At 33.4% G+C, this 144,179-nt stretch overlaps 5 protein-coding genes and 1 non-coding gene across 7 annotated transcripts; 2 read left to right on the top strand and 4 right to left on the bottom strand.

The window, feature by feature from the left end:
- Positions 1-7,722: 7,722 nt before the first annotated feature.
- Positions 7,723-7,828, bottom strand: LOC118197670 (U6 spliceosomal RNA). Its single transcript, XR_004759639.1, has one exon. It is a non-coding gene; the product is annotated as a U6 spliceosomal RNA (small nuclear RNA).
- Positions 7,829-22,235: 14,407 nt separating this feature from the next.
- LOC146995648 (speckle-type POZ protein-like B) lies at positions 22,236-25,292 on the bottom strand. Its single transcript, XM_085821572.1, has one exon. It carries the CDS (start codon positions 25,273-25,275, stop codon positions 23,437-23,439), a length of 1,839 nt encoding a protein of 612 aa, XP_085677698.1. The 5' UTR covers positions 25,276-25,292; the 3' UTR covers positions 22,236-23,436.
- Positions 25,293-38,500: 13,208 nt separating this feature from the next.
- On the bottom strand, positions 38,501-45,997 carry LOC146995647 (speckle-type POZ protein B-like). Its single transcript, XM_085821571.1, has one exon. The coding sequence runs from the start codon at positions 45,270-45,272 to the stop codon at positions 44,169-44,171; it is 1,104 nt and encodes a 367-aa protein (XP_085677697.1). The 5' UTR covers positions 45,273-45,997; the 3' UTR covers positions 38,501-44,168.
- Positions 45,998-62,034: 16,037 nt separating this feature from the next.
- On the top strand, positions 62,035-98,196 carry LOC118197669 (speckle-type POZ protein B-like). 2 transcript variants are annotated; one of them, XM_035369203.2, is made up of 2 exons: positions 62,035-64,013; positions 97,809-98,196. In XM_035369203.2, the coding sequence occupies exon 1, from the start codon at positions 62,072-62,074 to the stop codon at positions 63,782-63,784; it is 1,713 nt and encodes a 570-aa protein (XP_035225094.2). In that variant the 5' UTR covers positions 62,035-62,071; the 3' UTR covers positions 63,785-64,013; positions 97,809-98,196. The 2 variants fall into 2 exon arrangements, 1 of the variants encoding a protein (XP_035225094.2); XR_015042481.1 differs by lacking the exon at positions 62,035-64,013 and adding an exon at positions 86,467-86,871.
- Positions 77,885-79,884, top strand: LOC118197667 (speckle-type POZ protein B-like). Its single transcript, XM_035369201.2, has one exon. It carries the CDS (start codon positions 77,994-77,996, stop codon positions 79,698-79,700), a length of 1,707 nt encoding a protein of 568 aa, XP_035225092.2. The 5' UTR covers positions 77,885-77,993; the 3' UTR covers positions 79,701-79,884.
- Positions 97,696-135,144, bottom strand: LOC118197666 (adenylate kinase 8-like). The gene is made up of 9 exons (XM_035369200.2): positions 135,032-135,144; positions 126,573-126,712; positions 124,164-124,323; positions 118,002-118,043; positions 116,207-116,362; positions 110,743-110,874; positions 108,081-108,170; positions 101,778-101,925; positions 97,696-98,143 (listed from the first exon to the last, which is right to left on the bottom strand). Exons 1-9 carry the CDS (start codon positions 135,114-135,116, stop codon positions 97,801-97,803), a joined length of 1,296 nt encoding a protein of 431 aa, XP_035225091.2. The 5' UTR covers positions 135,117-135,144; the 3' UTR covers positions 97,696-97,800.
- Positions 135,145-144,179: the final 9,035 nt, after the last annotated feature.

The following is a 144,179-nucleotide window of genomic DNA, read 5'->3' as shown; positions in this document are numbered from 1 at the left end:
AAGCGGGCGGAGCATCGTCCAGTTGCAAAATGCAATTATCATAATTGGTGTTTGCCCACCAGCGGCCGAGCGGTAAAGTCGCTGAACACTGGTAGTTCGGTCCGAGGTTCGAATCCCGCGAACCGGCTGGCTGCATGGGTGTTTTCGTGGTTTTCCCCATGTGTAACGTGTATACGAGCCAGTTTCCCTTAGAAAGTCCTCCACGAAAGGCATCCCTCCTCTTAGGCAGATAGCCCTAGTTCGCTTTGCCATAATTAAATACACCACACCACACCACATAATTGGTGTTTAGAAAAGCTAACAACCTTGCCTTGTTAATTGGTGTTCAGCTAAGCTAACAATCAAATGACTTGTTGATTGTTTCTAGCAATGATCGGTGACTCATTGCTGGACATACATGTCTACGTTTCTCGTGCAAAGGAAAATGGGCTCTCGCGGGACCCTTTTAATATGTCCTGTTAATATGTCTTCAACATAGAAATCAGACTATATGGCAACGGACAATGCTCTTTTTCATCAAGCGCTAATTGATTTAATACTCTGGTTGCCAAGGATGGGGAATATCCAGTAATAAGTAATTGTCGTCATCAACTGAAACAATATAGCAGGGGTGGCCAAAGTGCGGCTCGCGAGCCTGATACGGCTCTCGCAGGCAATTTGTGCGGCTCGTGCATATAAAATACGTGTATGAAATATGATAAACTAAAACTATTCACTGTCCAAAAAGAAGTAATTAGTTTGGACTCTTTTTACAAAGTTATTAGGGATTTCTTTCTATTTAAAACCTCCTCCACTACTTCTATAATGATGTAAATATGAACTTGTGCTTTTAGAAAATCTAGATGTGGCTCTCGAACATTCCAGGTGCGGCTCTTACTGACATGAAGTTTGGCCAACACTGCAATATAGTATTTTCCTTAGAATCACCTTTCCATAATATACACTGTAAATTTTCTTGTTCGGGATTTACCCAAATTTGACTATACATTTTTTGTATATCAGTAATAAAAGACTATTTCAGGCTTATAAATTCGTAAGGAAATCTAAAATAAGTCCCTTTGCATAAAGAACCTTTAAATAAACAATTATTCAATGAAACTCATTGGACTAAGGCGCTGATTGTAAAGATGGCACGTAACTTTGCTCTGGTGCTACCTCTTCTCAATACTCTATGATGAGACATTACATAGTAATTTAAATTACATATAAATTCAATTTCTTGCATACGTTCTAAGACTTTACAGTCATAAATTCAGTGTAAAGTGTTTTAAGTTCTGAATTTTGATCCAACCTCTTTAATCGCATTTTAGTCAGCTTTAAATTCACCCAACTGCAAAATTTTCTCGTAATGAAAAATTCACAGTATATTTTCCTATGATTTCATCCCTGCGATATGTTTCACAAAAGCTTCTTTTCGCATTCAGTTTTCTAATCATGTGAATTGGATGAGTCCTCAATGTTCTTAAAATTACCAAACGGTTTAACATTTGTTTCCAGTTCATGTTTTATCTCTTACGCACTCTTCACCGCTCCAACAACTACATAGCCAAATACCCGTTACTGTCATTATCAATGAGTTATTATCAGGAATTGTGCCAACCCTAATAGTTAGCTCCAAGAAATACATCCACGCAACCAGGCTTTTTAAAATATCGAAAAATATTAATTTAGAAGTCAAACAACAAAAATCAGCGTTTCACAGGCTTACGTACAAAAATCAGCGTTCACAGTCCTCGATGGTTTTACCGAACCATCATCCTCAGCTGCAAAAGCGCAAATGAACGAGATAGTTCAGCTCCAACGAATACATCCACCCAACCAGGCTTGTAGAAACTAAGGTTTGCTAAAACGATATTTTCAGAATTGCGCAATTTTGAAATATCTACCTGAGCAAATGGCATTAAATCAGTGATCTTAGGTAAGATAAAAAGTCCAGCGATGTAGAAAATGTTCAGATTCTCGTCCTGAAACGAAGGTTTTCGTGGATTTCCCCATGTGTAACGTGTATACGAGCCAGTTTCCCTTAGAAAGTCCTCCACGAAAGGCATCCCTCCTCTTAGGCAGATAGCCCTATTGTGCTTTGCCATTATTAAATACACCACACCACACCTGAAACGAAGATTGTTGGCGAGATTCATGGATATCTCCGGAATGAAGAACTGCTCGAGCCTTAACCACACCAAGCGCGACGTTAGCAGCTCAGACTGAAGTACTGCCGCCATCCATTTTTATGTTTTACATCATAGCTGTAGCCAAAACCACATTTTTATTTTTTGTTTCAAAGCAAGATGAGTACACTATAGATGAGTTACTACTACTGTCTACTGAAGTTCCGATTTCGCCACACTCGCGTTTATTTGTATTAGTCTCAGAGGCGCCAAAGAAGGTCAGAATATATGATGATCATGTAAACAAGATGTTCAAATAAAACATAAATCTCTCTAAAATGTTCAAACGGATTTCTGCAACTCCGTACGACACAAACTGTTTCCACACTCGCGTATTGACCCTTTAATCCAGTATAAATAACGCCTTCTTTAACTCAACTCTATAAAGCGAGAGCTTCTTTAATAGTGCTATCCTATTTTTTGGCTTTATAAACGGCGTGCATACACCTCTCCTTTCTCATTCTCATATGTAAAATGCACCATCGCTCCATATGCCACGACTGATTACAGAAAATATGCGAATTTCAACCGAATGATTTTTTTTGTTAGAACTTCTGCAAATTAGTGCCTCTCTGTTTTCAGCGCATCCAATTCCTGAAGTTCTGTGCACTACTTTATCCATTTCTATAGTAAATCTGTTGGGAACTCCGAATCGAAATCCAGATCTCTGTCCTATATTTCGTGCATAAGTCAAATTAATTTGCATCACAATGGAAAAATAAAATGCTATTTGATCAAACACATTAGCTGCTGAATTCAACACTGATCTTTCATTATTTCGCAAAGATTCTAAACTACTCAACAGTGATATACGCCTCTTTCAACATTCTCTTCGAAATTCGACACTAGGCCAAATTTTTTAGTCCAAAGAGGCTTTGTCCTGAAGGATTTTTGTTTTCCTCTTGCGATTTTGCGTCGAACGACTCTAAATGTCCGTTTCACTTTTCAAACCGTTGCCACCCAATATTATCGCCCTGTATTGTATTTGAAGAAAAGTCGACTTAACACTTTCCGCTTCATAAAGCAAATCGTCTGCATACAGAGCTTGTGGAAACTTATTTACTTAACAGTTATTTTATGTTTAAGCAACTCTCCTAACGCTTCGAGGTTGACCCAACATGAAATTTCTAATGCACTTACCACGTGGAAGACTGGCCTCTAATTGCGGACATTGCACTGGTGACTTTTTGTGCCTCTGGCATTGGATGGAGTAGGAAAATGGGAATTCAGCTATTCAATGAAATTCAGAACTGAGGTCTTCACATCGAAGGTGAGTGCAGGCTTCAAAGCAGCCCTTAGGCTGTCGACGATAAATCCAAATCCCTCCATGGGATTACTTGTGGTTAACGAAGCGTGCGACGTTGAAGGGATCAAAGTTAAACGGTGAAGTTTCCTGTGACGTGGTTCTATTTATTGTTCGAGCGCCAGTATAACGTCTCGTATGCTTGACTATCATAAAATGTAGTCGACGTTGAAGGTTGTTTGCTGAATTATCACCAGTTCCTTAAAGTATTACAAAAACTCAGGAGAAGGTTCTTTTATTGATTGAAAGTTTCGCAGGCAGCACCTACTCGTGCTCACAGTAGCCAACACTTCTGGCTTAATCCTTTGGTACCGATTTTTTTCCCTTTGGTTTTATATTATTTGGGACAAATAAACTATGGTAAAATATTTTAGAAAAAGTGAAAAAGTTTACATTTCAGAAGCAAATAGGAATGGGACAGATATATCCCAGTGGGATTTTTAACTGGGATATATATGTCCCAATGGGAAAATAAATAGAGGTTTTATGTATTACAGAATGAAAATCTGGACACATGTATCTTAGGCACATGGCCTCTGGGGCACATGTATCCCAGGCACAATTATTGAATCAAATTATGGGGTAAATCAAAAAAAAAAAAAAAAAAAAAAAAAAAAAAAAATCACAACATGTCGCTCAAAGAGGCGGCCAACTTACCTGAGGAAATCGTTCCAAAAAATTACACAGCAATTGCAATATATGTAGAAATACAGGATAAAAAGTAGATCATACGCAGCTCCGTTGCTCTGTTTGCAAACATACTGACCCGCGCAGACGTGTCTCAGCTTGCAAAAACATTTCAAAAACGTCACCAGTAGTTGAAACACCCGTTTAAGCTTGTTTCCGTGTTAAACGGGACGTAGATGACCCGGTGGACGTATTTTGGTATACGTTGGGATCTATATGCCGCTATAGGGCCGAAAGGGTTAATTCAAAAGGTAATGAATAACTTAAAAGTAATGAAGTTAAGTGCAGCATAACGGCTTCACAGTTTAACTATTGCGTAAGCTGACTTTGACCCAAAAGTCGGCGTAAACAAGCCTAATGGCAAGAGTAGCTCAACGCCACAGAATTCTAATCGGTAGAAAATCAAAAGTTAGAAATATGGCCTTCAGACAGCTAGAACACGCTCTGATTTCACCTCCCAAAACCTTCTCTTAAATGCTAACTTCTTTCTACCTCTTTTATGAACACACGCGCGCTAGTCAATTTGCATTTTCGCAAGAAAGTGTAAACTGAAAGAAAGAGCGATAGGTATCAGAGTCGTAGCTAGGGTTTTCAGCGCCCAGTGACAACTGAAGATTTCGCGCCCCCTACTGCTCGCCAAGGATGGAAAACATTTAATTCTAAAATGTCGTAACATCAGTTTGGCGCCCCTTGGATTCTGCGCCCGGGGACAGTTGCCCCCCTCTAGCTACGCCCCTGATAGGTATGCTGCTTAAACATAAAATAAGTGTCAAGTAAATTAAATAAACCCTCATAATCTTGAAACAATCTTTATTCACTTATGAATATTTCTTTAAATGATATTTGATCGATATGCTGAATGAAAACGGTGAACCACATGGAGATAAGAAATTCGCATGTGCGGTCCCCCACAGGTCACAGTGTTCCAGCTGTTGCGAGTTGTGAGACAACAGGCTCTTGACATTGCAGAAACAATAATTCTTACAGTTAGGGCTCCACTTACAAGAATCATAACTTCACGGCCAATGTCAAGGGACTTACCTATCTGCAGTGTATCTGTCACCAAAGCCTTTCGATTTCAGGAAGGCTGACGGACCAGCGATCCTGTTGCTCTTTTCTGATATATTTCCAACTCTAACGAATCATAGGACGTAAAATACAACCGAAAAATTAAACAGACGTGACTAATTCAGTCTGCAAATCGTTTTAGACAAGACAGGCACTCAGAATGCTCTTAAACTCTCGACTAGAGAGACTCTTGCCGCTAGCAAGATCCTCATACAATGAGGACAATAACAACAAAAGTTTCTATGCCATGTGGAATTGCGCCATGAGCGCGGCATACCACTACCACCTCACTCTATTCATTTGCACAAATTTAAGCCCTCACTATCATCATCAAAGCAAACAAAAATTTTAAATATTACACCACTCTATTCATTTGCATAATTTTAAGTCCTCGCTGTCATCATCCAAGGCAAAACAAAAATTTTAAATATTGCTCGTTTTTCTTTGCTATTGCAATAATCAAAAATGCCTTTTCTATGTCGGCACAATTTCCGAATTTAAATTTTCGGAAAACAAGAATATCTAACGTATTTGGAATTAGGCTTAGACTTTTCTCTAAACAGATGTTTAACGATAAGATTTTTGCAATTGCTACAATGAAATACGATTCGTACTTGCGTGCGTTTTTTTTTTTTTATTATTTTTATTTTTATGGATCCAATTTTATATCTGATATTTAATTTATCTCCATGAACTGTTTGTTCTCTCTCAAAGCTGTTCATTTTTAATCTTTCTGCACTATTTCGAACTTATCTGGACTCATTTTTTTTTTTTTTTTTCCACAACAAAAGCGCTTCATATCTTCCATCTACGTATTGCTAATCTTCAAACTGCTTAATAATTTGTTTATCGCTCTCACTCATTCCCAATTAGTAATTCATAAATTTTCGACTGCCCACAGCTGGCGATACCGAATCAACTTCTATAAAGAACCAATCGAATTTGCCTCGGATGAACTTTGCTTCTCAACATAAGCCCCCATTTACCACTCAACTCCTATCAGAGTATGCTGTCATACAACACTAAGACTTCCAGTCAAACGATGCGCTTGTCAAAATAAAGTTCAAATAAACAATCATTAGCAATTAAAATATCCACCTCTGCTGCGTCAAATCCTTCCTTACGTAACTAATTTACGACTCGCCTTGTTGACCTCGCTATCATGCCTAACATATGGTTTGGATTTCGAGTGCTTTCCAGAGTTAAGTAGATGCACTTTTATTTTCTTTTAAACGCTATCTCTAGAGGATTTGAAGACGCAAAAGTATGAATTCTTTTTCCCTGCCAATAGTTGGCAGTTGTGCCTTTAATGCACGTAATATTGACTCGCATAATAAATATCCTTCGGATGTAGAATAGCACTATCTAACACTAAATCATAGGTTCCCAAAGTTTAGTTTTAAATCAGATCATTAGGAATCTGTGACTCAGCGTTTCTAGAAACAGTGAGCTAATGTTTATTTCTTTTGCTCTTTTTGTGTTTTGCGCATTTTTATCGTTTCTATTTGCTTCCACGTTTGATGAGTCACATGGGCTGTCTAAAATGCTTCTGAGATTTGCAAATGTTACTGATCTGCAGTGTATCAAATGTTACGATCTGCAGTGTTACATTTAATGCACTTCGCTTTCCAATTTTCTTTTCTGCAAATCACCCGCGTACCTTTTAACTGAAACGAAGCGTCATTGCTGAAGCCATTTTCTTTTCAACCTGGAAAGAAATTTTTACGTTAATCATTAGTCCAAAGGGAGAATTTGCCCAAAAGGACAATTAATTTCGTTTAGGCATTTTGCGTTCATTCACTACAAACATTGTTTCACTTTTCAAATTGTTGCCACCCAATATTATCGCCCTGTATTATATTTGAAGAAATTAAATAATGAACAATCTGTATAAATGTATGAATGTTTCTCGCATTGTGATAAAACAACGGTACCTAAAGCCATCCAATTTCGAATAACGTAATCCTCTTGCGAATATGGGCATCTGGAAGTCCAAATTTGAAATTTGGAAATTGATATATTATCGATTTCATAGTTTGTAAAACTTTAACGAATTTTTGATTAACAAACTCAAGAATTTCAAAGCGAGCCGTGTCAACGTTGTACAGAAAAAATAGTCTTATCTCCAGCGCGCGAGACTGTGTTTTGGATATCCTAAAGATATGCTCATTTTAAAATTATTTTGCGATATTGCTCTTGAACTCAATTTTATGGTTTAAACGTGAAGAACATGATACTTAATAAATAAAGGTAACACAAAAAATTTTAAAAAACAGCCCTTTGGATGTAATCTAAAATCTGAAACCTTTCAGATTTTTTTTTTTTTTTTTTTTTTTTTCATTTATTTTTTTCTATTCTTCTGGGATGTGCGGTTAAGACCAAGTGTTAAGAACTTTTGACGCACTTCTTTCTTTAGAGATGATTATAAATTTAATACTGTTGACTCTTTCCCTGAATTTTGCTGTCCTAAAAACCTGTAGTATTAAATCTTGTGGTATAAACTTATATAAGATGGGCAGTAGGTAGACTACCATGCACAGGACCCATGCTAATCTTCTCTGTATAGTTCCAATTTTAGTATATGTACTGCCGAAGCAAGTACAGTAGACTAACTACCATAATCAAAATTAATATCACAAGTTTCTGACCTTCTAATCTGAACCGTTACTTTATCATATAATGTTCTAAAACTGGATACATCACTGGAATTACTTACAGGCTCCCAAGGATAGGAGAACGTTCATATGTGGAAGTGGTTCAAACTCAAATTGCCCATGGGCCGCATAAACGATCTGAAAACAACTAACGAGCCAGAATTTTATTTATATATAAAAAAAAATATTTTAAATACATTTTAAATGTCGCTTACTAAATATTTTTAAAAACCTACATAAACAATCCTAATAATATTGCATAGGATAAAAATTCAAACTTGTCTGTTTTCTATCTGAAATCTAAGTTTTGCACCTGAAAGACATTTTTTACATTTTTATTGGTTACACTTTGTAATACAAATATACTGACAATCAAATGTTAAATTTTTAGACTAACATTTATGTTAAATAGTTTTAACATGTTTAATTAATCGTTAAATAACTTACATTAATTTGAACTGAAAAAAATTATGAAAACTTTCTTAATTTTTCAAGTAGCAAATAACTTTCGAATAAATAATGGCAATTTAGTCGTGTAGAGAAATTAGGTATTTTTGAAGCAGGAGTACATGAAAAATGTGCAATGTCCTCGCCGAGACTCAAACCTGGACCTCTCGATACGCGCCAAGTGTGCAACCGTTCCACTACGAAAGCATGCAGAAAGAAGGTAGAAAATACCTTATATATTCCCCGTTTTAAAGAGCGACTCGGGGTTACGGGACCCAATCGCCAAATCCTGATGGCGAAGAATCATCACCCACCACATTTTAGTTCGGGGCGCCACTGGAGAGTCATTACATTGTTTTGAAGCAGGAGACATGAAAAATGAGCAAAACGCTCGCCGGGACTCGGACCTGGACCTCTCGATACGCGCCGAGTGTGCTTATAGTCTCTGTCATATTTATTAATTTTTTCGACGTATAAATGAAAATACATATGTTTATATGTAAATAATTATAAGTTTATTTGATTTCTATCTATAGCTTGGTGCGTGGTGGCGTTTCGATTTTGATAAAGTCTTGGAGGGAAGTTAGTATTACTAAATCATCTTCAACACAGGTTGTAGATGGCCATCGGTCAATCGGGTTTTTTTTCCGCACAAATGTTCAACTGTGAAAAAAAGATATTTACGTGTAAATGTATTCCCGAACAAAGCAATTATTCTTAGCGCAAAAGTTCCTAACTGATTTAATTTTTGACAAGTACGAATAAAAATTAATAAAATCCGCATCTTCATAAGATTTATATTACGCTGTAAATTAATTAACTCCATTCATAGAATTCCTGACGCGTTTTCCGGTGTTTTTAATGGCAATGAAAATAATATAAATTCGTGCTTCAAATAACTGAAATTTTGAAATCTTTATAACACTATATTTTCAACAGAGTTAAAAGTGAAATATCATCGCGGACCGTATAAAATTGCTGCGAGGCCGCACGAAGACACATATTTCTCTCTTTCCAAATCCATCAGGCCCACCAGCGGCCGAGCGGTAAAGACGCTGAACACTGGTAGTTCGGTCCGAGGTTCGAATCCCGCGACCGGGCTGGCTGCATGGGCGTTTTCGTGGTTTTTCCCATGTGTAACTTGTATACGAGCCAGTTTCCCTTAGAAAGTCCTCCACGAAGGCATCCCTCCCGTTAGCGTAATGGCAGACCGCACATTGAGTTGAACAGTGTTAAACGAATGTCGCATACTGCGCATGCTCAGAAAACAATTTGGCGTAATTACTATGTTGGCGCGATTTGAAAAGAAGATAAATACGGTATATGGTAGATGTATCGCCATCTAATTGTAAACAAATCTGGCGTTTAAATCTTCGTAGAGTATAATGTAAATTAATTACTGTGTTAAAATACTATTTTTTGCTCTACTGCTCAAACAACTAGAAAGCTGAAATTATTGCGAAGCTTTGTGAAGCAGTGTTTACATTCAAAATGTAAAATATAATACTTACGAAATTCTGCACATTCCTTTGCAACTGTACAAATTTTCGTTCAGAAAAAGACTGTAATTTAGTATGTATTAGTTGAAAATTTATTCATTATACTTTTAAGCAATAAAAACATTTCAGGATTTACCATACGTTACATTCGTACATACATAAAGAAACACTGAGGAATGTAACAAGTGCTTGCAAATAACACTGAAGAAATTTTACAATTCTTTAATGCTAGTTATTAAATTTTTTGAAATGAGAAAATAAAAGCGCGAATATACGCTAACAAACTAAGCGAAATACTCCAATTTACAATTACTGAATTGTAACATGTAAACAAATTACATTTAAATAACGAATTATTACGAACATATGTTAACAAATATTAAATGCAATGTTATTGACAAATTACAATGAAATATATATTAGAAAAATAAGCAAGTGCAATCGGTATAGAAGTTAAAATAACTAATAAGCAAAGTTCCACAACATTTGCAGTTTTAAACATCACTCGAACACACTAGACAGCCATTTAGATCACGAATAAGCTAACAAAGGGTTGCTTAGTCGCCAATATTTCTCCCCGCACCAAAGGTACACCATCAAGCATGCGCAGTAAGCGAAATTCGCTTAACACTGTTCAACTCAATGTGCGGTCTGCCATTACGCCTCCCGTTAGGCAGATAGCCCTCGTGTGCTTTGCCGTAATTAAATAATCCAATCCAAATCAATCAGTCAAAATTTCGATGGCTTTTTGCAGTTTCTCCTGTTAACATAACTCGCCTATGCTTTTACAGCTGAACCCGTGAATAGCGATCGACAATAACATCAGATCAGGTCTCTGATATCAGAGCCAGCGCACGAAATTCATCGTGGCAAAGAGTCAAGATTGCGCCTGTCTTTGGCAAGAGGCTCGGGTATTATACAGGTGAGAGTACAACTTCGCCCACTTCCCCCCCCCCACATATAATTTTGATGAACAGCACACCAGGGAACGCGTCTGAGTCTCCCGCCCCAATTTCCCTACCATGGAGGTAGGAAGTAAGATGGAGTCGCCCTAAACAAGTTTCTCCGTACAATGCTCTGAAGCACCGGCGATCCCTACGTGGTGACCAAAACATTGGGTCATTTACCATTGAGTTCTATGGGATTTGACGCGTTCGTATGTAAATATTTTGTAATTACGTCGCAAATATACATATAAATGTATATTTTCTTTTTCTACAACACTTCAGAGTCCTAAGTATGTGAAAACAACATATTTTTAAACAACATTTCATTCTGAACGGAATTAAATGCTATACTTTTCACAGGACAGTTTTCTCAGAATGGTTTAATTTGAATGAAATAGTTTCACAAGTTTTCGTTAATTACATTAGAAAAAAAAATTAAGGTAATTCGATTTTATTCGGTTAAGGTACAAAAATTAAGATCAAAGTTTATTGTATTATTAATATTAAAATTATGCATTATTTCTTTTCTATTTATAGAGCTTCTTCTTAAAATACTTCCTTAAATATGACATGATTTTTTGGCTTCTTTTAAATCGAAAAATGTAAGTCAATTTATAATTAATGATCTATTCGGTTCATTTTAAATTAGAGAATTATTAGGAATTAGCGAAATACTTTAAATAAGTATTTCGCTAATTCCTAATAATTAAATTGGTATTAAATAGTATTTGACTTTCTCTGAACATTTCTGAAAGGGAATAAAATAAGTTTTTTTTTTTTTTTTTTTTTTTAAGTATTATTTAAAACTTGTAACTGAGTTATTATAAAATGTAAAGGGAATAATTCTTTTAATTATTCTTATCAGATTTTTTTTTACCCTTCATTTCAACAATACATATTCCAAAACTCTTTATTACGTTCTTAAGTGCGCATCTCATAGCATTTGCTTTACAATACCTTTTAACAGATTGCTTTCCAATACGAACAATTCTTGCTTAAATAGTTTTATAACGTATTAGTCAACAGGATTTCAATTTATGTTTACAATTCAATATTAAGGTTATTATATATTTAGATAACATTTATAATCATTATAAATTAGATACATTTAAACATTAGATTTCTTCACAGTACTTTCACAGTTGTTTATAAGTGAATAAATTCTTCATTTCAAATACATTTATAAATAATGTAATGAATATTTAAGTATTTTGTCAAAGGCAGATACATGCTTTTTGCAAGCATATGCATAAATACCCATACATATTTCCTATTTATCATTTCAGGCATGTGCAAATCTTTAATTTCTGTGCTTTCACTATATTTTTCGTGTAAAGTAATTTACACTAATTTAGCATACACCCGAAAGTTTTACATAAAAAATATATATGAATATAATTTGAATGAAAATTATAAGTATTATTTTTAATACCCAATCAAAGGTCAGTTTTTCTTCAAAATTCCTCCACGATGGCATCTCTCTTTAGGCAGATAGCCCTTGCATGCGTTACTCTAATAAAAACTTAATCTGACCTATGTGCCTAATTACAAATATTTTAACATACATAATTTTATATTTACATTTAGCTATCAAGTTTCAAACTTTTCAAATCTTCTAGAAAATAAATTTTGGCAGATCTCTTTTAGCAATTTTCTTAAAATCTATATTTTTGTAGTGCAACAGCTTAGAATTTTATAAAACAAATTCATAATCAAAATCGCTGTTGTTAGTTATCGAAAAATAACCAAGATGTGATTTTTGCGTAAATGTCAGTAAACTATACAAATTGCTATTATCCATCACACTATGAATGTTTTTTTCATGCGAGAGTGTCCCTTTTTCGATTTTTATGGAACTGTCGTGTGTCGAAATACTATCAGAATCTTGTCAAGCGAGCTTCTGAATGTAAACATAAAACACCCCGTCTGGTGACCCAAGCTTCAAAGCAGTGCTTCACTTCTAGCGCGGAATGGCCCCTCCTCCCTTTCCTACCTCCATGTTCCCTACTATCCGCCTCTCGAGAGGACTTTCGTCATATTTAGAGTACCTCCATGCCGCACAGACAGGTTAGATTTACAAAAACCATGCCTTCTCCAGAATTCTAACCCGGGCCTTTCGGTACAGCAATCAGAGTCGCTAACCTGGTCGGGCGGTTCGTGATTGGCCTCTTTATACTGAGTCCAAAATTCGTTAATTTTATACAAATCACCATTAAAAGTTTCTAAAGTAATACAAGGTATTCTAGTATTTTAGTTTTGAGTTTAGAAACTTTTGGGATTATTTAGGTTTTTAACTGCATTTTGAATGGGCCTAATAACTTTCGATTTACATCTAATGAGAGTTTCACTACATCCTAAGATTGTTCTATTTCCGGTTCTAATTCTATCACAGTGCTTTGTGAATTTATAAATTTATCATATTTTAATAAATAAGCTTCTTTCTCGATTGACACCGCAAGCGATTATTGAAAAAAGTCTAGATTTGGAATTCCATTTTGTAGTTCATCATTTTTTTTCCGTAATTAATTTTATAACACTGGTTCGATCCGAACTACAAATTTTTCTGTTTCGTTCAACTCTTTCCTGAAGATTCATTTTAATTTCCAAAGAGCATGCGAATAGAAACTGTATCACTCACCTTTTTTCTAGCTGACTTAATCCGAAATCAATTCACCGTGTCTCACACAAACCATGATGGATACTTTAATAACTACTAAATTTCATAAACTTTCGTTTTCGGCAGGATTGCATCAAAAACACACGAGAATAATTTTATCACGCCTTCTCATTAGTGGTTTTTAACGCATGATGAATTCAATTAACACTATATTTATTTTTAATGCTTTATGAATAATAATCTATTTACAATATAATGACTACACATATTATACCTACAGATTACACTTGTAATCAGAGTCTGGTAGATCCTATTATTGATAGATTTAGTGATTTAAGACTACATTTACGTTTAAAAAAATATAAAAAAACCCGCTTTTTGACAATTTGAAGAATCGCTGTCCCGTCTCACCACCAGTTGCTGAAGATAATGCGGCTGCAGAGTTGGAGTTACTGGAGCTTCAAGAAGTTGAAGGATTAAATCAAGTAAAAGATAAACGGTGGTTCAATTACTGAGTTTTGGAAATAGGTTCCGAAATAAAAATATCTAAACACTAAATAGACTAATCTGACACTAATCTCACTTTTCAATACTTCGTATTATTGTGAATCTTAGTTAGTCAACATTTAAATTTATGAAATATAAGCATCGGTCTCTGGTAACTAATCACAATTCAACTGAAGACCATGCGAATTGACGTAACAAGTCATCAACCAAACTTTTAGCACTGCTGGCCCAAAGTGTGGTTACATTTATTATGGGCAAATGTTACTAATTACATTTGTCCATCATTGAATAATATTCGTAAAACATCCACAAGAAAATCCAACTTGAAAGATTTCCTTTACAAAATTGTTGATGGTATCAATACAATAAGTATATATACATGTATTTATGGAGAGAGAAAGAGAGTATTGACTTTACGTTTATGTTTTACGTCCTTGTACGAAGTAAAAATGCAGTATTGTTATCGCGAAAAAATTCAAGCATCATATTTCAACGAAAATATCCATTTTGATCTTTATCGAATGCAAGTTAACGAATTTTTGTGCGACATCCGTGCGTGGTTTATATATTTTTGTTAAATGAAACAAAATAAATAGGTCTGGACATTAAAATCAGTTTAGATTTGCTTAGAATTTTGTAAAAAGAACTGAAAAAAATAATTATTTTTTCTTGAACATTGAGTAATTTTAGTTTACCGCATTTCATACATAGATTTTATCATGTAAGAGCGGCACCAGTCGCTGTAAGAACGGTGCATGGCTCGTGAACCGCGCTGTGACCACCCTTGTTATATAATACCGATTAATTTCTTGATTATTTCCAAAATTTCCCAATGCTACTCCATCAATAAGCTTACACAAGCAGTCATTAAATATTCATACCGACGTTAAGTCAGCAGAGCCCCAATTCGGAACTCCTTATAAAATAGACGTCTAACTGGGGCCAGACATTTTGTTTGAGATTTTATAAAACACAGAAATTTCAGTAATAAAAAGTAATCTTTAATATTCCAAAAAACAGTTTTTGGATACTTTGCGTCTGGTTCATGGAAGAGTAATTCAGAAGTAAATTACAGTGGCTTGGTTCTACATCGCGAAGAAGACACAATTTGGCAAAGATTTTTGGGAAACTGAACGGATTGAAAATATCGGGATGCTTTAAATGAAGACGGAAAATATTACAAACATTTCAAACGTACTCATTACCAACAAAATTACGGAAGCTATATAGTCCAATTACCTATTAGGCAAGGTGTGGAACTGGGAGACTTGAAAACGCTTGCTGAGAAAACATTACATGAAGTGTGGAACATCTAGACAGAGATTCAAATACAAAAACTTTGTACGAGGATTTTTATCTGGGAATATAAGGATTTAAATCATATGGAAGTAATTCAAGAACCTGAAATATCGAACTTATGTTACCTTAGTCATCATGAAGTTTATCGTACGGAGAAAAAAACTCAACTAAGGTTCGCGTAGTGTTTAATGCATGAGGGACTACTGTCAATGGAGAATTACTTAATTTGATATTAATTATGGGATGAATACCGCAAGAATATTTATTTTCTATTATTACTAAATTTCGAAATGACTATTCATCACTGTTCAGAATTATGAGATGAATACCGCAAGAATATTTATTTTCTATTATTACTAAATTTCGAAATGACTATTCATCACTGTTCAAAAGAGGTATAGACAAATAACGAATGTTCACAAATTTCCTCACAACTGTAGCATCTTGCTGTTTGGAAACTTAACAACGTATATATTTGATACTGATCACACTTACAAGCAAGTTCAGAGTTTTTGAGACAAGTGACACTGGAAAAAACCTATTTTATTCTAACCAATTATTTTTAATTTTAGAAACTTTCCTTTCCTTTCTGAATTTCAGTTTCCTGCCAGAATGTAAATTTTAACGACGTGTATGAAAATAAAAGCGAGTTGAAAAACAGTATTTAAGCAGCGGTTTTAAGAGTTTGTGGCAAGAGAGTTAGTTCCGAATTTTTGCCGCGTGAAGTACGTGCATAGTTGGTGCTTAGCCACCCTTTTTTAGATTATATTCATATTCTGGGTTCGGCTTTGCTCTGTGCACCCGATTTAGTGGTTTAGATAACGAAGGAGCCAGTCGTGTAGCCAATATTACTTTATTGGGGTTGTACATCTTATTTTTGTGTTACGTTACTTAGCCACAAGTGGTGGTAAACTGTGAGCACAGAGTGCGTGCGTTTCTGTTAAATTCAAATAAAAAGGTTAAACCTTCTTCAGCAGTCATCTGTTCCTCCAAGACCTAGCAAGAATTCGCTACTTAGTCTTTTCAGTAGTGTCTACAGTGTATGATTCCAAGACATACTATAATACTCTACAGCACAATCTCATAAGTTGGACATACGCACCATTGGTTACTCTGATTGATGGCTCTCCAGTTGTTGGCAAATGTAATTTATCAACGTATAGAGGTCAACTGCTTTAATCAATGTATCGAGGTAAACTCAATTGTGGGCAAATGTAATTAATGAATATATCGAGGTAAACGCCAGTTGTTTTAATCAATGTAAACTTCGGCTGCTAATTATTATTTATTGATGGGACAAAAAACGGACTTAAAATCTTGTCATGCCGCATCTCACTTCAACCATTCACTCTGGGGTTGTCCCGCTTTAGTACTTTGACGCTGTCTCGCTTGTGATATTAGAGTTTTCAAATCCCAAATCCTTACCTTATGCATACATTAAACCAAAATAAATCTTTAGGAAATGTCTTTGATATACGTGCTTTATCACTGCAAAAGTTTACAGCACCCCTTACAAGGCGTGCACAATCATAGGATGAGGTTATTTAGAGACTTTGTACACACCTTATACTTGTTGGACCATGTCAAAGGAACCTGCAGCTTATCTTACGTAAAAAATCGATCAATAACTCTGTGCGTACTTATCGCCTGAAGATATTTACATATGGAATAGCAAGTGTACCAACAGTCCTGAAGCAATCAGCAGTAGATGAAGCGATTTAATTTCGTTTTACTTCCAAGAACGACACTGATTAGATTATTTAAATACGACAGAGCATGCCATAGAGGAGTGATGCCTTCATGGCGAACTTTCTGAGGGAAATTGGCTGAATTCTTATTACATTTATTCTGATGTGGAACACTGTAAGAACTTTACTGAATAACTGTTATGTAGATTATATTGTAACTAGAGCTAATATGCTGCAAGAATCTAGGAAGTTGCAGACATAGTTAATTTGCTTTTTTGAACGTAGTGGAATGAAGTTACACAAATGATACTGAACTGCTAAATAATACAGAAAGTGAAACTCAGAATTTTTTTTCAAATTACGAATGAGTCTTCGGTTAGAAAGGCCTTAGGAATGCCATAGAGTACGGCTGCAGAGATTGTCTCTTATGACTTAAAGACACCAGAGAAGAGACAAACAATGCAAAAAGCAATGTCTTTTCAGGATTAGGTCGCCTCTTTGGTACATTTGTTTAAATATCCAAATTTGTCTACGGTTTAATTGGACTTGTTATAGTGAAGGCTAAACTATTTCTACAGAAAATTTGGCTCTTGAAAATAATTTAAAATACACCTTCTCCCAGAGCCATACAGGCACTTTTTCGTCTGAGGCAAAGCGGTAAATATACGCTTCTAACTGAAATCAAATCAACTGTGTGTCTATCCTTAGCAAAGTTAACTATACTAAATCCTCTTATAATATTTGTACTCATAATTTTATGTATTCAGAAAATTGATGCGTATAATAATTTATAATTTTTAAAAGAAAACATGAAAAGTACGTTTTAAAAATAGCAAATAAAACATATATAATATGAAAAGTATTGCATTAATATTCAAGATTTTTCGGTAATTTAATTTTTCTTGCTTTTAACGAAGTAAATAAACTTGATAATATGTTTTTTTAAAAATCTTCTTGATTATTTAATTTATATTCCATGAAGAAGATAACGATACATGAAAAGTTGAGTCCCAAAAGAAGATTCTACCTTTCTTTTAAAACTTTTTTTTAATTGTAGCTTTTCTTAAACATTCGGCCTGAGAATAGCAATAAGCAACGTTCAAAATATTTTGAACATAATTTCCGAGTTCAAGTAGGATTGAACTAAACTGTATTTCTGAATTATCTTGAAAAGATTTGGTTTTCCTTTAACTATAAGGATTACTCAAATAGCGAGACATTTAAAAATGAGTATTTCTGATGCATTTATATCGTTTGGATAATTAAATAATAAATTAGAAGCTGTTCTTTCTAAAGTACCTAAACATTTCTTCTCTTAAGCCTTCATGTGTTTTGCCAAACTCAACCTAACCTAACCTATAAAATATCTAAATAAAATGACCAATAGCTGAGCGAGACTTACTGGCAGTTCGACATTTTTTGGATTAGAATTCAGGCGAACGAGTTGTCTGCATGTCTAGTTTTCGGTTATTTTTCTACGTATAATGTAGACAATATAATTTAACAACCATTTAATAACAACCAATTTCCTTTAGAAAGTCTTCCACGAAGGCATCCCTTCTCTTAGGCAGAAAGCTTTCATAGGTATATTTCAATAATCTAACCTAATCTAAATTAAATGGTATTCATTCTCACCTGTTAAAAACTGGAAAACAAAAGCAATCTCGTATAATTGATATCAGCATTTTAGTTGTGAGATTAAAATAGTTGTGATTTCTTTCATTTCTGTTATGAAAATAAAATTTTCTGAAAAATTAGGTCTTTTATCAATTGATTTTCCAGTCTAATTTCTTAACCGTTGTTTTCAACTTTTTTTCATATTTTATATATTCATTTTTAAAGTTAATTTTTCACATATCTCGAGAATATTTTCGCTCATCTTCTGTAGAGAGAAAAGTAATAGTGTTATGTTTGTTTTTTAATGCAGTATGACAAACATACGAGGGCTATTTGCCTAAGGGAAGGATTGCCTTCGTGGATGTCTTTCTAAGGGAAAAAGACTCCTATTTACATTTTACGAGGGAAGACAACGAAAATGTAGGCCATGTGGCAACATATTTTCGAGGGCATTCGGTATTAAGTTAATCCTTCTAATAGCAAAAACAAATAAAGCAAATACAAATTTCGTGCGTATTTAAAATTTCTGGTTGCAAAGTTTTATTTACTTTTCTTTCAGCTTTAAATTCCATGAAGATATAGATACAAATTTTAAACCATATGAGTGACGCAAGTGCTCAAGAATACAGTGCCCTTATTGTTGATTTAAATTTATTTTAAAACGGTGTTTTTCAATAAGTTTCAAAATTGTAAGTTAAGTATTTTAACTTATTCTTTTAAAATGTATTTCTAAACTTTCGAAGCCTGGCTCTGCCTATTCCAAAACATGACTGAAGAATGGAAGGAGTTTCTGCCTAGGCTTAGAATAATCAATGAGTATTGAATCCCTACATTTGTTCTAACACGGACTAGGACTCCGAATCTAAAAATTTATTAATACAGGCAGAAGTAAGGCAGGACGTCAAGTTTGGTTTGGTTTATTTAATGATGGCCAAGCACTCGAGGGATCTCTGCCTAAGGGAAGGGATGCCTTCGTGGAAAACTTTCTAAGGGAAAGTGGCTCATATACACGTTATACAAGGGTAAATCCAGGAAACTTCCCTAGCAGCCTGCCCGTTCGCCGGTATTCGAACCTCGGACCGAACTACCAGTGTTCAGTGACTTTGCCGCTCGGCCGCTGGTGGGGCAGTGGCATTTAAGCTTAAGAAAAATTATTCTTATTAAAAGACGAAATTATTCTATATTTAACGGAACAAAAATCTGTTTGTTGCTGTTTGTGAAAATGAGGCTATTTGTCAGACATTAAGAAATTAAACGATCTCAACTTGTCTCTTCAAAATAAAAAATAGCATTAGGCCCATTTTCAAATTTTGCTTAATTATGCTGTCCGAGAAGAAAAGAAAGAAAAATCAAGATAAAGTAATAATATAAAGTTTAATTTTGAGCATTGCATTGCGTAAAGATGACTATAGATATATTTATTTCTACAGTTTAAAATATTAAAATAAAAATCAATTGAAAAATCTTTAAATATGTGATCGTAGGCAAAAATGCCTGTCCCTTTCGAATTTTATGTTATTCAACCTCTTTGTTTTGTAACCTAATTTAATTTTTTAATCAAGACGTTTAATTGTTTTAAATATGAACTATTAGTGTGTTATATTCATGTTAAAAATTAGCTTCAGAAGTTCTTGTGTTTAGCAAATCAATAAATTAATTTGAGATCATTACTTTGAATATGTACTGCCCCTTTCAAGCAGATTTAGAGACTAATTTCGGGTAAAATAATCTCACGGGTTTATATCTAAAAAATTTCAATTGATTTTTTTTAAATTGTAGAAATATATTTATAGTTATCTTTACATAAAGAAGTTCTCAAATTAAACTTTAAATATTCATTCGTATTGAATTTTCTTTCTTTTCGTCTGGGACATTATATGTAAGCAAAATTTGAAAATGGGCCACTTTATTATTTCAAACGAAAAAAATGTTTTGTCAAAAAGACTAGTATTTGGAAGAACAGGATGGGAAACGAGCCATTCGAAACGTTTTCGATTATCGACAATTTTATAAAAAAATTAAAAATTATTGTAAATCTTTAATTGAAAAAGTTATTATAGACCACTCAAAACCCTAGAAACACCATTTTGCAGGCCCACCATCAGCCGAGCGGTAAAGTCGCTGAACACTGGTAGTTCGGTCCGAGGTTCTAATCCCGCGAACGGGCTGGCTGCATGGGCGTTTTCGTGGTTTTCCCCATGTGTACGTGTATACGAGCCAGCTTCCCTTACAAAGTCCTCCACGAAAGGCATCCCTCCCTTTAGGGAGATAGCCCTCGTGGCTTTGCCATAATCCCCCCCCCCACACACACAATTTTGCAAATACTTTATATCGAATTTTAATTAAAAAAAATATGTTGGATTTAGAAACCATATTTGATTGACATTAGTGGTATTTATCGCCTGGCATGTAAAGTCCAAGAGTAAATTGTTGATTTATTGAGTGACTCAAAATCTCTGATGGAATTCTATATTCGGAGCTAGAACTGAATTTCGCACAATTTCTGAAATCGTATTCTATTGCAGTTCAGCAGCACCGACTTTCGTGAAACGACATTTTTAATTTTAATGCTTTTACAAATATCGTTCAACCTTGAAAAACGTTGAAGATAATGTACGTTCATCACTGTCAAATATTGCACCAAGATTTAATTTATATGCAGAAGGGAAAAAAAAAAGTCGTTATTATTGATACGTGACTTTTTCTACATCCTAAACAGATCTTGAAACCACCTATATAGTGTAACGAAACTTAATGGCGGTACAGGACATTCAACCAGTCATATATATAGTTTAACGAAGAAATAAATTATTTATGGAAAATCTCTATTTTATATTTAAATCAGGTTTCGCGAATAAATCTCAGTGATAAAACTGAATCAGGAATGAAAAGTTCAAGTAGCGCTTGCGTAAACAATAATGAAAATACAACAAGTTTTAATTCCTTGATCATGAAAACGCCGTATTTCCGGATTTAGAATTCTTTCGGGACATCTGAAGAAAAGCATATTCAGTCTGGGCTTGTGTCCGTTTGGACATATTCACTGAAGTTCGCGTATCTTCTGTGGCTAAATTAAAAACTATTGCACAAACAGAAACAATGAAATATGATTCGAAGTTCTTTCGGATACCATTATAAACATGAAGTTGGGAGAGAATTTTCTTCCCGTAGAGAACATTTTCAGCAAAGTAATAAATTAATAAAGAATTCAGGAACTCTGGAAATGGATGGCGAATATGAAAAAAAAGTTGTAACGAGTATTTTATACAAAACGTGATCCTTTAGGTTAAAAATGCGAGCTTATGCAGTTTTGTTTCGACGTTGGGATGATGTCGTTTTCCACAGATTTTGCTTTTTCCTCTGCATTAAACTGGAGTTTTTAAGAAACATTTGACAGAATTGGTGCAATTCTTTCTCACAGATTAAAATATCTTTTCAGCCATCAATAATTAACTATATCTCAACGAACTCACAATTTTAAATATTTTTCTTTTAAGGGATCATCTTGTATCAACACACGATTGTACTTTTCACTTATAATACATCTTCTTAGTCAAACATTTCAAAAATTTGGAATTAAATATTTCATTCCTTATATATTATGACTAAATAAACAAATTTTAAGATAAATGAGATCACTGGATTAATTTTTTTAACATTATAAGAAAGATCTGTAAACGTCCTTTTGTTTTAAACCTAGCCTTGCAATAACTTGCATAAAAGTTCTGAACAGAAATTTATCAATAAATTTAATATATTTTAAAATGAAAAAAAGTATACAATTGTACTAATGAAATTAATGAATGGAATTAGAAAAAATAACGACAGTACTTATAAGTTTACAGCAATATATATATTTATAAATTAAATATTCCTATAATTAAGACACAATAACACGCCGTTCCTATCTTGTTTATTTCGGTTTTGCAGCTGAGGATGGTGGTTCGGTAAAACCATCGAAACTAGGCCTGTGAAAATTTTGAAAATATAACACTGATTTTTGTTGTTTGACTTCTGAATTAATTTTGCCTACGTTAAATGGAATTTCTTCACGCGGATAGCTGGTAATATAATGAAGATTTGTGTCTCGCTGCGTGTTTTTAAACGAAATTCAACTTTGGATTATAAAGAAACGAAGCTAATATGCTACAGAAATTATATATTACTGAAATAATTTATGTTATAAAATAATACCAAATCTAATATCTTAATGTTGCGAAGAATATAAAATCTTTACAATAAATATATTTACATATGATAATGAAGAAATTATAAAATATATATATATACTCGTATATTGGCTTAGAAGCTTAAAGGTAGATATGAACATTTAAATTGAGATCTCTCTGATTTGATTTTAGTTTCCTATATGAACTGCATACATATTGTCACTATAACACACTGCGTCAAAATTTCTTTCGGAAAAAATTGTCTGAACTTTTTTAAAAACAAAAAGCATAAAAAGTAATATCGTAATGCTAATAAAGTATCCTGGAAAATAAAATCATCCAAATAAAAGAATATAATGAGAAAAAAATGGATTCAATTAAAAATTACATAACGAAAAACTAGGCCAAAAAAAATTATTAAATTTCAGAAACATTTTATACATTCTAACCAAATTTAAACAATATGGAATGCAATAGAATAAAGATGCTATATATTTATTGACATGTTATGAAAGTTAGAAAATGATGCATTATTAAAAATATTCATATATCAAAACTGCAGAATGGTAGACTGAGTCCTGGTTTTTCATACTTAATAAAAGAAAATTAAGACATATATACGTATGACTTCAGAAAGGTACTTCAGGATTTAAAAATATAACTATCCGACATAATTCACCAGCTAAAGAAAATGTAATTTTCAAAAACTCACTTGAACAGTTATTATTATTATTAAAATAAACAAAGTTCATATCGATTATTAAAATCATTCATATGAATTATTATGAACTATAGCATCTTGCAGAAGTGTTGCACAAAAATTGTTTTTGGATATCTCTTTCCATTCATCGGTTGAGAAAATCTCCTGCAGATGAGAAGAAAAAAATTGTAAAGCATTCTGATACAAATCATCATCGGAATGCATTGCAGCTAACTGAAGAATTTTACAAACATGCTTGACAGTAATATTTGATGTCAGATAGGTGGAACACTTTTTTTTGAGAGCAGGAATATCATACTTATCAGCTGCTGCGTACAGCTGTATGGCTGTTTCTTCACATAGTGTTCCCACATTTCCTGTATATACAAAAAGAAGCATTTCGTGTATAATATCAGGATGCACGTCAGAAATCTCAACCTGGTTCTTTTCCGATTCTATCATTTCGGTTTCGAACATTCTGCGAAACACCGTGGACTGGGAACACAAAATAAATTTGTGCACTGAAAATATTCTCGAATTAACTACTAAAGTAATATCAGATAGCGTTCCATTTTCATAAAGATTTCGAAGGCTTCTATTCAAATTATTATATGGGAAATAAGGTACAATGGCGCAAGATGATTGTACAATCTCAGAAGAAAAACTGCCGTCGGATAATTTAAATTCGCATCGAAGTAGCAGGACATCATCTGGATCTATAGGAATGGTCCTCGGAAACTCTGCACATTTCCAATTTTTATCTGTCGTAAACAAATGCTCATTTTCAGAAGAATTATCATCATCGAAGGATACCTTAATTTTCACGAAAATCGGTTTGAATACACCTGATAAGTTAGGTCTTTTACAAAGGAAAACATCAAATGTTTGATCAGTTTCAGTCTTTTCACGGATACGGATTCTTAAGCTCCATTGGCAAAATTCCGGGATATCCATGCTAAATCCGTGACACGACTTTGTGTTTACCGTCAGGCTCGAGAAATTTTCAATTGGCCACATAAGTGAAATTGTCTCTGCATTAATGCGGGTTTTGCATGTTTTTACTATTTTTACTATGCCAGGTATAGGATTGAAAATACGGAGTCCATATTTTGCGGCTGTGACACATAGCTCCTCAAAATACGCATATCCACTGAAGTCTACTTTTTCAGTGTAAATGTATTTAACCATGGCTTCCAGAACTTTCGATTCGATATCAAATTCGTTTTCGGAGGACTTTTCTTCATCGAGTTTTTTTGCCAGTTCAGGCCACCTCGCCGACAACATAGCTTTATGCACTTTGAATTCTGTACCACGAGCACGTAATACGACATGCGTAAACAATCCATTCTTATAAGATAGTGAAGGCAGCAGCTCTTGATTATTAGTCTCAGAAAATGATTTAAAGGTATACTTAATAATGAGACTGTCGTTACTGAGAGAATTGAAAAACAAATTGCTAAATTTTCCATAGCCCGAAGACTGTGTTTTTGTAAACGCGTGAGTTTTGGCAAGGGGTGCCACGCCGGGAATTTCCTTTTCATTGCAATCCAAGAACGGAATACTGTAACTTACTTCACCGACTGTTTGAAGGTCATCTTTTCTGTTGAGATAAATAGGTGCGTAATTTTTACAAATAGCTGCGTAATTTTTACATCTGTTTCCTCTTGGATAGAATTTAATGCTCCACTTCATGCCCGCTAAAGAGTTCAACACAAATAACGGGCTACACAAATATTCGTCTTTAAAGTACATACTGAAATTTTTAATAATCCATACAAATGTTAAATTATTGTTCATCTGTTTCTCCATTGCAACTAATTCATTCCTTTTTTGCAGCTGAACTACTTTTTCATTTGAGAACGTACGATGCGACTGTCGTTTCCCGCAACGGCTTGTTTTAAACATACGTATTACGCACGTTCCGAAGTTCAGATGTTTTACATTGAAAAATCTCGTTAAAGCTCTGAGTGGTTATTAGATGCCACGTGTTAATCTTCTTCTTGGATCAGTTTCGCTTTCGCCAAGGTTTGATTGATGAGATAAACAAGAGCGTTACTTCCGTGATTAACTAACGGAAATAAATACTCGAAGGAAAATACTTTTCTTCAATTTCTTTTAATCTGTTTTGTCTTTTACGTACAGAAACCTTGAACTTAACTTAGTTCCCTTTAAATTATTAATATAGTTTTCATTTGTAAAAGACGAAAATTTTAGGCTTTCTTGTTATAAGCTGTCTTATATATGCAAGGTTTAATTTCTACAATTAGAAAAGCTAGAAGGTTGTCAGGAAAGGCAAACTAATATACATAATATGTAATGTTGTAGGCTTGAATGGACGATAGATGTTAAAATATATATAATCTGTAATGAATCATGAAACAGACTTAGAAGTAACAATGTAGGAATTTTGATTGCATAAATACTGGGATCTTGATCCATAATGAAGAAGAATCTTTGATGTCCTTACAAATACAATAAGTCGCAGTCCTGATTTGAATCATACTTCTTTTACTGCACTTCAAAATTTTGCGCCCGCAAACTTTTGGCACATTAATATTGCCTATTCCAGAACTGTTACAGTTTAGATATTTTTGCGATAGGAAGAAAATAGCAGCTTGATATGTATGGATTATATTGTATGCTGTGCAAGTAAATGTTAAATCGTATGATTGGACTGATCTAGAAAAGGCGAATTGCAAAAAAAAAAAAAAAAAAAAAGGTGCAACTAGTTTTAGAATAGAGAAGAAAAATACCCAAATAAAAATTAAGCATTAATAGGCTACATTGCTAATTTGAATTATAATTTATATTTGCATATTTTTTGTCTATATGACAAACAAAATGGGAAGTAGGACTATTGTTAGGAAATAGGATTATTTCCATAGATATAAATATGTGTAAGGGATATATTTTTACCTTACATATATGATATTTTAATGCTTTATTTTTAGGCACATCAAAATCATTTCTTCTTTATAGGCAATATACTTTTTGATCATAAGCAATTACAATAATTTTTATATACACGTTATGTCATCTTAAAGAACAAAAAAGGGCATAGCAGTGTAGAGATATTTGCATGGCAGAAGTTAGGCAAAGGAATGACTTAGTTGCTTGCGAAGCAGTATTTATACTATTTATACTAAGTAGGTGCATAGGTACAGCTAAGCTGAGACTGATTAATTTTAGGTTTATATGTTCCTTTTTTCAAGCAGCCTTATGTAACTTGGAAAGATCTCGAATTTGGGAAAAAAGATGAATTTTGGGGTGAACACGAAATTTAGAATAATTAGTTTTAAGGTTGTCAATCATTTCTGGGCTTAGCCATAGTTTATTTTATATATATATATATGTGTGTGTGTGTGTGTAATAATAAAATTCCATAGTCAGGATTACACTTAAATTCTAATTGTATGTTCTTTTCATTTTTAATGGCGACGTTCTCTTATTTGAAAGTACATGGAATTAAATTCACAGCCCCGTAGTCAAGTTGTTTTTCCCGCCTTTTCTACACGTACAGTTTTAGAATGTTCTCGAAATATTTAAAGCGAACTGGATTGGCTGACAATACTGACGTCATTTCTTGGAAGCTCCGCCTTTCCAGAGGCTATAAAAAGACTCGCAAAAGGAATATCGGGGCTTTTTCTTAAATGTCACGATGCAGTAAACTTCATACAAAAAGTTATTAGTAATTCTTTTTATTTACTCCGGATATCTGATTTTGTAACTGCTATTTCTACTGAATAATAATAAATGGATCCTTTGTTTTTTTAAAATTATCGCCTGATTATTTAAGCTACGACTACATCTATATTTCTTCAACGATCTATTTGTTCTGGACAAAAGCTTATACATCACACACACACACATATATATGTATACACATATATATATATATGTTTTTAAATCAATTGATTAAATAAAATTCTAATCATATTCCTTAATAATGTGTTGGCGATTCTCTACTTAAATTGCATCCTTGTTCCTAAGTTTTGGAGAAATCCTTTCTTTATTATAAGTTATATTAACCTGTTGGCGGCCGTCAAATCGCCAAACTCATAAATCTGTCATATTACATAAAGTCCTTAAGAACACTCCTGATGAGAAGATAGCGTCACCTTGTGATTTCAATTAATATATCTGATTGGATGAGCACCATGATGCACACATATCTATAAATAGGGCTTCTCCTCAAGGGGAACGCTCACCTCACTGGGGAAGATTCTCGAACGTCTCATCTATAACACTAACTCGTCTATAACATCTATAACACTAACATTAACTCGAACGTCTCATCTATTACTACCAAATCTAGCATTTCTCCCAAATGAGCAATACGGCTTCAGGAAGGGTCTTTCTACGACGCATCAGTTAATCAGGATTACTGAGTTTTTCGGCTTTGCCTTGCGAAACAATCTCAGTGTTCCAATCCTCATGTTGAACGTGGCAAAAGCTTTTGACCGGGTCTGGCATGAGGGTTTGCTTTGCAAGCTCATCAAACTTCGAATTCCTCGTGAACTGATACTCATTACTCTTTCCTGGAAAATCGAACGTTTTCAGTGAGACAAGGTGATATCAACTCTGATCCTCATCCCATACTTGCTGGAATTCCTCAAGAAAGCATTTTAGGTCCGATATACTACTTAATTTATGTGCACGACTTTCCTAAGTTGTCCAGCGACCACAATTTCCTGCTCGCATGCTACGCAGATGACACTGCGCTCATTCAAAAATCAAGAAAACCGGACAACGCAATCCTTCAGTTACAACAAAAAATGACAGAAGTAGAAAATTAGTGTCGGACGTGGAGAACACACATAAATCCTGGTAAGTCCCAGATCCTCCTCATCAGAAGATACAAGCTCAGGGATACTATTAATAACTCTTTATCTCTTCAGAAAACAAGTTCCTTTCGTAAACAGTGCCAAATATCTGGGAGTCACCTTTAATAGATCCTTCACTTGGTCAGCGCACACCAATACTACGAGGGGAAAAATCTACGCTATCCATGGAGGTAGGAAAGGGAGGAGGGGCCATTCCGCGCTAGAAGTGAAGCACTGCTTTGAAGCTTGGGTCACCAGACGGGGTGTTTTATGTTTACATTCAGAAGCTCGCTTGACAAGATTCTGATAGTATTTCGACACACGACAGTTCCATAAAAATCGAAAAAGGGACACTCTCGCATGAAAAAAACATTCATAGTGTGATGGATAATAGCAATTTGTATAGTTTACTGACATTTACGCAAAAATCACATCTTGGTTATTTTTCGATAACTAACAACAGCGATTTTGATTATGAATTTGTTTTATAAAATTCTAAGCTGTTGCACTACAAAAATATAGATTTTAAGAAAATTGCTAAAAGAGATCTGCCAAAATTTATTTTCTAGAAGATTTGAAAAGTTTGAAACTTGATGGCTAAATGTAAATATAAAATTATGTATGTTAAAATATTTGTAATTAGGCACATAGGTCAGATTAAGTTTTTATTAAATAGAGTAACGCATGCAAGGGCTATCTGCCTAAAGAGAGAGATGCCATCGTGGAGGAATTTTGAAGAAAAACTGACCTTTGATTGGGTATTAAAAATAATACTTATAATTTTCATTCAAATTATATTCATATATATTTTTTATGTAAAACTTTCGGGTGTATGCTAAATTAGTGTAAATTACTTTACACGAAAAATATAGTGAAAGCACAGAAATTAAAGATTTGCACATGCCTGAAATGATAAATAGGAAATATGTATGGGTATTTATGCATATGCTTGCAAAAAGCATGTATCTGCCTTTGACAAAATACTTAAATATTCATTACATTATTTATAAATGTATTTGAAATGAAGAATTTATTCACTTATAAACAACTGTGAAAGTACTGTGAAGAAATCTAATGTTTAAATGTATCTAATTTATAATGATTATAAATGTTATCTAAATATATAATAACCTTAATATTGAATTGTAAACATAAATTGAAATCCTGTTGACAAATACGTTATAAAACTATTTAAGCAAGAATTGTTCGTATTGGAAAGCAATCTGTTAAAAGGTATTGTAAAGCAAATGCTATGAGATGCGCACTTAAGAACGTAATAAAGAGTTTTGGAATATGTATTGTTGAAATGAAGGGTAAAAAAAAATCTGATAAGAATAATTAAAAGAATTATTCCCTTTACATTTTATAATAACTCAGTTACAAGTTTTAAATAATACTTAAAAAAAAAAAAAAAAAAAAAAAAAAAAAAACTTATTTTATTCCCTTTCAGAAATGTTCAGAGAAAGTCAAATACTATTTAATACCTATTTAATTATTAGGAATTAGGGAACTACTTATTTAAAGTATTTCGCTAATTCCTAATAATTCTCTAATTTAAAATGAACCGAATAGAGCATTAATTATAAATTGACTTCCATTTTTCGATTTAAAAGATGCTTCAGAAGCCAAAAAATCATGTCATATTTAAGAAAGTATTTTAGGAAGAGAGCTCTATAAATAGAAAAGAAATAATGCATAATTTTAATATTAATAATACAATAAACTTTGATCTTAATTTTTGTACCTTAACCGAATAAAATCGAATTACCTTAATTTTTTTTTCTAATGTAATTAACGAAAACTTGTGAAACTATTTCATTCAAATTAAACCATTCTGAGAAAACTGTCCTGTGAAAAGTATAGCATTTAATTCCGTTCAGAATGGAATGTTGTTTAAAAATATGTTGTTTTCACATACTTAGGACTCTGAAGTGTTGTAGAAAAAGAAAATATATACATTTATATGTATATTTGCGACGTAATTACAAAATATTTACACCCTAACGCGTCAAATCCCATAGAACTCAATGGTAAATGACCCAATGTTTTGGTCACCACGTAGGGATCGCCTGTGCTTCAGAGCAGGGTACAGAGAAACTTGTTTAGGGCGACTCCATCTTACTTCCTACCTCCATGACGCTATCATGCGGAAACTTTATTTTTTACTCTCAGAAAACTCTGGACTCAGCGTGAGCGGGAAAAAGCGTATTTATACTACCATCATCCGTCCCATCTGTTCATATGCCTCGCCCGTCTCGGCAAATGCAAAACGTAACGAAATTGAAAAACTGCAAACCATCCAAAATAAATTTTTACGACTAATTACTTGAGCACCTTACTTCATCAGGAACAAAAATCTTCATAGAGATCTGAACATCGACTACGTTCAGACACACTTCAACAAATTGAACGAAAGTTTCTATCAAAAAGTCCTCCATAACCACTTTGCTGATTTTTCTGACGTGCTATCGATGACGACTACTTTGCTCGGCCCTTCACAGCTCATGTCTTTAATATGTTAAGTCAAAACAGCTAAAACTATGTCATCCCACGTCGGACTTTGGACGCTTTCTCCACACAAGTTCCTGATCTGCTTCTTAGTCACTTAATATTTTCACAAGCATCGAGCATCAACAGAGTACCGAACGGATAGAGCATAGACCTACAGATCCGCAGCTCGTCAGTTCGATATTGTGGGTAACGACTTTTGGAAGTACTGGTCTCCAAGATATCCAGCAGATTCTTCACTTCCCCAAGCCATGTTTTTGGGCCATTTTCTTTCTTTTGAATGTTGATATCCCATCTTGGGATCTACTCATGTAAACCTCATCACCATGCTCATCGTGGAAACATCTCAGGTTGCAGGGAAATACTGCTGCAGCAGTAGAAACCCTGCATAATCAGGTTCGTATCAAAGTATCAAAGGGAACGCTCACCGATCGATTCAGCTTTGGATTTGCGGAGAGAAGGACGTACTTGGTACAGCAGTCTCAGGTTCGTAAGTATCTTTGCATTTCTTTGTGTTTGGATTTTATGCTAGGATTTTCTAGGATGAGTTTCACGATAGAGATTGCTTTGCTTAAGGGTACGATTAAATATTTTGAGTAAAATATTTAAGATGGATAATAGCGAAAAGTTAGGAGCGGATATTAAATTTCATTTGGCTCAGGAAAAACCCAAAATTTTAGATATTTGTGCCAATGACACACTCGAGGCTATAGATGGCACACTTGCCCATGTTAGCATAAAACGTATCCAAATTGATAATGGATTAGCGATAGTAGATAATGATAGTGCTGAAGAAATTCATGCTCTAGAAGAGCTACTAAGATTTTCCAGGGAACATAAAGATAAAATTAACTCTGACGATGTTCAGGAAATTTTCAAAGGAAAAACCAAACTTGACGAAGTTATCCAATTTATTAATGATAAACTACATATTACCTCAAACGGACAGGAAGACGAAAGTAGTAATCCAAAAGATGAGTGGATTAAACCAAAAAAAGACTCATAAACGAAATTTAGGTGATTCTAGTGATGTTTCAATCACTTTGGTCAAAAATAAATACACGCCTCTGCCGAATCAGTATGACATGGAGGTTCAAGTTATTAATTCACAAGATGCGAGAAACGAAGCAGGAGAATTCAACTTTATAAAACCACCAAAAGGATACCCCCGATCATAGTTTCAGATGTACAGGATTGGAAAAAATTAAGAGACGAAATTAAAATACGTACTACTCAAATGAAATGTAGTCCAACAGGTGACGAAATTCACATTAAAGTTAAATATTCGGATGACTATAGGAATACTACCACCTATTTGGATGAGAAAAACCATCCCTTATCATACTTTTCCGTTGCCAAACGAAAAACCCATCAGAGCGGTTATTAAAAGATTGTGCCCGCATACACCAAACCGGAAGATATCATGGAGGAATTAAAAGAAAATGAGATTCCCATTAAATCAGTTAAACAGTTTACTAAGAAAATAGAAGGTGAAATAGTTAAAATGCCTACTTTTCTTGCTGAAGTTAAACGAAGCGTAGAAGGAAAAAAGATATACGATATCAAGCACATTTTAGACCTAGGTGTCTTGATTAAGCCATTTCAGCAATCGCTCGGTCCAAAGCAGTGTCACAACTGTCAAAGGTACTGACATAGCAAAAATCAGTGTAAACATAAAACGCGCTGTATGAAGTGTGCAGAAAATCATGCCACGTATACGTGCAAGAAAGATAGAAATATCCCAGGAACCTGCGCCCTTTGCGGAGGACCCCACGTCTCGACTTATCACGGATGTGAAATGCACCCAGACATAAAATATTGAACTCAGAAAAGCCAAGCTCGAGCAGTATAAAAATGCTAAAAACAGTCCTTCACCCAAGGGACATTCCCACCGTTACCGATCCAGACTTCTGCTAACAGCAGCAAAAGAAATGATAATGAGGAAGAAAATAACAATACCAATCGGAACACAGACAAGGAAAATGAAAATAGTAGCTTCGCCCAATCGTTCCTAAAATGGATAATAAATCTCATTAACCAAAGAACAACTTTATTTCAAAGATTTTTTAAAGCTAAATCCATAATGGACAAAATCCAGATTAGCTATGAAGCTCTTGAACTTATTTCCAGCATCAACTATGAATTCTAAACTATATAGAAATATTACAAGTTTTCACATTACTGCTCCTAGCAGTTTGAATGTCACGTATTTCAACGCGAATGGCATACGATATAAAAATGCCGAAATCCTTAACTAAATCAACCAACATGACATTGATGTCTTTCTTGCGAACGAAACACACTTAAATGCTAGTGGTAAATTTAAAATACAAGGTTTCAAAACTTTCAGAAACGATCACCAGCTTAATCGCGGAGGTGGGACTGTAATCTTGGTTAAAAATTACCTGCAGCCCACACGTTACGACCTCACAGGCAACACCAGCATAGAATTCACAGCTGTCATCGTGCACCAATGATCCTGTAATTTTCGTCTCGGCTTACGTGCCCCCCAAAACACCATAAGGGCCAGTGATCTAAGCTGTTTCAACAATATTACTCTTCCAGTCATCATCGCAGGTGATTTCAACTCCAAGCATAACACATGGAACTCTCGACGACCTAACGCAAACGGAAATTTTCTGTATAATTATGCGCTAATGATCTAAAAATTTATGGCTCAAATAGCCCCACGAGATATCATCATACAGGAAGGGGTGAAGCTTTGAACATTGTCATTACCAAAAATGTTCAGTAAATTCCTTATCTGAAAGTTAAAAATCAACTACAGTCGAACCATCTCCCTGTTAACTTAATTTATTACAGTATTGGGAACACAATTCCTTTACGAAACGTCACCAAACTGGGATATTCTCGAGGGCATTCGATATTAGGTTAACCCTTCTATTAAGCAAATACAAATTTCGTGCGTATGTAAAATTTCTGGTTGCAAAGTTTTATTTACTTTTCTTTCAGCGTTAAATTCCACGAAAACATAGATACAAATTTTAAACCATATGAGTGACGCAAGTGCTCAAGAATACAGTGCCCTTATTGTTGATTTAAATTTATTTTAAAACGGTGTTTTTCAATAAGTTTCAAAATTGTAAATTTTTTAACTGATTCTTTTAAAATTTATTTCTAAACTTTCGCAGCCTGTTCCAAAACATGACTGAAGAATGGAAGACATTTCTGCCTAGGCTTAGAGTAATCAATGATTATTGAATATCTAGATTTGTTTTAACACGGACTAGGACTCCGAATCTAAAAATTTATTAATACAGGCAGAAGTAAGGCAGGACGACAAGCTTGGTTTGGTTTATTTAATGATGGCCAAGCACTTGAGAGATATCTGCCTAAGGGGAGGAATGCCTTCGTGGAAAACTTTCTAAGGGAAAGTGGCTCATATACACCTTACACAAGGGAAAATCCAGGAAACTTCCCTACAGCCTGCCCGTTCGCCGGGATACGAACCTCGAACCGAACTACCACTGTCCCACCGCTCGGCCGCTGGTGAGACAGTGGCATTTAAACTTAAGAAAAATTATACTTATTAAATGACAAAATTATTCTATATTTAACGGAACAAAAATCTGTTTGTTGCTGTTTGTGAAAATGAGGCTTTTCTGTCAGACATTTTTAAGAAATTAAACGATCTCAACTTGTCTCTTCAAAGAAAAAATAGCATTAGGCCCATTTTCAAATTTTGCTTAATTATGCTGTTAGAGACGAAAAGAAAGAAAATGTAAGATAAAGTAGTATGTAAAGTTTAATTTTGAGCGTTGCATTGCATAAAGATGACTATAGATATATTTCTACAGTTTAAAATATAAAAAAAAAAAAAAAAAAAAAAAAACAATTGAAAAATTTTTACATATAAATCTTTAAATATGTGATCGTAGGCAAAAATGCCTGTCCCCTTCGAATTTTATGTTATTGAACCTCTTTGTTTTGTAACCTAATTTAATTTTTTAAATCAAGACGTTTGATTGTTTTAAATATGAACTATTAGTGTGTTACATTCATGTGAAAAATTAGCTACATAAGTTCTTGTGTTTAGCAAATCAATAAATTAATTTGAGATCATTATAAACTAGTCAAGCTAAGCATGACTACTTTGAATATGTACTGCTCCTTTTAGGCAGATTTAGAGACTAATTGCGGGTAAAATAATCTCACGGTAATGACGGACATGACATAAAGCGGAAGACAAATTATTTTTATTGATTTGCTAAATTTATATCTAAAAAAATTCAATTGATTTTTTTAAATTGTAGAAATATATTTATAGTTATCTTTACATAATGAATTCCCCAAATTAAACTTTAAATATTAATTCGTCTTGAATTTTCTTTATTTTCTTCTGGGACATCATATGTAAGCAAAATTTGAAATTGGGCCACTCTGTAACTTCAAACGATAAAAATGTTTTGTCAAAAAGACCAGTATTTGAAAGAACAGGATGGGAAAAGAGCCATTTGAAACGTTTTCAATTATCGACAGTTTTATAAAAAAATTAAAAATTATTGTAAACCGTAATTTAAAAAGTTATTATAGACCACTCAAAACCCTAGTTGCAAATACTTTATATCGAATTTTAATTAAAAATATTATATATTGTATTTAGAAATCATATTCGACTGACAATAGTCGTATTTATTGCTTGGCATGTAAAGTCCAAGAGGAAATTGTTGATTTATTGAGTGACTCAAAATCACTGATGAAATTCTATATCGAAGCTGATTTCATACAATTTCTGAAACCGTATTCAATAACGACATTTTTCACTTTAACGCTTATTAATTACAAATATCGTTCAACCCTGACAAACGCAGAAGACTCTTTACGTTCATTACTGTCAAACATTGCACCAAGATTTAATTTATATGCAGTAAAAAAAAAAAAAAAAAAAAGAAAAGAAAAGAAAAGAAAAAAGCATCATTCTTATTGATACGTGATTTTCCGTTCATTGAATTATGTACATCTGAAACATCTTGAAACCACGCATTTTCAACCGTATATAGTTTAATGAAGAAATTATTTGTTTTATAATTAAATCTGGGGTTGCGAATAAATCTCGGTGTAAAACATGGATTATGAATGAAAGTTTAAGAAGCTCTCGTGTAAACAATAATGAAGGCAACAAGTTTCTAACTCCCCGATCATGGAAACGCCATATTTCCGGATTCAGAATTCTTTCGGGACATCTGAGGAAAAGAATATTCAGTCTTGGTTGCGTACGTTTGGACATATTCACTAAGATCGCGTAATTGCTCCGCCTAAATTAAAACAACTGCACAACTTGAAATAATGGAATATGATACAAAGTTCCTTCGGATAGCATTATAAACCTGCATTTGGAAAAGAAATTTCTTCCAACAGACATTTTCAGAAATGTAATGAAAAATTTCTGTGTGTAAAATTAATAAAGAAATCAGGAGCTTTGGAAATGGATGGCAAATGCGAAAAAAGAAAAAGGTTGTCGAAGTATTTTATACAAAATTTGATCCTTTTTTAATAAATCTACGAGCTATGAGTTTTGTTTCGACGTTGGGAAGATTTCGGATGTCCTTTTTCACAGATTTTAAGTCTTTCTGGGTGTTTTTTAAGAAACATTTAACAGTATTGGTGCAATTCTTTCTCACAGAATAAAATATCTTTTCAGCCAACAATAATTAACTATAACTCAACGAACTCAAAATTTTAAATATTTTTCTTTCAAGGGTAGCGAATTCTTGTATCAACGCATGATTGTACTTTTCACTTATAATACGTCTTCTCAGTCAAACATTTCAAGAACTTAGAATTTACTATTTTATTCCTTATATGTTATGACTAAATAAACAATTTTTAAGATAACCGAGATCACTGGATTTTTTTTTTTTAACATTCCAAGAGAGATCTGTAAACGTCCTTTTGTTTTAAACCTAACCTTGCAATAACTTGCATAAAAGTTCTGAACAGAAATTTATCAATAAATTTAAAATTATGAGTTTAAAATATTTAAAAATCAAAAAAGTATACAATTGTACTAATGAAATTAATGAATGGAATTAGAAAAAATAACGACAGTACTTATTATAAGTTTACAGCAATATATATATTTATAAAACAACTTACTTCTATGTTAATATTTTAAAAATACTGCGTTAAAATATTTTATGGAGCTACAGCTCCTGGTAACTTTTTAGCAAGCTCGCTACAATATTTCTTCCTATTATTTATAAAACAAATATGCCCATAATTAAGACACAATAACACGCCGAAGATAAGAAAGCCTGGAGCCACTTGCTTATTCTTGGCCAGGCTTTCTTATCTTATCTAATCATTATTTCCTATCTTGTTCAGCGGTTTTGAAGCTGAGGATGGTGGTTCGGTAACACCATCGAAACTAGCCCTGTGAAAATTTTGAAAATATAACGCTGATTTTTGTTGTTTGACTTCTGAATTAATTATGCCTATATTAAATTTCTTCACGCGGATAGCTGATAAGATAATTAAGATTTGTGTCTCACTGCGTGTTTTTAAACGAAATTCAACTTTGGATTATAAAGAAACGATAATATGCTACCGAAATTATATTTTACTGAAATAATTTATGTTATAAAATAATACGAAATCCAATATCTTAATGTTGCAAAGAATATAAAATTTTTACAGTAAATATATTTACTTAGGATAGTTAGGAAATCAATTCTCGTACTAAAACCAAGCGGTTGAAAATGATTATGTATCGCGAGTTTTACAATTCAGTATTATAATATTAAATATGGTACCAGATTTCAAAATATCACTTCCTGATTTAGTAAAAAGTATTGCATTAATATTAAAGATTTTTCGGTAATTTAATTTTTCTTGCTTTTAACGAAGTAAATAAACTTGATAATATGTTTTTTTTTTAATCTTCTTCATTATTTAATTTATGTTTCATGAAGAAGATAACGATACATGAAAAGTTGGATCCCAAAAGAAGATTCTCTACCTTTCTTTTAAAACTTTTTTTTAATTGTAGCTTTTTTTAAACATTTGGCCTGAGAATAGCAATAAGCAACGTTGAAAATATTTTGAACATAATTTCCGAGTTCAGGTAGGATTGAACTAAACTGTATTTCTGAATTATCTTGAAAAGATTTGGTTTTCTTTTAACTATAAGGATTACTCAAATAACGAGACCTTTAAAAACGAGTATTTCTGATGGAATGTCTGAAGAATTTATATCGTTTGGATATCTCTACATATAATAAAACGAAGAGTCTGTCTGTGTGTGTGTGTCTTTCGTTCGCGCTGCGCGTAAGCTAATAGACCCACGACTACGAAATTTGGTACATAGGTGCATCTAGACAAGAGCCAGTGCACCTCGAAGCGATTTTTTCGAAATTCGAATTAGATTTTTTTAAATTTTACGTTTTGTGACGAAATCGCGTCATTTTGAGACATAATGGGCCATAGGAAAGCGAGATTTTACTCTACACACTCCATTTTCACATCGTCAGGAAACGTAGGCACTTAGCAATTTTACAAAATTTAAATAAATTTCGTGTTTCAATAAATCGAGTAAATACGAATTTATTTAACAAAGGGAGCTTAACACCTTTTCAATGTGATTTGCGATTGCTTTTACAAAAAAAATTTTGAAAAAATGATAATATTTTGTATTTTTAAAGAATTTTTTAAATGAAGCTTCCGAGTACACTTCTCACATCTTGACAAATGTGATTTTGGCGACAATTTTCCTTTCTTATTGTTGTTGATAGATTTTCGATGAAATCGCATCATTTTGAAAAGTTTCATTCTTTTAGAAATATGGGTTTGGCAACAATTTTTCATCGTATTTCTTATGTCACTTTTTTAAGATACTGGCATATTTCATTGTCATTTATATATATATATATGTAATATTTTTATTGATTTTTTTCGATAAAGTTGTTCTGCAGAGTAAATTTCTGCTCGGAATTTTATGTTTTTTGAGTTGCTTTCATGTTATTTTTTGCTTATTTCACTGTTTGTAAAATATTGAAAAGTTTTGCATGATCTTTTCTTCAACGGAAAGTTGGTTAATTTTTTTATTAGGATAATTAATATTTGTGTTAGGAGATATAGCTTATTTCATTGTAATTTTTTTCTCTTGAAAATATAAGATAAAATATCATTAATTATACATTGCTTTTCAGAATTTTTTGTATTCTTTTATGTTATTTATTGCTCATTTCACTGTCATTACGATATTGAAAAGTTTTGAGTGATTTTTTTAGGAAACAAAGTTCAACCTCCTTTATACCATTTGAATTCTTAAGATTTTGCAAAGAAAAATTGGTTAATTTATTTATTAGGATAATTAATATTTGTATTAAGGGATATTGCTTATTTCATTCTAATTTTTTTATACGTAATAACATTTTTATGAAGTTGTTCTGCAGAGTAAAATTGTACGCAGTTTTTAAATTTAACGTTTGGTGTTCCCTTCAGCCATTTTTCCGGTACATTTAAAAGCCAGGCGAAGGCTGGCAGCGAAGCTGCTAGTTTAAATAATAAATTAGAAGCTGTTCTTTTTAAAGTACCTAAACATTTCTTCTCTTAAGCAGATAGCCTTCATGTGTTTTGCCAAACTCAACCTAACCTAACCTTTAAAATATCTAAATAAAATGACCAATAGCTGAGCGATTAAGACTTCTGATTACTGGCAGCTCGACATTTTTTGGATTAGAATTCAGGCGAACGAGTTGTGTGCATGTCTAGTTTTCGGTTATTTTTCTACGTATAATGTGAATACAACCAATTTCCTTTAGAAAGTCTTCCACGAAGGCATCCCTTCTCTTAGGCAGAAAGCTTTCATAGGTATATTTCAATAATCTAACCTAATCTAAATTAAATGGTATTCATTCTCACCTGTTAAAAACTGGAAAACAAAAGCAATCTCGTATAATTGATATCAGCATTTTAGTTGTGAGATTAAAATAGTTGTGATTTCTTTCATTTCTGTTATGAAAATAAAATTTTCTGAAAAATTAGATCTTTTATCAATTGATTTTCCAGTCTAATTTCTTAACCGTTCTTTTCAACTTTTTTTCATATTTTTTATATTTATTTTTAAAGTTAATTTTTCACATTTCTCGAGAATATTTTCGCTCATCTTCTGTAGAGAGAAAGGTAATAGTGTTATGTTTTTTTTTTAATGAAGTATGACGAACATACGAGGGCTATTTGCCTAAGGGAAGGATTGCCTTCGTGGATGTCTTTCTAAGGGAAACAAGCTCCTATTTACATTTTACAAGGGAAAACAACGAAAATGTAGGCCATGTGGCAACATATTTCCGAGGGCATTCGGTATTAAGTTAATCCTTCTATTAAAGCAAATACAAATTTCGTGCGTATTTAAAATTTCTCGTTGCAAAGTTTTATTTACTTTTCTTTCAGCGTTAAATTCCACGAAGACATAGATACAAATTTTAAACCATATGAGTGACGCAAGTGCTCAACAATACAGTGTCCTTGTTATTAATTTAAATTTATTTTAAAACGGTGCTTCTCAATAAGTTTCAAAATTGTAAGTTAAGTATTTTAACTTCCGCTCGGCCGCTGGTGGGACAGTGGCATTTAAGCTTAAGAAAAATTATTCTTGTTAAAAGACGAAATTATTCTATATTTAACGGAACAAAAATCTGTTTGTTGCTGTTTTTGAAAATGAGGCTATTTGTCAGACATTAAGAAATTAAACGATCTCAACTTGTTTCTTCAAAGAAAAAAATAGCATTAGGCCCATTTTCAAACTTTGCTTAATTATGCTGTCCGAGAAGAAAAGAAAGAAAATTCAAGATAAAGTAATATTTAAAGTTTAATTTTGAGCATTGCATTGCGTAAAGATGACTATAGATATATTTCTACAGTTTAAAATATTAAAAAAAAAATCAATTGAAAAATCTTTAAATATATGATCGTAGGCAAAAATTCCTGTCCCTTTCGAATTTTATGTTACTCAACCACTTTGTTTTGTAACCAAATTTAATTTTTTAATCAAGACGTTTAATTTTTTTAAATATGAACTATTAGTGTGTTATATTCATGTTAAAAATTAGCTTCAGAAGTTCTTGTGTTTAGCAAATCAATAAATTAATTTGAGATCATTACTTTGAATATGTACTGCCCCTTTCAAGCAGATTTAGAGACTAATTTCGGGTAAAATAATCTCACGGGTAATGACGGACATGACATGAAGCGGAAGACAAATTATCTTTATTGATTTTCTAAATTTATATCTAAAAAATTTCAATTGATTTTATTTTAAATTGTAGAAATATATTTATAGTTATCTTTACATAAAGAAGTTCTCAAATTAAACTTTAAATATTCATTCGTATTGAATTTTCTTTCTTTTCGTCTGGGACATTATATGTAAGCAAAATTTGAAAATGGGCCACTTTAATATTTCAAACGAAAAAAATGTTTTGTCAAAAAGACTAGTATTTGGAAGAACAGGATGGGAAACGAGCCATTCGAAACGTTTTCGATTATCGACAATTTTATAAAAAAATTAAAAATTATTGTAAATCTTTAATTGAAAAAGTTATTATAGACCACTCAAAACCCTAGAAACACCATTTTGCAGGCCCACCATCAGCCGAGCGGTAAAGTCGCTGAACACTGGTAGTTCGGTCCGAGGTTCTAATCCCGCGAACGGGCTGGCTGCATGGGCGTTTTCGTGGTTTTCCCCATGTGTACGTGTATACGAGCCAGCTTCCCTTACAAAGTCCTCCACGAAAGGCATCCCTCCCTTTAGGGAGATAGCCCTCGTGGCTTTGCCATAATCCCCCCCCCACACACACAATTTTGCAAATACTTTATATCGAATTTTAATTAAAAAAAATATGTTGGATTTAGAAACCATATTTGATTGACATTAGTGGTATTTATCGCCTGGCATGTAAAGTCCAAGAGTAAATTGTTGATTTATTGAGTGACTCAAAATCTCTGATGGAATTCTATATTCGGAGCTAGAACTGAATTTCGCACAATTTCTGAAATCGTGTTAAGTATTCTATTGCTGTTCAGCAGCACCGACTTTCGTGAAACGACATTTTTAATTTTAATGCTTTACAAATATCGTTCAACCTTGAAAAACGTTGAAGATAATGTACGTTCATCACTGTCAAATATTGCACCAAGATTTAATTTATATGCAGAAGGGAAAAAAAAAAGTCGTTATTATTGATACGTGACTTTTTCTACATCCTAAACAGATCTTGAAACCACCTATATAGTGTAACGAAACTTAATGGCCGTACAGGAAATTCAACCAGTCATATATATATATATATTTAGTTTAACGAAGAAATAAATTATTTATGGAAAATCTTTATTTTATATTTAAATCAGGTTTCGCGAATAAATCTCAGTGATAAAACTGAATCATGAATGAAAAGTTCCAAGTAGCGCTTGCGTAAACAATAATGAAAATACAACAAATTTTAATTCCTCGATCATGAAAACGCCGTATTTCCGGATTCAGAATTCTTTCGGGACATCTGAAGAAAAGCATATTCAGTCTGGGCTTGTGTACGTTTGGACATATGCACTGAAGTTTGCGTATCTTCTGTGGCTAAATTAAAAACTATTGCACAAACAGAAACAATGAAATATGATTCGAAGTTCTTTCGGATACCATTATAAACATGAAGTTGGGAGAGAATTTTCTTCCCGTAGAGAACATTTTCAGCAAAGTAATAAATTAATAAAGAATTCAGGAACTCTGGAAATGGATGGCGAATATGAAAAAAAAGTTGTAACGAGTATTTTATACAAAACGTGATCCTTTAGGTTAAAAATGCGAGCTTATGCAGTTTTGTTTCGACGTTGGGATGATGTCGTTTTCCACAGATTTTGCTTTTTCCTCTGCATTAAACTGGAGTTTTTAAGAAACATTTGACAGAATTGGTGCAATTCTTTCTCACAGATTAAAATATCTTTTCAGCCATCAATAATTAACTATATCTCAACGAACTCACAATTTTAAATATTTTTCTTTTAAGGGATCATCTTGTATCAACACACGATTGTACTTTTCACTTATAATACATCTTCTTAGTCAAACATTTCAAAAATTTGGAATTAAATATTTCATTCCTTATATATTATGACTAAATAAACAAATTTTAAGATAAATGAGATCACTGGATTAATTTTTTTAACATTATAAGAAAGATCTGTAAACGTCCTTTTGTTTTAAACCTAGCCTTGCAATAACTTGCATAAAAGTTCTGAACAGAAATTTATCAATAAATTTAATATATTTTAAAATGAAAAAAAGTATACAATTGTACTAATGAAATTAATGAATGGAATTAGAAAAAATAACGACAGTACTTATAAGTTTACAGCAATATATATATTTATAAATTAAATATTCCTATAATTAAGACACAATAACACGCCGTTCCTATCTTGTTTATTTCGGTTTTGCAGCTGAGGATGGTGGTTCGGTAAAACCATCGAAACTAGGCCTGTGAAAATTTTGAAAATATAACACTGATTTTTGTTGTTTGACTTCTGAATTAATTTTGCCTACGTTAAATGGAATTTCTTCACGCGGATAGCTGGTAAGATAATGAAGATTTGTGTCTCGCTGCGTGTTTTTAAACGAAATTCAACTTTGGATTATAAAGAAACGAAGCTAATATGCTACAGAAATTATATATTACTGAAATAATTTATGTTATAAAATAATACCAAATCTAATATCTTAATGTTGCGAAGAATATAAAATCTTTACAATAAATATATTTACATATGATAATGAAGAAATTATAAAATATATATATATACTCGTATATTGGCTTAGAAGCTTAAAGGTAGATATGAACATTTAAATTGAGATCTCTCTGATTTGATTTTAGTTTCCTATATGAACTGCATACATATTGTCACTATAACACACTGCGTCAAAATTTCTTTCGGAAAATTTTGTCTGAACTTTTTTAAAAACAAAAAGCATAAAAAGTAATATCGTAATGCTAATAAAGTATCCTGGAAAATAAAATCATCCAAATAAAAGAATATAAAGAGAAAAAAATGGATTCAATTAAAAATTACATAACGAAAAACTAGGCCAAAAAAAATTATTAAATTTCAGAAACATTTTAAACATTCTAACCAAGTTTAAACAATATGGAATGTAATAGAATAAAGATGCTATATATTTATTGACATGTTATGAAAGTTAGAAAATGATGCATTATTAAAAATATTCATATTTCAAAACTGCAGAATGGTAGACTGAGTCCTGGTTTTTCATACTTAATAAAAGAAAATTAAGACATATATACGTATGACTTCAGAAAGGTACTTCAGGATTTAAAAATATAACTATCCGACATAATTCACCAGCTAAAGAAAATGTAATTTTCAAAAACTCACTTGAACAGTTATTATTATTATTACAATAAACAAAGTTCATATTGATTATTAAAATAATTCATATCAATTATTACGAACTACAACATCTTGCAGAAGTGTTGCACAAAAATTGTTTCTGGATATCTCTTTCCATTCATCGGTTGAGAAAATCTCCTGCAGATGAGTAGAAAAAAATTTTAAAGCATTCTGATACAAATCATCATCGGAATACATTGCACCTAACTGAAGAATTTTGCAAACATACTTGACAGTAATATTTGATGTCAGATAGGTCGAACACTTTTTCTTGAGAGCAGGAATATCATACTTATCAGCTGCTGCGTACAGCTGTATGGCTGTTTCTTCACATAGTGTTCCCACATTTCCTGTATACACAAAAAGAAGCATTTCGTGTATAATATCAAGATCCACGTCAGAAATCTCAACCTGGTTATTTTCCGATTCTATCATTTCGGTTTCGAACATTCTGCGAAACACCGTGGACTGGGAACACAAAATAAATTTGTGCACTGAAAATATTCTCGAATTAACTACTAAAGTAATATCAGATAGCGTTCCATTTTCATAAAGATTTCGAAGGCTTCTATTCAAATTATTATATGGGATATAAGGTACAATGGCGCAAGATGATTGTACAATCTCAGAAGAAAAACTGCCATCGGATAATTTAAATTCGCATCGAAGTAGCAGGACATCATCTGGATCTATAGGAATGGTCCTCGGAAACTCTGCACATTTCCAATTTTCATCTGTCGTAAACAAATGCTCATTTTCAGAAGAATTATCATCATCGAAGGATACCTTAATTTTCACGAAAATCGGTTTGAATACACCTGATAAGTTAGGTCTTTTACAAAGGAAAACATCAAATATTTGATCAGTTTCAGTCTTTTCACGGATACGGATTCTTACGCTCCATTGGCAAAATTCCGGGATATCCATGCTAAATCCGTGACGCGACTCTGTGTTTACCGTCAGGCTCGAGAAATTTTCAATTGGCCACATAAGTGAAATTGTCTCTGCATTAATGCGGGTTTTGCATGTTTTTACTATGCCAGGTGTAGGATTGAAAATACGGAGTCCATATTTTGCGGCAGTGACACATATCTCCTCAAAATACGCATATCCACTGAAGTCTACTTTTTCAGTGTAAATGTATTTAACCATGGCTTCCAGAACTTTCGATTCTATATCAAATTCTTTTTCGGAGGACTTTTCTTCATCGAGTTTTTTTGCCAGTTCAGGCCACCTCGCCGACTACATAGCTTTATGCACTTTGAATTCTGTACCACGAGCCCGTAATACGACATCCGTAAACAATCCATTCTTATAAGATAGTGAAGGCAGAAGCTCTTGATCATTAGTCTCAGAAAATGATTTAAAGGTATACTTAATAATGAGAATGTCGTTACTGAGAGAATTGAAAAGTAAATTGCTTTTAGTAAATCTTAGATAGCCCCAAGACTGTTTTTCTGTAAACGCGTGAGTATCGTCACTAGGTGCCACGCCGGGAATTTCCTTTTCATTGCAATCCAAGAACTGAATACTGTAACTTACTTCACTGACTGTTTGAAGGTCATCTTTTCTGATGAGATAAATAGCTACGTCATTTTTATATCTGTTTCCTCTTGGATAGAAGTGAATGTCCCACTTCATGCCCGCTAAAGAGTTCAACTGAAATAACGGGCTGCACAAATATTCTTCCTTAAAGTACATACTGACATTTTTAATAATCCATACAAATGTAAAATTATCTTCCATTTGTTTCTCCATGGCGTCTAACTCATTCTCTTTCAGCAGCTCAATTATTATTCAAAGTTTTCATTTGAGAACTTATGATGCGAACAGCGCTCAGTTTTCCCCTAACGGCGTGCGCTCTGAGTTCAGATGTTTACCTTGAAAACCTTTTTAAAGCTCTGAGTGGCTATTAGATGCCACATGTTCCTTTATCAGTTTGGCTTTCGTAAGCCCTAAATAGATAATATAGGAGATACGCATACGAAAATAAATACTCGAGGGAAAATACTTCCCTTAATCTGTTTTCATTTTACGTATCTTTTTTTATCTTTTTTTTAAAGGAAAACAGATTAATTTCCCTTAATCTGTTTTTCTTTTACGTACGAAAAACTTGAACTTAAGCTTGATAGCTCCCTATAAATTATTAATAAAAATATACTTTTCATTTGTAAAAGACGAAAATTTTAGGCCTGTGTGTTATAAGCTGTCTCATATATGCAAAGATTAATTTCTACAAGTAGAAAAGCTACAGCACTATGAAAGGATCTCAGGAAAGATAAACTAATTTATATATATAGTATATATATGTAATGATATTTTTAAATCAATTAATTAAATTAAATTCTAATCATATTCCTTAATAATGTGTTGGCGATTCTCTACCTAATTTGCATCCCTGTTCCTAAATTTTGGCGAAGTCCTTTCTTTCTTATAAATTATATTAACCTCTTGGCGCCGGCGAAATCGCCAAACTCATAAATCTGTCATACTACATAAAGTCCTTATAGAACACTTCTGATGAGAAGACCTCGTGATCTCAATTAATACCTCTGATTGTATGAGCACCATGACACACACATATCTATAAATAGGGCTTCTCCTCGAATGAAATATTGCAACCGATGATGATGAAAACAAAGCGATGGCGCTCTTCCTCATCCACCTCCCGAAAGAAGGATAAAAGAACATTTTTTATTTATTTATTTATTCATCACCACTGAGCAGGCTTCTGACCCAAGGTGTATACCAAGCTGAATAGTGCCTGCTCAGCAGGAGATCAATTACAATCTAACAGTCGCCACTACTGGGGTAGGGCTGTACATATTTTTTAACAAAATCAAGCAGTAGATACAGTGGCAGTATTTCAAAAACGAAGACAACTTGCATTCATATGCTACATATAATTCAGGGTTATAAGTTGGTACTTAATATAATAAAAAGAAAGTTGCTGAATAAATTTTACAAATACTTAATATAATAAAAAAATAAAATAAATTAAGGGAAAAATAAAAAATAAAATAAAGACAGAAAAAGTAATATAAATAAAATGAATAAATATATGCAAATAAATAAACGTAAATATAAATAAAAAATAAATAAATGAATGCATAAAAATAAAAAAAATGGATTTATACAAAGATTATACAACAATTACTTAGCTATTTGATGAGTGCGGATGTCGCTATCGTATGAGTACTTAACTAGTTGATGATTGTGAATATCTTTCTTTACAGAATTGTAATATTTTAGTCAGTTTAGTAAGAGCTCCCTTAGTTTTTAATAGGTGTGAAGTCCATTGTTCCCAGTATTGATCAGATGGTTGATCAAGTGAAAAGTTTTCGTAAGACAACAGGAAAAGGCATAATGATCCGGAGTTCCTTGCTGGCCACATTCACAAGTGTCCAGTTCTGTAATACCAAATCGATGAAGACATGTTATGTAAGGTCTATGGCCTGAAAGAAAGGTTGTCAATGCAGAAGAATATGTAAGCATCTTAGTAAAGACATGGGGACAGAACGGAAAGTTCATCTTCAAGTTGTTGCAATATTCCATCTGGATTACCAGTGATTCATTAAGTGCTTATAAGTAATCCTTTTAAGATAAGAACTTGGCAAGGGTAAGGGATGTTCCGCCAAGTTAATGCCAGTTGCTGCTTGCTTGGCAAGTTCGTCCGCAAGCTCTTTCCCAACTATGCCCGTATGTGTTGGAACCCAGGATAACCGTGGACGAACTTCTGACATTATGTTGAGAAGTAATTTTTGTATTTCTGTGACTAGCGGATTTCTGGAATTTATATCACCAATTGCCTCCAAACTAGACAGAGAGTCACTGCAAACATAGGCTTGTGTATCGAATCTACAGGAGAGTTGAATAGCTTTCTTTATTGCTGTCAATTCAGCTTGGAATATTGAGTTATGATTACTTAATCTTCTTTTCCAAGTGTGTTTCAGAATATCCTTTAGCATGACACACAGGCCACAGCCTGTGCCTACTTCAGTACGCGAACCACCTGTGTAAATGGCGATCCCGTGAATTGGAAACTGAGGCGATCTAGAGGAAATATAAGAATCTAGATCATTATAGGAAGGGTGTCAAAGATAAACTGAATTTTTTGTCTCGTAGTCTGAAGCTGAAAAGTGAATATTCCATAAAGTGATATGTTTTTTCAGTCGTAATATACAGGAATGTATTGCGTCTCGCTCCACAGTTAGGTCGAGAGGAGGAATACCAGTTAGTACTTGCAAGGCTGCTGTCGAAGTTGTGCGGTACCCCCTACTGATTTGTAGAAGTGGCATTCTTTGTATGGAGAGAAGTTGACGGCGTTCATGTTTATTTAGAGAAGTTGCCCAGACACCAGCACAGTACAAAATGATTCTTTCTGTGACTGTCTGATACCAAATTTTTTGTAAGGAAGAAGAGACGCCCCAGGTTTTAGCCGTGGTTCGCATCATGTTATTATTCAAAATTCCAATTCGATTCTTAATATTTTTCTAGTGCGGCAGCCAAGAAAGTCTGGAGTCAATTGTGAGATCTAGATACTTGACTTGTTGAACTACCTTAATAGAGGTGGGCTGTTGATTGTAGTTTTATTTTAATTATAAAATTGTGGGCTAATTAATTTAATTGTGGGCTTTCTTTTAAGAGGGGCTACAGCTCCTATTGTCATAGCTTGATACTTAGAGACTGAAATAGTAATTTTATGATCTGTAGCCCAATTGCTGAACTTATCAAGGCAATATTGTGCTGTTGATTGTAGTTTTGATTTCCCGTTTACAATAAGAATAAAGTCATCTGCAAATGCTATGATAGAACAATTGGGTGTATTTTTGAACTCTTGGAGTAATATATTTGCGACCACTGTCCATAAGACAGGACCTAAACATGAGCTCTGAGGTCATCCTCGATGCAACTTTTGTGCAACAATTCCAGAGTCTGGACACTCCATAGGGACCAAGGTATCAAGGATGTCTGGCCACCACAGAGAGTCAAAGGCTGCTTGAATATCTAAGCTAATAATGAGAGAATGAAGATTCTATTCTCTGTTGGCTCGAATAACTGAAAGAAGACTCGAAATTGCCTGTTCTGTTGATTTGCCTCTAAGAAAACCAAATTGCGATGGGTCCAGAACATTATTAAGAAATAAGAAGTATTGTAATATACACAGGATAACGCATTCCAGGAGTTTCCCAAAAGCTGGGAGAAGACATATAGCACGGTAAGAAGATGCTTGGACAGTATCTTTGCCTTTTTTGTGAAATAGTACCACTTCTGCTCTTTTTGTAAGTAAAGAGAAGTGTCGGAGTCTCCAACAAGTATTTTTCAATAATACAATAAGGTCCGGAGCAATTTTAAAAAGCATTTGAATGATAGCATTGTCTATGCTATCGGGCCCTGGGACCTTTCTCGGTTTAAGGTGTTTTATTGTCTTTGCCAATTCAGATTTATTTGGAGGAGGTTCAGTAGACTGCCTATGTGAATCATAGTTATTAAATTTGGCTCTCAGTTTTGATTGCTATGCTGTGTCATCAGCTGGTGGATTATTCTTGAAAAGGGAAGAAAGAACGAATTTTATTGTATCTATTGGTGACTCAGCCATCGGGACTATTTCTGCTGGTAGAACTGTGGGCCTGAAGATCTTATCTGTGGCGATTTTAAAAGCTGCTTCGTAGGTGTCCACTGTTTTTGTCCAAAATTGCAGCCAGGAATCTTGCTTTGCAGATGCAATTTTTCGTTTAAAAGCAGCTTGTGATTTTTTATAGTTAACAAATAGGTCACGACGAATAGCAGAGTCATTTGTTGCTTGTGCTTGTCTTCTGTGTTTTCGTAAATTTCTGTGATCCATAGATAAGGTATCAGACCACCAAGAAATACCAGTACTGTGTGAGTCTTTTTTATTCGAAATGTTTGTTGACATGCTATCTTACAGCATGCTATCAGTTGGTTGTAGACGTTGTCGAAATCTGTAGTTGTATTGCATACTCTAAGATTCTTGGTGAGTGTGTCTATAAAAGGGAAAAAGTGCCTCTTTAGTTTTGTACTTCCACCATAGAAAATTTTGAAGCGTGTTTTGAAAATTGCAGTGAGGGTGGCATGGAAACTAAAAGTAATAGCAGTATGGTCACTTAAAGTGATAAAGTCATGGACTGTCCAATCTTGTATTAGCGGTGCTAGGTTAATAGTTGAAAGCGATTTGAATGGAAGATATAGCGATCTGAACACGGTGTGCAAGCTATTGCAGGAGAAGACGGCGAAAGAGAGGGCGTACTTGACTTAGCCATATAGATTGAAGGGAATAACGGAAGCAAAACTACCTTTGCTACGCATGAATTACAAAGTACATATTGAAAACTCATTAGTTGAATAGCAAGAATGCATTTAAGGAAAACTATTGATCAAGTGAGAAAATTCCCTAAGGCGGTTTAATTAAAAATTTATGGTATCCAAGCAGAGACAATGTCAGAGAAAAAACACGAAACGGATTAGAGATGTAGACGCGAAAGGTGCAAATGCAGAAGAGGTGGAAAACAGAATTATATAATCAGAGTGTTGGTAAGATAAGCGTATTTTTTCAGTGGAACGGAACTGTGTTTTTGATTGGAGATAATTGGATTTTGATGGTGTTTGAGTGAAAGGTAGAATTCAATGGCGTTGTTTCTAAGGTAGTCATTGATATATTGAATTTTAAGGTGCTGGTGGATGACAAATTTCCTGATATACCAAGTGCCGTTAATGATCGTTCGGAGAGTCTTGCTTTGAAGACTGTGTAGTTGGTGAAGACTAAATTCAGCAGCTCGGCTTCAAATACAGAATGCGTAGAGAAAAGCAGAACGAAGGGCAGACTTGTACAATATAACCTTGGTTTTGATGGAGAGCTTGCTGTAACGTCCAAGAAGGGGGAACATATTGCAAATAGTATAATTAAATTTTTCATGAACTTTCTTGAAGTGAATTTTGAAGATGAGCTTGCCGTCGAGATTTACTCCATGATAGGTATAGTTGCTAGACCATTCTATTGGTTCGTCAAAGAGGATGAGTACATCAAAGGTTCTAGTGTAATTCCCTTTTAGAAAGATAATTGCAGCAGATATTTGAGTGTTGAGAGCAATGCGCCATTCGCTATACCAGTTTTCACGAATAAGAAGGTAGCTTTGAAGGAGAATTTTAACGTATTCGAAGTTAGCTGCTTGCGTATTAACCACAAAAAGAGCGAGTTGAATTCTGGGATCATGAGGGATATCATGATTGTAGAGATTGAAAAGGATGGGCCCAAGCACACTTCTCTGTGGAGCACCTGCTTGATTGCAGCGACTAGAAGAGAAGGTACTTCCCACTCGTACCTTGAAGCTCCTGTTTGTAAGGAAGGAGGCTAGTCTAGTCTATTCGGTACCAGTATCGCCGGGATATCGCGCAAAGCGCGATGTATCCGGCTGTGTGAGTAGTTGCCATTAGAGGCCCATGACATAAGACCGTCAGGACGGATGGTTGAAAGGTCAAAGGCAAAGAGAAGGGGTGACCGTTCATCATCAAGGCTTGTGAAGCCAAACTACAACAAGTGAGCGCGAACAATGGAGAGAAGTGCCGCGGCGAGTCTGACAATTTCTATGAGCTATAAGGGAGTAACGCGAAACTTGAAATGCAAGCACAAGTCAAAAATTTTGGAATTTCCGATAACAAAAATACTTGACAAGCTATTTACAAAGTTAATTTACATACAAAATCAAGCTATTTACATCTATGTACAAACATTAATACATGTCTAAATTTGAAAACATACTGAAAATACCTAAGTATATCAATATAGAATCAAGAGAACCCACGAGATAGATTAGGTCGGGAAGTTTAAATCCATGGTGAGATGCCTGGTGAAGGGCCTAATATTATAATCTTCTTCTAGTACGTAGTAATCAAAGACTTTAAACTATTGCCTGTGTGTAAAATTTTGAGCCTTGGTGAAGAAGTTAGTGTTCATTCTATGCAAGTAGTGGTCCACGTACTAAATCTTTAAGTCTTTATGCAGTATCTCGTTCGAGACATAATAATGGGCATTGGTAATGGCCCTTAAAATCTTATTTTGCTTTGAGTCTTTACTTGGAAATAGTATATTGACTCTTGATTATACTAGTATATTCTTGATTAATTTGATGCTCTCCCAACTCGTGAAAAATAGAATCGTGAATCCGTGAGCATAATCGTGACAAGTTTTTATACATGTTTTTGGTGCCGAAATTCCCGGACCTTTAGATACTGTGAAATCGAAACTGAATATAGTTGAATATAGTTCTATGCTGGAATAATGGAAGGATACCTGAAAATATCAGGTAAGCCATTTTCTTTCATTCTTGAAGTATTCAACCTTGAAAAATAATGATTGAGTTAAATAAAAGTATTGAATATTTATGTTGATTTATTGAAATATTACTTGAAAGAATAGTACTTCATTGATGCTTGAAAAAATAATTTATCTTAATCGAAGGAAATTTGTGGGCTATATTGTTTTTAAAGGAAGTTCTTAAAATATTGAAATACTGTACTTTAATTTTTGTTACAATTATTTGTTGAATTTTATAAGGTTATATTCCATTACTTGAAATATGGAAAACATAGACAAATTAAAGTCGAAAAGAGCTGCTATCAGATCTGCAATCACTAAACAAATAAATAAAGCAGAAGATTTGCTGGTAGCAGCGATTGAAAGAACTGACACAGATTCCTTGTTAGAGTGTCAGGATATTTTGTCAGAAAAAGAAAATTCTTTAAATGAAATTGATAAAGAGATAGATAAATTAATTGAAGATAAAGCTGAATATGAAAAAGAATTAAAATCTGTTGTACTCGGACAATGCTAGAACATTTAAAAGAGCCGAACTTGAATTAAAGCAAATGTGGAAAGTGATTAACCACCCTGAAGTTAAAAAATTTTATGCTTCGCATGGAAATACATTGTGGAACGTGCTGCCTGGTGGGGCGGTTTTTATGAACGTTTAGTTCGCAGTGTAAAAACTAGTTTAAGAAAGAACATTGGGAAATCATCTTTGACTCAAAGTGAATTAGAAACGCTTTTGCTGGAAATAGAAGCGATGATAAATTCGCGCCCATACGTCTTTTCTGATCTTGAAGAGCCCTCCGCACTTACTCCAGCCCACCTGTTGATTGGTAAACGACTCTTGAGTTTGCCAGCTGTAAGGAGGAATGACTTGAATTTACCAGGTTCCAGAGAAGTAATGTTAAAACGTTTCCGTACACGAGAAAATCTAATAAATCACTTTTGGAACAGATGAAAAAAAGAATATCTCATGTGCTTGAGATCTGCTCATTATACCGGTCAGAAGAAACCATCTGCATTCAACGTAAATGATATAGTGCTTGTTCATGATGAAAACTTACCTAGAAGCAAGTGGAAATTAGGAAGAATAACCAAAACTTTTATTGGTAGAGATGGAATGATCAGATCATGTGAAGTGAAAACTGGTATTTCGGTAATCAAACGTCCAGTGCAGCTATTGTAGAATTTAGAAATTGATGATATCAATAATTGAAAAAATCAGTGACTTATCAAAAATAGATTGAATGACTGATAAACTGATGATAGACAAAAAAAAAATATTCTTTTTCATAATGTTTTCATTTATTCATTATTATTTTCCTTGGTTTAATGATTTGTGGTGATCTTGAGAAATGTTAATTTAAATGTTTTGTTTTTTCTATAGTTTCAGAAAAAATTTTCTTGGTGTTAAGAAATTATTGATATAATGTGACCTGTATATGTAAGTAATTTTTTATTTGTTGCTTATTGTTATAGTAATATTGTAATGGTAAGTTAAATTTGTGATGAACCTATTGTTCATCGGGGGGGGGAGTTTGTTAAAATTATTTCTTTTTTCCTCCGATGGAACCAATTTTTCTTTTATTATTTATCGTCTGTCGCCGACTAGGTCACGTGACTGGCGGCAGAGAAAGAATGTAATAACTCTTTTAGTTAAGCTTGAGTGCGACGCTTGAAATGATCTGTTCTTGGCCGCATAGCGGTAATCAACAATTATAATAATTGTTCTTGATAACCTAATCTTGGCCCTATGATGGGGAAATTTATATTATATGCAAATTTTGTGTTTTGAATAATGTAAATAATGTACATAAGCTCTTCATTAAATATTTCTGTGTTTCAACTGGAAGTTCTTATTTTCAAGTTAAGTCTTTACGTGGAAATGGTATATTGACTCTTGATTATACTAGTATATTCTTGATTAATTTGATGCTCTCCCAACTCGTGAAAAATAGAATCGTGAATTCGTGAGCATAATCGTGACAAGTTTTTATACAGTATTTATAGTAAAATGCTTCTTTAATCTGATGGGCTAAGAATTATACGCAATGCAGAAGGTTAAAATGGCAGGATGCGCAATTAGTTTTCAGCTATGCCGCACTTTCGTAAAAGCTACCTTTATTTTCAGAATACAAAGGAGGAAGCCACAACTGGCTTGCCGGTTAAAACAAAAGTTTTATTTTTTTTTATAGGAACTATTATTCAGCAGTATACTTCTAGCTAAAACTGACATAACACCAGGGGTGCTAAACACGCCTAAACTATGAAAAAGATGAATCATAATTTAAATTAGCAAGAGCCCTTTAATTTCTAATTTTGTATTTTCTTTCTCTATTCTAAAAATAGTAAGTTTTTTCTGCACGATGCTCCATGTCATATGATTCTTACATAACACTGATGATGTAAATGCAAAGCTATCAAAAACGTAAACATTTTGAAATAGGCACAAGTAGTGTGCCAAGTTGTTTGTGGCCGCAACAGGTTTACTGAAATAAAAAATGAAGATTTATTCTGCCTCCAATGCCAAGTTGCTCTTTCATTATGGATTAACATCTACGAAATCCAAAACCCAATATCTTCAATATCTGCTCTTCCAATGTTTCTGCAACATTATTACATCTGAGTCTGCTTTATTAGCAATTAGTATAACAGCAATAATTTTTTGAAAAATTAAAAGGTTATCCTATTTATGCAAGATTGTGTAGGGCAGTAAAATGGTCACATTTTAACATGTTACATTCAAAAAATGTAATCTAGTTAATTAATACATAATCTAAAAAAGGCAAAAAGTTTTCTTTCTCTTTTCCTCCATGTGTAACTGTTGAGTGGTAAAATAGCTGAGCACTGATAGTTCGATTCATGTGTGTTTGGACATGTTTATTTCATGGTAACAATGAAAAATGTATGAACAGGTAGATAAGTAAATTGTTTAAGAAGAATGTTACAGGGTGATCAGCGAATAAGTCTTGATTTCAAAATTAAATATCTCTACAACAAAGATCGATAGAATTATGCGGTAAACTGTACGTTCATTAGCAAAACTGTAAAAATGGTGTACAAAAGTTTAGAAAATTTAGTTACGAAAATCGTTAACAGATGGCGCTCTGCGCTGAAAACTCTTTCTCTGAAAGGAGTTAAAAAAAAAAATAAATAAATAAAGTGAAGCAACCTTTGCAATCAAAATACAATTTTTTCAAAATGTTCACTGTTCGAAACAATGAGGTGGCGTAAACGAACAATGAAATTTGACATCACGTCTTGCAATGTCACAACGGAAATGGAATCACATGCAACACCAATCAACGATTCAAGCTCATCTAGAGTAACGGGATTGTTTCGATAGACAGTGTCTTTCAATGCGTCCCGCAGAAAGAAGTCTCAAGGACTCAGATCAGGACAATATGGAGGCCAAGCTATTCCTGTGTCAGTAAACTGCGGATAATCTAACGCAATTACTCTATTTCGAAAGCATTCATCAAGAAAGCGAAAACCTTTATCTGTTCGATGTGGTCGAGCCCCATCTTGCATGAACCAGTCGATACCTGGTCGATCCTCCTACACTAGTTGAGTGCTGACAAATTGTTCCAAAATTGTAACGTAACGTTCAGTAGTTATCGTTTCTCGTACGAAAAATGGTCCGATAATGCCTCTAGCGCCCATGCAGTAACTTTAGGCGAATGCAGTGCTTTCTCTTCACACAAATGAGGATTTTCGGTACCCCAAAATCTCCAGTTTTGTTTATTAACGATTCCATTCAAATTCTGTGAACCAGATGCAGCTCACATCAAATCTGTCGTTGTCGACCATTGTTAGAATCTGATTCGCAAAGTCAACCCTTTGCTGCACGGGTTTCATGGGTATGGCCTGATGATTTTGGATTTTGTATGGAAACAGCCGTAGGCTATTTTTTAATATTTTTTGGGTGCTCGTGTACTTCAAACCTGTCTCTGATGCCATCCGTCGGATGCTTTTCCTAGGATTTTGCTGAACAATCCCAGAAACTTTGGCTGCATTTTCAGGGGTGACTACAGTTTGCCTAGGCCCAACATTTCTCTTTCGATCATCAGCCACGCTGCCAGTCCGTTCAACTTTCGCGAAGAGCATGTGAATGGTTTTGGCATCGGGTCCAACTGGAACATTGAATCTGTTTTGAAAACTGCGACGTGTTGCCGTAGGACTGTGTTCTAATTGGTGAAATTCCAGAACAAAAAAAAAAAAAAAAAAAAAAAAAAAAAAAAAAAAAAAAAACGTTGTTCAATGGAATACATTATTTCACTTTCTACGCTAGCCTTTTTTCACTAGCCAACAGTCGTACTGATCCTTTTCGAATTCAAAGCACATTTTTAAAGGCTATTGATAGGTCATTGCGATTAGAGCGCCATCTGTTAACGATTTTCGTAACTAAATTTTCTAAACTTTTGTACACCATTTGTACAGTTTTGCTAATAAACGTACAGTTTACCGCATAATTCTATCGATCTTTGTTGTAGGGATATTTAATTTTGAAGTCAGGGCTTATTCGCTGATCACCCTGTAGATACTTTTTGATAATCCGCAGCTTGCTTCAGTATTTCATAGAGCTGCCGTGCGCTTTTGCATATTGTCGACTATGTATGGAACAGTTTAAAGGAGACGTAGACATCATCATTCTAACAAGAGGTTAAGTGGTATCTCTCGTCTCCGTATGTCTAGTATTAGGAGATACATCAACTAACATTGTAACATCAACTAACATTTTTGCCGTTGTGGCTCAGTACATAATTACATAATTTACATAACTATTACATTATTTCAGATACTCAAATCACTTTAAAGCAGAACGTACATTTACAATAGTACGCATTATAAATGCACTTTACAAAGACAACACTTTACAAACTTTACAGAAATTTACAAACGTATATTGCGGGACATCCAAACACAGTAGTAGTAAAGAGTTAAATTTATAGAAACAAACTGAGTGAATATTAAATTCTTACTCTAGGTTACTCTAGGCATAGTTCCTATTAACCGGTGTCCGCTGAAAACATCGCGGACGAAAACGTCGCGGAGAAAACAACGCAAGGCGAAAACGTCGTGTTACAAAACATCGTAGGAGAAAATAACGTCGTGGTACAAAACAGTTTCATAAGCCGTACAAAGAAATCATGTGGTGTCCATATCAGAATTTTTTGAATATAGATATCGTGCTGCAGACGTAAAATGGAATGCACAGAAATTTATTTTAAAAAAATCAATTTTTTGTCATTTCTCAAAATACACAGTTTTAAGAGTTTATTTATCATCGTAGGAGAGATAACGTCGTGGTACAAAACATCGTAAGAGAAAATAAAGCAAAGAGATAACGTCGCAGTTCTAAAACATCGTGGCACAAAACATCGTCGTCGAAAATAAAGCGGTTCAAAAACTTCGCAATTAAAAAAACATCGTCGATGAAGATATCGTGGTAAAAAATAAGGTACCTACAAATCATCGCACGACAATAACATCGCAGCTTTAATAACTGTAAAATTTTATAATTGTTTAATAATTGTAAAAACTTGCAAAATGGTTTGTGAGCGCAAGATGTAAAGAAGGATAATTTTTACTTTTATATTTTTTTTTATTAACCAATAAATATTTGCTGAAAATGTAAAATGGAAACTTAAGTATAGAAAATTAATGCAATTTGTAGCACTTAATAGAATTTCAAACTGACATAGTTAACTAACAAAGGTCATTAATAAAATATTTTTGATAAGTTTTACCGGTAATATTTCATGAAAAGTATTATCTAAAAAAGAATAGAAAAAGAAAGATAAGTAAAAAATTACTAATTATGAGATAATTTTTTTTTCACTTTTGTTAATCTGATACTCTTATAATGAAAATTACTTCTTGTTTTATTCGAATTTCTTGTTTTGCTTTTTTAAAAATGTATTAATTAATAAAAATATGAATCTGAAAATTATCCTTCTTTCCATCTTGCGCACACAAATCATTATGCGAATATCCATTTCAATTATTAAAGCCTTAAAATTCATGTCTGCGATGTTATCGTCATGCGATAATTTGTAGGTACTTTATTTTTTACCACGATATTTTCGACGGCTATGCTTTTAAACTGCGAAGTTTTTGAACTGCTTTATTTTCGATGACGGTATTTTGTACCACGATGTTTTAAAACTGCGATGTTTTCTCTTTGCTTTATTTTCTCCCACGATGTTTTGTATCACGACGTGTTTGCCTTGCGTTATTTTCTCCGCGATGTTTTCGGCTGTAACCCTATTAACCTCCCCCCTCCAAAATAAAGATTAAAAAATATTATATAACAAGGAACTAGTCGGCTAATCCAAATAAATCTTCAACGCGCAAAGGTTGCAGCTACCCAGGCTATTGCACATGCAATTCAACATGACGCAGATCTGTCACTCATTCAGAAGCCATATTGCAAATATCGAGAAGTAGCTACCTTTCCTCTTTCGTGGAGAATTATAAAAGTCACTAGCATCATCAACGAGCATGATCTTCGAGCCGCCACATTTTGCTGTAACCCAGATTGGTCCCCTATTAACATCATTACCGAAAGGGATCATTGTACCATCCTTTTGGGATCTAGCACCTTTACGGTTACCATGATTATTTCTGTTTACTCACCACCCTACGGACGCCATTACCAATACCATTAAAGTCGTTGACTCTCTTCAAACAAACTTCAAAAACAACGAAGGAGGGTCTATATTCATGTTTTGGCAATGTCAGATTTTTTTAAAAATTGATTTTGGACAAATAACGAAATGTATCTTTTAATGTGATCGTCTGTTTCTTGTACTGATATTTGACAAAGTTTTATACGCATTAAGAAAAATAAAAATTATAAGAAGTTTGAATCCCGTACACGAAAAATTGACTGGGTTATTTAATTTTAAAATTTGCAATTTTTGATGTCATTTTCTACGTGCCTGGAGTGTCAGTTAATTAAGTTGGAATAATTTAAAGAAATAACGTTAAATGAAGTGCTTTAAAAATTTATACAGTTTCACAAGCCGTACAAAGAAATCATGTGGTGTCCGTATCAGAATTTTTTTAATATAGATATCGTGCTGCAGACGTAAAATGGAATGCACAGAAATTTATTTAAAAAAAAATTAATTTTTTGTCATTTCTCAAAATGCACAGTTTTAAGAGTTTATTTAAATAATATGTATAAGGTTTAATAATAAATACGTATAAATATAATACGTATAAAATTTAAATAGTACGTATAAAGTTTAAATAATAAGTCATATAAAAATTATTAAACGTAATGATTCATTGACTGGAATGCTTACAGTACAGGAACCATACGAAAAGTGAACGCGTTTATATTTATATAACGCTCTTTTTAATCACGTTGAACTATTTTTATATTATAAGGTATTTCTCCCACTTCCCTAGCGTGCCTTCGAAGTGTAAGGGTAGCACTCTGAGCCGGTATTCCAGAGGTCCGTGGTTCGATTCCCGGCGAAGGCGGTTGCATATTTTTCATCTTTTCTGCTTCCAATTAACTTAATGACTCTACAATATGATCTTCTGCCTTACTTTAAGAAATAGTTTCTTTACAAATGCTTGATTAAGATATTTTTAAATATAAAAGTACGCATAAAATATTTAAGGAAAAAAAAAAAAAAAAAAGCCAATAGGCGCCTTTCCCGAATGCGTTATATGTCAGTGTACTTGATGAAATTTCTTCAAATTTCTCACGCCTGTTTGTGGCTCCTTTCTTGTAGAGTAACCGAATAATCATTTTAGAAGGCAAGGAAAGTCGAATAGCAGTCCTGATTTGTATAGCATGGAAATAAGCAGAAATTATAATAATGAGAGCTCAGTTGCCGTAAAAACATCTAAACTGTAGTTTTTATAATAACAGATTAAAGTATTTTAAGTGGGCATATATTATAGCTGACGTTTTTCACTCAAGAGCCAAAAATAAATAAAGAATGAATTTTTATGCGAGTATAACTGCAACCTTTAGCTTCTAATATCACTCAGGGGTCGAAATTTCTTTTTATCTCGGTCATTGTCTTTGATTATTTATCATACTGGCACGGAAAAGTACCAAAACAAGGACGAATGTCATGGCAATTACAATGCTTTACGGAACTTAAATAAAGACTTTTTATTGTGTAAAGCAAAATTCATGGAGATAAGAGAATGCAATTGGGCAACTCTAGTCTCAACTCTACCCTTATCTCTATAATTCTAATCCGTGCGGTACAATCAGGTGACTGTTATATAGGGTGTTTCATATTGAATGGGACAAAAAGAAAGCATACACGTGTTCGCTGCGATTATTTTGTTTTGGTAAGTTAAATTTACAGTGCAACTATAATTATCCAAGTTTCTATAGCTGTTCTGTTGTGATCCTCCGGTGACACGGCAAATATCTATGCGGTATTCCATTTTCTGCCACACTCGGTATGGAATATCCTTTGTTAATGATTCCAGCACTTCAGTTACCCAGTGCTTCAGCTGTTGTAAGTCCTAGGAAAAAGGAGGCACGAACACTTAGTCTTTAACAAAATTCAATAGGAAAAAATACAGGGGGTTAGATGTGGGAATCTGGGTGGCCAAGGTGGCCAAAAGCAATGCTACATCGTTTGACCCAGTATGGAAAGTCCAGCGATGGAATAGGCTGTCGTTCAGATACTAGCGTATGTTTTCATGCCAATGCTTAAAATCGGCTACCAACACGCTTACATTGATCTAATCATAATTAATCTTATTAAAAAACAACCAAAATCTTTTCTCAAAAAAGTTTATCAGCTATGAAACTCACCTATTCGAAAGCTTCAGAAAGGCATCGCCTTCAATCAGTGCCTACAATCCATACACTCGGAGATTAAATCGTAATGAGTCACATCATGTGGTATTTGCATATTCTTCTCTAAGCCTTTAGTGAATTCGATGAAATTAAAACAAGCGTTTCGAAACTCAAAATCTCTATCATATGGTTAGCGTTTTCGAGACGGTGGGAATTAGATTTATGAAAGATTGGTGATGTTTATTTTTATAGGTCTTTGTAATGAGTAGAATCGTTGAATCGACTATCATATAAACCCGAGATAAATGCGCTATTAAAAATGTAACCGCTATTAGGCTAATTTTGTTTATAAAATTAATTAACTTATATTAATAGTTAAAAATACTCACAATTTATTTTTAAAATCTTTAACATGTGCATTGTAGGATTTTGTATACACCCGAAAGGAAATGTTTAGCTGTGTGAAACTTTTACTTTCTGCCATACTTAAACAGTACTTCTTGAATGCACTGACGTGAAAAATAAACTTTCGATTGGTACTCATTTTTTCGGATATTGCAACCTTCATCTACTTTCATTCAACCAATTTCTTTTCAGCACGATTTTGGTCTAGAATTATTTAATTATAATAATTAGCATCAACTAGAGATAAATATGTGCTGCGACAACAATATTTTTTAACAATTGTAAAAGATGAGCTCAAGTTAAAGTTAAACGCAAGGTTAAAGTTCTCTTCCTTTTTATCTTACGAAACAAATCTGATTAAACATTAGAGGGTTTCAAAACAGACACTCTAATTTCGCAGATATCGACAGCAGATAGAATGAAAAACTGCTGCTTGTAATGGAGATGCAAACAGACGATAGATTTATGTTTACTTGGGTGATTGAAAATTTCAGCATGTGCCATCATTCAAAAGGAGAATTTCTTCACAGTCCTTTCTTTTCTCTGAATTCTTTACCTGGCATGAAATGGTCAATATGTTTATATCCAAAAGGTCAAAACGATAGAGATTACATCTCAATTTTCGTCGGGAGAATTGATGATGTTTCAGAAGTCTGTTCTTTGGAATGTTTTATACAGGGATTGGATTGCGAAGAAAGATTAATTTTCAACCGCAATATCTCACTAGGTAGGTATCATAAGAATGCAGGTCGACTATTAGGACATTTATTTGTAAGAAAACTCTTTCTTTCATCCTTGATAAATGATATCCTTATCATAAAATGCTCTTTGAAATCTGTATTAGAGAAAAATGCACTTGACGCAATGCCCGAACTTTCTTACAAAAATGGATTATTCTCTAACATCGTGTTGCGTACTCATGATGCTGTTTTCAAAGTACACAAAGCTATTTTATGGGCGAGATGGCCGAAGTTGATAAAAGAACTTAATAGAAAAACGACTCAGGAGATAAATTTTGATATCCCATCTAATGTACTTGAGTGCATGATCAAATACGTTTACGCTGGAGAAGCAGAACTCGTCGGATATGAATTGTTTGAAGAATTATCCACTGCTGCCGTGAGATATGGACTTCCTAACTTGAGTTCTATTCCAAATGTTTCAAAGAAATGTAGAACTCGCATTAACGTAATGCAAATATCATTTGAATGGCCAGTACAGAATTTCTCTAATCTGTCTGTTAATACAATACTGTACAATGTATTTATTGTCGAAATCCTGAAACCCTGCAGATGGTGTTTACAACTGCATATCCGTGAAAACGACAAAAAGGATAGAATCTTCGAAATTTGCATTGTCCGACCAAACGATTTTGAAGCCAAGCCGATTTTCGTTAAAAGCAAGATATCTTTCGATGTAACTAATTGCTTTGAAAATGATCACTTGTTCGAAAAAGATAAAAAATGGAAATGCGCGGAATTTTCGCCAACCATTTCCAAAGGTTCACAGGATGTATTGCTTCTTAAATGTGAATTTAAGTTTTCAGATTGTAGTCATTCGTCTGAGACTCTAGAAACTTCTTGTGGCGTTTTATCTTCTATAAAGTGCAATTATTTCAGCAACAGTCTTCTAAAGTTGTACAAAAGTGGAAACTTTTCTGATGTTACTTTAGTAGTCGCTTCCAAAACTTTATCCGCGCACAAGTTTATTCTGTGTGCCCGATCTTCAGTGTTTTCCAGAATGTTCGGAGATGAAAATACCAATTCAGAAAACAGTAAAATTGAGATTACAGATGTCGATCCCGATGCTATGGATGAAATGCTTGAATATATGTACTCTGGTCGCTTGGAAAAACCTTTGGATGAAAGAGCAATATATCTGTATGCGGCAGCATTTAAGTACAATGTTTTTGCTTTCAAAGAAGAGTGCTCGGCTTTTCTGAAATCAAGTCTTTCTGCTAAGAATGTCTGTAAAGTTTTCCAATTAGCCCATAGTCATTCTGACGATGACTTGTACAAGAGTACTTTAAAATATTTTTCTGAACATGCGAAGGACATTTTCTCAACCGATGAATGGAAAAACATTACTAAAGAAAACTTGTATGCAAGAGGTTTGGAAAATTTGATTGCCAGTAAAATTATTTCAAAGTAATCTATGTGAAATTTGACTGCAAAATTGAAGACTCGTGTTTTGAACATAGAATTATCTATTTCAACGAAAACTTACAGAGAAAATCAGAGATTCTTATCAATTAAATTAATTTCTCCATATGGTAAATAAAGAAAGATAAAGAGCAAATTATATAATGCTAAATCATGTCTGCTTAGTGATTATTGCGAAAAATGTGCAATACAGGGAAATTTTTATAATATTTGAAATGGTAAGTGTTACCTATAATTTTCCAATGCACTTCATGTTTCGATAAATGATGTTAATCTAATTTATTATTTCTAATTATTTCAAGTTACTCTGATTATTTAATATTGTTTCTAATTTGTTCTATTATTAATATTTTCCAAGTATTAATCTAATTTGTTATATTAATTTAATTTTCTGTTTTAAAGAGAGTGATCATAATTTTTACTTTCTAAGAAACCAATATTAGATTTCAAGTATTTATTTCAGTTTAATAAAATTATATGGGAAATAAGAATTTATGAATATAAACAGAAATTTTGTCATTTTCCAAAATGTGTTTTCATTTAAATTTCGAAAAATGATTCAAAATACATAAATTCATAATCATTACGAAAGATATAGTGTATTAATTTCAGTAATTTATAATGGCTATGTATCACGATGTAAGCTATATATGGCGATGAAATTTAAAGAAGTGTGTAAGCGAAGATATAAAGTTTCGCCCAGCCTTTCTTTAAAGTGACGTAAGCGGTCACCGTCTATCACCTGATTCAGACAAAATGGCCATGTCAGGAGCGGAGAAGTGCTTTAGAACTCAGCAAAACGGGATTCTATTGTTCAACACTAATCTGAATGAAGGTTCAAAAAGTCACTTTCAGAAGGAAACATTATCTACGATTAGGACGAGATGTTTAGAAGTATGTGGTATTCTGTGCAAAATCCTTGTCAGTCTCGCGAATCTGAAAAATAAATTGAATATATTCGAGGCGGCGAGCTCCTATTAAGTCCAATTAAATCAACAATAAGAACGAATTTTTAACTTTAGATTCCACAGTCTTCAGTTCCGAAAATTTCGGGAAAACAGCTTAAAATTTATTCCGTTACAATTCCAGTTGTTGCAGTATTAAAGAACAAAACAAATCAAACGTTCTCCACTGTCAGTGGCCACTTTGTCGGCAGAGTCATACGTCACACAGTAATGGCCTACATCATTACATAGAATGCTGGAAAAAAATGCATGCTTTTTCTAGTTTCATCCCGATATATTTCACTGTGTATTTTTATAAATAATATAAACTGTAAACTTTTGTAATAACACTATATTAAAATTAATAAATCTCATATAATTTCTAGTACTGAACACTGGATCTGTAAATCACTTTAAAGCTAATTAAACCCTTAAAAGTATTATTCTAATCTTAATTAATTAATCCAGAACTTTCCTATTCTGGTTTTTATTGTGTAATGTTGCGCGCTTCCAACCTGCACGCAACAATAGTGGTGACTGCTATGAACTGGAAAGTATACAAAGTCTTGAGAAGGGTTTAAATCCCTTTTTATTCAACTTTAGAAATTACAGATGCGTACTCTTGACGCTCACAAACTACGCCGACCCGGCGGTCAAATAAAAATAAGAAACTAAAAATGAATAATAACAAGTGACTACCTACGAGGCTCTCTAAAACGTAACTAACCTAACCGCGTTCTAAGATACCGCTGATAATTCAGCAAACTTCTGAATATTACGTTGAAAGATTTAACTATCTACTGAGGCAAGCACACAGGCCGAAACGCGTGGTTCTTCAATTTCTACCAAGCCACCTCCACGCTCGTGAAGCAAGAAAGCACACTTTCGAACTCGTTTCCCTTCTATTTAACTCAGATTACTTCCGCTGACAATTTTGAATACTTTGCGCGTTCTACTAAAATTTACATACTCTGGCATTGGCAATTCCAGGGGAAAGTAAGGCTTGACAGGAAAGATAGTTTAAACTTAAAATAAATGTTAGTTAAAATAAATATAAACCCTACAATTGAATTGGTGTATTCATTATATGTGGTATATTTCTGTTTTTCATAAAATCATTAAAAAAATTTTTAAGTACTACTTTTAATATACATAATTAATGAAAAACATAAAACATTTCAAACCCTTGCTTTTTTGTTTGTTGGTTTTCAGTTATAAGAAGAATGAAAATTACAAAATTTATTGGTTTTTATTTTTAGTTGAATATTCATTTATTGGTTCATTTATTATACATTTATTGGTTTTTATTTTTAGTTGAATATTCTTTTAAATGCAGACTACATTAAAAAAAGCCTTTCTCATATGAATTCTAATTATGACATCGATTTATCTCTATAAACAATACTTTCATCTAAAATTTGTAAAAACTGGTATTTCTAAAAATTTGTTCAGACTTCAGTAATATAGTTTTCCCCTTATTTTTTTTAATCTTATTATTTCTTCCGTATTTTCACATAATAAATTCTTGATTTTGTTGTTAAATTAAGAGAAAGAAGTCAAACAAAAAAAACCAGTAATCTGAACCAAAAAAGATACCAAAAAAATAATAAATAAATAAATAAATTAGTGAACAAAGCCAATTTTAAATTACATTCCATTTCGAGCAATATATATCTAATTTCGAAAAATTAGGTAGCTAAATTTCGAACATGCATAACAACTCTTGTCACTTCCTTGTACGAAGTTGTAGAGACATTAGGTATATTTTTCTGGAAGCAGGAGAATTGAAAAATTAACAATGCCTTCGCCGGGAATCGAACCACGGACCTCTGGAATACCGGCTCAGCGTGCAGAACCACTCCACCATGAAGGCAAGCTAGGAAAGTGGGAGAAATACCTTATATACTCCACTTTTTAAAGGCCGATTGGGGTTTTCAGGGGACTCAATCGCCAAATCCTGGGTGTGGAGAAACCTCATCCAACACCCTTTTAGTTCGAGCCCCACTGTAAAGACATTAGGTATATTTTTAGAAGCAGGAGAATTGGAAAAATTAGCAACCGCCTCCGCCGGGAATCAATCTACGGACCTCTGGAATACCGGCCCAGCGTGCAGAACCACTACACCACGAAGGCACGTTAGGAAAATGGGAGAAATGCCTTATAAATTAAAGGAAGTATTGTAATCGAGAAAAATTTCGGGTATCATATTTCAAGAAAAATATTCATTTTGTCCTCTATATTTTCGCGTGACATCTTTATATAAGGACAGGGTAAAAGACTCTTTTTCCCAAAACGAATTATAAAATTGATTCAAAATGGATTCAGAAGATGTTTTCGTGGCGTCTGTACATACGTTTGTTTATATGTATCTCGCATAACTCAAAAACGAGTAGTCTTAGAACGTTGAAATTTTGTATATAGGACTGCTATAATATGTAGTTATGCATCTTCTTTTTGGTTGCGATCGGCCGCACCAAAAGTATATAAATATATATATATATATATACCCACTCTGTTACTCGGCTTAGTGAGCTCAGTTTTTTTATTCTTATATGTTGGTAAATTGCGCATTTTTGCTTTAAAATTGATTGAATTATGTTGTTCTTATCTTCTAGTTAAGGTTCTTATGTCTTTAGTTAATCTGCATACAATATTTGTAGGATTATCAACAATTTGAAAGTTGTTTAAGTGCGGCTAAGCCTAATTTTTGGTTACCATAGCAGTCATATTTGTTTAAATTTGAAACTTAACAGTATAGTGAATTCAGCTTTTCCACCCTCAGTGTCTTTTTGCCGAGTGAGAGCAAAATTAAACTTTCATTTTTGTGCGGCCGAATTGCTTGTTTTTGCATAGAAACTCTAATTTTAATTGTCAAATTTTTTTTATTGTTTTAACTGTATTTGGTGTTTTGATTTTTTTCTATATTTTTCAAACTTTAATGAAGATATTTTGAAGTTTTATGCATTTTTGAGTTACCTGGAACTGAGATCAGAATTAATTGAATTAGAAATATATCTCTAATGATATCCGAGGAAATACGTTTGAATGAAATGCAGAAAAAAGTGCGTATAATTTAATATTCCACACAAGGAAGTCGCGTGGTATACACATCAGATGTTTTGCTAGCAGTGTCCCGCACATATCAATAAAATATTGTGCTGAATCCAGCCTTTGGTAATCGTTAGCCGAACCCTGTAAAAACCAGTAATCAAAACCAACAACAGCCCACGCTCCCAAAAATGCCATGGAAACACACGACCAATTGATTCAATTCAATTGGTCGTGTGTTTCCATGGCATTTTTGAGGAATTGAACACACGACCAATTGATTCAATTCAATTGGTCGTGTGTTCAATTCCTCAAAAACCAATTGATGAAACCAATAGGATTTTGCACTACCAATAGGGTCTAATTCTTTCTTACTCAGGGTGTCCTAAATAAAAGTATAACCCTGATTATATTTCACCACAATACTAAATTTTATAATCTACATCTATATGTAACATGTTGCGTTGTTGTATTTTTAATAAATACTACTGTAAAAAACAGAGTGTCCTTAACCATATCGGGCAGACAAAATTAGGATGCTGTTCCGGTTGAGTTTGTGTGTATTTTTATATGGGACAACCTGTATTTTAAAAATTAATATATAAGAAATCAGTAAAACTCTATGCATACGGTGAACTAAATTTCTATAAAAATCAGCAGCAGTCTGTAATCAGCACAGATGAAATTCTCAGAAATATCTTAGTGGCAAAAGAAATATGTAAAATATTCTACATACTTTTGAATAAAAATCAGTTGGGATAAAAATAATAACATTTTAAGCACCATGAAAGTTGCATTCTCGGTGCAAATCATTATGATTTTATTTTTGAAATATATATTAAAAAAAATTGCAATCACTTAATCTATAATTCCAATTTACTCCTTAACCATTACTGCATTATTAAAAGTAATAAAATATTATTAAAATCGATAATTATAATAATCGATAATCGGAATAATTACATTTATCAAATTGACAGTCATGATTGCGAAATCCTGTACACTTCCTTCCCTTAAAAAAACAGTGATAGTCTTATCCTTATCCGATGCATTACTCTCCTTGCATAAATACTATACGGTAAATGATGTAATCTTCAGAATCTCAGGTTACAAAATGTATTATATTAAAGTGAAACTGATTTTTACGAGCAGCAACGTGGCTTTCTACATCAATATTTTTCTAAAAATAATCATGCCTTCGGATGGTGTGGATTTAATTTACTTTGTGAGTCCATTCTTCGAAGTTTTCTAGAATAATAGAGACTAAAATGCCTGATTTGAACGCGTTTAGATTAGAGATGCTAATCTTGATATAATTTGTTAATTGCTTCTGTATATGCATGCTGATTACTTGAACCACTACTCTTCTTCCCCTACCATCAAACCTCTCGCAAGAACTTGCGGATCGCCGGTATTTTAAGTGCTCCCATGACACACAAACAGTGTACACTAAAATACATCAAAGCTTTCTCCAGGATTCGAACTCAGCCCAATGATGCGGCAGCCAGCAGTGCTAACCACTACACTGACCCCATCGAGCACTCATTTTTATTTCTTAATAACGGTGGCAGGTATCCCCATGGAAAGGCCATTGATAATGCATGCAATATATGTACAGTAACCGTGTTATGTTATAGGAAGTCGGTAGTTAGATACTTGGTTTAAGTCTTCTTACGTACTGTCTTATGCTATGTATACCGAGTGTGTGTATAGTTACACTATGTACTGCTCTTACACTATGCAATTATGTTCAAACATGTCGGTACTTAGATATTCAGTGTAAGTCTTCCACTATCTGTTATAATCTAAAGTATTACTGAGGCTATCCATATTAATTTGTTAATACCTGTGGCATGTATCCCCATGGAAAGGCCGCAGTAACCGCGTTATGTGATAGCTATGCATAATAACATAACGGTTTAGTAACGTTTGATCATTATGCATTATTCTCAGGAATAATTCCACGGAAATATCCACAAAGGCACGATGGTATTTTCCTAGAACTTTGGACTCTCCACTTCTACTTTGACTATGACTATGGACTCATTTAGTGATTCAAAACGAAAGCCCCACGAATAATCGTATCATTCCTATGCAAGGTGACTAAGCAACAATAACCTACCCTGTCCATGAAACTCTTCAGTTACAAAGAATAAATTTGCGTATGCCGGTCCTACCCTGAGATTCTCCCACCGAACAGGCATCATTCCGCATGGATTTCTAGGACGGAAGCCTGCTCCGTGGCGTACAGTACGTACAAAACCATATTTTATAGACTTTTCACGACTTTTAGAAAGTTTTTTTTAGCAGAAATTAATTTGAAAAATAAAAGAAGAATTAGCCTCCGACATTAAAAAGCATTGTTTTTTTATTGATAAATAGTTTCAACGCGTATTTTGCCGAGGATTATAAAAATCGGTTTAGAAATCCATTTTGTTCAAATGTACCTGAAACTTTATCTCATGGAAGGGAAAAAAATCAGTTGATGGAAATTTTGTGTGATCGAACTCTAACTGAAGATTTGGCGGAACTGTAAAAGAAAATTTAAAGGCATTTAAAATAAAGCTTTTAAATTTTTATTTTCTTTTTGCCCAATCAATTTATGTGAACAAGGATTTTCTTCCATGTTATATTTAAAAAATAAATACAGAACAAAATTAAAAGTGGATCCTAATTTACGGTTAAAACTAATTAGTCAAAAGGTTAAGAACCGCTGCATTAGAATATAAATCGTCGCTTTCTGGAAAAGACGATCGAAGAAAAGAAGAGGGAAATAGACTCTATAATTAACCGAGTTATTGCGGAGAGCAATGTGGCCGGTTCCAGAATTAAAGCCCAAGGGCACTTGATATGCCCAAGGGCACGTGGAGAAAATCTCAGATGAGAAAATGGAGAAAAGGGGAAGAAGAGAAGTACCAAAAGGAGCAAGACTATCCAATCGGACAAGTTCGCAAAACGTGACGAGCGATCATAGCTTTCAAGGAGGACCCAAGACAATGCAAATCAATGACAACAATATGAGAAGATACACTACAGCAATAGTTCCAATGACAAATTCAAATACAACTAAACACCTCAATTAATAGTGCTAAATACAACACAATACAATACAACTATACAACACAATTTTTTTACCCGATATGCTATTCCATACGTAATCCTATATGAATCAATAAAAAATTTTAATTTTTAATATAAACCCGTGTTTTTTATCAAAATTACCTCTTGCGTGAACTTTGGGACCCCAGTTACCTTCACTTCATTTTGTATTTACTATTTTCATCACTTTGGTCTTACTTTCCCATAGAATACGTTAAGTGTTCTTAAAAATTAAGGATGAATATAAATGGCCGGAGTCAGTTTCTTGGGACATCAAATACGTAACAGTAAGCAGAAGATGGCGGTATTGGAACGGCTGAACTCCCGCTAGTTGTTATACGACCACTGAATATATTCAAAAACGGGTATTTAGGGGGGAAAAAAAAAAAAAAAACGGAAGAAGAGGAATTGGGTGAAATTAATATCTGAACTAGATTTAGATTATTTCACAGAATGGCAGTACAAATGAAAATGCTGATATCCAAAATTTAACCTATAAAAGGCGCAGAAAGGCAATTTCACAAAATTATTAGTACCTTTCGGTTACCAGTTCATTAAGATCTATTGAATATGTGAAAGAAAATTTACAGGTTGTTTTCAAGAACAAAGCAGTAAAATTCTACTTGAAAAATAATTTAGAAGATAAAGTTGTTTGCAATGAATGAAAGATACCCTTTTTATTCGACTTAGCATACTAAAGAAGACACTATGCGACTCTAACTTTGCCATTTCTCCTCAATTTCTGTTATTTTTTGCTTGTACTTTTATTGTTTCTTCAATCAATAATGATCAAGCTGATCATTATTGAGTCCCGCTGAAGAATTTTTTAAGAGAAACATATTCAAAAAAGTAATAAAATGTGATGTTTAAATATTTTTCTGAAAATGTATAATATAAATGTCCCGTTATTTTGAAAAGATGTCTACAATTACATTTTACGAATATCCTACATGCGTTTAAATTTAACTCGAAATCTTCTTTTTTACTTTATTTTTCAGTCATTTTCGGATGTTTCTGGAAGTTTGGTAACTTCATACCTACTCTCAGTGAACTTAGATTTCCCAGTCTTATAGTGAGAAGTTTCAGCAAATATTTTATAACTGAAGTTGGATGTTGGCTTATATAGAGCTCAAAATGATTTGCAAGTAATTGATCGTAAAATGGTATTATGGATTAGTAATTGAAAGAATATTATTTTTTATTTAATCCTGATATGTAGTGATCAAATTATTTAATATCGATATCCGACTCGGAATGTTCTTGCAGCTCGTAGACTCTATTGCTGTGATACATACAAGTCTGGATGAATGTCATCGTTCTCCATTTCACCGCTAGTATCATTGTCCTCCTTCTCATAGGTTATAGAGACATTAGGTAGTTTTTGGAAGCAGGTAAGATGAAAAATGAGCAATCGCCTTAGCCGGGAATCGAACCACAGACCTCTGAAATACCGGCCCAGCGTACAGAAATACCTTATATACTCCCTTTTTTAAAGGACGACTCTCAGTCGCCGAATCCTGTGTGTCGAGAATTCTCATCCAACACCCTTTTAGTTCGGGCGCCACTGTAGAGACATTAGGTTAAATGGAAAAACCTAAGAGATGAAAAATTAACATGACAGAGACTATAAGGTCTCCCTCCTTTCTGCATGCCTTCGTGGTGTAAGGGTAACACGCTAGGCGCGTATCGACAGGTCCAGATTCGAGGGCATTGCTCATTTTTCATGTCTCCTGCTTTAAAATAATGTAATGACTCTCCTGTGGCGCCCCGAACTAAAATGTGGTGGAGGATGATTCTTCACCACCAGGATTTGGCGATTGGGTCCCCTAATCCCCAGTCACCCTTTAAAAGGGGGATATAAAGTATTCTCTCCCTCCTTTCCGCATGCCTTCGTGGTGTAGCGTAGCACATTCGGCGCATATTTAAGAGGCCCAGGTTCGAGTCCCGACGAAGGCGTTTATCATTTTTCACATCTTCTGCTTTAAAAATTCATAATGACTCTACAAAGTGTAGTGTTTTAGTTATTACTTTGCTAATTTTTATTAATTAATAATCATTAATTTAAGTTTTATTAATTAACTTATTTTTGTAACTAAATTTATTAATTTTTTATGTTTCTCTTCATACTTTAATTTTAATAATTTATCATTTTATTAATGATTTTCATTCACGTTTCCTGAATCGTGAAAAAGCTGCTTTTTACTTTTCATGTGCGAGAAATACTTTATACTCATTCCACAATATTAGCGAAAGAGATAATAATATACTAATGAATTATATTACAAGCACTGCGTCACTAGTTTGAAAGCATTATTTAAATAGGATACCAGTCAATGCAGACTAAACCTTTAAACGTAAGAAAGCTTATATTGTTAAAAAAAATTTCATTCTCTTGGGGTATGAATTCATACTATATATGCATAAATATCCATTCATCTATTTTGCAAATACTTTTATGAGTTCATTAGAAGCAGCCTATGGCCAACTGAACAACAGGGACAAAAAGCAAATTTTCACAATTGCATTTAACAGTGAAATAAACAACTGCGATACTAAAAATAATCTGAAATAATATTTACACCAACGTATGTTATTGTTACAATTTCTGTAAATGCTTGGTCTGTTTCTAGCTGAGTATTTTTGTGTTGTTGCGTGTTTATTTCCGTTTGTTTCTTTACGTATGGTGCATTTTGTATCGTGATTATGTTTGTTTATTGTGCATTTTTTTTTAATTAGTATTCTGGAAATGCGGCTTCCGTTTAACTTGTTAAATTGTTTGTATATGTTTCATTCTTGTAATAATTTGCAAAAATTTTAACTTTGAGTCGCTGATATTAGAATTCATACTTATGTATTTGCCAACCACCTCAGCAGAGGCCACCAAATTTTCAAAATGCGCCAAACTCCGGTAAACATGCGTATAACAATGCTTTCAGGCAACCATGTGCTTAGTACATTTTTAAGTAATATTTAACAAGTTAAAGAGACATTAGGTTATTTTTGAAAGCAGGAGTGATGAAAAATGAGCAAACGCCTTCGCCGGGAATTGAACCGCGGACCTCTGGAATACGCATCCGGCGTGCAGACCACCACACCACGAAGGCATGCAATGAAGGTGGGAGAAATACCTTATAAAGTAACGTCTACACTTTTGTATGCATAATTTTGTTGTATTCGTATCGTATTATGCATTAATTATTAATCGTATTATAATGAATCATTAATCGTATTATACAATTCCGCAACAACTTCAAAAGGAAGACATGGTCGTCAGGATCGCGGTCTATCACATGCGCATCCATTTTTTAGGATTTTTTTTACCAAATCACATATAGTTTTTAGGAGTAATGGGACTCATCTTCATTTGTGATTTTGTCGATAAACTTGCACTGCTTTTAGCACCGTGTTTCCCATTCAGATGAAACAGCCTTATCAATTCACCTCGTAGGTTCTCAAAAAGAATCTTGTTAGCAGGTTCAAATACCTGTCTGAAGGAACAATCTTCCCACATTGGCTTATTGAAAATTTTCCGCAACCAATGTTTTGCACATGGTGTTTTGTGATTCATTTTTCCCTGTGAATTACGCAAAGTACGTCAAAGCATCTCCTCCCTGTGTAATCATTCATCCTTTAGAATGTTTTCCTTTGCAAATGTTTTGCGCCGACAATTTTTGTCATACATATATCGCTCCAACGCCATTTATGTTTTTCGAATGCGTTGATCAATATGTGAGGGAAAAGGTGCGTGCTGCTATTCGAAAATTTCGAAATGTTTTCACCGTAACTCTGTTGTTTAAAATCATCACAAACTCGAGCACGTACCTTCAAATAATAATATCTGAAATTTAATTTTGATTGGTTGATCGGATAGGCCACTAGGAGTTAATATATCGGGGAAGTTTACGAGCACCCTGTATATATCATCGTGTTCTAATACAGTACACTCCCGATTATCCGCGGAATTGGGCGGCGCGGCCGCCGCGGATAACAAGAATCGCGGATAATCCGAAAAAAAGGTAAAAACGGGTATAGCAAAAGAAAAAACAGTCATTCCAACTTTGAAAAATCGTTTTATATACAATAAAACGTAAAATAAGCAGCAGAAAATGTTTAACTAACGCTTAATATTTTAGTATATCATTCAAAACTAACCTAAAATGCATTTTGTTAATGAAAACAGAGAAGTGCTTTGTATATTTACGAGAGGCATCAAGGATACACAGAAAAATTAATACATATGTACTGTTTAAATACTGTAATATACTATGTAATTACAAAAGCATAACTGTAAAACTACACCTTTTTGAAGAAATCAGTCATTTGTGTTTGCTTCTTGCTTTGGAAGCATTTTCTCTTGATCTGAGATTGCATTTTTCGTAGCATAAGTTTCTCGGCCAACTCCGCGTCGTCTTTTTCTTCCAAATAGCTCAGCAGTCCGTCGATTTGTTGCAAAGCCGCTTCGTGAGTCTTCCGCATCTGCACAGTGGGCTCTTCTTCGCCTTCACTTCGCTGTCCTTCATTCTCGGTCTCTCCCCTTGCTTTCTTCACAATTTCGTCATCTGTCAAGCGTTCGAAGCCAGGTTCGTTGACGTCACTCTCCAACGACTCGTTAATGTTTTCAGCATCGACGTTCTCACCACCCGGAACTGTTTTCACCATATCGGCGAGAGTTGCCGTGGGCGTGTCTACATCTTCATTCTCTTCTTCACAGCTCAAAGAGGTTAGGTTGTTGTTGGCTTCAACATTAGGCATGAGTTTTCTCCATGATTTTATGAGGGTTGACGGTTTCACTGAGTCCCATGCAGATGCAATATCGTAGATGTTGTTCAAGATTGTGTAGTGTTTCCAAAACTCTTTCAGATCATAACCTTCAATTTTGGTCATTAGCAGCTTGGTTCCGTATGTTCTCTTCATTGTTGCAATGACTCCTTGTTCCATGGGTTGGATTAGCGCAGTAACGTTTGGGGGGAGAAACTTTGCAAAAATTTGTCCATCAGAAGACTTTACCACGCTTGTTGCTGGGTGAGAAGGTGCGTTGTCGATCAATAGCACAACTTTTTCAGGCAGGTTTTTCGATTTAAGATGTTTACGCACTTGAAGAACAAAGATTTTTTCGAACCATTCTTCAAAAATGTTTCGGTTCATCCATCCTTTTTTTTTTTCTTTTTTCTTTAAAGTAATCAACGAGCAAATTTTCTATCCTTCTGCCTTTGAAAGATCTCGTTTTTTTACTTTCCAATGACAAAAAGTCTAAGTTTATGTCCAGCGGTAGCGTTACTGCAAGACATGATTGTGATCCTTTCCTTGCTGCTTTTATGACACGCCACTTTACTTTCACTTTCAAATGCTAAAGAGCAAGTGCGAAAACATTTCCACGAAAGTCCCGATTCGTGGACATTGTAAATTTGTTCAAAAGATAGCTCTTCTTTTAAAACAAATTCTTCAAATTCATGGTGGAAATCGTCGGCTGCTTGTTAGTCACCACCAAGTTTCTCCCCATGAAGTCCAATTTCTCGAATTCCATGTCGCTGCTTAAAAAACAAGTCAACCAGCCCGAAGACGCATCAAAATTTCCTTTCAGGCCTAACAACTCAAAATTTTTTTTTTTTTTTTTTTGCCTTCGCCGCAATGATTTACTGGAATACCCTCTTTTCGAACTTGAGCTAACCACTCTGTCAATGCCGTGTCTATCTCAAAGGTAGAACCCTTCAAAGTTTTTCGCGTTTTCATTGCGGAAGCACTGTCCGACATTGATGCAAAGTTCACCAGTTTGTCTTTTTGCTTTAGAATGTCACGCACTGTTGTTTCCGCAATTCCGTAATCTAATTCCATCTGCGGCCTTGTAGCGCTGTTTGCTACTTTGGAAATTAATTCTAGTTTTTGCACAATCGTCAACACAACCTTCTTTCGTTTTCCTGACATTTTAAATCGGTAACGAAAAAACAAAACCAAAAAGTACAAGCACTGAACACGATAAAGGATAAGAAATGAACTCGGACCGGTTCGCAAACACTATCAGGCTTAAACTAACAATGGCGAGTGGGAGGAAGTGGGCGTGTTAGTAAGATTAAGACGAGAGAGGGCGGTGGAGCAGGCACTGCAAGGGTGAGTAAGAAATCACTTACTCATCAGAGGGGAAGGTTCCGAGAAGGCCTAGGATATTTTTGCTATAAATAAGCATGATGTTAGCAAAGTTAACGTTTCGCTCAGTTTTGTGAACATTTTTATTTTCTTTGCTTTACGCTTGTTAAAAAAAAAAAAAACTTTGTGCGGCAGGCGCGGATAATCCGCCCGCGGATAATCGGGAGTCTACTGTATATGTACAAAAGGCGGTGCCATTTTACATTCGGTTCGAGCGGTCACACGAAATATTACTTAACATAAAGTCGTGGTTTAGACCCTTTCCCTAAATTACACATTTCCATCTAAATTAGGCATTGACATCTATGAATAAACATGAGTCAGCGTTGAACAACTCAATCAAAGAACTCGTGGAATCAAAAAGAAAACCGATTAAAGGCTTTTGCTGTTGAAAATTCCGCAAATTCATGAAAAATATTTGAAAATACGAAATCTTTTCAGTTCAAGATACCCGCAAAATTCATTATAGTCGAAATTTATGCATCTGAAAGTTCATTGTAGCCATGTAAAATTACATTTATAGAAAACTAAACATGATAAAAAAAAATTCGTTAAGTCCGGATGTTCGTTATATGCCAGGTTAGCAATAGCAGGGTATGACTGTATATAAATATAAATTCATGCAAGGGATTGAATTCTATGTGAAATATGATTCTTTTATATCACTTTCTGGAAAGGGTTAATAGAATGGAAACACTTGCACAGAATATAAAAAGCATTGACTATTTCTATCAGTTATTTCAAACAATAACTTATGCTATCACTAATGGAGATAATTTCCCATCCACCTTTTATTTTATGTCGATAACAGTTGTCTGACTAAAGAGAACTCTCGAAATCAGGTGCAAAGTAAATGTTCTTTTATCGCGTAAAATGAAATTTGTGGAAGGTCAGATAGGTGATAGATTTCTAACGCGCTAATTTGCCTGCAATAGAGAGGCGAAGAGTACAAACCCGCTGCATGTAATGGAGGAACAGACAGATGATAAGTTTACTTTCACATGGATTATTGAAAATTTCAGCATGTGCCATCTACCAAAAGGACAGTTTTTCGACAGCCCAAGTTTTGTCATTCATTCTATACCCAGCATAAAATGGTGTATAGAACTATACCCGAACGGATATCTAAATGAAAATTACCTAGCGGTTTACTTGAGAAGAGATGATGACTCCATAGGAGTGTGCAATATAAAGTATAGCATTCAGGGGTTAGATTCCAACGAGAAGGTAATATTTTCTTGTCTTGAAAAGGATGCAGCTGTATTCGAAACGAACATGAGTAGAGGGTATTACGAAGCCTCAGAAAGGGAACCGTTGTGCCAGTCTCTGATAAATGACATTCTGATCATAAAATGTGTCATGGAACCTGTGTTTGAGACTAACGAACAAGAAATGTTCACTCCTATTCCTTATGAAAATGGACTCTTCACTGATATCATTTTGCGTGCTGGTGATACTATTTACAAACTACACAAAGCTATTTTATCAGCCAGGTGGCCCAAATTGCTAGAAAAACTGGACGATGAAAAGTCTAGCGAACTAGCTTTGGATGTGAAATCTGACGTTCTGGAGGTCATGATCGAATACGTTTACACCGGGAAGCTGGACTGCAGTAAAACTGAGATACTAGCGGACTTGTACGCAGCTGCAACGAAATATGAACTTCTTAACTTGCAGTCCACACCAATAGTAGCACTGAAAGTGCGAACACAATTTAACATTAAGAAAGTATCATTTCATTGGCCAATACGGAATTTCAGCACACTAACTAAAGATACTGTGTTGTACAGTCATGTATTTTCTGTTTCTCTTCCAAATCCTTGTAGATGGTATTTAATCTTTCACCTTCGGGAATATGCGACTGCTAATACGTCATTCCATATCTCCATTTGTAGAGTACGTAATACAGAACCGAAGCCGGTTTTCGTGAAAAGTAAAATATCTTTCGATGAGCGAAATTCTTCCAAAAATAAACACTTTTTTCTAAACAATGAAAGTTGGAAATGTACAGAATTTTCTGGAAACATTTCCATAAATTCTCAAGATGTATTGCTACTTAAGTGCGAGTTTATATTTTCTGATTGCAAATACTTCAGCGAAATAACGGAATCGTTTTGTTCTTTTACGACATCTATTAACTGCCATGATTTCAACAGTGATCTTAGAAATCTTTATGAAACAGAGCAATTTTCCGATGCTAGAATAACAGTCGGTTCCGAAGTATTCTTCGTACATAAGTGCGTTCTGTGTGCCCGATCTTCCGTGTTTTCTAGAATGCTCCAGACGAAAATGACGGAGGCGAAGAACGATACGATTGAAATTTCAGACGTGGACCCCAATGTAATGGAACAAATGCTCTCATTTATGTATTCTGGTTATTTAGAAGACATGGAAGATTCTGTTGGGGAGCTTTATGCACTAGCCGATAGGTACGACGTTTCTAGCCTGAGGAAGAAGTGCTCGAACTTTTTTAAATCGAATTTTACTTTTGGGAATGTGTGCAATATTCTCCAGTTAGCCGATTTGCACTCCGATACTGATTTGTTCAACAGTGCACTGGCTTTTATTTCTGATCATGCAACGGATGTTTTCTCAACCCATGACTGGATTAAAATCACGAAACGTAATTTTATGGCAAAACTTTTGCAAGACTTAGTACTGAAAATAAAATAAAATTACGAACGTGACGATATTTGTAGGAAAATTATTATTCGTGCATGTCAGTTTTAAAATTTTTGTTTACCGCACGCCCTTGTTTTTGCTTTGGTAAGTTAACTCAAAGTAATAAAGCAGATATTCAATTTAGAATTTTTTTTTGTGGTAATAAATTTTCTCAGTGCTGAAGGAAATTCTATAATACATAATGTTTTCTTCACATCCCCCTTATTAATTAATTAAATTAAATTAATTAATTAAATCCTTAATTTTATTTAGCCACAGTATTTTTTTTAATGGATTGTAATGCACTTATCTGTTTGTAACATAACTTTTAAGATTTTTTCTTTTGCTAAAAATTTTAATTAAGAATAACTGTGATTACTTATGAAAGGGTTATCTACAAAATATAAATAGTGAAATGTACTTAAATTTCCTCGAATTCTTTCTAGCATTTTACAGTTATTGCTTGTTTGTAAATAAAAGAACTGGAATATTTTTTGTTATAGGGCAGCATGCGCCAAGCTATTTTCTCGAGAAACTTTTATGCTCCAACTTGATACTCCTAGAAGGAAAACAGTAAGCTATTCACTCATTTCCGCTCGTGTGCCCACCAGCGGCCGAGCGGTAAAATTGCTTAACACTGATAGTTCGTTTTGGATTTGAATCCCGGCGAACGGTTGGCTGCGTGGGCGTTTTCATTGTTTTTCCCCATGTGTAACATGTATATGAGCCAATTTCTCTTAGAAAGTCCTCCACGGAGGCATCCCTCCCCTTAGGCAGATACACCTCGAGTGTTTTGCCGTAATTGAATAAACCAAATCAATCCATTTCGACTGAAATGAAAGTTCTCCAACTATCAGAAATTATGTATTTTTAAGTTGTAAGAATTATTTTAATTAGCAAATTATTTTCTTATATTTAATATTCCCTGCACTTCTACTTTTTCTCAACTCCATCAGAAATGCAAATTAAATGAGTTTTATGAGAACTTCTGCCAGGAATGTTAGGTTTCTGTTAGCATTTTTACCACAAAAGGGCTATTTGTCTCGAAACGCGATATTTGCGTCGAACCGCTATAAATACACCTTTTCACTTCCATTCGAATTATTTTGCCATTTGGGAAAATATTTATCCTTCTATTGAATTTGCTTATTGTAGACTAACAAACTAAGCTATATGAAAGCAACAGATGCAATTCTTACGAATATTCTCTTCTTACTTTTGAATCCCATTAATTAAAGTAATAAAAATGCATTTAATTCGTGATCTATCTAATTAAAAATATTCAATATTTTCGTAGAATAACGTTACACATTTTAATTGTTTATTCCATATTTTGTAAAATTTTTTAATGAATTTTTGATCAACAAACTCAGCGATTTGAAAGCGAGTAGTGGCAAGAATGTACGGAATAAAACATTTTTATTTCTAGGGCGCGAGACTCTCTATCGGAAATTCTAAAGATACGCTGTTTTTAAATATTTTGTGATTTTGCTGTTGAATTGAATTTTATGTTAAGCGGCGAGAGCGTGATATTTAATAAGTAAAGTTAACATACAAAACGCTAATAAAAAAAAGAGAAAAAACGTTTTGCAAGCCATCTTACTAAGAAAACTGAACATTGATATGATGAACTAGGGAAAGACTAGGCAAAATAGAAGAATGTATACCAGCACTTAACACTGCATCCGAAGATCTTTTATGTTGTAAACATGTTGTGCTCTAGATGAAGCGGGTCCCGGACTATTCCCCATTAGTATTTGAAAGCCGTCCGGGTGTCCGGCCCTGCTGTCACCTGTCACCTGCATCAGATCTGAACATATGCATCTTTTAAATTTTTTATGATTTTGCTGGTGAATTGTGCATGGAGTAAAATGATGTTTAACAATAAAGCTAAAAAGGCATAAATATTTTAACAGGAGTGAGTACAGCCAGCACGGTAGACTATGAGCGCAGCGAGAGCGTAGAAAACCTTAACCAAACCTTTTGGGCGATGGATAAAATCTGAACCCTTTCAGAATGTTTTTTTAAATAACGCCAAAAGTACTATTAATCTCAAACCTTATTTTTTTGTTCGGATCAGCTTTCAAGCGTTGACCCCAAATGATACTCCCATGTATTATTTTTGAAGAAATAATATAGGGATATAAAAAATATATGGCAGCACAAATAAAAGGATGTTAACACCAAGTAATTTCTCTGAGTATTACTTTTAAAGAGATATTACAACGAATATAAAAGACTGTATAGCAACATTTATCGGGAATTCTAAAGACATCGGATATAAAGTATTATTTCAATTTCCACTCGCCAATTTGGCCAAGCGTAAGATATTTAATTTTTGTTTTAAATTTTACCCCCGTTCTTGAGTAACAAACTAATTGAACAAGCAATAAACGCAGTTCTTTATTTCTTTTATTAATTACCAACTAGACCTATGAAATTAATATCTAGCTGAATTTATTAAAAGCATTATAATTTTTGTTCTCTTTCATAATAACTATTTTATTTGTTAGAAGCACTAGCGGCTAGCTGTTTGGAAAGTGAAAAGAACAACAAAATTGAGCTTCGAGAATAATAAATCTCCTGGGATAAAATAAATATATGGCAACATTTAATGTCGTATGGAGAATTCTAAAGATATGCTGTTTTTAAAAAATTAGGAATTTCGCTCTTGAATTTTATGCGGCGTTAAGTACAAAGAAACTAATGCTTAAGAATAAAGACAAAAGAAGTTATGTCACCAGAGAAGAGTCCAAAAATAAATAGTTAAACTGCAAGTTTAATGAGAGCATTAAAATCCTTAACAAACTCTCTGGTACAAAGTTAACATCTTAATCCGTTCAGATTTTTTTAAGTTTGTTTTTAATGTTGTAAGTTTCCTGCTTTATAAATAATCACAATAAAATTCTGCTAAGGGTCTCAGCGATTTTTCTGTTCTTTCCAGAGTTTGCAATACAGAGGAGAAGATAATGTTTCTCAAGTTCGAAAGAAAGAATATTTCAGCTAAAGCAAAAATATAAATGTAAGAGAAAGAATACTTTTGTTAATCATCAAGTTGAGAGTTTCAGACTAAGCAAAAAAAAAAAGCTAGAAAAATAACTTTTGCAGGACTGACGAGGGAGAGACTTTATATTTCTTTCTGTGGAGTCTTGTGAAGGAAAGAGTATATTGAATGCTTCTGTTTTTATAGTTTATATTATTATTATAGTTATAATATTATTAGTGGATCGAATGCAGTTGTATTATTGCAATTATTGCAGATTTGCGAGAGTGAGTCCAAAAGGTGTGCTGGTGGTAGTGGTGTGGTGTATTGAGAATATGGCAAAGCACACTAGGGCTATCTGCCTAAGGGAAGGGATGCCTTCGTGGAGAACTTTCTAAGGAAAGCTGGCTCGTATACACGCTACACATGGGCAAAACGAGTCCAAAAGGAGGAGTGAGCCGGGTGAGTACGAAAGCAGACAGATAAACTGCGAGGCGAGCTCAACAAGAGCATGAATAAACATAACAAACCTTCTGGTGTGATTTTAAAATGCGAAGCCTTACCGATATTTCTTTCTTTCCCTCTTTTTTGCTTCCAAGTAGAAATAAATTTATTATTTGACTTTGATGTTTGCAATCGTTGTTATCACTTTGTGTTACGGAATATTAAATTGAAAAGGGGGCCAAAAAATTCCTCTCGCTATCTAATGAAAAATTCCATTGCTTGGATTAAATGTAAATTAGAGTTTAACTATTCATGAATAGTTAAATTTTAATTAAGTTTTATTTCAGTAAATCGTGTGAAATCAAAGTTCAGAATTTTGGGAATTCATATAATGAGAGTTTTAAGATCTTTGAAAATTTCAAATCGAAAATGCAGTATTCATGAAGTAAAAAATATAAGTACTTGTGTATTAGCCGACCCTGAACAATGCGTCGCCAGTAATACTAGCATTAATGCTTTTACTTTCCTGATCGTTGTGGCAAGCTTCGAAACTGTTCTGGATTCTTCTGGAAAGATGCGCTATTTTATTTATTTATTTATTGTTTGTTTGTTATTTATTTGCTTATTTTATTAATTTTCGTGGGGAGGCTAATGGTGGAAAAAACTTTTCCTATCGTCAGTTTTAAACCAGTTATTAAGTAAGCACTATCTATACTGCATTATTTTTTGGCAAAACGTTTCCGGCGAGGGTTTGAATCCAGGCAAACGGCCTGGCTGCATGGTTGTTTTTCGTGTTTTCCCTCATATGTATCCTCTATCGAATATAGAGTTATTGGTTTCTTTCTTTCTTTCTTGAAGCAGGAGACGTGAAAAATGAGAAATGCCCTTCCCGGGACTCGAACCTGGATCTCTCGAATACGCGCCAAGTGTGCTGTCGTTACACAGCGAAGGCATGCTGAATGGAGGGAGAAAATACATTATATACTCCTCCTTTTAAAGAGAGATGGGGATTAGGGGACTCAATTGCCAAATCCTGGTACTGACGAATTATCGTCCACTACCCCCTTTTTTTGTTCGGGGATCAGTGTAGAGTCATTAGGTTATTTTGAATCAGGAAACGTGAAAAATGAGCAATGCCCTCGCCGGGACTCGTATCTGGACCTCTCGAATATGCCCCGAATATGTTACCGTTACATCACGAAGGCATGCAAGAAAGAGGGAGAAAATGCCTTATAACTTCAGTTATTCAATGTGTAATGCTATTTTATCAGTTCGGTAAAGGGACAGTGCCCACGTCCTCCGTCACTTATCACTTACTTATTTTATCAGTTCGCCATATTTTAACAGATTCCTCCTATTTTAAGGAAATTCGAAAAAAAAAAAAAAAAAAAAAAAAAGAAGAGAGAGAGAGAGAGGGGGGTCAGTTCTATATCTCCCGTTCTACTGAGCCGATTGACAAAAATCAAATTGCATTTTTTCATGTCTCGAAAGCGCGACTTAGGAGGATATATATTAGATTTATATATAGCATTGTTCTAACATAGCTATTTTGACGCAAAATCGGACCTTTTTCTTGAAATAACGTACCAATTTTTTCCCATATTTCGATTCTACGACTCAAATTATGCCTAGATATTAAATATTGTAACATTTGGTGCGAAATTTACGGAGAAATTCAAAAATTTATCTTGGTCAAATTTTTTCAGTTTGAGCCAAGAATAATTCACTTGGCAAACTTCTTAATATATGGCAACCAATTTTCCTTTCCCTTCCATTATGTTGGAACGAAGAAAAAGGCACCTCGTCTCTACCTTTTTACATTGTGCATGAGCGGAAAAAAAGTCGCATCGTTTCTACTTCCAAATAATTTTAGCAAAGTGTTTAAACCCCATCTGATGTTTTATCGCTTTCAACAAATATGCCAAATTTCAAAACGGGCCAATATTTAAATTCACGTATATCTTCGAAAAGTTTGAATAAAAAATTGTAATTTTTTTGCGGGTATGCTTAGAAATACGTCTACTTTAAGATGACGGTAAAAATTTTATAGATTATAATTAAAAATGTTTTTAGAAAATTTATAAAAATTATTTAAAAATACAAATTATAAAAATAAATCGTAAAAAATGGGTGAATTTTCTTTGGAATGAATCTGAATTTCGAAATGGGAAAGGAAGAATCAAATAAGTTTAATTAAAAAGAGAGCTTAGTTAATATATATCAAACTCAATTAACATTGAGGAGCTAAAATTTTGAAAGCTAATTTTTTAAAAACTGCTCATGCGATTTTTACAAAACTTGGTAGTTTGGCGTAATTTGAGTCGTGGAATTAAAATAATGGGTATGTTATTTCAGAAAAAGTCCGATTGTGTGTCAAAATACGTATATTAGAACAATGCTATATATAAATCTAATACGAATACGAAAGTCGCGCTTTCGAGACATGAAAAAGAAAGTTGAATTTCGTCAATCGGCCCAGTAGAACGGGAGATATAGTTTTTTTTTTTTTCCCCGCAGTATACCTCTTTACTGCTTTATCGGGAAAGAGGAGAATGTTAATTAACAGTTTATTTTCGGGCATTTAAGCAAGCGATTTTTCATATCATCTTCATAATCATTGCATAGAAAATCTTTGCTGCATATTCTTGCATTCTTCACCTTAACAAGATCCTCTCTTTGACACTGACGTGTTCATTTTTTTCTTCATCAAAAGCAAATATCCTTTGGGAAAACATGAAATACTGTACCTCTCTCTTTCCCATTTCCATGAATGTTACGGTATTTTGCTAGAGCGTAAAAAGATATATTACATAAATTATGCATTACAACACAGAATTTAAATAGAAAACTGACTAAAACTATAAATACAATACTTTCTAACCATTAAAAAACAAATATATATGATTAAAATTAATTTGGGATGTTCAGATCACTAGAATATCCCTTCGCTGCAAATAGGTTTGATTTGTTTTAGGGTTCTCGCAGCAGCATGAAACTAAAGTTTTAAACACGTGAAATCACAGTTGACGCAGACTAGTGACGTCAGACTACTTCCTGTTAACTCCCCTTACGAGGAGCGCGCTGGCGAGAGAGCACTCAGAAAAATGAATTAGCCCTTATCTTTAACCCTGTCACACAGGAATACTTATTTTATTATTATGATCTACTTTCAGAAAATCACTTAAAAATTCTTACTACAAATAATCATGATAATTTTAGATGCAATTGCAGAACTGCAATTTGAGGGAAGAAAAAAAAAAAAAAAGAAAAAAAGAAAAGAAAGAGAAAAATGAATAGGGATCGACAAGCCACATTCTGTGATTTTCTCCAATATTTATTTTTGTAAGCAGATTTTATTTACATTTAATTTATACTTTTTATTTAGTATTCATGTTTTCCACATCTAAAAATATTTCTTCGAAGTTGAAGCATTGTTGATGGTTGCGATGGAAACATTTTTCGCTAACAGAGTAGAGAAAATGGCGCAGAGATATCTTCTTTTATCAAATAACGCAAAGTCCAACTGATTATAAGCTCTTTTGATGCCGCTGAGACGCCTTGATGTGATTATAACGGAGAGGTGCTACAACGGGAACCTGTTGCACATAATGGAGGAAAAGGATGAATTCACTTTCTCCTGGATTATAGAAAATTTCAGTATGTGCCATCAGCCAAAGGGAGATTACCTCCGCAGTCCATCTTTTGTTTCGCATTCTTTACCTGGCTTTATATGGCGTCTACTTTTATACCCACTAGGTGAGCTAAATGAAACGTATGTAGCCATTTTTATCATGAGAGATGATGATTTGCTTGAAACTTCCAGTGGGAAGCTTTTTATTAGCATACTGGGTGCCAGTGAAAGCCATTTTTACCATTAGAAATACGTCTACTTTAAGATGACGGTAAAAATTTTATAGATTATAATTAAAAATGTTTTTAGAAAATTTATTAGCATTTTATTAGCATACTGGGTGCCAGTGAAAGCCATTTTTACCATTAGAAATACGTCTACTTTAAGATGACGGTAAAAATTTTATAGATTATAATTAAAAATGTTTTTAGAAAATTTATAAAAATTATTTAAAAATACAAATTATAAAAATAAATCGTAAAAAATGGGTGAATTTTCTTTGGAATGAATCTGAATTTCGAAATGGGAAAGGAAGAATCAAATAAGTTTAATTAAAAAGAGAGCTTAGTTAATATATATCAAACTCAATTAACATTGAGGAGCTAAAATTTTGAAAGCTAATTTTTTAAAAACTGCTCATGCGATTTTTACAAAACTTGGTAGTTTGGCGTAATTTGAGTCGTGGAAGTTCTGAAGAGAAATTGCCAGTACTTTCTAAAATCAAACCTTACTAAGCTTTGCAATTTCTTCGTATCTAGAGTACGTTCTTGAAATCGGCACTTAATCCAATGATCTGGACAGAAGTTTTTGGTCTTTGAGGAATTTCCAAAACTAAAAACGATAAAGTAAAATTTTATAGAAAAATAAAAAATTCAGATAACTGAATTTTTTGAGAAATATCTCTTGAAGACTTATTTCATCAGGCATACATACAAAGTAAATGCTGATGGAAAATGTGCAAGACGGGATTTCGTATTGCATACAAAATGTATATGATGTATTTTTGAAACATAACAGTCTTACACATCCGAAGTAAAATAGGCCGTAACTGCTTCAGATAATCGAAAACTCAATTAACAGAGTCTAAATTTGAAATCACTCCTCTTTTTTGGAGGGGTCGCAGGAGGCCAGAATTTCTGAAGTAATTTATTTGAAATTCTAAATATAAGGTGCACATACACTGCAATTATCATTTTAATAAACTCCTTTATTTGAAGATAAAATACTTTTTATTAAGCATTATCGATACAAAATTATTCATTAAAAAACTGATACACGCAAACTTCATCAAGATTTCCCAAAACTGTATAATATTCGGAAATAATTTTTGCATGCATTTTTATGTATTAGCAACTTTTTTTTGTGGAGAGGATTCTGTTACTTTGTTTGTGACAGACCTATAACAGCCACGGCATGATCGCACCAGTTTTTGAGCTAAAAAGATGTATTAGAGCATCTTATTAACCAGATTTTACATCATATCTTGTTGATGACATGTGGCTAAATACGCTGGCATATCTTTGAGATCAAAACTAAATGAACTAAATCTCTACTTAACAATCTATGACCGTCCACGATAAATTAAAGAAATTTGAGAGGAAACTTGATTTGTATGTTAATTGTATGCGACATAGAAATAATGCCGTATTTCCAATTTTAGAATCTTTTTAGTAGAAAATTATTTTAGTATTGGAAAATAATTCTTCGATGAAATAAGCTCACATATCGAAACACTGCGGTAAGAATTTGACACATTTTCCAAGTAATAATGATTGCCAATTATACATATATTTTCCCAATTATAACGAATTTTCATGGTTCTTGATATTTTCCGCCGCAGTTTTTAAAATAGCAAACTGTTATCAAATGAAATTCGGACTATTTAATGCCAACGGACTTAAGCGGACCTAAAGGAACTCTATAATGCCACCGGACTTATACACGGAATTCCAAGCAAAAAGTATAGTTAATTTCAGGATATTTATTACCAGTGAAAATGTCATAAATATGGTGAACTGTTCAATGGTGCTAATTCAGAAGACAAACAACAAAAATCAGCGTTATATTTACAAAATTTCCACAGGACTAATTTCGATGGTTTTACCGAACCACCATCCTCAGCTGCAAAACCGCAAATGAACAAGATAGGAAAAAATGATTAAATAAGATAAGAAAGCCTAGACAAGAATAAGCAAGTGGCGCCACCTGTTGGTGAAACCAGGACTAAAACATAATTTCTTTAAAGGCCGAAGGCAAATTTGGATTGGAATTAAGATCGTTAACTAGAACAGAAAGATTTTTATGAATGTGAAATGCCTCTAGAAAATCCAGTTCTCCAATGGAAGATGTGTTTTGAATATCAAATTTGCCTTCGGCCTTTAAAGAAATTATGTTTTAGTTCTGGTTTCACCAACAGGTGGCGCCACTTGCTTATTCTTGTCTAAACTTTCTTATCTTATCTAATCATTTTTTCCTATCTTGTTCATTTGCGGTTTTGCAGCTGAGGATGGTGGTTCGGTAAAACCATCGAAACTAGTCCTGTGGAAATTTTGTAAATATAACGCTGATTTCTGTTGTTTGTCTTCTGAATTAGTATTTATTCGGCGTGTTATTGTGTCTTAATTATGTACAATGGTGCTTTAAAAATTATAATTAAGTTTATTTCCATGTATCTGGGTAAGAAGGGATTTTTCATCACTAACTCAGATAAACACAAAAGAACGAAATGGCCTGATCCCGATTTCAGACTTAAACTTATCAGCATACATACAAGCACAGAACAGCTGTGCTAGAATCGGCAGGCTCATCCATGTCAGTAATGTGATCAGCAATATTTATTTAATTTTTAATTAATATCATAAAGCCTTAAATTATTAAACCCATGTAGAACTTTTCTTCAATTAATTTAATTCATTTATATCAATATAAAATTAAATGAATTTTCATTCATTACATTAAAAAGTATAAGTATTCTAGTAATAAACACATGCTAAAAATTGCTTTCGAAGGAAACAAATGTAAGGTGTTCCATAGAATATTCCAATAAATAAAAGTGGTTCCTACTTGAAAAACGTTTCGGAAAAGCTGTGTTATAGTAATTTGCTCAAACAGTTGAAGAGCTTTGCTGAAAGTTCGGCATGACTTATTTTTAGTGCGTCTGTTTCTGTTTCATCATCTTTAGCACCACTCTCTTCGCTGAAATTTTTATTTTTAGCCGGATCTACGGCGCTGATTTCTTTGTCGTTTAAAATTTAAAAACCTGGAGCCAATTATTTTTTAAAGCAGTTATCGTATTTTGTTCTATTTCATATTTACATTTTATATAAGCGGCTAAAGTGTGTGTCGCTGATAGTTTATTGTTGCTACTCGGAAAAATGAGCGCGGAAATTAAAGTTTCCGCAGTTTTTAATTAATATCTCGGCTGATTAAATTCGTACGAAGATGAGAATGGTATCGATGGATTCGGAGAATTTTTTGGAATCCGAGGATACGCGTCTCGAATTCCAATTCGGCGTCGTTCCGTAGATATTCGAGAAAAAAAAATTTGGTACGTAGCTAAATCCCTCTAATAAATCTCTCTCTAATAAATCTCTAATAGAGGAAACCCAAGAAAGAAAGTAGAGAATGTAGGGAAAACGTAGAGAAGAATTAGTTTTTAATTAATATCTCGGCTAATTAAAGTCCTAAGAAGACGCTAATAGTCAAAATGGCGTGCCACGAACCTGCGGAATCCAACGATGCGCTTCACTAAGCCCGGGAGCCAGCCGTTTCGGAGGAGATGATGTCACTTCACCCCATATATATATATATATATATATATGAGGCTTAAGTGTCTGTTTGTCGCCGATAGTTTATTGGTTGCTTGCTTAACAGTACTAGCCAATGGGGTGAAAATGCCACGGCACAGGGTTGCCGTTTCAATTGAGACGGAGACAATTTCCTGTAACACTTGCCTTCGCTATGACCATCCATTAAAATTAAATTAAAGAGATTAATCCAGTAATCTCTTTAATCCTTGCCAAGTCTCAGGGTCAAACGCTTAAGCGTGTTGGCATTTTTTTTATCTGAGCCTGCATTTGAACACGGTCAACTTTATGTTGCCTGTTCAAGAGTTCGTGAAACAACGGACGTAAGATTAAAAATAATGGATGGTCCTCTGCAAGGCGAGCTTAAAAATGATGGAAAGATCTACACAACAAATGTTGTGCACAAAGAGATCATTGACATGTGAATTATTAATATTTCATTATTTAAATCACCGTTATTGATTGAGCTAGCGGTGGCTCTTAAGGAAATGTACCGCCAGTGGTTTCCTTCATTGCACTCTACTTTAAGCAATTAAGCAATTAGAAGAAGAAACCCCGTGGGGCAGTAAGCAAAGGGGCGTCCTCGCTGCCTAATTCAGTTTAAATTAGCAGACACCTTTGCACAAATAATTTTAATTAGAATTTATAATATCTAGAATTATCATATAATATCTATCTGTCATTTCGTACGACCGCCGGCCGTTCTAGTATATATATATATATATATATATCTTTGGTACTATCGATTTCCCATATACAAAATTTCAATGTTTTATGGTTAATCGTTTTTGAGTTATGCGAGATACATACGTATGTACGTACGTACAAGACGTCACGAAAAAATTACTTTTGAATCCATTTGAAATCCATTTTGCAATCCGTTTTGGAAAAAAGAATCCTTTATTCTCTCTGCACGTACAGACGTCAAGTAAAAAAATTGTCCAAATGGATTCTGAAAAGGTCAAAATGTATATTTCTGTTGAAATATGGTACCCGAAATTTTTCGCGATTACAACACTTCCTTTACTTCGTACAAGGAACTAAAAAGGGAGCGAAAGAAAATAATAACTAAATTGTTTTACAAAACGTGACTATCAGTGTTCTTCAACACTGATGTTTGTTAAGTATTACGAACATTATCATCAGAAGTGCTTTTTACTTTCATTTGTCATCGTCTAGGCCAGTGGTCTCAAAAACAATTTTATGCGCACGGCGAAGACATTTCATTTACGTGTTTGTTGCAAACACAGTATTGCAAAGAGTTCAATATCTTAGTAATTTGAGGTTCGAATTTATAAATTATTTTGTCTTCATTAAAAACTAACATGAAAAATGTCCCAGAAAATCTCTAAACGGAGTTAATTAATTTACAATGTGACAATTTTTTTAAAGATTTAAAGACAGATTTTATCCGTACTTGTCAAAAGTTAAATGAGATCAGATGCGAATTTTTGCACAAAAGAATGATCGCTTTGCTCGGAAATAGATATTCTATGTGAACAGATTTTTAGCTGAAAATAAATAAGAAAAGAACCAGATAGATCGATGAGCATCTGCAATTCGTGATGAATATAATTTCTAGCAGTTTCTCTCAGAGGCTACAAACTTTATTAGATTCGAAACGTCATCAAGTATCGAACGATGACTAAAAATGAAGAAGTTTATAATTATTTACATACAAATATGTATTTTTGTAATATATGTATATGTATTTATGTGTTGAAGAAAAATTTGATAAATAAATGGAAAGGTTGTAGTTTTTTATCCCCGTGTTTTGTCCTACCTCGTAAATTTTCTCTGAAATCTTAGAATGTTTTCATAATTTGTTTATTTTTAGTTTAAATTAAAGTAAATTATTTAATCATTAATTAAATATATTAGAATATTTTGAAAATGTCACTCGGAAATACTAATATTTAGATCTCAATAAATTTGAATTAGGAAGCGTAACCAACAAAAATTTCTTACGGATGCCAAAATTTAGATTTTTAAATATAAAATAAACGTCAGTTTTATTATTGCTTATGCATGTTTTGATAAATACTTAAGAAGCGAAATTTAAAACTTATTTAAATTATTTTTAGCCCAAAAAGAAAGTTAGACCCGAATGGGATATTAGTCTCAAAACGACATTTTGCGCTGAGTCACTTTAAATGGCGTATCACGTTTCAAATTGTTGCCACCAAATATTATATTTGATTATATTTAAAGAAATTAAGTAATGAAGAACCTTCATGAATGTATGCATGTTCCTCGCATTCAGACAAAACAGCGGTACCTAAAACATTCAAATTCTGAATAACGTAGTCCTCCACCGGAACATTGGAACATGGAAGCCCCAATTTTGAATTTCGAATATGTTTCTAACAACTGCTTCATATTTTGTAAACTCTTAACGAACTTTTGATTAACAGACTAAACGATTTCAAAGCGAGCAGTGGCAAAACTCTACGGGGCAAAAAATTACCTCTAGCGCGAGTCTCTGTATCGGAATTCTAAAGGTAAGTATTTTCTGATTTTGCTGTTGAATCGAATTTTATGTTGCGTAACCCCGAAAAACATGATATTTAATAAATAAAGTTAACACATAAAACGTCAATAATAAAAAGAGAAAAAAAAAGTTTTATAGAGACATCTTAGCACGAAAACTGAATATTGATATGATGAAGTGACAAAACACTGAAACATTTTAAAAAAGAATCTTAATCTGAAAGCTTTTGTATTGCGCCCGAAGGGGCGTTTTTTTTAACGTTTTGTGTGTTATCTTTATTTATCAAATATCATTTTCATCGCACTTAAATAACCTAAAATTCAATTCAACAGCAATATCAAAAAATATTTAAACACAGCATATCGTTAGGATTTCCACTACACAGTTTCCGGCCTGGAAATAATTTATTATTATAATAATTATTATTATTATTTTCGTCCTGTGTTGCGATTGCTCGCTTTGAAAGCGTTATTCAAAAATTCGTTAAAGTTTTAGAAAATATGAAAGATATAATAAAACAAATTCGAAATTCAAAATTCGGGCTTCCATGAACCCATGTTCGGGTGGGGGATTACGTTATTCAAAATTTGAGTGGTCTAAGTACTGTCTTTTTTTCACAATGCCAGAAACATATGTACATTCATGCAGATTCTTCATTATTTAATTTCTTTAAATATGATATAAGACGATAATATTTGATGGTAATAAGTTAAAAAGTGACTATCCGTTTATAGTGAAACGCCACAAAATGCCATTTTGAGACTAATAGCACCTCTGGGCTACCAGCCCTTTGGGCTTCTGAACGTATTCTAAACGTAAAAATTTTTCTATGCTGCTTTTAAAATTTTTGTAATTTTGTTGTTGAATTGTATATGGTGTAAGTGCGAAGAAAATAATGCTTAATAATAAAGTTAAAAAGACAAAAAAAAAGGGGGGTTAATGGAGTGTAACAGCAGAATGATAGACTGCAAACTCGGGGAAAACGTTAAAAACCTTAACAAACACTTTTGGGCGACCGTTAAAATCTGAAACCTGTCAGATTTTTTTTAAATATTTTGTTAATAAAAGAGATTCTGCTTCATCAGCTGTATTCAGATCGTACATTCAAGACCAATGCAGTTTGAGGTTGAGACCGCTGGTTTAGTTTAGTAGAGAAGTAGTAGTTTTAGAGAAGAAGTAGTAGTTTAGTTTGAGGTTGAGACCGCTGGTTTAGTAGTAGTTTAGTAGAGAAGTAGTAGTTTTTAGTTTTAGAGAAGAAGTAGTAGTTTAGTTTGAGGTTGAGACCGCTGGTTTAGTAGAGAAGTAGTAGTTGTGAGAGTACTGTAGTTTCAAATAAGTACTTTTGGTGTCTATACCTACAAAAATCATAAATTATTAGTCTTCAACATTGAGATAAAAATATTTATGAGATATCAAATACTGTTTCGTTGCTTAAAAATATTATTAGAATGTATTGAATTATTTTTTTATTACTAAAACATACTGAATATGAAATTACTAAGCATCTTGAATTAATTCCCAATCAAAACACAGAATTTCTTTGAAGAAGTGGCGTATGGTTTAAAAAAAAACATCTAATTCAAGCTTTGATTCATTATAAAAAATACCGAAGAAGGTAAAACACTTAATTTCGAGGAAGCCACTTTTATGAAACAAGAATATTAATTGAGAATACATTTCTTTTTTATTATTTAACTTTGAGATCTTTGTTATCTTGATTAAAACGTAGCTTTATAAAATATTTTTTGTCCTCCCAATCAAATCAAAAAACGCGCTGCACAGACGAGTTTTACTTTTTAAAAATTAAATAAAATTTCGACTTGATGAATATATTAGAAAAAAAAGGAATTTATTTTTAAACATATTACTTATGCGATCTTAGAATTACATTTTAAAAACCCTCAAAAATCTTCCTGTAATCAACTTGCTGTATTCCTTTTTTTTTTTTTTTTTCTTTCAAAGGAATCTGATTTATATTTCAATTCGTAATGGTGATTTTAATTTTTGCCTTTGTTCTCACCTAATTCAAATATATATAAAAAAATTAGAAACAGCAGACTTTCTCCCCTTAATTTAATGCATGGAATTATAATCGGAGTCGTCTGCTTACGCTTCGTAGATATTTTTTTTTTAATCTTCTCGGAACATCGCTGCAAAAAATATGCTGATAAAAAAAATTAATTCTCTGTTACTCGTATGCGTAAATCAGATTAAATTGCACGTTGCTAGGTCGATTAACATTTCAAAGAACGAATCAGCGCCTCGCACTCGAAGACTTAATTTAGAGTTGGGTACCCCTTTTCCCCTCACTAACAGAGCGTGAATTTTTTCTCATCGCAATATTTTTATCTCATATTCTCCGGGCAATTTTTTATGCATTTTGCTTAAATCAAGTCAAAAGCGGGGATAAGCCAATTGGGGAGACTTGGAAGTAAATTAGATATGCGAAAAAAAAACATGCTAAGGTTAACACATATACGTCGACCGCAGCAGGGAAAAAAGTGAATTAGAGAAATTTACACAACATAATAAACATACAGGAAATATCTTTAGGTACGGATAAAGCGAGAAATTACATAGCCCTTCTCTTGCGGTTTTCATATACGTGCAAAAGTATTTATGTATAGCAGTTTGAACAATGTAAAACGGGATTCTTTCTAAATTTTATTTGTGGATAAAAAAATTACATTTCTCTAAGGCGTCTTTTTTTAAAACTAAGAAACATTTCTGTTTCACACGTGTCACTTTTCATCAACAGTGTTCAATAAAACTCCAGTAAAAGTAAAATAGAACACACGTTGCACACTATACGAGACAATAGCATTTCTCAGTGCAATATGCCGCATATCAGTTTATACCCGGAAAGTATCCGTCATTTTGTAAGTACTTGATTTTGTAAAGTGTGTACTATTGTGAAATTTTCGAAATGAAACGAATTTAAAAAAATTGATGTATACACCACATGACTTCCACATGAATATAAAATTATAGACATTTCTTGCTGCATTTTATTTAAACGTTTTCCTCGAATTTCATTAGACATCTATTTCTCATTCAATTAATTCAGTTCTCATTTCACAGCAAGGAAAAAATACGTGAAACCTCAAAATATTTTCATTAAAAATTGAAAAATTTAGGAAAATGCAAAGCATCAAATACAGTTAAAACAATTAGACTTTTCTTTTACAATCGAAGTTAGAGTTTCTACGCAAAAACAAGCGATTCGGCCAGCGTGCAAAAAAGCAAATTTTACGGTGCACCAAACTGAAAGTTTCGGCAAAAATATACCATTCGACAAAAATATACTGAAAGTGCGGAAACTTAATTAATTCACTGTTCTGCTAAATTTCAAATGTAAAAAAATATGGCTGCTTTGCTAAAAAATGAAGCTTAGCTTCATTAAATAAGTTTTAAATTGTTGATAACTCTACAACTATTGCATGCAAATTAACTAAAAGTATAAAAACCTTAACCAGAAGATAAGAACAACATAATTCAATTATTTTTAAAGGAAAAAATTCCCAATTTTTTATAAGAATAAAAAACTGAGCTCACGGAGCCGAGTAACAGATTGGTTACATGTATATTTATATAAGTTTGGTGAAACCGTTTGCAACCAGAAAGAGAGGTGCACAACTACATGTATAGCTGTACAACGTTAGCTATAAAATGTATGTACAGCGTTCAACGTTCCGAGGTTACTCGTTTTTCAGTTATGCGAGATGCATAGATACAGATACCACAAAAAAATCTCTTTTGAATTCATGTTAAATCAGTTTCATAATCCGTTTGGGGAGAAAGAGTCCTTTATTCTGTCCTTACGTACAAATGTCACGCAAAAACATCGTTAAATTGTGTTCGATAGCGGTCAATATGGGTATTTCCGTTGAAATATGATATCCGAAAATTTTCGCGATTACAAATCTTCCTTTACTTCGTACAAGTAAATACGCTGTGAAAGCCATGGTAATTCAATATTTAAAGCTACGACAGGTGATAATGTCAATAAGAAAGGGAGAAAAACCGTAAAGTTTGACTTCACGCGGAAAACATTTTCCAAATACATATCCAAGGGTAAAAACGGAATGTTTCGAATGTGGCAAAGGTAAGATGTTTAATGTTAAAATTAAATCCGCCAAGTCAAAGGACAGCTGCAAAATCATTGAATTGCTGTCAGCTGTAAACAAAATGATTAATCCTTATATGGATCTTAAAAAGGCGAAAAAACATAATGTGCATCGTCTTTCTCCACGACATATCGCCGCACAGTTCAAAACTTGAAAAATTTTGCCATAACAGATGAATCTTGGTTGTATTTAAATGATTGTAATAAACAGAGATACATTTATTATGATCAATGAGGAGAAAAAAAATCTTAAAACAAGGTTCAAAGAATCTAAAGAAAGTTTATCAAACAAATTATGATTGTTGCTGGTTTTTCATATAACGGCAAATTAAAAATAAAGAGAGTGCAGAAAAATGTTAGCGTCAACTCCACATATTATCAATAACATATTTTATACCCAGTTTCCAAAAATGAAATACTTTGTCTTAATCCACAATGCCATCAATAAGTACGTTTTTATTTAGACGTTCTGGGGTCCATCGATTTAAAGAACTTTATGCACGCAAACTGATGCACAGGAACACACTAAGTCAAACAAAACTTTATTTTGTCGAAGTTAATGTGTGTTTAATCATTCTGAAATTGTTTCTTTAATTTTGCTTTAATACAGTTATTGTCTAATTGTGTCTTTTTATGTAGTTAGAAGCTTAAGTTTCGTCGACTTCAGGATAGCAGCTTGCACCTCTTCAAAGACTTCTTCAACGTTACAGTTAGCATTCACTTCCACAGCTATGTCATCCAGAAGCTTGGATTTGAAGAACATTTTCAGTTCATCAACGTTTTCCTCATATAACCTGTAATCGGCTTCAACCGATTCGGCGCAGTCTTGAGGAAGCTGTATCAAGCGACTCACAGCCAACCTCTGCTGGCATGGACGAAGTTTCAAGTGGTAAAGGTGACCAGTTTGTGGATCCAGTCTCCTTGGCTCTACTCGCGCCAAACACTTGTCCAGACTTGCATCAAGGAAGATAGCTCTGACAAAACATTATTATACAATGAATTAATAAAATTTCACTAGAAAATACCATTTTTAAAAATGTTTTTTGCTTATATTCTGACATACTGAAGGAAGAAATAGTTTTCATTTTGAGGCACTATGGTTGGATAGATGCCATGATATGTCTGATTTGGATAAGTCTGATCGAGACTTGCAATTACTAAGGTACTGCTTTTCACTAAGAATTTTACTAGGAACGGGCGGTACACATATGAGCAGCATCGTTTCTGCTAAATGGCGTCCCAAAAACTGGCTGACATTTCGCTTTTTTTTTTTTTTTTTTTTTTTTTTTTTTTTTTTTTGGAAGTTTTGAAACCGATACCAAAATGATATACGATATCTAAGTACTGAAGTACAATATTTCTCAAACGTTTTCAAGCGCGGACTACTTTTATAAATTAGAATGTTATCTGGACAACATGTCCTTTTGAAAGCAATTTTTTAGCATTGTTTCCAGGATACTCAAGTTTTTATTTAAAATCCATTTAATTTTATATTAGTATTAAGTTATCAGAAGAAAATTTACATCTGCTTTTAATAATTCCAAGTTGGAATAATGTTTATCCCATTAACTAAAAATTACGTAAATGTTGCTACTAGCATTAATGAAAGGGTTTAATTACATATTAATGAGACATTATTTACACGTACTGATTCTGGTATAGTTCTTCTATGTTTGCTATGCATGCCGATAAGAAGCAGCCTCGTAGTACTTTAAATCCATTTTTTGCTTTTAAACCTGCAGTGGGAGGTCATAAGTAGTGTAATAATCTTTATCTTATTAATTAACCATTAAATAAATGTTGTTATTTGCATTAATGAGATGGTTTAATGACACATTATTTTATACGTACCTATTCTTACATAGGTGTTCTATATTTTCTACTCATGCTGATGCGAAGTACAACAGTCATAGGACTTTAAATATCTCTTTTGTTTATGACACTAGAGTGGGAGGTCATCAATAGAGTAACTGGTACTAAATTTCATAAAATATCTGTCTTGGAAGAAAATTTAACAGACGATAACCATGTGTAAACTGTGATACTTTCAGCTACAGTGTGATACATGCAATCAATTTTGAATTTTGTTTTTGATATGGGCGAATAATTATTATATGGATACGATTATGTGCCTTTTTTGGAAATCTAGGAGGACAAGAGCAGATTTTGAGAACTAGTTGTGGTCCGCGAACTACAGATTGAGAAACGCCGCTGTAGTCACATGTATATCTCAGCAGTTTCAGTATTCAGCTTGAGCAAACATCCTGAGGGCCTTCTTGAACGGTCCTTTCTGCACCTCCATACTTGTTCATGTTTCACAGTTACTGATACACCGTTACTGTTACACCATCACAGTTACTGTGAAACACCTTTGTGAGTTTGTAGTAACTCACAAGCAAGCAGTTAAAAGTCCTTAAAAGCCAGATTTTGGACTTCAGTCAAGATCTCTGGCAACGATTTAATTTTTCTGTCTCTTTTCGAAGCTCTGGAAAATCCCGATTGCTAGAAAACAGCATATAAATACGGCTATTCTGACGGCTAGCGATCAATCAGTCATTTGTTAATCCGTTCTGAGTGATTTCAGAAAGACTGCGATTCAAGGAGTGTTAGATGAATTGTGTTTTTTAATTTATGACATGAGTGGCATCTGTAACTTAAGATATTTCTTTCTCGTGTGTTAAGGAGGATTTACTTATATATCTGTGTTCTCCTCCAGCTATTTGCAACTATTTGTTTTGCTACGTAGTAGTTACAATAAATTCTTCCTGCTCATCTGGAGTCATTATTTAAACACTTAGCTCGGAGCAATATGCTACATCTTGTTATATTGACATCTTACATTGGCTCGATTCAGCACTACGCGTTGAAGAAAAGATCAGTGCAGATTTTAGCTCAAGATATTTTTCCAAAAGCATATACAGAATATATAAGCAAATTATGTTATTAAATTATGTTTAAATAACATAATGCATATCGCAATAAGGAAGCCTAGTAATTTTATCCAATGACGTTAATTATACTGTATCACTGTATCATACGTGACTATCCTGTTAACATTCCTTTAGCATAGTAGTTACAATAGTAGTTACCTATTAATTTAGAAGTCAAACAACAAAAATCAGCGTTATGTTTTCAAATTCTCACAGGACTACTTTCGATGGTTTTACCGAACCATCATCCTCAGCTGCAAAAACGCAAATGAACGAGATAAGATATAGTGATAAAATAAGAAAGACTGGTCAGGAGTTAAGCCACAGGCGCCATCTGTTGATGAACATTAAATTATGTTTTAGTTCTCGTTTCATCAACAGATGGCGCCTGTGGCTTAACTCCTGACCAGTCTTTCTTATCTTATCACTATATCTTATCTCGTTGGTTTTCGCTTTTGCAGCTGAGGACCAGTCCAGCTGAGACCATTGAAACAGTCCTGTGAAAATTTGAAAATATAACGCTGATTCACTTCTAAATTAATAATTGTTCAGCGTGTTATTATATCTTAATTAGTAGTTACCTAATTAGAAATTTGTCTAAGTAAAATACTGTATCGACAATTGTACTAAAAGAATGCTAAAATATATGGTATGGTATATATAGGCTTATAATATATATAGGCTGGATTAATTCAGTATAATATGGGTGTTAACAATTTTATCTGCATGCACGGTGGGTTGCGATAATTTTTTGCATTCTTCCGCTTTTAAAGAACAAGTGGGAAGAGGCATGAAATCCAATTGATTAAATCCAAGTAGTAGCAAATCGACTACACCTAAACCTTTAGTTCGGAAGCTATTATAGAGCCTATTATATTTTTAGGAACAGGAAGCGTGAAAGTTAAACTGTGCCGTCGTCGAGATTTTAACAGTGGATCTTCCAATGTTATATGAATGTGTTAACCACTTATACCACAGGAACATGCACGGGGGATGAGATAATTTGTTTCACTTTGACCTACTTTCAATTCAATTGCTTTCATGAGTTTGAGGAACGCGCAAGTAACACGTGCCTACGAAAGTATTGACAACATTACTTCGAAAAATAGCAATCGTAATTGAGATAGTCATATACCATTAAGAATGAGATTTAATCAGGAAAAGTAACATATTTAGATACATTATAATGGCTTAAGATAGAGCACAGTCTCAACACAGACACGGATGCCGAAGTTTACATAATCCGTTTAAGCACAAGTTGTTACACAGACTGACTGCAGGGGAAAAATTCGTCTCTCCCCGTCAACCCCATAGGCTTGCCATACAGGTTTACTTTCTTTGTTTACTGTTTCGCCAGTTGGCGATTTTCCCTAGAATTTTTGAGTTTGTATCGCCTGTTTGGCGCTGCCGTTGCAAATTCTTAGGGCTGCAACTTTTGGTGGGCTTTTTAAATTGTAAATTTTGTTCAACCTTTTGATCAAAGTTTGTTTTCGGCAAGTCTACAAATAAGGCCAAATAAGTTATTCTTTTTCTGAAGTTTCTATTTTGGAGGGTTGGTGAAAACTGTAGTGTGGATAATAATTCCTAATCTACAAGATTGTATTTATTAACTGTGTTATAACTGCTATTGCTGAAAGTTTTATTTTGAGTCCTGTCAATAGCCATTTGTATATTTTACCTGTTTACTTGAAATCCTTCAAGGTATTGAATGAGCAGTTCAGCTTGCTTCAAAGTGTCAGGAAAGTTGAACATTACCCACCCTCGTTCAATGCAGTCACTGCGAAGAAGTCGTTGAGACGCCACACTTGCTAGCAGTTCATCAGGCACTATAAACGAAAAATAACTGACTAGATTACGTCTAGAAAAGGGGGAAAAAACATAAACTTTCCTACTATTTTAGCGGCTGTTTACATTAAAATTTAACCTGAATAATAGCCGTCTTTCTTTGTTACATCGTTTACACTGCCGTGCATTCATAAGACAGTGTATTAATGATCCGTAACACATAGTGAGAAGCCCAGTACTAGGGTGCAACTTCAATTAACACAAACTCGATTTAATTAAAATGATGGGGGAATTTTAGGATTAACTTAATGAGTTCGAAAATGGCCATCCTCAAGAATAAGCAAATATTCATGCGAAACCTCTTTTTTCATTACCTTAATCTTTCGAAACGACCGCATATCATGTGATGAAAACAAGCAATCTCAGTATATCGTTTGCAAAAATAATACACTCCGAGCGTTTTGTTGGGAAAATGAATTTAAAACGTTTGCATTCGTTGATAGATTATGCAAACTAAAATTTGCTTCGTATTAAACATGTCACTGAAAACCTGGACATCACAGTAAATGTTCAGAGCAGGAAGGAAGATAAAGATTGGAGACAGGTAACTGCATCAATCAATAGTTAATTTGGGAGAGTTCACAAGAAGGTTATAGAATACAAAATTGTATTGCTGTGGACTCGATATTAGCTCATCTTGCTATAGCTATCTAATAGCGCCATCTTTTGGTGACGATGGTAAATGCGCCATCCCTCCCACTGCGTCGATGTTCTTGAAGCTAGTAAAATACCTTTGAGGTCAAGCAGTGGCCTTGTGGCTTAGAAACCAAATAGCGAGCCACAAAGTGCATTTCGACTTCTAGTACGGATATTTGGCTCTGTTTTTTGGTCCAAGCCCTGTCTGATCACTCCACCGTTCCGTAGACCCTCGCAGAATTGGTCATACAATACTAGAAGATGCGAATGGTTGTTGCAATTGAACCCGTGCTATGAGCTCGAATGCCAACCTTCTGCGTCGATATAATTAATCTTTTGTGATCTTGTCGTTTGTAAGTAATCTTTGTCGCTGACCTGCGATTCACGCGCAGCGTGTCGGAGAGTGCCGTGTGAAGGGTTAGTGCATATATTTGTTGTTCGCCGTTTTCTCCAAGTGTGCGGAGGAGAATGACTTGTCATGTTCGTACTCGTCATCAGTGTAAGAGTTCGGCGTTAGCTCTCCTTGCTGTCGATGACTAGAAGGCAAGTAGCAACATAAACGGAGAGGAAATCAATATTCCGGCAACTCCATCTTACTTGAAAAAGGAGCTGCCTCAAACGACCACCCTGAAATGGCAACAGGGACTTAGGTGATACGGAGAGGCACACACGATTTCTTTCCGAAAGTTAATCTTCAAAAAAACGTGTCCGTCCCGCAAATCACTACCTTTATCAAGGACCGTTTCCTGTTTATTTCCTTCGCTGGCATTTCGGAAACTGCAACGTGCGTCTGCGGAACAGATAACTCGCCAGACCACTACGTCTATCAATACCCTCTCGCCAACGCCACTTATTCACGTCCGTGCTTCAGCAATGTAGACATTCACAGACGATTTATTATAGAAAATCGTGTCACGGATAAGATATGTCAGACTATCATCACGATTGCTGCTCTGGGACAGGACATCCGCCAGGTCTTATAAGACTTTCACTCGCTCAGCTACCCGCACTTTAGTCAACAAAACATAATATATTCTGCAGTGCAGAGTTGTGGAGACTGAACATTTAGTACAATCATGCAAATTACAATGAACGGCGAACCGCGAACATATGCGAACTCATTGTATTTGTATTTATCTAAACTCCCGAAAGGTGCTGCTATGGAGCTCCAGGGAGTTGTTGTTTCTACCCAGAGGAAGATGTAAGAAGTATATCTGTTTACTCTCCTAACCGCCAGGTGTCCTAGCCCTCCGTCACCTGTCACTTGTTGCTGAATATAGGGCCTCTCTTGGTGCGGATAGTAATTGCGCCAACCCTGTTTCTGTTTCCTTGAAGCTGGTAAATCACCTTAGGATTCGAATCGAGATCTCTGGTGTATAAACCAGACATCATACAGTAAAAGTAAAAGTGCATTTCGGTTTCTGTTGTGTATATTTAGATATGTTTTCTAGTCCGAACGCTGACTGGTCACCAAGCCACTAAAGCGTCAATACAAAAATATAGTCTACACGTACAAATTCCAAGTATGTTTTTACTATTATTATTTACGTGCTCCGCTTTTAGGACTACACGGAAGGCAGGGGTGCCTTCGTGGAGGATTTTCTAAGAGAAACTGGCTCGTATACACGTTACATATGAGGAAAACCACGAAAACACCCATGCAACCAGCCCGTTCGCGGGAATCGAGTCTCGTAACGAACTACCAGTGTTCAGCGACTTTACCGTTCGGCCCCTGGTGGTCCAATCTAAGTATCAATACAAAAAGGCATTTTTTATTCGATTGTAGGCGTTATATGGAACCATTCTTGCCAGTCTGCAAGAAAATTTACTAGTAGCCTTCCACAATTATTGGCAGTATTCCAGAACAATATTTTTGAAACTGGAACTATGCGCCATTTTTAAGATGTTATGAGAATATTTTTATTTTACTTCTTGTATTTTATACAATGCACATTTCTTTAAGTATTCATATATTTCCGTCGTGTGTTTGTAGTTTAAAAAAAAATGTACCGTAATAGACATTAAGATAAAATATTTTTAGTGTTCAAATTATTTCGGACCATAGTTTCGCTTTTTGAGGTTTCAATAAAATATTTGAAAGTTAGATTTCGAAATACGCTTTATTTCACATATATTGGAATATTTAATTTCATTAAAGATACGATTCATTAAAGATAAGATTATATATTCAAAAATAAGCATTTCCATAACTACGGTTTACTCATAGGGAAACGCAGCTGTCTAGAATAACTTTTGTCTGATTCTATCAGCAAATTTCTTTACATGAGGATAAGCAACTATGGATTGTCACAGACTTTGAATCAAACAATCTTCGTCAATTTGATTTTGATCTACGTTATGATTTTATCGCCTAACTTTAAATTTTACGCTGGCATTTTTGTCTTCCAACTTGTAGAGTTTCTCGCTTAATCCTATGTGCAATAACTTGAATTGCAAATAAGGAAGGGGAAATTATAAATGCTTCAAGGTTAATTCCATCGCTTTGTACTACATACACACGCTTTTAGTAAGATCAAAGTTTCAAAGCACTAAAAATCATCCGCATGAATTTATGTCACTTAGCATCCATCACGGTTAAGTCTAAAAGTAATCTTCTGCATGGAATAGATTAAGATACAATCATTTAACGACACAGAAAATCATTATTGATTTCTCCATCTCTGCAGTTACTAAAAAACGTATATTTATGATATATCGATTTTTAGAAATTATAACATACAAGAGATAAAGCTGTAATGAGAAAGAAACATATACGTAATATTACATACGTAACATACACGCATAACATATACGTAATTAAACATATACATATATACCAAATGACTTCCTTGTACGACCTATTAAATTATACTTATTCTTGCTGTATTTCATTTAAGCTCATTTCCTCGAATCTGATTAGATATACGTATTTATCACTCAAACAATTCAGTTCTCACTCCGCGGCACAGCAAAAACCTTTTGCATAAAAACTCAAAACATCTTCATTAAAAATAATAAACTACACAAAAACCTGAAACTTCGAATACAGTTAAAAATCAGATGAACAAAAATTTTTTATTTAAAATATTAGTGTTTGGAAACTGGCGGAAAGACAAAAACGTTCGGTGCATCAAAATTTAAAGTCAACTTTTGGTCCCACTGGGCACAGCAACACTGAATTTGGTGCAACAACTGACTTAATTCACTATTCTACTAACAGTTTCAAATGTAAACACATTTACGCCACTGTAGGATTAGCTCCAGTACGCTTTTAAATTGCTGATAATTCTACAACTATTGCATGCAGATTCACAGTACAGATCGCAGGCGTATAAAACTTGACCGATATTAAGAAAAACATAATTCAAACACTTTTAAAGCAAAAATTACACAAGTTACCAACATATAAAATTAAAAAAACAGCTCATCGAGCAGGGTATGAAGGTGGGCACACGCACACACACACACATATATATATATATATATATATATATATATATACACTGTTTGGTGCGTCCGAATGCAATAAAAAAGGGAGGTGCGAAACTAGACGTTATTACAGTGCAATATACAAAATTTCAATATTATACGACTAATCGTTTTTGAGTTATGTAAGACAGATGCGTACTTACATTTTAACCTCCAGAAAATATCCTTTCTAAATCGATTTTACAATCCGTTTTGGAAAAATGAGTCCTTCATTCTGTCCGTACACACGTATATGTTCATGCAAACAAATGCTCCGAATGTATTTGAGAGCGTTCAAAAATGGATATTTTCGTTGAAGTATGATACCCGAAATTCTTTCGATACAATACTTCATTTATTCGTACATTTCTTTATGACAATAAATACTTCATTTTTTTCGTACAAGGAAGCAAAGAAGAGAGAAATTATGGAAAATAAAGTTATCAATAATTTTTTAATTACTAATGTGGTGCATTTGCTTTGGTTCAGTTCTTTTGTTGAAATCATTGGATTTAAAACTTTCGGGAAGAAATTTCCTCGCTAAGAAAAAACATCACCTTTTTTGATACTTAAAAGCTGTCACTGAAGTTGTACATTTACCTTACTTTGTACCATGCATTTACAGAGCCTGATTTCCCGAGGGATAAATGGGACATTCGCCTGGGAATACGCCTTCTAGAAGGTTTCAATAGTATTTAAAATATGTAAAATTTTATCTATTTTTTCAATTCAAGTTTTTAAACATATAAAATTACATCCAAAATCTATGAGTTCTATTAGTTTGAAAGAAGTTGAATTTTTTAACTTTACTTTAGTCATACACTTTATTATTCAATTGATAAATGATATAGCTATATATTAATTTGGTCACATGTCGCAACTACATTATTTGTATTAGTTATATTATTTTATAGACGTTAATTATTATAAAATTATACAAAATATTAATTATTATAAAATTATCATATAAGCGCAATTATATATTATATTATTATCATATAGGACCTTACATATTAGGAGAAAAGTTTCGTTTCTCGAAATTTTGAGTTAAATTCCGAATTAACTACGTCATTGCCTTATGTAAGTTATATGACATGGATAAGTCTCGAAATGACGCAGTGCAGAAAAATTTACTACTACAAAGAAGGGGAAATACCCACATTAAAATTAAATATTAAGGTGTCATTGCTAATTTGAATTATAATTCATATTTACATATTTTACCTTATATATATATATATATAAACGCATATATAAATTAATGTACGATGGGAGCATTTATATAAAAAGAGATTACTTCTATATTATAATGCATTAAAAGTATAAAATAAAAAAATTAATTAATTAAATATTTTTTTCGATTGAAATTTTAAAGTAAGTTAGCCAATTCCATTTTAAAACTAAATTTGTCATTAAAGTTTTAATCAGAATTGGGTATTTTATTCCCAGTGTCACACTCTTAGATGTAGTGAACCCTTTGATAGTGTCGACCTCTTAAAGTGGCCAGCATTTTTTTAAGATTTGAATCTACAGTGATAGTAAACATCACCTATCTACGTAAGCACTTCAACAAGAGACTAAATTCACAAAGAACCATGAGTAGTCATCTCAGAGACAATTCGCTGAAATCAAAGTTATAAAAATTTAGAATCTACTGGAGAAACTTCTATTTAACAACGCAACAACCTCGTCCCCCAATATTCAGAGCTGTGTACCCCCTATAATTCGGGTTGTTGTTAAGGCTACGTCAGTATAGATTTGCTAATGCGAACGTACAACATTTTTTTCTCTTCAAATAGGGCATTGGTCTGCCGTCCGCCAAGCAGTACTAAAACGCTGGTAGTTTCAATCTGGGTTCAATCCGAAGCAGACGGTCTGGCTGCATGGACGTTTTAATTATTTTCCCATGTGGAAACATGTATATAAACCAGTTTCCCTTAGAAAGTCCTCCACGAAGACAATCCTCCACTTAGGCAGATAGCCCTAGTGTGCTGTGCCATAATCAACCAAACTAAATAAAAAATGCCATTACCTGGCTCCGGCGTTTTTAGGATTTCTTGAAACTTTTGCTTTAATGGAGAATCTCTAAGAGCAGCTCTACGTAGTTCCTCTTGATAATCAACTGAAAAGAGAAGTGCAGTTTCTTGTAAAAGAATAATTTTTTTCCATCAAAAGAAGAAAAGATGCTTGAAATTTATCATAACATTCGCAATCGCTAATTTTACTGCAAATAGGTGAATGCTTTAATTTTTTAATCTAACAAATTCACTAGAACAAAGATAAATATACAATGAATAATCATAAAAATTAGGCAGAATTCACAACAATTAGGAGAATACCTTGAACCGTGTTCTTTTGCTAATATTTCAGTACTTTCGCCGAACTAGAAGTAAGTATCTCCGTCTTATATTTCTCTCAGAAACTAACAAATTACCGTACTTATTCGCGTATTTCCTTCCCCGTTTGTGTTACCTTGTACGAAATAAAGTGAGTATTGCAATCACGAAAAATTTCGGGTATCATATTTCAACGAAAACATTAACTTTGACTGGTGTCGAATCCATTTGAATAATTTTTATGCGTGACATCTGTACCTATGGACGAAAAAAAGAACTCTTCCCCCCCCCTCAAAATAGATTGTTAAGGGTTTAAAATGTATTCAGAAGAGGGTTTTTTTTTCCCCGTGACGTCTCGCATAACTCAAAAACGAGTAAACGTAGAACGCTGATGTTTTGTATATTGGACTGCTATAACATGTAGTTGCGCACTTCCCTTTTTCGTTGCAATCGGCTGCACCAAGCGTATATATATTTCCACGCTGTTATTCGGCCCAGTATTTTTATTATGTTGTTAAATTCAGCATTTTTTGCTTTAAAGATGATTGAATTATGTTCTTCTTATGCTCTGATTAGGGTTTTTATGCCTTTAATTAATCTGTATGCAATAGTTATAGAATCAGAAGTTTAAAAGTAGCATTAGGCCTAACGAGGCTGCCTATTGTTTACATTTAAAACTCTTAGAACAGTGAATTAAGTCAGTTGGTGCACTAACTTCAGTGCCTTTTTTCAAAGTGAGACTGAATTTTTAATTTGGGTTATAATTTTAATTTGCATATTTTCTCCTTCTCCTATGTATATATAAATGAAAACTTTATCTCCTAGGAAATGTGAATATTTATTAGGACAGAATTTCACAACCAACAACATCAAAATATTCTACTCTATTTTTTAAAAATGCATGAGTATTTAATATCCTCTGTTACCATAGTTACATTCTATCTCTCACGTTTTCATTATCGCAAATGCTTTGAATGATCATGTCGCATTCTGGTGGTAAACTATGGAAATTGGTAACTTAATATTCATTAGAATTTTGAAACTCAAACAGCCAATAATAATTTTACAGCAGTATTTTGTAAAAATTACGAAATTTAATTTTTTATACGCTTCTCCGATCCTTATATTTATTTATATTTTGGAAAAATGCAGTCTAAAATACTTTATTCTCGTGAAGTTTTATTACTTTAGAATCATAATCTGGATATCACAAAAAAATTCAATAAAGTACAAATATTTTTCATTTTTAATTTAATGCAAATAATATTATGAGTTGCAGCCCCCAACCAACAGCCTGCATATGTTGAAGTCTACGTATCTTTCCTAAAATACGAATTCTGTAACATGCTTTGAATTAGATCTCCATTTTGAAGAAAACAAAAATCATATTGATTAATATTAATCAGCATAGAAATAAATGTTCATCATAAATAAATGCTCTTAATATCGGAAACCCTTTTCTTTATCTTCTTTTTCTTTTCCTATTTTACTTTTAATTATTAGCAAACGTAAGCATTTCGTTCCTCAGTTTGTGAACATGATTTCGCCTCTGAACATGTTCTCCGATTTAACTTTACGAGGTTTACGATTAAACTTTACGAGGTGATAAAATGCAGCTATACAAGCAATATTCGTCATAGAATGTCTGGGCGGAACGCAAAAGGCGAGCCACTAAGTCGCATTGTAAATGGTATAAAAAGAGGTCAATGCTGACACTCAACGGCATTTTCTACCGTGGATTGCCAAGAGGATGGCTGGTTGTACGAACTACGAAATTTTCGGGGCGATGGATTGGTCGGAGGTGGTCCCATAGATCCAAGATCACTGGACACACTATACACCAAGATCACTGGATTTCTTGTGTTTGGACTTTTTCTTGCGGTGCTATACGAAAAGCCTATCTACCGACTGTCCCGTTGAAACCAATATGGATCGATACTCGGGAAATGCCTGGTATCTTCGCAATTGTGCGTCATTCAATATCGCGCAGGTGTGAAGCTTACATTACAGCTTGCAGAATGTCTTTTGAACATTCACATCAATTACATTCTTGTTAATAAAATGTTTTCTGAAGTATCTCCTCTCATTCTTGTGTTAATTTTTTAAATGTGACAGTGAAAAACTACCTTTTAGCTTCACACGGCTTGCGTTCCAGCCATACATTCTATGACGAATATTGCTCGTATTGCTGCGTTCTATCACCCCTTAAAGTTTTGCCCACTTTTTCATATTCACCCTGCATACAAAAAGTTACTTATATTTCGTAATTTTTATGAAATTGATTTCTTGATATTTAACAACTTGTGGACACGGTGTGTTAGCAATACAAGTGGTTTTAGCACCATAAACCAAACTTACCTTTGACTACATGGTATTTTTCGGCCAATTTCGAAGCCATCGTTTTACGACCACTGCCATAAGGTCCTAGAAGCAAGACTCTGGGTAAGTAAGGCAAACGAGGGCGCTGTTTGCTTCGAACGAATTCAATGACTGTCGAGAAAGGTATACAGGCATTTAAATTTCATGAATTTCTATTAGAACTGATTACAGAATATAAACTTTTCTTTCAGAAAAAGACATCTCCGCTTTGAGACTATTCCTAAAAATTGCACACATACATACAGTGTGGTCACAAAAAAAACTTCTCCGATATATGAAACTCTAATGGCCTATCCGCTCAACCAATCGAAATAAAATTTCAGATATTACTATTTGAAGGTATGCGCTCGAGATAGCGATGATTTAAAAACAATAGAGCGCACACGGTTACAGGTACCGGTGACAGGTGAGAGCAGGTCCGGACATCCGGGCGGCTTGCATAGACTAATCTGGTATCGTCCGGATCCCTCAACTATCTAAAGCTACACTCCGAAATCAAGACAGAACATGGCCATACAAGGGCAAAGTATCAGATTTTTCTGCATACGGAATCAAACATTCTCCTAGTTACATCGCATATTAACACACTGCTACTCATACCCGTTACACTATACATTTTATAATATGCATTGCATTTGATCATTGCACTGTACTTAAGGCACATGTACAAAAACTCATTGCTACACTTAATACACTATACATTCTATGCTATATATCATTCCGAACATTACTCTTGAAAAATCAACATAGATTCTGAATAACGCAATTTATTATATAAGATATAACTTGAATGTATAGTACATAGCATGGTTATATAAAACATAGTTTTTGATACAACAGGCTTAAGTAAAGAGCAAAATTACACATTACAAACAAGTTACACAATTATACACAGAAATACACGTTGGTTACTGTTAGAGAGTGAGATCCGTCGAAAGAATAATGGACTGTAATCAATTATAAAGGTTTATTCATCAATAGAAAGGCACGGGGGCCTGAAGGATCAGAGCTGTACGCTCTTGCTAGCGCTGATGGCTATTGCAAAGAGATGGCGCACGAGCCCAAAAAGAACAACCGCTCTGTTTGCGGTCTACAGAAGTTCTGTCGGTTAAAAGGGGTGGGGCGTCGCAGCGCCCTCTAGTGAGATGAATGTTGTAACAATAAGATGAGACGGAACAGTTACTGTATGCTGTATTATAATGTACAAAATAACATATAACATATTTGAGGACACAGTACAGCCCGTTTTACTTTTGATTAAATAACATTATGCTAAAAGTTCACTGTTGCATAAATTTTGCTGTGTTCTGAAAACATACCAAACATAACTTTGTAATTAAATATTCTCCTGGTCACATTGCAGAAATTTCTAAATTTTCGAATGGAAACGACAATTTTTAGGCCAAAGGGACTTTGTTCCTGAAGGACTATTGTTGTTTTCTGTTTCCTGTGCTTATTAATCAGAGCGTTGAAAAAGTGTAAATGGCGTTGGAACGATACACGTTGGATGAAAATTGCCGGCTTAAAATATTTGCAAAGAGAGGCATTAGTTTCAAAGTCTATTGACACAACACAAAGAGGGCGTGAATTGACGCACTTTGCCTACTACTTCTTGGAAGCGTTTACTTACCACATGTATAAAAACGTCCTTCATCACAAGTGCTCCGTATACAATAATGATGCAGAATTACGTAATACCAGAATTGCAGCAGCGATATGTCGCTAATAAGATTGCATGAATGCAAGATAGTGCTCACGAATACATGTGGCGACATGTGTTCGTGAAGTGCTACAACAGCACTTTGAAGATAGAGACATCTCTCGCAGTTTTGCAGTTTCTTGGTCACCGCGATACTCAGACGGATTTCTGATTCCTAAGTTATCTGAAATCTGAGGTCTAACAAATCTGTGAGGTTTGTCAGAATTAAAAAATGTCATGAATGAAATATGAAGTTATACAGATTCCTCCTGCTGGTCTTTATGTAATGTTCCTCATTGCTGTTAGCAATCTTCTGCATGCAGTACGTTATCGTCTGCGAAGGCGAGTATACTGAAAACTTGTAATTCAAATAATTTTTTCCTCTTTCCTCTCTTGTGTTGTCATTGGTCCGTTACAAAACTCTTCTTTTCAAATGTTTTTCGCCGGCAATTTTCATCATACTTATATTGTTCCAACCTATCTATAGTTTTTCAATACAGTGGTCAATTTACGCGGGAAAAAAGTGTGAGCTGCCATTCGAAAATTTCGAACTTTTTTTCACTGTAGCCGTAACCTCGAGAGCCGTTATGTTTTAAATCATAGCAATTTGAGCGCATATCTTATAATAATATCTGAATCATATATTATAATAATATCTGAAATTTCATTTCGATTGGTTAAGGGAATTCATACATTAGGGACATTTTTAATGACCATATTCTAATCGAAGTTATAATTTCCACACTCAGTGGTTAGATTCTGTGAGTTTCGGTCCACTTTTATGATTGTTTTTTATTTATAGGCAAATATCAGCGTAACGTTTTAAACTTAAAGGATTTTATTTGTTCTAAGCTTTGTAAAACTAGGTGGTGTATTTAATTATGGCAAAGCACACTAGGGCTATCTGCCTAAGGGGAGGGATGCCTTTCGTGGAGGACTTTCTAAGGGAAACTGGCTCGTATACACGTTACACATGGGGAAAACCACGAAAACACCCATGCAGCCAGCCCGTTCGCGGGATTCGAACCTCGGACCGAACTACCAGTGTTCAGCGACTTTACCGCTCGGCCGCTGGTGGGCTTTGTAAAACTAGGAAACTGGGTTAAGTGTCTGAAATTTATCTGCTGAAGTCAACTGAAATTATTCCTAAATGCTTACCAAAGAAAAGAAAAATGGTAGAAGACGTTAGTTTGTATGCTAAATTTTAACTCTGGCGAATGCAAATTTTGTCATGTACTGCTCCGTGTTTAAACTTATTAAACACCAGTTGACAGAATATTAGCTATTTTTAAGGTATCCGACTACGTTCTGATCGTCAATTTTGAAGAAATTTTTCAAAAAAATTTTATTACTTTAATTTAAAGCTTATATTTTTAGCTTCTAAAAACTATTTTTGTTTTGTCTCTCTGGTGATTAGAAGTAGAGTTATGACTGTTTTTGTTGTACATCATGAACCGGAAGTTGCTGTTTAAATGGCCAGAAGTTGATATTTAAGGGAAACAGACTGCTCTAAACAAGAATATTTCATTTGAATACTGTTGGCGGTATTCAAAAGATGATTTTGAAATATATGTATTATTATTATTATGTGCTTGGAAGCAAGATTACTTTCGAAATTTCAGTATCATATTTGGCAACATTTCCGTTTGTCTTTACATTCTGATTTGATTACACTCTGATTTAGCATGCTTGTTGTTATTCAGTATTATTTTTTTATCTCATTATGCTTTGTTATTTTAACATTGTGATAAAAATATTTTCACTTTATTATTGTAAACGTCGTAATGGGTCGGCGTGGAACTTTTCATTCTAAAAAACGACGATTTGCTGGAAACAGATATACTAGGAAACCTTCTACCAGTGAATCAAAACTAGGAAACAATAAAACATTTTCTGAAAATTATAATGAAGCTAATAATGCTGCTGGTAATAGAATATTCTATGTAAAAATTCTAAAATCTGTATTTTCTGCATTATCCTGTCCAGTGTGTTTCGAAACTCAAAACAATGAGAGTTTTAATAACGTATCTAACCAAAAGTATCATACCAAAACAAGTGTTTGTTGAGTTGACAACATTGTGTCTTGGTTCCTATATAGGAGTAATACAGTTTAATAATGGATTTTTGGGGAAGTTAAAAATATTGGCAAAACTTAATATGAAACATGAACAATATACTGACTGTAAAGGGATATAACTGTATTGATAAAACTCGGATTGTTGACTTAAAACGGCACTCTTTACATTCCGCAAAAATCACAAGAAAAAAATTAAGAGCTTCTTTAAAGAAAAAAATCTTCTAAAATAGAGTTAACAGAAGGTGTAATATACAAAACAGGGCAGTTTTAGCAATGTAATATATCAATTTGTAATATATTTTCTAAAGATAAAACTTTAAATTTGTTTTTTAAAAAACTTGTTTTTGTCAACATTTCTAATACGAAAAACACCGTAACTTAAAATATTACTACAGCAATTTTATGATACTTCCCACAAATATTCTATAGAATATTGGGAATTAAATGGACTAAAAGTTTAGTTTTATATACACATTTAAGATTTTTGCAGACAATTTTGTAAACGAAGAGAGAAAAATTTCTCGAAAAATAGCTAGTGTATGTACTCAAGCAGGTACTAATAGACATTTTGCTTTATGACTTAGATTTTAGTTCATTTTATTCCTTATGCTTTAATAAATGTAAGTGAAAAAAATAAAAGTAAAATATTCATAAATAATTTTGAGGCAACTAATCTTGTGATGCTGAAATTTCAATACATTTTTTATCCAAAATGTGAGAAAAAAGTAAAAAATACATTTTAATAATATGTTTATAAACTGTTTCTATCATTTTAAGTAGCATTCTGCTAATTAACACCAAAAATGAATTTATTTGTACACTTTTTCAAAATTAGGGTATCGAACGTAGTCTTAATATGAAGTTATTTTTAAGCCATTTTATAATCTGCCCATCTGCTTCTAAGTTTTTCTGCATCATATATTTTATTTCAGTATTGTGAAGTCGATGAGTTTTGTGTATAACATTCTATCCTAAACTATCAGATGAAAACTTCTCATCTAAAGGTTGCGTTTAAGTTTGTGATGTTGCGTGGTCCCAACTTGGCCGCAACAGTAGTAGTGACTGCTATGAACTGGAAGTTACACAAACTCGTAAGAAGGATTTAATCCCTTTTTATTTCACTTTAGAACTTACAGTTGCGTTCACTTGACGCTCACAAACTACGCCGACCCGGCGGTGTAACAAAAAATAGAAAAGTACAACTAAAAATAAATAACAGGATGCATAACTAACGAAGTCACTATCTACGAGGCTCTATAATTGTAACTATCTTAACCGCGTTCTAAGATACAGCTGAGATTCAGCAAACTTTCTGATTAAGACGTTGAAAGAATTCAACTAACTGCCGAAAGGCACACAGGCCGAAACGCGCGGTTCTTACACTTCTACCAAAGCAACCTTCACGCTCGTGAATCAAGAAGCACACCTTTTAATCTCGTTTCCCTTCTATTTAACTCAAATTACTTCTGCTAAAAATTTGAATACTCTGCGCGTTCTACTAAAATTTACATACTCTGGCATTGGCAATTCCAGGGGAAAGTAAAGGCTTGACAGGAAAAATAGCTTAAACTTAAAATAAATGTTTTTAATTTTCCATTTAGAATAAATTAAACATTTTAGTGTCAGTTTATAGCTACAACAAACATTTTGAAAAGATCTTTACACACCTTTCTCCAAAGAATCATTTACATTGGTTCCGATTTGAAAGCTCTTTGAGTAAGTACTTTTATGAAGATCCAAAATAAGTTCTTTCTGTCCCAAAAAGTCCAACATTTCTTGTAATTCTTCAGATTTCAATACCTCAGAAACTTGCGGACAGCACTCTGCATTATATGAAAATAATTTTATTATTTAAAGGGTATTTGTTAAATAACATGATAAATAAGTTTATTTTAGCACTTTGAAGTATTTCTTAACCGAGCTATTAAATGCAAAGTTCTTAAAGAGCTAAAGAGACACAGATATACTATGTAGAATTAAATGTAATGAATTAAATCTAATAATCAGCTCTGAATTAAATCTAATGAATTAAATCTAATAATCAGCTCTGAATTAAATCTAATGACTGTAGGGTTATCCAGTCATTAGATTTAATTCAGAGCTGGAACAAGAAAAATAAGCAGTGCCCTCGCCAGGATTCGAACTCTCAAGCTCCTAACTGCCAGTCAGACATTCTTTCCAATTATACTGTTAAGGCACCTAACAAAGAGGGAGAATACACCTTACATTCTTCCCCATTTAGCCCTTTGATACTAATGAGATATACATGTCTCACTAAACTGCAAGCCTTATTTCACTTTTCAAATTGTTCCCACCAAATATTATCGCCCTGTATTATATTTAAATAAATTAAATAATGAAGAATCTGCATAAATGTATGTATGTTTCTCGCATTGTGATAAAACAACGGTACCTAAAGCCGTCAAATTTTGAATAACGTAATCCTCCTGTAAATATCGGCATCTGGAAGCCCAAATTTGAAATTTGTTTTATTATCGATTTCATATTTTGAAAAACTTTAACGAATTTTTGATTAACAAACTCAAGGATTTCAAAGCGAGCAATGGCAACGTTGTACAGAAAAAAAAAACATTTTTATATCCAGCACGCGAGACTGTGGATCGGAAATTCTAAAGATATGTTTATTTTAAAATTATTTTGCGATATTGCTATTGAACTGAATTTTATGGTTTAAGTGCGAAGAACATGATATTTAATAAAAAAAAAAAAAAAAAAAAAGGGTAACACACAAAGTGTTAAAAAAAACGCCCCTTTCGATGTAATTTAAAATCTGAAACTTTTCAGGTTTTTTTTTATTATTATTATTATTATTATTTCTAAACCAATGCTCCAAAAACAGCAGATGGCGGTCTCTTGACATGGTAAATTAAAAAACCAGCATGGTGTACTTTCATAAAGGCGCATTTGTTTGTAAAATATGATGGCAAGGAAGCCTTTCATATTTTTTATCAAATGCATCAGTTTTATCTAACTGTGCATGCCCTTTTCTCTTTTCAATATTCTCTTAATGAATTGTTTTGCTTTTTATCAGACATCAACATTTTTTTATCAGAGAGACCAAAGGTCTGTTTTCGTTTTCGTTTTCTTTCATAGATTATAGTTCAAAAACGTGAAGAAAGTGATAATATTATTTGCTATTTAAGTGTATCACTCCAATGTAGCCGGGGAAAAAAATTCAAAAGAGATAAAAATAACACAGTTAATGTTGACAGAAAGCATTTCAAGCTTATCTAATCAATGGTTTACAAAATATCCCTTTTATTTTTAAGAAAAGATAAATAAAATACGGCTTGCAGAACCTAAAGCAAACAGACTAACCGATTATCAAATTCTGAATGCATGATTATCATGATAAAACAAATAAAAAGGCAAAACTTGGAAAACAACATTTGTTTAAAACTAAAATGACAAGTATTCCTCTAATAAACTTTGATAACTTACGTAAAGTGACACGAGATGCAAAGACTGGATCTTCAATCGTGACTGCAAAGAAAGAATTTTTTTTCATTCCAGCAAGTAGAATATATTCAAAAACCTTTATAAAATTAGCAAAAATGTATAAACGTAAAAAAGTAAGTAATTTTTGGCAAATGTCTGGGAAATTACTAGAAAATTTCTAAAATTTTTAAAGAATTTTTTTAAGGATTTCTTTTCAAAATTTAAATTTTACTTTAAGAAAATTTGGGGAATTTAAAGACATTTTAAGACTTTTTAAATTAAAATTTAAATTTTACTTAAAAACTTTTTTAAAATTTTAAAACATTTTAGTTTTACTTAATTAATTTTAATTTGCAATTTTCACAAAAAAATAATTTTTTCACTTAATATTATTTGCATTATTTACACAATTTTGCAACAGAACACACATTTAGCATTACAAACAAGTTTACATTTATTAATTCACAATAACCACTTGATTGGCTCAGCTACTAAACTCCCTACCATAAAGAGTTGGTCAGATAAAATTAAAACTTGAATTACATACTTTTAGGATATTCTTTGATTTTTTCTAGATTTATATTATTTAAATATTTTAATATTAAAGATAGCAGCTTGGCACTCAACTTTACTTACATTAGCGCCATCTATATAATTTGCAGAACACACTTACATCACTTAGGAAATACTTTTGCAGACCCCAACGCGTATATGGTAGGTAAGTTAGTATTAAAACTTAGTATTAAAACTTACTATGTACTTGCTTTTAAGTAATTTTTATGTAGTTTTAAAGTATTTTCTAGATATGTAATTATTTTTAAGTATATATTTGTTTTTTATAAATTATGAATTAGTTCTTTTTAGTTACTTATTGGTTTATATTAATTTGTCTATTTCCTTATTAATTTCTCTAGTTCTTTTTAGTTTCTTTTTGATTAATATGCATATTCGTGTCGGGGAGGTTTCTGTAAACAAGGGTTTCTAAATTAATTTTTCTGAAAAATTTAATTTTTTAAAAAAGTTTAATTTAATACTAAACTTTTCATTGCTTATATCTCAAATACTTCATTTTCCTTCAGCCTTTAATTTTAATTGCTAATTACTCAAGGTACCACTTAGTTGCTATTTCTTTTTGGACATTCTTCACTACTTTTGGTTTTGACTTTTACCCTTGCTTGCATGAATGACGAAACACGAATTGAATGATTGAAGAGTTAGGTTAAGAGGCAACGTCCCCTTGATAAGTCTGTCTCCTGCCTGCTCAACAGTCATTCACTTATGCATTTAAAAAAAAATTTTAGATTAATTTTTTAGATTAATTTTAATTTGCTAAACTGGTGAATTTATTTTCATGTTTTGTTTTTGCACTTGATTTAAACTTATGCAATCTGAATTTAAATGATATTGTAAATTAGTTCGAAAATTAATTCTTTTATATGTTTGCACATTATTTTAACTTTAAATTTGCTTTTTTACGTTTATACATTTTTGTTAAAATTTCATTCCTTGCAGCAATGGCGCAAACAATTAATTAAATTTGTATTTATTCAATTTATTCTTTTGAAACAATTTATAAAATTAGCATATATACGTGGCTGTGCTTGTATGTGAAATAATCAACAAAAAATTCATTCAGATATGAATTTCGAAACTAAAAAAAAAAAAAAAATTACGATTACACAGAGTTATTCAAAAATATCTGACAAAAATGTAAAGCAGATAGAGGGGATCTAAATAATATTTTGTAATGGAACCTGTGCGCAGAAATGGCGCTCTTAGGCGGTATAAAGGGCTTTTGAGCGGCAGGTAAAAACGCTCTGCGAACGTAAATCGTCACTACCCGTGCGGTTTGCATTGTGGAATTTGATGACAAGCATTTTATCAATGGGGCTGCGGCTAATACGCAGCAGTTATTCAAAGAAAATATAAAGAGCGAATCCTGAGTGCCTTTCTTGAGCAAACCCATAGATAAAATGCATACATCGATCTTCATATTTGTGTAGCGATGCATAACGTTGAAATCCGTACGGGAAATGATGATTTGCACCATTAGAACGCTTTTATCTACCGCTCATCAGCGGCGTGTACTACCTCAACATGTCATTTCTGCATATACATTCTTATTCAGAATGTGCTTATTTTGGTCCCCTCTTAACAAGCCTAAACATTTTTCCCATAAATTTTTTATTACCAGCCTATATATATATGTATGTGTATATATATATTATGCAAATATATATATATATATATTGTTACGAAATGTACAGGCGCGGTAAGATGGCTTCCCCGCAAAGCAGTTTTAGGGTTGCCATAAAATGGCAAAGGACGGCAAAGTTGCCACCTTTGGCGACATCTGGCGACAAAATTGGCGATGTACGATGGACGGATGGAGAACCATTTGGAACGAATTCTTACCGGTACAGCTCAGAATGTTCTCGAACACAAGCCGAAAGCTATATAAACCCTGCTGGTCCGCAGTCAGTTAGTATCGAGTTGGTGTCTCGTCTAGCGAGTCAATTCCTGCGGAGTCGATCGAGTTGACAACCGGGCAGCGAGTGCCGAGTGAGTCGTCGAGTGCACCGAAAGAGTCTCGTAATGTATCGCAGTTAGTGCATCGTCGAGAAAGCGTGTTGAGCTCCGGGAACGATTGAACCGAAGAGTCGGGAGCTGTGCTCTGTATGTCGTCCAGTGCATCGCGAGTTGTAGCGTGGTGAGTCTCGACAGTACGTGGAGTTCCGAGAACGACCAAGCAGAGTCGGGAGCTGAACTCTAGTGCTTTGCCGTTGAAGCTGTCTCCACCGTGATAGCCTAATAACCTGGAGGTTGTGTCGCTGATCGTGTCGGCGTGTTTATAGTAGCCCATCGACGACTGTAGAAACGTGTTTTGGAGCTGTCCTGACAATACTGGTAAATAAAGTGTGGATTTGATACTTCATCAAGTAGTATTGTCATTATCCACTCCAAATCCTCACGAACCCCGTACGAACGTGAAGGAAGAAAATAACGTAACAATTGGTGTCAGAAAAGAAAAGCGCAACAATATATATGCTTTAAAGCACATTTGATACTGCAGTTCCAGAGTAAAAAAGGTATGCCAAGTATAAACAATAATACAATATAAAAGCTGTAAAAGTTAACGCGAAAAAAACCTACTGTAATAACTACAACAATATAAACTTCAAAAAAAATTAAAATAGATTTAGGAAAGACTAAAAAAAGTTTTTACAATAAAAAATTGCATATAATGTACTGAAACAAAAACATTTTAAAGAGCTGAATTAATGCTGAAGAGGAAGACTTCTGATTACGTAATATGCTAAAATATTTGACCTGTAGTGATTAGGAAACTCGGTAACCGAGTTATATTATATCTTCATTTTTACTTCAACACATTTGTGGCCACAATGGACTTGGCATTCTAATCGTGTCTATTTCCAGAACATTTACATTTTGATACTATTGCGATAGAAGAGAGCATTTATCCAATATGGAAGATCGCCGAGAGGAAGGTTTTGATTTAGGTCAGAAAAGTTTCATTTCTTGAAATTTTGAGTTTGGGTTCCGATTCAGCTACGTCACTGCGTCACGCAAGTGATGCGTCACAGATTTATCTAGAAATGGCACAGCACAGAAATGCTGTTATTATTTTTACGAAATACTCAAATTAAAAGATACGAAATACTCAAATTAAAAATTAAGAAACTATTACCAAATTAAATTATAAAGCTGATTTACATATTTTTATCTTACATAAGTTTATATAGATATATAAGACGTGTTCGCAAAGTCCTTACTTGTTTTTTACGTTCGTCTACTACCAACGGCTGCGAATTTAAGGGCCGGGTAAAAAACTTGTTGACACGATGTATGCGGTGTGTGTGTACAACAAAATAGAAGTAGCTAATATCTACCCTGCATGCTTAAAACTAAATAAAACAAATACAGAACAGCATAATGTAGTCTACCTTGATTTACATATTATAGATTACAATTTTATTAAAGTTTACGACAAAAAAAGAGAATTTAATTTTTCCACACTTAAATTAACTAACTGAAATTCAAATATTTCCAAAAGATTCATACGTAACACAATTTATTCAAAGCTACTCAGAATAAAAAGAATCTGCAATACTGCGAAACACTTACAAGAAGAAATACTATACTTCGTAACTATTTTGAAAAGTAACCTAATTCCTCATAAAATAATTAAAAATACTCTAAAAAAAAGCTGGCATTAGCCTTACCTATTTTTAGATTTTTTGAATTAGATAATGATATTTTATACCTAAAGCCCGAAGGACGGTTTAAGATGGATGACTGATTCAGAGAATCTAATGTAAAAATGTACAGATAATTCTTGTTTATTCATTCTCTTTCCTCCAAAATTTTCACAATAGTATTATCTGGATTCACAATAGTATTTAAAAGTTTTGGCCAAAATTTTGGCACTTTACTTTTAAATACTATTGTGTAAATAGTTTTAAATTTCTATAATGGCCAATTTTACTGCTTTTATTAACAAATCGGGCCTTTTCGTTTTTCATAGTAGCTTGATCGCCCGCTAGCTTGAAGAATTACGACTTTTTTAACAAATGACTGTTTTTTCCTTTTACTCTTGCTTTGCTTTTGTGGCCAAGTTTTGTAGTTTTAGTTGAATTAGCCATTTTCACTTTCAGTCACAATTTTTTCTTCCAACTACATGTCAGAAGCCATTTTGAAATCTTTTCACGCTTTTCCGAGTTTTCCGACCCCCTTCGATAATGAGACGAGTTGCAGCTAACGGACAATCTTTTCGTATTGGCTGATGCCCACAGAACATCGCTCCCCCCTACATACGTCACACGACTGAAGTACACAGAAGGGAATTACAACTACTTTTCAACATAGTTTTAAGAGGGAGAGCTCTGCATCGCCACAGTCAGTTTTTTGTTTCTTTTGTTACAACATTTTCTTGGTCTTAGCAAGACCCAATTTGTTGGTTTTCATCTTAATTTTCTTTTATTTTAATTACAGATTTTCATTACAGATTTCTAAAATATATAAAATTATAAATCTTTAAGCTTGCAGGCCCAGCCCGTATGTTTTTGTATATTTAGGACTAATAGCAGACCGCTATTTATTTTTGTTTTTATTTTTATTTTTATTTTTATTTTGATTTTAGTCTAGATTTAAGATGTATCGGAATAGGTTTTACATATTTTAACACCTTAATGTGTCATTTTGTGCGGACGCGTCGGGAAATTGGAACAGAGAATTGAGACTATTAAAATTTTCCAAGACACTTTGTCTAAATTAAAAAAATTTGTAGCGAAAAAGTTTCAATTGTCTGTTTCGGCGAAACGCGTAATAGGGTTAGCTTGATTCGACGTTCAAACAAATAAAATTTCCCTTGAAAAGCCAGTTTGGAAGTCGAGTTAGGCTAATTTACCATTTTCCGCTTACTTTTTTATCTGATTTTGTTTTTTAATGTTTTACATGTTTAATGGTTTGATTTTCATATGTATTAATTTTTTTAAAACGTGTTGAACTTTTTGGAGCAACAGCTCCTGGTAACTTTTAGGCGAGCTTACTACAATTTCTAATTTACTTATTTTGCAGCATACTGCGCAAGATGTTTTCTAGACCAAATTGGTCATTCAGTATTGTAATTACTACCTTGCTTGATATATATATATATACATATATACACATACATACATATATGTATATATATACACATACATACATACATATATATATATATATATACACATACATACATACATATATATATTGTATCTTGTATATATCCTCCAAAATCCTCAAGTTGCACTACCATATTCCTCTATTCAGATTTCACTACTTTAACTGCAGGCACATTTTTGAAAACAGAGTAGAATTTCAAAACGCGTATTTTAATTTGAAAATTTCTCTGCGAGCCTTATGGGGCTTCAAGACCTGGCGTGGTTTATTTACACGCCACACGATTTAGGTATGTCTATTTCCTTTTACGGTGGCGTCTTAACGCAAAAGTACCAAAATCCCTCTTTAAGAAATGGAATGTTTGAATATCTTCGAAGCAACAAACTAAAATAGTAATACATACAAGCTGAAAATTTTAAAATGAAAATATTTAAAATCGTTTCGAAATAACAAAATGTTAATCTAAACTTAAAAATCCATTACCAATATGAGTTGGAAAGATTCCATTTTTCCTGAGAGCAAACGCCTGGCTACGGGTCTTGGGAAAGGCTTCCAGTATCCATCCGTTTTGGACACAGTCTGGCATTTCTACGCGTTTCTGAACCAGATCTGCCCAAGCTGAAGGAGATAACTCTGAAATTGTCTAAATAAATGCGCAAGTATGTACGAAAATGCTTCAGTCAGTTGCATAAACATTAGTAAATGTGGGTTAAACTTTAATATGTATGTTAGAAAAACGAATTACTGTATTGTTGTAATTCGTTTTTCTAACCTATTGTTATATCTATAACAATGCAATAAAACGTTGTCGTCCTGAAACTTTTGAAAATTAATTTCTATTTTGACTTCGAAAATAGAGTAAAGTTTTAATACAATGGCAAAATGTCAACGAATTTCAGAAATGTACATATAAAGTGAAAATCTAGTATCCAATCTTCAACTCCAGATAATTGGGTTATCTTTTTCTGTATAATCGCAATACGTACGGAATTCGTCAAACATAATTGCACTCGGATGAAAATTATCAGTACGTATGGAATTCATCAAACTTGCACTCGGATGAAAATTATCAGTACGTACGGAATTGGTCAAACATACTTGCATTCGGATGAAAATTATCAGTACTTTATGGAATTCGTCAAACACGGATGGAAATTATCAGTATCTTGAAATTAAAATAATGAAAATATGATGACTAAATAGCGAAAGTCGGGAAGTGGTCACAAGTTTAACCATCACTTTAAGCTATTATTAGAACAGTATGGAACGAATAAAAAAAAATCCTTGATCACATGATTTGCCGCTATCCGATTAGCCCAAAATTATCTTCCTTGGTGAAATCCACGCTAAGCAAAAGGCATCGGGACTCTGCGCTTTGTTTTTCTTCGATTTCAATTTATTGGAATTTTAGTTGTCAGACCTTCTAAAGTGCGCTGTGACTACACCTGACGAACTGGAAACGTCGCGTTTCAAGATACTTGTATTGTTCCTATATATATATTATAAAAGTACACAGAAAAACTTAATTTTAATCAGTTTCCCTGAATTTTAGAAACAGAGGTCCTATTAGTCTTAAACCTCACTTTTTTTATCCGTATCACTTTTCATATGTTGCCACTAAATGTTATCGCTATACACTATTTTTAAAGAAATAACATAATGAATGTAAAAAAATGTATGGCAATGCAGACAAAAGAATGTTGCCACTAAATGTTATCTCTACGTATTATTTTTAAGAAATAAATATAGCGAATATAAAAAAAGTATGGCAACAGAAATAAAAGGACGTTGCCACGAAATATTATCTCTTTGTATTATTTTTAAAGAAATAATATTGCGAATACATAAAAAATGTATGGCAGCAGAAATAAAAGGTTGTTGCCACCAAATGTTTCCGTGCATTTTGATAAAAAATAATGTATGGCAGCATTTCACACTTTATAGGGAATTCTAATTAGTAAGTTCAGTTTTCGCTAATCACCAATTTAGTTTTACTAATTAGTAAGTTCAGTTTTCACTAATCATCAATTTAGTTTCACTAATTATTAAGTTCAGTTTTCACTAATCATCAATTTAGTTTCTCTAATTAGTAAGTTCACTTTTCACTTATCATCAATTTAGTTTCACTAATTAGTAAGTTCAGTTTTCACTAATCATCAATTTTCCCTAATTAGTAAGTTCAGTTTTCACTAATCATCAATTTAGTTTCTCTAATTAGTAAGTTCAGTTTTCACTAATCATCAATTTAGTTTCACTCATTAGTAAATTCAGTTTTCACTAATCATCAATTTAGTTTCTCTAATTAGTAAGTTCAGTTTTCGCTAATCATTAATTTAGTTTCACTCATTAGTAAGTTCCTTTTTCACTAATCATCAATTTAGTTTCACTAATTAGTAATTTCACTTTTCACTAATTACTACGCTCAGTTTTCACAGTTTTTAGAAAGGCTTCCATTTAGACTAATAGCTTGGCGAAACACACCCTTGGTGAAGAAATTAATCCTAGGCAGCCGCTGGTTTCTTCGTTAACCAACATTTCATAAAGTTTCACGATTCTTTTTCCTTCTTATTTTAATGGATATACTTCTTTTTTAAACTCTTCTTATTTAAATGGATTTAATATTATATTTATTTGGAATACAAAATATCACTCTATAAGCTATAATTTTGAAGCATTGCAAATGGTAATACGTATCAAATCAATAATTCGTTGCAGCCTTATGAATGCTATAAAAAGAACACTTAAAAATAAATTTTTGTTTTATTACATAAACGTAATAAGAATTTTAATAATTTGTATCAGTTCTCATACTGAGCAGTCGCTTTTAGATGAAAGCATAAAAAAATCGCAGTGCCGTTTAATTTCAAATAAATGAAAGAAAATCTTTCATACCTCCTTTGATGAGAGATCCAATTGCAAATCTTCTTTTAAACTAGTGCAACTTATATACACCAGGTTCAGTTTCGAAGCTAGCGTAGTACAAACTAATTTACGGTCAACTGTAGGAGGACCAATAACATAGACTTTTGGAACTAAAATCAATAAAGTAAAGAACTGTCAATTATTATACATACGGTGGATGTAAATTTCATATAAGCATATACCCTTTATTATATCCCATACCTTCATTTATTTTATATTCTACACATTGATGAATGACTTATTATTAGATTAGAAATTTATTGTTACTTATTAGAATAACATTTATATATATATCCAGCATTTAAATTGACAGCAAGTCACATGTATGTATTACATGTCACATGTCATATGTATTCCAGGTATACCAGATATCTAATCGGAACCAGAAGGATAAAAAATAAGAGATTGTATTCCAAAGTCTCACTTTTGCATCTAATGGTTCTGTGAGACTAAAGGTGCATCCAAGAGATAATAAGAGGTTTTGTTAACAATAACAACATTTATTTACAAGAAATTATACGAAAATTTCAATCAATTAGATATATTATTAGGCATCTCTGCCTTCCACGTCTTACACCTTTAGTATCCTGCCTGCCACTGACTATTAGGACGAACGCAGCGCCCTCTAGTCAGAATGACGCTGGAAATACGTAATACTCCCCACCTGAACTCACTTGAGTTCACTTACCATTGAATTTCAACTAAATTTACATTCAGGAACCATTTAAAATTACAAGAATAAAAATATAAATAGCATATTATATCAAATACAAAGCTTCAAAATTATTCAGTGACTTAACATACAAAAACAAATTACACTTTTAACTTCCAAAGAAAATTGTTCAAATATCAAGCATTAAAATATAAGCACAATTAAACTATAATTAATACACAGATAGAACATTAACAGGTTGCAACTCAATTAAACTAACACAATTAAGGATTAATTTCCAAATTATACACAAGTTGTACTGAGCGTTTTATTTGTCCTTTAGGAGTCTGAATAAGAAGAGAACGAACTTTTCCATCTCTTCCTGGATATAGCTCTAAAATTTTTCCCATCATCCACATATTTCTGGGATAACGCTCATCATTAATCAAAACAATACCATTCACTTTAAATGAAACTATTTTACCTGGTTGTGGAGAAATATAAGCTGATCTTAGATTAAGTAAATATTCCTTTCTCCACCTGTTCCAGAAGTGATTCAAAAGTGTTTGCTGATATTTATATTTCTTTACCAAAGAATTCCTATTAACATTTAAATTTTCCTTTTTATGTTTTATTACAGGTAAAGACACCAATCTTTTACCAATAAGAAAATGAGATGAGGTGAGTGGAGAGGGTTCTGTAGGTTCGTTGTACAGATACGTGATAGGCCTGGAATTAACCAGAGCTTCAATTTCCGAAAAAACAGTTTCCAATTCCTTCAAAGATAGAGAGGATCGTCCAACAATTTTCTTTAAGCAGGTTTTAACCGTTCGTATCTGTCTCTCCCAGAAACCTCCCCACCATGGACTTTTTTCAACTATAAAATTCCAAACTATACCTTTAGAAGCAAACAAATTTTTAACTTGATCATTATCTATCTGATTCCACCATTTTTTCAATTCACTATTTGCTTTTTTAAAAGCTTTGGCGTTATCAGAATATATAGTAGAACATAATCCTCGACGAGAAACAAATCGTCGGAATCCTAACAAAAAGGAATCAGCACTTATGTTAAGAACTACTTCTAAGTGGATAGCTCTTGTCACTGCACAGCTGAATATAAGTAAATAACACTTTGAATTAAAATCACGAACAAAAAATGGTCCGGCAAAATCCACACCGCATACATCAAATGGTGGATGCTCTTGAATTCTATCAGGCGGTAAAGGGGCAACCACCTGCCTTCCAGATTTCACTCTGAATCGTCTACAAATCAGACAGTTATTTAACACTTTTTTCACAAATTGACGACCTTTAACAATCCAGAATTGTTCTTGTAAATGTGTTAAAGTTTCATCAACACCTAAATGGCACATTTTAGTATGAGAATCACAGATAAGTAGTTCAACAAATTTATCATTAGATGGAAGAAGCCAAGGATGTTTGGCTCGCATATCGTTACTTGAAAACTGTAGACGTCCCTTTAAACAAAGTAAGTTATTATCATCAAGTTCAGGATTCAAATTAAATATGCGTGAACTCTTATCGATAGTTCCTTTAGAAAGAAGTTGGGTAACTTCTGTACTATAATGCTTGAATTGAGTAGCTTTGATCCAAAAACGCAAAGCTTGCTCGAGTTCTGGAGCACATATAGGTCCATTTAATTTTGTAGAATTAGGTTTAGAATTGTGCACAAACCTTTTAATCCAAGCAGTAACACGCAGTAATCTACTTAATTTGCTGAAGTCATTAACGTCCAATAACGACGACATAGGTAAGTTTCCATTAGCTGAACTGGTTACCATGGAGTTAACCAGTGCAGTCCGTCGCTCTTTCACTATAACGCGTTCATCACAGATGTCATTAAAATGTTGTAGCGATTCTTGAAGGGGCCACGAGTGAAGTGATTTAGACAACCAAACAGGGCCTGACCACCACAGAGAACTTGTAAGAATCCTCCTAGCCGATTCTCCTCTAGTAGTAAGGTCTGCGGGATTGTCGGAGCCACTGCAATGGTTCCAACACTCTGGTAGAGTCAGCGACTGCACTTGAGCTACTCTGTTGGCGACAAATGGTTTCCATTGTTTAGAAGATCCTTTAAACCAATGAAGGACGATTTGAGAGTCGCTCCAAAAGAAAATTTGTTTCGCGAAATTAGGAAATAGACCTTGTAAATAATTTCCTAAACGTGCAGCGAGGAGAGCTGCCATTAACTCTAATCTTGCAAGAGTCAAAGTTTTTAAAGGAGCAACTTTACTTTTTGACATTATAAAGCTCACTTTGATTTGGCCATTGTAATTCACGTACCTTAGGAACGCAACAGCCCCATATGCCTTGGGACTGGCGTCACAAAACACATGAAGAGAAACTTCACTTATTTCTACACTTTCAAAAAACCTTCTTTCAATAGATACTGATTCAAGTTCACAAAGTTCAGAACACCAGGTTTTCCATTTATTTTGGAGGTCACTTGGCAAATCTTCGTCCCATTGCAGACCACGTTCCCACATCTCTTGCAAAAGAATTTTCACAGTGATTACAAAGGGACTAATCAGTCCACACGGATCAAATATCTTTGAAATAACTCTCAAAACGTGACGCTTGGTGATTCTAGCATCAATGGAATCCCTAACATCTCTTAAATCTAATTTAATTTTATCCTCAATCGGATCCCACTTCAATCCCAAGAAACCTGTTCCTAGCCCGAAGTCAGTATTTTCCTCATATCCGTTTTCATTCCAAAGTTTACACAATTCCGGACAATTAGTTTTTAATTTCCTCAAATGAAATCCCGCTGCTTTTAATATCTCTATTGCCGTAGAAGTCAAATGATAAGCATCTCGAACGGTATTGGCTCCATAGCAGAGATCATCAACATAAAGAAAAGAATTTAACATGTCATAACATTTTGGATGATGTTCCTTAAATTTCTTTATGTGAAATTTCAAAACGCAAGCCAAGGAAAATGGCGAAGTAGTTAAACCGAATGGGAGACGATTTAAATGGAGAGTTTCGGTTGAATCACCTACCTCTTCGGGAAGCCACAAAAATTTAAGGTATTTTCTATCTTCCTCCGCAATCTCTATCATAAGAAAAGCTTTTTCTAAATCTCCGCAAAATGCAACTTGATATTCTCGAAATTTAAGAATTATGTCCAATAAATTTGCATAAAGATTTACTCCTGATTCTAGAGACTCATTAAGAGATTTATTATTTTCATTAGCCTTACTGCTACAGTCATAAACAATTCTAACTCGAGTTGTTTCCTTGTCATCCCTAATTACCGCTCTGTGAGGCATATAATATCCTGAATTTTTATCTTCATTAACACATTTTCCCACAATCTGACATTCTAACTGATCCGATATAATTTGTTTATACTGGTCATAAATTTCTTGATTTTTATTTAGTTTTTGCTTTAACGAATCAAAACGCTTTTTCGCAACGTCATAATTAGAATTCAACCCAACTGCAGGTCCCAAGTTTTCCTTCCACATCAATCTACAAACGTACCTTTCCCCATTAAATTCCAGAGAATTTTCAAATTTTTCAATCAATTGATTGTCCCATTCAGAAAAGTTTTGCTTGTCTGACTGAAATTCTTCTATTTCCCCAAATTTTTTTAAATCGCACAAAATGGAAGAAGAGTCCATGACTAAACATACATTTTCATAATTATTAGTCAATTTATTACTTCCTTTCACTCCCGCAAGTAACCAACCGAAACAAGAATTTATCGCAGTAATGTTTTCATTTAACTTTACTCTCTCGTCATAAACAATATCCCAAAATGAATCGCATCCGATAAGTATTTCCGTCTGGCAGTCGCCAGAAAATGAATCAGCCAAAAGTAAACCTCTTTCCTTCAACGCATTGCGAATAGATACATCAGGAATTTTCAAGGACAAATTAGATATATAATCCGTTATGACAGCTTCTAACTCGTACGATTTCGAACTTTGATCCCTATTGCGCAACGTCAATGAAACGATACCGTATTCCTTCTCACGTGCTATTTTGTCTCCGAAAGCAAAAATAGCTATTCTTTCGTAGCGTATTGGCTTTAATTTTAATTCCTTAACTAATCGAGATGAAATAAAACTTCGATGACTACCATTGTCTAAAATAACATTAGTTAAGACTGAATTTTTATCCGAACAGGCTAAAACTGTACTTGTTTGTAAAAAGGGCTTATTTTTGGTACATATATTACTATGAGACACAGAAATATTCTCGGCGCTTTTATTAGATTTAGATTGTGAGTCATTCAAAACAGTTTCGCTTTCCACTTGCTTCTCACAACCTTTCAAAGTAACATTAACGGGTTTATTTTTTCTACACACTGACTCATGATGAAAATTGCTTAAACAATTTTTACACGATATTTTTGCCCTGCATACGCGAGACCTGTGATATTTCTGGAAACAACACCAGCATCTAGCTTCAGTCCTAAGCTTATTTATTTTTTGTTCTACATCCAATTTTTTACAACTTACGGAATCGTGATGACCGTCACAGAATAAACAAGCATTTTTATTTGTGTATTTAACGCTGAAGCGGTTGATATATTTTTAGGCTTTGAATAGTTTTTCTGATAAGTTTGACCACTTTGATAATTTTGGGAAACGGATCGTTTTGTTTCGTAACTTTTTAGGGGGCTCATCACAGTTTCGGCAATTTCCCTAGATTCGACTTCATTCCTCAAAAACGTAATAATTTCCGAAACCTCACAATTCACTTCCCTGTTTCGTTTTCGGTGAAAATCTAACACCAAATCTTGTGGTAGCAACTTCAATAATATTGGATTCAATAAATGCCCATATGAACCCTCCGTTACATTTAGTGAACGCAAATTTCTTATATTAACTTCTATTTCATCGTATAATTTACGCAAACCCTTAACATTAGACGAACTTCTCACAGGTTCTAAGCTTAATAATTTAGTCATGTAAGAATTTATAATAGAATCAGTTCTACCATACCTTTGTTTTAAAAGCTCAAGACATGAGTCATAGTTTTTCTCATTTAATTCAAAACCCGAAACAACGTTATATGCAGGACCAGAAAGAAGGGATTTTAAATATTGGAATTTTTCAATTTTCGTAAGTGAATTGTTTGAACCGATTGCGCTATCAAAAGTGTTTAAGAATTCCATAAATTTTCCAGAATCACCAGAGAATCGCGAAATTTCTAACTTTGGTAATTTTAAAGCCGTAACGGTGTTTTCCGAAACACTAGATGTGTTAAGAACTGAAGAAGTCCGCTGAACATTTTCTGCTGCTAATTCTTTAATTTTGCTTTTTAGTTTAATCTTAGCCAACAATATTTTGTCATCGTATTCTTCCGAAGCCTTTAATTCACCTTTAAATTTTTCCGGATCGTCTATGAGTGCTTCCACCTCTAAATCATGGCTTTTCAAGATCTGCTCTTTCGTTTCTAATAGTTCCAGTAGTTCTGATAATGAACTTACGTCTTCGACGGCTTCATCAAGCTTCTGCCCTCTTTTAACTAGTTTAGTAACACTAGCGCGAACGTTACTTCTTTTTTCAATTATTTTCGACAGCTTATCCATATTAACTCAGAATTTGTGAGTTCAAAAGATCTTACCTCCACAGTCCAGTATGCAATGTTACGTATCCAAAAGCGTGCGTAAAGTATCCAAACTTCTCAGAAATATAATCCAGTAATGATGACTAATTGCTTCCGGTATTCCACATTCGCGGACAAGATGCACCAATTATGCATCTAATGGTTCTGTGAGACTAAAGGTGCATCCAAGAGATAATAAGAGGTTTTGTTAACAATAACAACATTTATTTACAAGAAATTATACGAAAATTTCAATCAATTAGATATATTATTAGGCATCTCTGCCTTCCACGTCTTACACCTTTAGTATCCTGCCTGCCACTGACTATTAGGACGAACGCAGCGCCCTCTAGTCAGAATGACGCTGGAAATACGTAATACTCACCATCTTTGGAAGCATAAATTAATTCGAGATTCCAAGCTGAATCCAAGCGACTTATCGCTATCTACAGTAATAAGACAGAGAATATTAGAAGAGTGTAAAATATCCTTCACTTAAAACTCAATTATTTAACAGAAGGCACTTCTTGAGCTTGCAAAACCAGCCAGCATTTATGGCGTAACTCAAAAAGTAATGAATTCAAATTAAAGCTAAGTGGTAAATTAGACAAAGGCTACACAGAATGAATAACGCGCAATTTGGCTTAAACAAATAACGTGAAATTCATCAGGCGGAACACGCTCTGATTAAACAATCGGAAATCTTCTTTTAAGTACTCTGTCTGTTTACATCATTTGAATACGCGATAACTAAAATTTGCATTATGGCAAGAAAACGGAAAAGGAGCAAGACAGTAAAGCTATTTAACGTAATGCATGAATGTTTCTGGCATTGTGAAAAAACAGCGGTGTCTAGAGCCATCAAATTTTGAATAACACAGTCCTCCAACTGAGCAAAGGCACCTGGAAGCCCGACTTTGGAATTTCGAATTTGTTTTATCATCAAGTTTCGTAAAACTTTAACAAATTTTTTATTAACAAACTCAAAGATTTTCAAAACGAGCAAAGACAACAATGTACGAAAAGAAAAAAACATTTTTACCTGCAGCGCGCGAGACTGTATCGGAAATTCTAAAGATATGCTGTTTTGCCGTTTTTAAGTATTTGTGATGTTGCTGTTGAGTTGAATTTCATGTGATTTTAACATGATATTTAATAAATAAAGGTAAAACACAAAAAGTCGAAAAACGCATTTTGGGCGTAAAATAAAAAAAAAAAGAAAATATTTCTCTTTTTTTTATTTGAATTTTAGCCGCTTCTTACACTTGTAAATATTTATTTCACGCAGTAAGGCGCAAATAACGTGAAATTCAGCAGGCGGAACACGCTCTGATTAAACAATCAGGAATTTTCTTTTAAGTACTCTCTCTCTGTCTCTCTGTTTACACTAAAATTTGCATTATGGCAGGAAAAGGAGCAAGACAGTAAAGCTATGTAACGTAATGCGTGAATGTTTCCGGCATTGGGAAAAATCTAATTCTACAGATAGTTGAATTGTATGAAAAATAGCTGAAGATATGACAAAAACATATTTACCAAAAATTGGCAACATTTAAGTTTTCTCACCAACTTGGCGACATTCTAGAAGGTTTAGGAGGGCCCATTTTTGAAGCCCTAGGAGTGATATTTTAAGCTTCCAGAAGTGCTCACTCCTCCCACTTGACCAACCGTATAAATAAGAAGCTAGGAGCGGCCGTAAATCAGTTAAAGTCATCAAGAGTCGTGATGTGTTTTATGTGTTGAGCTTCTACTCGATTGATCAGGGCTCCCGATTTTGTCTGTGAGTGATTCTCTTGATCTGCAATATTTTTCACTTGTTAAGTAGAATTTCGCCATGTTCTGTTTACATTTATTTTCCTGCATATTTTCTATTTATCATATTCATCTTAAAAAGACCCATATCCTTTATCTTATCATTATGTTAGCAAGACTCATACCTTTATCTCAATATCTTAGCATTTCCTATTTATCTTAACAAGACTCCTATTCATCTGTTTAAAGAGATCTTTAAGAGCCATACTATCAACGATATGTTTAATTATAAATTTTTTACAAAGCAAAACTTGACACACTCTAAATTTACGTTAAGTTCAAAACACTGTTCATTTACTCAATCAGTATGGAATTTTAAAGATTATGCCAAAGATTTTTGTCTTTTTTATTACTATATTCTCATCTATCAGCTTACCGTCGTAGACAGCTCCTTTCAATAGCAAACCGTAAAGGAAATCAATAGGATTTTCGGGTCTTTCTATAGTGAGACGTTCCATCATATTCTGAAACACAATTTCCAATAAATCTTCTTTATTTATTTAAGCATTTTAAGTAACATGCAATTTTACAGATATAAAAATACTGAAGTATAATAATTGTTAGAGGGATACATGAATATCGAAATTTTCTAATACGCAGTTTAAGATTAAATGAATCAAAGCATAAATTGTTGTGAGATCGTTTTGCTTTCGTATTGCACAAAAGTTCGATTTTAGTTAACGCGATGGCTGCGCTGTATGTAATGTAATGATGCAGTTTTTTTTTCCTATTTGGCATAAAATTGCTTTAATTTATTTAAAAAATATACAACTGGTTTTCATTCTGGTTTTATATTTTTAATATTTTTACTTCCTTGAACAAAGTAAAGGAAATCTTGAAATCGCGAAAAATCTCGGGTATCATATTTCAACAGAAATATCACTTATCGTTCCCGAATATATATTGTTCCCGAATCCATTTAAACAATCTTCTACCCCCTTCCCGAAACGCGTGTACGCATTAACGGTGTTGAAACTCTCGCCGTTTAAACTCTTGCCAAACGATTAAGACCACATGATTTGAGCGTACGCGTAGCTTAAAAAGAAACTGAACTTTAATAGAACTAATAATGAACGTATAAATGCAACATGCAATCCATAAATTCTCTTTTGGAATGTGTATATCTGTCAGTATAATTATAATAATATATTAATAATATATAATAATCTGCATAATCTGTTAGTGTTGTGTATTAAAATATGTTACATTGTAGAAGTGTTTTCTTTTGTGATGAGTAGATCGATTATCATCAGTTAATAAAACATACCCGGATTATTTGGATTATATGAAAGAAGATCTTCTGAAAAGGTAAACATTTTACCTTTATTCTTAGAATTACTGATAATTATTATTGATATTCATAATAACAAACGGAATAAAGGAATCATTTTTCCAAAACATATTGTAAAATGGATTCAAAAGAGATTTTTCTGTGACGTCTGTACGTATGTATGTATCTCACACAATTCAAAAAGGATTAGCTGTAAAAAAAAAGCTGAAATTTTTTATATCTTCTATAACATCTAGGTGTACATCTCCCATTTTTACTGCAATCGGCGGCACCATATATATATATATATATATATATATATATTAGAGAGCATTAAGTATAATCTTTTATGAATATACAGCAATTAAATTTTCATAATTTTAAATTTAAATTTTAATTAGCTTTAAATTAACTTTATACAAATAGAGAAAATTTGTTGAATTCAAATCTCATTCCTTGCAGCAGTGGCGCAAGAGAATATATATATATATTATTGTACTTACCACCTAGCTTATTAATTATATATATATATATATATATATATTATACACATTCCCTTACCCGGCTTCAAAGCCCTTAACTGGCCTTTATTTTCGCAATCCTTGGTAACATTTCCAATCAAAGAAGTGTTTTAAATGACGAAAATATTCATGTTTTAGCAATCTAAAATTTTAAAAAAAGAATTTCATTTTCAACAAATGACGAAATATATCTTTTAATTTGATCTCCCGTTTCCCATATTTATATTTGGAAAAGTTCGGAAAAAAAATAAAATGCAAAAAATTTGACTCGCGTATGACAAAACTTGACCGGCACATTTAACTCCATAATTTGCAGTTCTTGATGTCATTTTCAACTTGCCTTGAGGAATCAGTTAACCAAGTTAGAATAATTCGAGGAAATACGTTTAAATGAAGTGCAGCAAAAGAATTGTATAATTTAACAGGCCGCATAAGAACGTCATGTCTTGTTCCCATCAGACATTTTTGATCCACTTTTTTCTGTTCACTTTTTAATATTACAGTTAATGCATAAAAAATGCATGTGTTAAAAAAATGATGTTAATTTTTTAAACATATTAAATTATTTTAGTAGCTATTTTTTTCTTATATTTATTTTATACCATTTATTCGTTATGTGACACATCTGTATATAAATAAAAAATTAATTTACAGTTTTATTAATTATTATTATCATTGTTTGTAATCAATGGGATCCTTACTACGCTGATAAATTGCCGGTGCATCAGTTTCATCGACCACCAGGGCACCATACCCACCCCGTTAGTATGTCCTAGACTAAACTTTGTATTTCCCACTACGTAATCTTCGACGATTTCGGGCACCATCGCCACTGCTATTATTTCATTTGTGGCTTGAGTGTTCGTTCTTTCTTCATTGGAAGATGAAATCACATTAGACATACATATTAGCTCTAATTAAAATATCCTTTATTTATTACTATTTGTAAGTTTTATTCAATTTTTAAGAGAAATTTCGTATGATTTGATAAATTTATTTAAGATTTGGGAACGCTCAGAGACTTTATACTTGTAAACAAAAATCTGATGTATACATCATATGACTTCCTATCACGGAATATTAAATTAATACCCATTTTTTGCTGCGTTTCATTTACACTTATTTCCTCGAATTTCATTAGAGATATGGTTCGTATTCAATTAATTCAATTCTCACTTCGCGGCAAGGCAAAAATGCATAAAAACTTAAAATATCTTCATCAAAAATTGAAAAATATAGAAAAATATAAAACACCAAATATAGTGAAAACAATTAAAAACAGTTTTTACAATAAAAATTAGAGTTTCTACGCAGAAACAAGCAATTCGGCCAGCAGGCAACCAGGCAGATTTTTCGGTGCACAAAACTGAAAGTTTAGTTTTGGTCCAACTCGGCAAAAAAGCGTTGATGGTGCAGAAACTGACTTAATGCACTATTCAGCTATAAGTTTCAAATGTTTGAAGATGTAGAAAGATTGAAAGATGTAGAAAAACATAAAACAAAAAATACAGTTAAAGCAATTTAAAAAAAAAAAATTAAAATTAAAATTACAGTTTCTACACAAAAACAAGCAATTCGGTCAGCGGGCAAGAAGACAGATTTTTGTGCACAAAACTAAAAGTTTACTTTTGGTCTTACTCGGCAAAAAGACACTGAAGGCACAGAAATTGATTTAATTTATTGTGGATGCTATGCTGAGTCAATATATGGGATAATTTAATAACTTGAATGATAATTTCTGAATGGATTAAGCATAATTTAATTCTAAATAATAACAGAAGACGTTACTTTGTTGTTCCGAAGCTTAGTTTCTCTAGATTAGCAACAAATCCACTGTTCTGCTAAGTTTAAAATGTAAACAAACATGGCTGCTATGCTAAACAGAAAGTAGGCTTAGCCGCACTTAAAAAACTTTTAAATTGTTGGTAATTCCACAATTATTGCATGTAAGTTAAGTAAAGGCAACAAAACCTTAACCGGAAGATAAGAACAACACAATTCGATCATTTTTAAAGTAAAAAAATACACGTTTACAAACATATAAGAATAAAGAAACTGCGCTCACTGAGTCGAATATATCCACTGTGTTATATATATACATATTTATTTATATACTTTTGGTGAGTCCGATTGCAACCGAAAAGGGAGGTGCACATGTACATGTTATAGCAGTTCCACATACAAAATTTCAACGTTCTGAGGCTACTCTTTTTTGAGTTATGCGATATACATACATACGTACAGATGCCACGAGAAAATTTCTTCTGAAACCATTTTAAATATTTTATAATTAGTTTAGGGAAAAAGGAGTCCTTTTATTCTGTCCATATGGACAGGTGTCACGCAAAAACATCGTTAAATTGTATTCCATAGGGGTCAAAATGGATATTTTCGTTTAAATATGGTACCCGGAATTTTTCGTGATTACAGTACTTACTTTAATTCGTAGAATGAAATTAAAAAAAAAAAAAAAAAAAAAAAAAAAAAAAAACTGTTCCTTTATGTCGTTTCGGGTTAGCCCACGACTACCAGGAGGTTAATATTGGCCCCGTTGGGAAGTTCTTATTCTAATGGTTCTGCAAATCAGAGTTGAAATTCGAGAGAAATTTCGACTGTCATTCGTTTTATATGCATTTATATCTATCCTGAAATATAGTTGACAAAGTTTCATGAGTCTCGAGCCAAAAATCGCAGCCAAATTTCGAAATTAGGTAGTTGACATAGAAAAAGACAAAGCCCTTAAATTTGATTTACCTGCAATTATTATTTGCGATTTGCCTTAGTGATTCTTACCATTGTCGTATTCGCACTAAATGAACTTAGGATCATACAACATTATATCTTTTGCCCTCTGAACTTGTTGCTTCATTTGATATTCAAGCAAATATTTTTAAAAACTCAAAATGATACGTAAGAAAATAAATCAAAATTCTTGAGGTAAAACTTTTTTTTTTTTTTTGATTTGTTCTTGAGGTAAAACTTTAATTCAAACATTTTAAAATTATATTATTATTTTGCTTCCCCCTACCCCGCTAAATCATCGATGATGATCCTGTAGAGATCTCCTTGATTGATCCAGCGGTTGTTAGGTAAAGAACACAGAGAGATATCTTGAATGAAAAATGCATGTTTTAAAGTCTTAAATACTTAATAGTTTTTATTTAGAAAATAACTCCTCACAGCAGTTAAGAGGAAACCTCATTGTAATGTTGCAATATTTGGAAGTTTGTTCTTGGTATTACATTTTAGAATAGACTACAGAAGTCCAAAACAACGGTATTTCCACATCCCTGTTTCATTTTCCCTAGCAATAACGGAAAAACAACTCTGAAATATTTCTGTATTAAAGAGGAACTTTTTCCTATTAATGTTACCACGATCATCATTCAGTTGATATTCGTAGTGCACATTCAAAAGTTTCACATAATAAGAGTACATACTAGCTGTCGAAATCTCGTACTGATTTCTTTCAATACTATAAAAACGATTTTTATTTAAAATTAAAATCCGTATGCCGGGTTAGAATCTCGTTATTCTTCCCCTACCTCAACGATCTATATTATTAATTCCTATAAAACAATTTTTTACTCGGAAAATGCCTCCACCAATGGTGCGCCCCCCCCCGTAGCAAACTGCCCACTTCTTACCGCGCTAGCTTGCCTCTGGTGTTTACGTGTTATTGCAACGTCTAGTAAAACCCGCCAAATTTCCAGAATGCGCCAGGTTCTGGCAACTAACAGTACAGCAGGTCTTCAGGTAATTATGCACATAACAATTCTTCAGTTTTGACAAGTGACGTCGCCATTTTCGTAGAAGTTTGTTGTTCTTTGTTGTTCTCGAAGTTTTCCTTATATACAAATCGTGGTATTCGTGACTTAACCTCAGTTTCAAATTATATATGAATGTGAAATTTCCCTGTAAGAACTGTAGAGAAATTTCTGAAGCATTCACAGTTTTCAAAAAAGCGCTAAGGAACAACAGCTTTGATCTACAATACGATTGAATCTACAACACGATCACCAAGAAATTTCTACCAGAGCAAAATAAACAAAACCTCACTAGTAAGTAGTGGTTTCCAGAATAAGTATACAAGTTAAAGAATAAAGATGTGTGTAATATCATATATGTATGAAATAAACATTTTTCAAATTTTATATGAATCATTAATTATTAATTAACATCATATAAAAAGATGGACTTTTAGTTTCTTAATGCGGGCTACACATTCCTAAAACTTTAAATAACATTATTAATGCAATAAATTTTACAGGTTTTGTTTAACTTACGAAAGCTGATTTTAGTTTTTAAAAAATTTAGGAACAAATGCTAATTGTCAGCAATCAGATTTTACAAACTCGCAGATCACTGTGCCGACTGATTTTAAGTTCTTGTATTACTAATAGATGGCGACACCAAGCACCTCAAAGAATAATGGCATACTTTTAATTACTATTAAGAAACTAAACCCGTTAAAGTTAATATAAATTTGAAACCTGAAGTGTTTCTAATAGCGCATAATATCGGTTATGGAAATCTATAATTTTACTGCAGTATCACAGTGCATTTAGCACTGTTATTGGATCGAGTATGAATAATTTTAAAATTCCTTTTATTGCATTGAAACGACTCGTTCCAATTTGGATTAGAAATTGAATATAAGCTAGGAAAATAGGCAAATTTAATTATAATGTCATATTAATTTCAAATGAAAGAGTTCTGTTTTTTGAAGATACTCGAAATCATATTTTTCTGCAACGAGTACGTTAATCTCTCTCAGTCATCTTGAATATAACGGACATTTAGCGCCATCTATTGAAAAAAATATATAAGAGGAAATGTGACGAAAGTGGATCTCGGATCATATCTTTACTGCTGGCTTTAACTAATAGGAGCTCTTACCATTATATTATCATTATACCATAGGCCATAAAGTTAAAAATTTAAGAGGTGTACTTAAAAATACACCGCGCCCGAAGGCCAGATCAATAAATGAGAGAACTCATAAAATAAGTTTTCAATGGCGGCGAGAGGCGAAATGAAAGTCTAAGCTTCTGGGTGAGTCTAGAAGAGCAGAAACACGTGATCAGCGTCCGGCATTATCGAGGAGTCAGAGTTCGAAAAATGAAGTTTTTTGTAGTTTTTGGAAATAAATAATGTTCGAAAATAGTAAAAGCAACATCTATCTGTGAATTTAAGAGTCCTATGTCTTTTGAAACACCTGAAAATCATCTAAACTTGCGATATAATCATTAGATGAATAGGAAACTGTAAAAGGCGAAAACGAGGTCATGTGGCTTACTAGGGCTAATGAGTGAGAGTAAGCATTTGGTGTTGACCACGAACTTTGATTTTAAAACACACGATACGAAATAGTAAAAATAAAAAGTAAAAGTAAAAACCTTGGTTAAATAAGTAGTAAAACGAAGAATTCATCGATGAAAAATAACTTTGCAAAATTTATCTTTCTTGAATAGTAACTGAAGAGTAATAGTAAAGTAAAAATTTTACAATTTATACACTACCACCACTTAGAATTGTGGCGGATCGTTCGGGGTCTCTTCATTACGTGCTCAATAGTAGGGTCATAGTCTGTAAGCGATTTAATAGCTTCATAGGGAGAATTTCTCATATCTTCAAAGAAGTTGTGTGCAGAAATTAGGATTTGGTCGTGAATTGGGTTGATATCCAGATCTTTGTGAATTTGAAAATTTCGCACGAACCAGGGTGCGTTCACTATTCTACGTAAGATGTTTTGAAGAACATTTAATTTTTGTTTATTTTTCGGGCAGTAGCCCAGGCAGACGAAAGTGGGAATTTAAAGACGCAATGTATACACATTATTAAAATGAGAACTACTGACTTGATAAGTTAGAGAACTACACTTAAAAATTATTAAAAAATTTATTTCAAAGGCAGTAAAAAATAAAAAATTCATAATTAGAAATAAATTGGTTCTACTTATAAAAATCAGGTATTTCCTATTATTTTTAAGTTATTAGTATACTTAAGTTGTTACATGGATCTTACAGATGAATCAAATGCATTTCACAGTTTTTTTCACTTATTTAAACGTGATATTTATTTTAGTCAAGTCTTTGAGAATTTCATCATTTAATCATAAACGACTTAATCCACAGATTAAAAGTCAAATTGATACTAACATTATTTTAAAATCCTTTAAATCATTTCAAACTAAACGTTTTCCAAACAGCTACTCATTTCAGTGTTTAAAAAAGTCAGTCATTTATCAACTCCCTTTCGATAAAAATTCATACAATGTTAATGTTATTTATATCGAAAGAGAATTGCATTATAAATATTTCTTGTTAGAAACGTTATCCCACATAAATGTAAAATGCTCCTACAATATAAATTTATTTCAAAAGTTTTTCTTTGTTACAACATATACATATCAATTAGTTATATTATAATTTACCTGAAAAATTTCAAATATTCTCTTGGATTCCGCATACGCAAACAATTCCGGTGAAAACTGATGAGGTCTACAAGTAGCATCCATTACGTCCAGTTATAAAACATTCAACCGCTGCCATTTATGAAAGGCAAAATACTTTTCTTTACACGAGGATAATGTAATGCATTTTACTCGTTTTATAACATCCAAATTTGTTATCCCAAAAGGGACAACAAGTCTCGAAAAGAGATGAAATTAAATAATGAAGAATCTGCATGTGTGTATGCATGTTCCTCGCATTGTGAAAAAACAACGGTACCTAGACCTATCAAATTTTGAACAATGTAGTCCTAGGTGAACATGTGCACCTAGGAGACGAATGAATTCTGAATTTCAAAATTTTTATTAATTATTTCATATTTTCATAAATATTAATAAAATTTTGATCATGGAGGTTAGATTGATGGAGGTATGGATATGGTATTTTGGATGATGATGATGAAATGGAAGTATTTTAACCTTCCTGGTTTCTATAAATGTCGTATCACATTTCAAATTGTTGCCAACAAATATTATCAGCCCGCGTTATTTTTTTAAGAAATTAAATAATGAAGAATATGCATGTGTGTATGTATGTTCCTCGCACTGTGAAAAAACAACGGTACCTAGACCTATCAAATTTTGAACAATGTAATCCTAGGTGAACATGTGCACCTAGGAGACGAACGAATTCTGAATTTCAAATTTTTTATTAATTATTTCATATTTTCATAAATATTAATAAAATTTTGATTAACAAACTCAACTATCTGAAAGCGAGCAGTGGCAACACTGTTCTAAATAAAACATTTTTATCCCCAATGCGCGAGACTGTTGCCATTTGGAGAAATATAAGACATATATCTTTAAATTTTAATTAGTAAACTTGGCTCTACGAAAGCAAAGTGTTGCCGCGACCGGAAATAAAATACTTTTATCTTCCATCCGCCAGGGTGTTGCCATTCAGTAAAGCCTAGAACACTCTCACATTTAATCTGATAGTCTATTGAGTAATAAACTAAGCGATAAACACAGTTCTTAAGGACACTTTTTTCTACTTTTAATGTGATTTATTTAAATAAACATGTATCAAATCATGAGATGCCTGATTAGAAATAGTCAATATTTTTATGAAATTACACTAGCTTAACTCATTAAAATCATTATAATTTTTTCCTTTCTTATGAGAACAGTTTTAGGCGGCAACTTTTTATAGAAATAATATAGTGAATATAAATATACGTATGGCAACCTCTAACATTCTGTCGGGAATTCTAAA

Source organism: Stegodyphus dumicola, chromosome 8, assembly GCF_044657685.1.
Source record: "Stegodyphus dumicola isolate Sdum_Otavi_A_Nest chromosome 8, ASM4465768v1".
NCBI classification, from domain to species: domain Eukaryota; kingdom Metazoa; phylum Arthropoda; class Arachnida; order Araneae; family Eresidae; genus Stegodyphus; species Stegodyphus dumicola.
Note: the sequence above shows the minus strand (reverse complement) of the source record. Positions and strands in the feature narration are given on the sequence as shown.

Bases quoted from the DNA above. Each gene is read 5' to 3' on its own strand.
- LOC146995648 (XM_085821572.1), bottom strand. From the start codon at position 25,275: ATGTTTAAAACAAGCCGTTGCGGGAAACGACAGTCGCATCGTACGTTC.
- LOC146995647 (XM_085821571.1), bottom strand. From the start codon at position 45,272: ATGGTTAAATACATTTACACTGAAAAAGTAGACTTCAGTGGATATGCG.
- LOC118197669 (XM_035369203.2), top strand. From the start codon at position 62,072: ATGGAGATGCAAACAGACGATAGATTTATGTTTACTTGGGTGATTGAA.
- LOC118197667 (XM_035369201.2), top strand. From the start codon at position 77,994: ATGGAGGAACAGACAGATGATAAGTTTACTTTCACATGGATTATTGAA.
- LOC118197666 (XM_035369200.2), bottom strand. From the start codon at position 135,116: ATGATGGAACGTCTCACTATAGAAAGACCCGAAAATCCTATTGATTTC. The intron at 108,171-110,742 runs GTAAGTTTGGTT...TTCTCTTTTCAG, and splicing joins AAAATACCATGTAGTCAAAG to TTGATTATCAAGAGGAACTA. The intron at 98,144-101,777 runs GTAAAATATACA...ATGTTTTGTCAG, and splicing joins GAAGGATTTCAAGTAAACAG to AGCTATCTTCCTTGATGCAA.